We start from the raw sequence: 144179 nt of genomic DNA, 5'->3' as shown, positions 1-144179 counted from the left end.
TCCTTAATCTTACACGTTAGCCCTCTCTTTCCTTAGACTGCTTAGTTATGAATTTTTCCTGAAGAAGCTACAAAATTATCCTTGTCATACAAATTCATTGTCTGAAATTGACTGGAATCAACATACTTTATTGACTTAATAGTTCTAGAAACTTATTTTTCTTTTTTCTTCATGACTTAGGAGTGCTTATATTTTGGATACATTGTGAAAATTTTTTTTTGTTTTTAAATAGTGTAATATCTCTTAGGTAGTCTGTGAAGGTCCTGGGGGTTCCTGACAGCTGTGACTGTTCTGGGTGACTTCATTTTTTTGGCCATAGCTACCTGTAATTGGATTAGGCACTTGGATAGAGTAGGAATTATGAATTGAGAATTCAGAGATACTAGTCAAGTCATTTCTGAAATGAAACTTGCAAACTACAAAGCAGTTGGGCAAACATTTTCTCCATTAAAAAGAGGAGCAGGGAAAAGTTTCAGGCAGAGAGTGGAATTTAAGGTACTCAAAATGAGTAAGATTTGAAAGACTGTGGCCCTAAAGAGTTAGGGAGGAGGGTGGGGAGGAAGGGATCAAATGAATGAGAATAACCAGAGGGACTACAGAGGGGCTGCCTTAATTCCTGATGCCTTTTTAGTTCTCTTCCCCTGAAGGCCGACATCACTACCTCCTCCTGAGTTTCATGAGCTACAGCTTCACTTTTATCTTATATTTGCTTTTTTTTTTTTAAGTTAACCTGAGTAGGTTCTTGTTACTTACAAACCAAAGAACCTTAGACCAGACATGCAATCATGGATATAAGATGGGAAGAAAATTTCAAAGTTAAAGGGAGATCATTTGAGAGCTGCACTTAGATAAATACAGTCATAACTTTTGATTCGGAAAACTTTCAGTCCGAATTGCAAAGCAAGGGCTGTAGAACTTTTCCTTTTCTGCGGGTAGGAGGAAACATGGAAGATTCATCACCTGCCCACAGAGACACAGCTGGGAGAGACCCGACAAGGACCACGGTGGTGCAGGAGACAATTCCTAAATTGAAAAGACGGTTAACATTCTGCAGAGTAAAAAAAAAAAAGCAAGGGCCTTCGTATATACAATTAGAAGTATAACAGCATTAAAATCTTAATTCTGAGCAACTGCAAGTCCAGAGTCTGGAAATTATTTTCAATTAGAGTAATGTACTGATAAAATGCACCACTTACTATTCCAACAGAGAACTCACTGGCTCTAGAAAAATATGGGATGTTGAGCTATTCAAAGAGATAATCCATTTTGAACCATTACAGAAAAATTCTTTAGCATTAAGAATTGTATTTATTCCTTAGTGAGACATAATTACAAGTCAGTTCCAGTATCACACTGCAAGAATTAGTAGAGTTTCTATTGACTCAAGTCAACTACAATATTCTGTAGTAAGAATATAGTCTTTCTCGTAGAATTATTTTGTTTCTTTATGGGAGGTATTTTTGTTTGTTTTGTCTTTGTTTTTTTCAAACGCATCCAAGACAAATGAGAGTTGTCTGGTGAATCTGACACATAATTTATCTTTAGGCTGTTCGTCCTCGAATAGCCTTTATTAGAGCTTATTCCTATCTGTTGCTTCCTATTACATTTGTAAACCTTTCCTGCCTTCAATTTTAAGAAACTAGGGGCAGTACTTAAAGTTAAATAGTTTAAAATAGTGTTTTGATAGCCCTAGAGGAATATTTGTCCATAGGCCTGTTTAATCGTTTCCTAATCAGGAAATCGCTATATACAAATTGGCAGGTGAAGCAATATTCTTGCAAATGGTGAAAACTTTTGAGAACTGAAGTATAGTTCTCTGTATGATTTTTCTCATCCGTAATCTGATGGCAACATTTGTTTATCATTAGTCAGCACCACTGCTATAATGCTTGAGGCTATGCACAGCTCCTGTGATATTTATTCAGTCTGTCTGAGCACAAAAATAGCATTGCAGCTCATAACTGATGACAGGAATTAGGCTGTTTTCCATTTTAGACACCTATTCAGTCCAACTTCATTGATTAAAGCCTATAACTCTGAAGTGAAAAGATTTCAAAACTTTGCTGACTTCAGAACAACTAATATTACCCCAAAGCATCAATCTCTTTTAGAGGGTTGGTGAAGGTGGGAATGAGTAAACAATAAGATATTTTTCTAATTTGATAAATGACAAGCATCATATGCAGCAGGTTAAGGAAACTTTTCTTTGATAAAATAGTTGTACCTGCACAGCCACAGATGATAGAAATCGATTTCAACAGTAGGATTGATGATTTACTAATTGATAGATGGATTAAATGAGAATAATGGGATTTGGAAACTATTAGAAGAGTAGTAGTGAAGAGTGGGCCAGTGAGGTGTAGGAGGGGAAGGAAGAATGCCTGTGGACATGTCTCATTTTACAGGAACAGGGTAGGATTCTCAGCCCTAAGTGAGAAGCTAGAGCATAGTTAGCACTAAATAAATGTTTGATGAATAAATGAACATGTGAGGAATGGGGAGGAAAAAAAGAATGAATGTGTGAATGCGCTTTCCTAGTATATTGAGCTGAAAGAAGTATCTAAGCATTAAATTTTGCCTAATTTGAATGACAAAAGTTTGCATAAACATTGATCATATTAGCAATGGCATTAAAACAATAACTTTTGTCTGTTAGTTAATCATTTGTTGCTTATTTGCAATTTTTCAAAGTGATGTTCAACATTGTGAGAGCGATGTTAATGAATAAAACAATCTTTCCCATGGAAGAAATTTCCATTCTAAAGGTATTATATAATTGTATTCAAATAATAAAGGGAAGTGGTCAAAGAGGAAGGGGTGGATGAGTCAGAAAGTGATTGAGAATATGAATACTGAAGTAGCTAAATTTGTGCTGTTAACAGACTTGTTTTCTTTTTTAAGCTTTTCAATTAACTATTAAATATGATTTTTCTATTATAAGAGTATTATGCATTTATTATGGAAGTTTTTCATAATGTAGACAATGAAGCAAAAAAAGTCTCAACCCATAAATACTAATACTTTTGAATATTGACTTATAGAATATGCACAGCTAGGAGAATTATCAAAGCAATATTTAAAGCAGCAAAAAATTTTATAATAGCCAAAAATTTGGTAATGCTTAGAAAAGGTTAGTTAAATTTTTGGTAGCCATACAATAACCAAGTAAACCACTAAAGAGACATTTTAAAAGCATATTTAATATTATGGTAAAATTCAGAAAATCAACACATATTATACTTAGAGTTTCATACATTTTTATCTATATTTAAATTTCTATTTATATCATATATTGTCTCTCTCTTTTCACTGGAGAGTCAACACAGCAGACACAAAAATAATATACTGGAAGTAAAAGAACATGCTTTCAACCTGAATATTCAAAGAATGAGTAAAAAAAGAAGAATTGTCACTGTTGAGATTTAAAGTAGCGGTCTGGGAAATGAAGTAGAAGTCTACCTCAAAATACAGAGCAAAAATATCAAGAGATGAAAATAATGGAGGGGAAGAAAAAAGTCAAGGAGAACAGACACAGAAGACATAACATGTGAATAATAGAGGTTTCAGAAGGAGAATAAGGAACAGATGGAAGAAAGACATTGATTAAACAAATAAAGAAGAACATTTCCCTAGTGTGAATAAATACTTAAGTCTGCAAATTAAAATTGTTCACTGAATTCCAGACAGGATTGGTGGAACACAGACCTCGGTACATCACAGCAAAATTCCTGAACTCAAAGGTTAAAGAAAAATGCTACAGTCTGCCACACAGAAGACTGAAGTTATATGCAAAGGAAAAAAGTAATTTCTCATTGGTGACCCAACATAGTACAAGGGAATAGAATATAGATTCTTGAGAGAAAAGGACTTCAACCAAAGAGTTTCCTATTCAGGTAAGATTACTTTCACATGACAGTACAATGTTGGAGAATGCATAAGCCTTCATAAGATATCTTCATATTTAATATTCATACAGTACTCTTGGCAAATAATGAATGGATCAGATAAGTGATTTCAGGGGGAAGAAGAGGAGAAACTAATGCAGTGGTGAGTGTTGGGTAAGGATAAAGTAACTAAATATATATAATCAATCCTAGTTATAGTTTCTTAAAGTAGAGGATATAAACTGCTATTAAGAACTGAAAGTACTAACAAATCATAGGAAACCTGCTAAAGGAGGATGGAGTTCAAGAAATAAAGTACTTCCCTGGCTCTCCTCTCTTGGTAGAAAAGTAAAAGTATTTTTAAAGTCTTATTTTCTTTATGGGAGGGAGAAGGTAAGAGGAGAGAGAATTGGTGCAGATAAACAGTTGGTGGTTTTTATAAAGTGGTTAAGAATACACAGTTGGTCAGGAATGTTGGTTAAGAAGTACAATCAAAAGATGGCAGCGTGAGAGGAGAGACAGAGGCTTCCTCCTAAAATTAGATACAATTAGAAAATTTAATTGGTGCAACTAATCCTGAGAGAGCAACAGGAAAGAGGACGCATCAGACTGCACATACCTTGAGAAAAGAGCAGACCTCAGTGAACAGGGTAATGTACCAGAGCCATGGCTCCGAGGGACCTGAGCCACTCCCCCACACCAGCTCACCAGCGCGGGAAGAAGAGAAACGGAGCAGGGAGGGAGTGGAAGGCTTGGTGCTGCTGAATACCTAGCTCTGGAGATCTGCGCTGGGAGCACAAACCTACATTTCATGGTGCTTTCATGAGACTTGTATGACTACTGGGTTGGAAAGATAATACAGGCAGAGTTTCTGGGGAGACTGGGATTCTGGCTGCTTGTGGAAAGCAGGGATCCATACCCAGATGCTCTGGGACAAAAACTTATACCTGTGTGCCCAGCCCACTGGCTCAGGCAGTGGAAACAGGCACAGGAGCCAGGAGGCAGGGAACAGCTCTTTCCTCCCCCCAGTACTGCCCCCTGCAACCCTTAACATTGATTGCTTCAGGGACTCAGCAGCTCCAGAGACTAAAGGTACTGGACACTAGAGGGCGCCATATACAAATATGAAATGCCGAAGGAACCTTGTCCAGAGTAAAATTGTTAATACAACTCTTGAGAAAGATTTAAATGATATGGACCTCGTGACTCTTCCTGAAAGGGAGTTCAAAATAAAAATAATCAACATCCTAATGGAGGTATGGAAAGACATCCAAGAACTCAGGAATGAATTCAGGTCAGAAATCCAATTGTTAAAGAACACGATGGAGGGTATTAAAAGCAGTTTGGATATGGTGGAGGAGACAATAAATGAAATAGAAACTAGAGAAGAGGAATACAAAGAAGCTGAGGAACAGAGAGAAAAAAGGATCTCTAAGAATGAAAGAATATTGAGAGAACTGTGTGACCAATCCAAGTGGAACAATATTCACATTATAGGGATACCAGAAGAAGAAGAGAGAGAGAAAGGGATAGAAAGTGTCTTTGAGGAGGTAGTTGTTGAAAACTTCCCCAATCTGGGGAAGGAGATAGTCTCTCAGGCCATGGAGATCCACAGATCCCCTTACACAAGGGACCCAAGGAAGACAATAGCAAGACACATAGTAATTAAAATGGGAAAGCACAAGGATAAGGACAGACTATCAAAAGCAGCCAGAGGCAGAAATAAGATCAAATACAAAGGAAAACCCATCAGACTAACATCAGACTTCTCAGCAGAAACCTTACAGGCCAGAAGGGAGTGGCATGATGTATTTAATGCCATGAAGCAGAAGGACCTGGAACCAAGACTACTTTATCTGGTGAGATTATCCTTTAAATTTGAAGGAGGGATTAAACAATTTCCAGATAAGCAAAAGCTGAGAGAGTTTACCTCCCACAAACCATCTTTGTAGTCTATTTTTGAGGGACTGCTATAGATGGAAGTGTTCCTAGGGTTGGACAGCTGTCACCAGAGGTAGTAAAATGATGGTAGGGAGGGTGGAGCAGCTGATTGTGAGGCAAATGCAAAATTAAATTGACTATCCCCAAAGCCAATCAAGGGATAGAGGGAAAGTATAGAATCTGATACCTAATATATAAAGAATGAAGGAGGAAGAAAAAGGAGGAGAAATAGAAAAGAACCTTTAGATTGTGTTTGTAACAGCATACTAAGTGAGTTAAGTTAGACTCTTAGATAGTAAGAAAAGTAACCTGGAACCTTTGGTAACCAGGAATCTAAAGCCTGAAATGGCAATAAGTACATACCTATCGATAATCACCCTAAATGTAAATGGACTGAATGCACTAATCAAAAGACATAGAGTCACCGAATAGATAAAAAAACAAGACCCATCTATATGCTGCTTAAAAGAGACTCACCTCAAACCCAAAGACATGCACAGACTAAAAGTCAAGGGATGGAAAAAGATATTTCATGCAAACAATAGGGAGAAAAAAGCAGGAGTTGCAGTACTAGTATTAGACAAAATAGACTTCAAAACAAAGTAACAAGAGATAAAGAAGGACATTACATAATGATAAAGGGTTCACTCCAACAAGAGGAAATAACCATTATAAATATATATGCACCCAACACAGGAGCACCACCATACGTGAAACAAATACTAACAGAACTAAAGGAGCAAATAGACTGCAATGCATTCATTCTAGGAGACTTCAATACACCATTCACTCCAAAGAACAGATCCGCCAGACAGAAAATAAGTAAGGACACAGAGGCACTGAACAAGACACTAGAACAGATGGACCTAATAGACATCTATAGAACTCGACACCCAAAAGCAACAGGATGCACATTCTTCTCAAGGGCACATGGAACATTCTCCAGAATAGACCACATAGGCCACAAAAAGAGCCTCAGTAAATTCAAAAAGATTGAAATCCTACCAACCAACTTTTCAGACCACAAAGGTATAAAACTAGAAATAAATTGTACCAAGAAAGCAAAAAGGCTCACAAACACATGGAGGCTTAACAACACACTTCTAAATAGTCAATGGATCAACAACCAAATTAAAATGGAGATCCAGCAATAAACTAGAAATAAATTGTACCAAGAAAGCAAAAAGGCTCACAAACACATGGAGGCTTAAGAACACACTTCTAAATAGTCAATGGATCAACAATCAAATTAAAATGGAGATCCAGCAATATATGGAAATAAATGACAACAACAACACAAAGCCCCAACTTCTGTGGGATGCAGCCAAAGCAGTCTTAAGAGGAAAGTAAATAGCAATCCAGGCATATTAAAGAAGGAAGAACAGACCCAAATGAATAGTCTAACATCGCAGTTATCAAAAATGGAAAAGAAGAACAAATGAGGCCTAAAGTTAGCAGAAGGAGGGACATAATGAAGATCAGAGAAGAAATAAACAAAATTGAGAAGAATAAAACAATAGAAAAAATCAATGAAAGCAAGAGCTGGTTCTTTGAGAAAATAAACAAAATAGATAAACCTTGAGCCAGACTTATTAAGAGAAAAAGAGAATCAACACACATCAACAGAATCAGAAATGAGAAAGGAAACATCACGATGGACCCAACAGAAATACAAAGAATTATTAGAGACTACTTTGAAAACCTATATGCTAAGAAGCTGGAAAACCTAGAAGAAATGGACAACTTCCTAGAAAGATACAACCTTCCAAGACTGACCAAGGAAGAAACACAAAATCTAAACAAACCAATTACCAGCAAAGAAATTGAAGCGATAATCAAAAAACTACCCAAGAACAAAACCCCTGGGCCAGATGAATTTACCTCAGAATTTTATCAGCATACAGAGAAGACATAATACCCATTCTCCTTAAAGTTTTCCAAAAAATAGAAGAGGAGGGAATACTCCCAAACTCATTTTATGAAGCCAACATCACCCTAATACCAAAACCAGGCAAAGACCCCACCAAAAAAGAAAATTACAGACCGATATCCCTGATGAATGTAGATGCAAAAATACTCAATAAAATATTAGCAAACCGAATTCAAAAATATATCAAAAGGATCATACACCACGACCTAGTGGGATTCAACCCAGGGATGCAAGGATGGTACAACATTCAAAAATCCATCAACATCATCCACCACATCAACAAAAAGAAAGACAAAAACCACATGATCATCTCCATAGATGCTGAAAAAGCATTTGACAAAATTCAACATCCATTCATGATAAAAACTCTCAGCAAAATGGGAATAGAGGGCAAGTACCTCAACATAATAAAGGCCATATACGATAAACCCACAGTCAACATCATACTTAACAGCGAGAAGCTGAAAGCTTTTCCTCTGAGATTGGGAACCAGACAGGGATGCCCACTCTCCCCACTGTTATTTAACATAGTACTGGAGGTACTAGCCATGGCAATTAGACAAAACAAAGAAATACAAGGAATCCAGATTGGTAAAGAAGAAGTTAAACTATCACTACTTGCAGATGACATGATATTGTACATAAAAAACCCTAAAGACTCCACTCTAAAACTAGTAGAACTGATATCAGAATACAGCAAAGTTGCAGGATGCAAAATTAACACAGAGAAATCTGTGGCCTTCCTATATACTAACAATGAGCCAATAGAAAGAGAAATCGGGAAAATAATTCTATTCACAAATGCATCAAAAAGAATAAAATACCTAGGAATAAACCTAACCAAAGAAGTGAAAGACATATACCCTGAAAACTGTAAGATACTCTTAAGAGAAGTTAAAGAAGACACTAACAAATGGAAACTCATCCCATGATCTTGGCTAGAAAGAATTAATATCATCAAAGTGGCCATCCTGCCCAAAGCAATATACAGATTTGATGCAATCCCTATCAAGTTACCAACAACATTCTTCAACAAACTGGAACAAATAGTTCAAAAATTCATATGGAAACACCGAAGACCCCAAATAGCCAAAGCAATCCTGAGAAAGAAGAATAAAGTGGCTGGGATCTCACTCCCCAATTTCAAGCTCTACTACAAAGCCATTATAATCAAGACAATTTGGTACTGGCACAAGAACAGAGCCACAAACCAGTGGAACAGATTAGAGGCTCCAGACATTAACCCAAACATTTATGGTCAATTAATACTCGATAAAGGAGCCATGGACATACAATGGGGAAATGACAGTCTCTTCAACAGATGGTGCTGGGAGAACTGGAGAGCTACATGTAAGAGAATGAAAATGGATCAAAGACCTGAATGTAAGTCATGAAACCCTAAAACTCTTAGAAAAACATAGGCAAATATCTCTTGGACATAAACGTTAGTGACTTCTTCATGAACAAATCTCCCTGGGCAAGGAAAACAAAGGCAAAAATGAACAAGTGGGACTATATCAAGCTGAAAAGCTTCTGTACAGCAAAGGACACCATCAATAGAACAAAGAGGTACCCTACAGTCTGGGAGAATATTTTCGTAAATGACAGATCCAATAAAGGCTTGACATCCAAAATATATAAAGAGCTCATGCTCCTCAACAAACAAAAAACATATAATCCAATTAAAAAATGGGCAGAGGAGCTGAACAGACAGTTCTCCAAAGAAGAAATTCAGATGGCCAACAGACACATGAAAAGATGCTCCACATAACTAATTATCAGAGAAATGTAAATTAAAACCACAACAAGATATCACCTCACACCAGTCAGGATGGCTACCATCCAAAAGACAAACAACAACAAATGTTGGCGAGGTTGCGGAGAAAGGCAACCCTCCTACACTGCTGGTGGGAATGTAAATTAGTTCAACCATTGTGGAAAGCAATATGGAGGTTCCTCAAAATGCTCATAATGTACTTACCATTTGACTCAGGAATTCCACTTCTAGGAATTTACCCTAAGGATGCAGCACTCCAGTTTGAAAAAGACAGTTGCACCCCTATGTTAATAGCAGCACTATTTACAATAGCCAAGAAATGGAAGCAATCTTAGTGTCCATCAGCAGATGAATGGATAAAGAAGAAGTGGTACATATACACAATGGAATATTATTCAGCCATAAGAAGAAAACAAATCCTACCATTTGCAACAAAATGGATGGAGCTAGAGGGTATTATGCTCAGTGAAATAAGCCAAGCGGAGAAAGACAAATACCAAATGATTTCACTCATCTGTGGAGTATAAGAACAAAAGAAAAACTGAAGGAACAAAACAGCAGCAGAATCTCAGAACCCAAGAATGGACTAACAGTTACCAAAGGGACAGAGACTGGGGAGAATGGGAGGGTAGCGAAGGATAAGGGTGGGGAAGAAGAAGGGAGGTATTATGATTAGCATGTATAATGTAGGGGGTGGGGGAAAGGGGAGGGCTGTGCAACACAGAGAAGACAAGTAGTGATTCTACAACATCTTACTATGCTGATGGACAGTGACTGTAATGGGATTTGTTGGGGGTACTTGGGGTAGGGGAGAGCCTAGTAAACATAAATAAAAATAAATAAATAAATTAATTAATTAATTTAAAAAATTAAAATAAAATAAAATAAAAAAAGAAAAAAGGAGAAGAAAAGAGATGAACCAGACATTGGGAGAAAATTTTTTCAATACATATAAGCAACAAAGACTTAGTATGCAGAAAATATAAATAACTTATACATATTAACATATGAAAACATAATAATCTTCTCTGTTAATCAGATACATAAACCAAAACCTCACTGAGATACTGTTTCATGCTCATAAAAAATTGCAATGTGTGATAATGGCAAATGGAGTCTGTTACCTTGTTTATAGGAGTGAAAATGTGTACAAACCAATTCCAGAACATGCAGTGAAACTTAAAACTGACATTTCCAGAGACCCAGGTAATCTGCCTCTGAAATATGACTAAGAGAATTTCTCACAAATGTGTAAGGAGACACAGGAAAGGATGTTTTCTGAAGCAACTCATATGTCCATCCAAAGGGGAATGCATAAATGAGTCACAATATTTTCAAACAAAGGAATATTTTCTAGGTTAAAATGAAAGAACCAGATTCCACATGATCCATATGGATAAATCTTAAAACTTACTATTTAAAAAATTTTTATATTGCAGTACATACAATGAAATGTACAAATATTAGTATTTAAAAACTGGTATTGAGAGAGGAAAAAAGGTAAATTGTAAATACATGTATTATGCTACACACACACAGGATAAACACCTATCAACTTCAAAATAGTGTTTACTTCTAGATAAAGAGAGGGTAGGAAATGTAATCCATAAGGGCTACAGAGATTACTTCAACAGTGCAATATTTTATTTCCTTTAAATAAAATATGAATTAAATGTGGCAAAAAAATTGCTTAAATCTGAAAAAAAAAAAGAAGTACAATCATCAATGGAGAGCAATCAAGCCAGATGTGTTAGTTGTTACAGCAAGTATGAGTAGATAACATCTGCACTGAATGGAGAGTCCTACCTGGCTTCCTGTGTCATATGCTTTTGCATTTTAAAAAAGGAGGAGAAAGTAAGTTCTGAGTTCAGATTCAAATTCACTCAGAGAAATCCTGTGGAGTTTTCTTGTTTAGATCTTAAAGAATAATAGTTAAAACATTTCATAGAGCTTGTTGTCCCATACTTCCCTTAAAAATCCTATTAAAAATAAATTATTCTTTACCATCCCATATATACTATCTAGATAAAAACAGAAAATGTAAGAACAAAATATCTAACGCTCCTTTCAAAAATGAAATGCTATGCAAGGATCTCACTCTTCATATAGAAAGGCATTAACACTTCCCAAATAGCAAAGAAGGAATGCTCACGCTTCATCATTTTCATAATAAAGACAATGAAAAACACTTTCTAAACAAGAACTTGAGTCTAATTTGTTTGACCAAAGTATAAATGTTTCTGTAGATCCCATTTGATTAAATACTTACTCATTCAACCCAGTTTTATTGAGTGCCAATTATGTACCTAGTACTCAGATTGCCATGGGACTAACAGAGATGAAAGATGAAATCCTGCCCCTCAAGGAATTTAGAGAAACACACACACACACACAAACACATATACCACAATCCTATAGAATAAGTGTTAGAAACAGTGGTGGCTAAAGGCAAGCTTTGTTTTAAGTAAGTTAGGAAAGTCTTTAGAGAGGGAGAGGCTTTTGGAGAGGCCCTTGAAGTATGAAGAGGAGTATGCCACGGAGTCTACGATGAGAAGAGCATCTGTGAAACCACTCAAGTATGAAATAGATTCAGAACGCTGGCCAGTACTGTACTGTGTATGGTGGTGATACAGTGTACAACAGGGAGGCTGCAGAGGAGATGCTATGGTGAGGTCGGGACTTGGCTCCAGGCCGTGGATAGATCATATATGTCGGTTTGTGCTTTCTCCTGTAGGCAATGACCAATGATAAGCATTAAACAAGAACTCCCTATTGACAACAGTGATTAAGTACCAGATTTCAGATTGTTGATAGCTTTTATGGTGTTTTCAGGTCCAAATCTTAAGGTAACTCTTTTTTAAGAACATATTTTAGTGGTTAGTATTGGTTTTAATTGAAGTAATTAATTGAACTAAGTTAAAAATCAGAATTGGAAGGTTTGATATTCATTCTAAAAAAGGCTTTCCAAAGACACAACATACTTTCTCATATTAGTGAATTCAACTTGTATAAGCCTTTCTCACTTCTGTAAATAATGCCAAGAAAAAGGGAAACATTAATGATACAGTTTATTTCATCGCTCTAGGGCCCACTTATTTATACATATTAACATCTCTAAAATCAGGATATATCTTATAATCAATGTCAGTTTGCAACTTTAATCTCAGATTTTTTTTCTCTTTTTTTTTTTGCAGCATATAAGATAACAATGTATCACCTCAGATATAATAGAGTTGTTATATTCACTGAGTAGCTTCAGTGCACTTATCTTTTACTATTAGCAGTAAAGTTTTCATTCAAGTGCAGTCTCTGAAGTTTGGCTGTAAAGAATAGAGTCCACTATAAATAACTCTACAAGTCTGATTTTTATTTTTTTGCAAACAGAATAATTGCATATGTTCTTCAAATGTGCTAGCAAAAATTAGAGAAAACACTTACATTTTATATTTGAAAATTTAACAGAAAAATTAAATTAAGTCAGAACATATAATCCTTTAAATTAAGTATGAGAATGAGAGTACATAAAGGAGAAATGCCTAAGTAAAGAAAATTTTTAACCCAGTATTCAGAAATTTGGGGTTTAATCTGGTAAGTGCTAATATTAAAATATGACGAATCCAAAATGTTCAAAGCAGTTACCTGCTGTGTACAAAAATATAATAAATAATTGCAAAATTCCAAGTTATTAATATCCTTTACTTGCAAATTTCACTGCATATTCATATCTCATGAATTGATAATGATTCATCAACTTGCAAATGTCTCACTTTTTGTGTAAGACTATTTGTCAGAAGTGTTGGAAAATAAGAAGTGCTATGATAAAGCTAGTTTAAATATTTCAGTAGTATTCAAGTAAGCCCAAAGTTAACATTTATATTTTCATGCATGAAAATGACTGTTTAAGGATTTTTACAACTTTTTCCTTCTGTTGAAACACATATTGGCTGACATATCAAGATATATATTTTATAAAATATCTGATTATTCTGTTTGATGTTCTGAAAGCTTTAAAGTTTGCCTTTTTTCTTTAACTTACATCTCTTTTAAAGGAAATGACTGTGATCCTTCTATCCCTGTAGGGAAATTGCCAATGACGTGCAAATCTGAACTTCTGAAAATGTTTTTCACTCTAGAACCATTATCACAAGGGAATCTCTCCTGGGAGTTCATAAAAGGTGCCAGAAACCACTAAAGGTATTATAGATTAGTAAAACATTATTTGTTATTTGGATATGTATTCAACATTAAACTATTCTGTACTAAGACTATCAGTATAGTTTCATTCCCTAATAAATCAATGATGAGGCAATAACTCTCTTCAGAGAAGTCTTGAGTTTTAAGAATCAAAAAATTTTGGACCTAAGATACTCCCTCAGCATAAGACTGCCCTCTTAGTCATGTACATGGAAGATATCTTTTAATCTGGCTTAAGAAGCAATGTATGATTATTAGTGAATACCACAGAACCAGGCCTTTAATAGATGCTCGATAATTACTGGTAGAATCAGATAAGTTATCAACTCATTTCTCTTTGAATTATCTCTAGCATATTTCAGCCGAACATAATCATCACAAGACAAAGAGTCATGTTTCTGAGTGATTATTTTCACTATTTGTTTTTTAAAGCAAATACAATGTAATGTGGTATCAACTTTCTACTTTAATTTGTGTTTTATATGAACATTGTCTATAATGCTTCTGGATTTCTCAATGCATGATACAATGTAGATCATATCATGTTAGAAAGAGAGGAGTTTTTCAAAATAAAAAGGAGTGGGCAGATATGGCAGAAACACTATTGATTTCTTATCTAAAATCTGCTCCCTCTACTTCTTTCTATTTGAATATTCTTTCCTTTCTGATTTTTATGAAGTATCAAATTCAGTTATTTATTTGATGATTGTGTGTTTGAGATTAGGGATGATGATTGGGTTAAACACACACTTTTCAAACTTGAGCATGTGTTGTACTCACCTGGGAACTGGATCAGATACAAAGTGCTGGGTCCTTTCCTCAGTGTTTTCTGATTCAGTTGGTTAGAGGTAGGACTCAAGAACTTCCATTTTTACTAATTTCTGAGTGATGCTGATGCTTCTGGTTCAGAGAATACAATTTAGGAACCACTAGTCTAAACCAATAATAGTAATTCCTAGTACAGATAGATGGATAGTAGGCACCTAAATATTCCCATATACCAGTTGATGACCACTGTTCATTCTAATTACTAATGTTCTTTTCTGATAGGTGACCATGCTATACTTCTCATTAAATATTTAAATATCACCCCAAATAATTGAGTTATTTTTCTTTTATTGGCTTAGCAGGGTGCATGACATACAATTCTGGCCAATCAGTAATGAAATAGGTCTACTGGGGACTTCTGGAAATATTTTTGTTTGGTTTTTTGAAAAGATGTATGAGAAGAAAGACCCTTCTTCTCTTACTTGCATCCTACCTGATGGACTAGACGTGCCTGTGTTAATATGTAGGGAAAATGGAAGTATTTGATCAGAATTCCCACCTGGCCTTTATAGTGTCCATCATGTGTACATATAAGAGCCTATTTGTACATCAATTTGATGTTTACTGGTGGCAGAGCCACTGGTAAATCACAGGACTGCTGGTCCAGGGTAAGGGGTGAAGGGGAAGCAGCTATTCTCTCTTCTCCTCCATTCCTGATATCTAATTGGTCAGGTGCTGGCCAGTCACCAGGGTCCTGCCCACAGAGTTCCTCCTGGGGCAAGGGGCAGAGGGAAGGAGTGTGCACTTCAGCCAATGAGAGAGAGCTTGGGAGCCGAGTGAGAGGAGGTAGAGCACACTGGGAGAGAGAGAGTTAAGCAGCCAGGATTTGGAGCAGAGTGCCAGAGCAGGGAAAGACACTGAGCTGTGAGAATAAAACTTTTAATCCCCAACCTCTCACCCTAGTTTTCCTTTGGTTTTACCTGATTCATATATAGAACTTGCCCTGAGGGGGGAAACTCTTTTCTCCTGGAGATACATAGTGTCGTTAAAACATGTGTCTTATTGCCCTTAAGGTTAATCTCCTCAAACGTCTTTGTGGATTAGGCACACAATTTAGCAAAAACTGCTACTCTCTGTCTGGGTAGCATGAGCTCCCTATTAGTATTGCTACTGGCCTTCTATGGGAAGTGCAAGTTAAGAACTCATCTGAGCTGAAATGGTTTGAATACAGCTGGAATAACCACTTGGTGGCAATCAATTTCCTCAGGCTTGAGGATTATCATAATTTCTGTTGTTATCTGTATCATAATTTTTAATGTTATTTGTATATTGTTGTAGCCTCTGCTGCTATCATGGAATTTGGTTATAATGCTCCAGCTTTCTTACACAGGGACCATCATGGAAGATTGAGAGTGTATAGATTGTTCAGGTGAGAATCCTTCAGGCATGGACTGTAGAGAAAATGGAAATTCCATGGCCAGGATTCTCACCTGACCCTGGTGTGGTCAGTGGGATTTACTGTGTACTGAAAAAAAAATCAGAGTGGGTAGCTCTGTGGGAGGGGTGCTTTGGCAGCTGCTCTTGAAGATGGGGAGACACCTGGTTGTCCCCTGGTGGGCATGTAACCTTGAGTGGCATGCTTCCTGGACAATTGAGCTCCACCCCAGGACTTGGGGTGGAGTGGATGGGGTGTCTGGGGCAGTGGAGAGACGGAGGTGGATTATAGACAGGCAGACTGCTGGATGCAGATGTGATTCTAGTCCTTGACCTTCTGCTGTGAGAATAAAGTTGGGTATAAACTCTTTTACCCAAAAATATTCTGTTGTCATTTTTGGGTCTCACTGAATCCATAGTGAACTTGCTTCAGGCTGAAAATCTCCAGCAAGACAATTGGTATTTTGGGGTATTTTTTTCTATCTGTATATGACACCTGGGAATATGATAGCTACTTTGGGATCATCCTAATTGAAACAATGGATAATCCATAGAGCATAGTACATTAAAGAGTACTATATTTCTTGATTGGAGAGGAAAATATGAAAGAAGAAAACAAAGATAATTATTAGTTAGATGAAAAGTCATTGGTTTAAAATAATTATACATTCATTCAATTGAAAAACTTTTCAGTGTATCATTCAATGCCATGTGATTTATTTTAGTTTATTTGGATTACAAAAAATTCTAATAAAGTCTAACAGATGTGATCATTGTCTTTTTGACAGAAGCCAGGTAGATCTTGTAAAATAGCAGTTTTTTCTTAAATCAGAGACTTTCATTTGTCATAAAAATATTCTCTATTGAAAATTATTTTGGGGTAACATGAATTTAGGGAAGGAAATATTACCTTTTGAAAATCAATCTAATTATTATTTTTTTAAGAATTCAAACAAAAACTCAGTTATCTGTATTGTCAAAAACTTTTTTTATATTACTTCTAGATTCCCCTACAGTAGAAACCAAGCTCATTCTCTTTTCTTTCCTATTACTACTCATATATAGTTTTGATATTTCTGGGTAGGAGACATCAGGTTTTTCACTGATTACTGTCTGTCAATAAAAAGTGATCTTGACACAATTAAAGAATAGATGAGGGCTAAATGAAGGCTAACCTGAAAACAATGAGACTTTTAAGGTGTAAGGAAAAGAGCAAACTCAAGTGGTTGACATACAGTACCTATACCTCCACATTTAGTTCAAATAGAAATAACACTTCTACTTTGCCTCCTGAATTCACAACTAGTTGAAATGTACGTGGATCAAGTATTTGGAGATCAGATTTATATTTTTGCTAGAAAAGTTGCTTGAAGAACATGGTTTTGGGTCAACAGAACAAGTAGGCTAACTCCTCTAAATTCAGCTGATTTACCTATCCAGTTATTGAACCAGCTGGATAGCCAAATCCTGCCCTAAAGGGACAAATAAAAAGCAAATTTTTCATAGGAAGGCAAATGTACAAAAGACAGAATACAAAGAAACTAAATTTCTTCTGCCCAAGTCCTTAATCAGATAAGGCATTACTCCCAGGAAGAGAATGAATGAGGGTACAGTGCAGCTAGAAATGTTTTTTCTATTATTTTTTCCATTTCAGTAATGGAGTAAAATTTTGCTTTCCTCTATATATACAAAAAGAATAATGAATAAATGCCATTCCTCCATATTTCTACCCAATAGTTTGTAGTTTCAGGTCTCTTATTAAGCTTAACAATTAGGTTTGTAGTCAATGAAGAACATGACTGGTCCCACCAGGGGAAGAGATCAGTAATTAAGCAGGCTTCCCCACCATAGCTGAACTGAATATATATATATATATATATATTTTGAAGCCTGGTTAGATTTGGGGTTCTATCAGCAGCAATAGCCTGGGCTGTTTTTAAATAGATGGGGTATGGTTTCCTTGGGACTTTCAGAATTTGAATTAATCCAACCTAAATTCACTAACATTCTTTAATTTTTAGGAGTATTAACAGTATTAACTCTCATAATTGGACATACAAGATGCACAATACAAACTCCCATCATAAATTTTAGAAATGCAAGTGACTTCACAATGGCTGGAGTTTTGTCCTAGGCAAAAATGATGTTCTTAGAACTCATATTTCATGCAAACCTGACAATCTATGTTCATCTTGCTAAAAACCACAGGAAAGCCTGAGTGATATCTGTGGGAAGGATCAAACACGACAACTCTCCGGAGGTCAGCCTTATTGGTCAGCCTCTCACGGTTGTCCAGTGATCATGACTTATGAACTAAAACTCAGAGGGGAATAAATATCTTAAGAGACTATATATGACACTACACTTACCTTATTTAATGTTTCTCTGGGGAAACCTTGCCTTTATATATTGTGTCTAATTTCTGGGTGCAGCCACTGAGACACTCCCACTTTTCTGCAAAGTTGAGACACTTGTTATTTGGCAACCACAGTTGCCAAGACTTAGTTGATACGCTTTCTTCCCTGTCCAACACATTCAAAATCTCTTAATGCCTATTTTCCCATTGGTCCTGTGTACCTGGTATCCTGAACTATATTTACTTATTTCAGTCTCCTCTTTGAGATCTTGCCTTTTTCAGTTTTATAACATTAACTCCATTCATTTTTTCATATGTAATAATAACTAAAGTAGTCTCCCCTTTTCTTATCACATTTTTACTGGCAGTTAGACCCTGGCACCTCTCTGATATTTGTTACTCACTTTAGGCTTGTTTTATAGGATTATAAGCCTTTAAGAAAATCTCTCATAACCTATGATTCTCTGATATTTATATTGCCTCCGCATTTTTTCTGTTCTGAGAGTTTTACTAAAATATATTTATAAAACCAACCCAGTTGCCATTTGAATCCCAGCAAACCTGTTTGCTAGAGACCTGTTTGTGATTTCCAAACACAGACTGATGTAATTGCCTTATTCAATTTTGAGTGTGCGATTTCATTAAGCTATTTCCTTTCTCAGGCAAAGACTGAGTGTTCTCCATCTTTAAAATGGTCTTTAAAATGGGATATGTGAATGCCCTGAGCTACACAGAAATCCTCCACTATGCCCCCAGTGCATAGTTTTTGCATCCCCAATTTTCATGTACTCTTTTTCCTGGTAAGTTCACAGTCTTTGCACCTTATTAAAGGGAGAGAATTCCCCATACCAAATCTTCCTTTTATTCTCTACTCCGGAAGTAATGAGAGATCATTATCACTAACCATGAGATAATTAAAACAATACATAATAATGAAAAATCTTTAATGGCAATTCAAAAATCTTCATAAATCTTCATAAATTTATGAAGCTTCAAAAAGCTTCATAAATCTATGACAGTGCTTCTAAAATTCAGTAGCTTTTACATAATTCATCACTTAGAAATGGGGTATTTTAATCTTTGTTGTGTTATTCCACACATAGTCTGAATGGTAAAATTGATGGCAATTTTCTTGTAAAGACTTCATAACCATACATACCCATACTATAGTCCATTCATATCTTACTCTTGAGGGAGTGTCCGGTAAGATCAAAGCAAACACAGCATTGGTTAAAAAATGAGTATAAAAATTATTTTTAATGTCTTTAAATACAAAAATTATTTTCAGTTATTTACTGCTTAGTCATAGGACTGGCAATTAGCTGAATCTTCTAAGTACAGCTTCTAAGACTATTTTAAATGAACTGGAACATTTTTTAAGGAACATCAAATACTCCAGATTATGTTCAAGCAAATTCAAAGATATTTTGAATGATTCCACATAGATCAGTGAATATGTTTTAATCAGATATTTAAAATCTACTTTGTCAAATCATATCATGAAAATATTCTATCTACTATCAAGTTATTTTATTTTCTCACATAAATTCTTAACTTTTCTGTTCCTGAACAAAAACTGAAAGCACATGTTAGTCTTAAACTATATATTTTTTAAAAAATGATAGAAATCTTTTTTTTTCATTAAATACATATGAAGAGTTTTGTTGTGGTTATTTTTGAGTTGGTTATATTTTTTAACATGGTTCTTATTTATTACTTATAAAAGTTAAACACCAGAAGTCAGCGCAGCTGTGCACTGACATTTACCCAATGAACACAGTGCCTATTATCATACTCTTTACTTTGGAAAAACATATAATTTTATCTATACGTCATATTTTAGTATTCAATTAAATTATAAGAAACATAATCTTGGCTTCTAACTGTTTTTTCTAAACTTATTAAAGTTGTCTAAATTTCAATCAACACATTAGCTAGTAACATACATGGCAAATCGTTTTATTATTTCTCAAAGTGTATTTTTATCAAAATACTGAAGTCACAGACTTGACTCCTTTCATTTAACCAACATGAGCCCCATCTAACTTAATTGGCAAAGCTGATCATTATCAAAATAGCCAGCAAAGTAGAATTACTTTTGGTTATAAAGAGAGTCTGACATAATTTTCTAATTCAAGTCAATATGTTAATACAGTTTAGAGGAATATAAATACCATTTATGCATAAGTATGGAACCCATCTTGTGACATTGTTAAAATTAGCTAAATCAATATTAAAATAAAAGGGGTATAACGTAATAAAGATTAGACAATCCGAATTTAGAGAACTTACCTAGTGCCGAGTAACTAGCTCTGGCATAGCACACCACATTGCTCTGTAATTCGGCTGCTTTTGCAAGTTAAAGGCTAGGCCTATTGACCTGACTGAGAAATACAATAGCAGCCAAAAATTATTGTCACTAATGCTTAAAGAAATTATTATATGAGAGCTTTTAGCCAGAACTTCTAGGCTCTCCATTCTGTGTAACCTAGTATTAGCTTCAAGGGTGTCTATTTTGGTATGCGTAAGAATCAAGTGAAGGTCAGTTGAAATCATCTACCTTTCCCAGCCTTAATAGGACCAAGTCTTACCAAGGCCAGTTTCTATTGACAAATGGACCCGGGTCTATAATTATAGTCACTCACTGGTAGGCAAAATGCTGGTAAGCTTCCCAGTGAGGACAACCCTGTCAGCTGCACTGATTTAGGTGAAAAGCAAAAGCAACCCATGTGACTTCAACATAAACTTTGATGTTCCCATGTTATTTTGGTTACTAAGTACCACTGTTTGTCTATTTAACAAAGTCCTAAACAAAAACAAAGCTGCTATTGTTTTAGAATACTAATAAATACAGTTTTTTTTCTTTTCAGAATTCAGGCAGCAATTTTAAGAGGCCAACAGAATTAAAAAAATCAGCTGTAATACTGATAAAGCTGATTGAAGAACACATCTTTATATTACCAGTGAAAAAATGGCTAACACCATGCACCTCGCTGCAATCTAAATCCCAGAACAACCCACCCAATACACTCATCAAGAATTGTCTCATATCTGAGATGGAAAAAAGACACAGAGAATGAGACCTCAATATTTTCAAATTTTTAATAGATCAGTTCCATCATTGAGAATCATGGACACACTCATTCCATTGGCAATCAGATTCTTAGTTCTGTCCTGTGATGTGTAAATATTAGAGATAGAAGATAGATGTGGTACACAAGCAGAAATGTCTCTGCGTGAAAATGTAAATTCTAGCATCATAAATAAAAAGAAAAATCTAAGCTAGTGTGATGGTTAATTTTACACAACAACCTGGCTAGGCCATGATTCCCAGTTTTTTTTTGTTGAAATCAACCTAGATTTTGCTGTGAAGGTATTTATTTAGATGTGAGTAACATGTAAGTTGCTAGAAATTTAGTAAAGCAAATTACCCTCCATAATGTAGGTGAACCACATTCAACCAGTGGAAGGTCTTAAGAGAAAAGAATGAAGTCCCCTGAGGAAGCGAAGTTCTGACTCCAGACTTGTTTGGACTGGAAGGGCAATATCAACTCTTCCCTGGATCTCCAGATGGCCAGCTTGCTTGGCGGAGTTCAAAGTTGCCAGCTGCTCCAATCATGTGAACCAATTCCTTAAAATAATCTCATTCTCTCTTCCTTTCTCTCTCATTCCCTCTGGATAGATACAGAGATGACAGAGGTAGGATAGATGATGATGATAGATAGATAGATAGATAGATAGATAGATAGATAGATAGATAGATAGATAGATAGATGATAGATACGTAGATATACACACAGTTATACCTTGAAGATAATGTGGATTCAGTTCCACACCACCACAATAAAGCAAATACAATAGAGCAAGTCAAATGAATTTTTTGGGTTCCCACTGCATATAAAAGTCATGTTTACATTATAATGTAGTTTAGATTTAGTTTCTACATTTACAGTGTTAGGGTTTATATTTTCATGTAGAGGAGATTTCTAGTAGAATATCACATCTATCTTCTCTCAATATTTATACCTCATAGAAATTTGTCTTTACTTTTCAAGGGTCTTCTAGCTGGCCTGAGAAAAATTAACAAGAGGAAAAAAACGAAGTTTAGTGATGCATGTATGGAGGCCCAAGAATGGAATTGAAGCCCTAATAAATGACCAAGGAAGGCAAATTTTATACATTTTAGACAAAGAGATAATAAATCTATGTGGAATTGAGAGGGCAAAGAAAACTATGTTTGGACCTTAAACTAGTAAGGAATTCTAAACAGCATTTGGTCTGGGGTAGCAAAAAAGTAAAAAGTAACAAGATTTGTTTATGGAGCCTTCTCATCTCCAAATTCTCTATCTCTAGTGGTAAGGAAACCTTCTAGCTTTCGGTTCATGGCGGATAACTTTTACATGGGACATTTATTTCCTGGTTTCAGCAGGGACAGGGAAGGTCAGAGTGTTCCTCCTGCACAGGCTATTTCTCCACTCAGTTTAATTCAAAGTAATCAGTAGTTATTGTGGGGCATCATGAGTGGCTGTCTTGAGCCCCTATAGTATCTCAATTAAAAAATACATTCTTGCTCAAATATGCTATCGTCTGAGATTTCAGCAAGTCAAAATCTTTTGGCTAGTGGAGGGTTTTGACTCATTGTAGATAGCTGCTGACTGATCAGGGTGGTGGTGGCTGAAGGTTTGGGTGATCACGGCAATTTCTTAAAATAAGACACCAGTGAAATTTGCTGTATCAATGAGCTCTTCCTTCCATGAATGATTTCTCTGTAATATGAGATGCTGTTTGATATTATTTTACTCATATTGGGGCTTCATTCAAAATTGGAGTAAATCTTCTCAACCCATGACACTGTTTTATCAATTTAACTTTCTGTAATATCCTAAGACCTTTATCATCCTTTCAACAGTCTTCACAGCATCTTCAACAGGAGTACATTCCATTTCAAGAAACAACTTCCTTTGCCCATTTATATGAATCAATTCCTCATCTGTTCAAGTTTTATCATGAGATTGCAGCAATTCAGCCACATCCTCATGATCTACTTTTAATTCCAGTTCTCTTGCTATTTCCACCACATCTGCAGTTACTTTATCCACTGAAGTCTTAAAGCTCTGAAGTTATCCATGATGAGTGAAATGAACTTCTTCCAAACTCCTGTTAATACTGATTTTCTGATTTGATTCTATGAATTACAAACGTTATTAATGGCATCTTGAACGGTGAATCCTTCCCAGAACATTTTCAACGTATCAGAGGAATAACTGTATATTGCAGCAATAGCACTAAATATGTATTTCTTAAGTAATGAGACTTGAAAGTAGAAATGACTCCTTGGCTACATGAATGTATGAGCTACAGAATGGATGTTGTGTTAGTGGGCATGAAAACATCATTAATCTCATGGTCCATTTCCATCAAAGATCTTGGGTTACCAGGTATACCGTCAATGAGCAGGTAAATTAAAAGAAAGGAATCTTTCCTCTGAGCTACAGGTCTCAACAGTGGGCTTAAAATAGTTAGGAAACCACGAGTATTGGCTTCAACTTAATGTCTCCAGCTGCATTAGTCCCTAACAAGAGAGTCATCCTGTCTTTTGAAGCTTTGAAGCCTGGCATTGACTTCTCTTCTCTAGCTTTAAAAGTCCTAGATGGCAACCTCTTCCAATAGAAGGCTGTTTTTCCTACATTGAAAATCTGTTGTTTTGTGTATCCACCTTCATTAATAATCTCAGCTAGATCTTCTGAATAAATTGCTGCAGCTTCTCCATCAGCACTTGCTGTTTCACCTGCATTTTTATATTATGAAGGCCGCTTCTTTCCTTAAACCTCATGAACCAACTTCTACTAGCTTCCAACTTTTCTTCTGCAGCTTCCTCACCTCTCTCAACCTTTATAGAATTGAACAGCATTAGGGACTTGCTCTGGGTTAGGCTTTGATTTAAGGGAATATTGTGGCTGATTTATCTATCTGGACCACTAAAACTTTCTCTGTATCAGCAAGAAGGCATTTTGCTTTCTTATAATTCATGTGTTCACTGGAGGAGCACTTTTAATTGTCTTCAGAAACTTTTCATTTGTATTCAGCCAACTTTTTGGCTCAAGAGTCCTAGCCTTTGGCCTGTCTCAGCTTTTTACACGCCTTCTTCACTAAGCTTAATCATTTCCAGTTTTGATTTAAAGGGAGAGATGTTTTACTCTTCCTTTCACTTGAACAGTTAGAGACTACTTTAGGGTTATAAATTAGTTCAGTTGCAATTTTGTTGTACCTCAGGGAACACACAGTTGGTCAGTGGAACACAAAACACACGTATTATCAATTATAAAGGCATGGTTATTCCATCTTATATATGCATGGTTCATGGTGTTCCAAAATAGTAACCATAGTAACATCAAAGATCACTGATCACATAACAAATATGATAATAATGAAAAACTTGGAAATTACCAAAACGTGACACAGACACACAAAGTGAGCAAATGCTGTTGAAAAAAATGGTTCTGATAGACTTGCTTAATGCAGGATTGCCACAAACCTTCAATTTATAAAAAAGTGCATTATCTGCAAACTACAATAAAGTGAAGCACAATAAAACAAGGTGTGCTGTATACAAATACACACTCTCACACACATATGCACATCCTACTTGTTTTATTTCTGTGGAATATTTTGACTAACACCTAGTACAACTGCCTTTTGAATATGTAACAAGACTTCAGAGGAATTTCTCCTCCTTATTGGAAAAGAGCACCATCTCCTTGAAAGTTCCGAGTCCTTGAAATGGTTGCCAAGAACTCTAAGATGGTAGCTCCATATTGTAAAATGTCATATTAATAACCACACCATTAAAATGTCATATTAATAAATATGTGGGAGAAAAATCTCTAGGTCCTCCAAAACAACCTATATTTTCTTTTGCTTTAGTACCTCTCAAATACAGTTGCTTCTATTTATATATTGTTTTCCCCATTAATTCTTATCTCCTTAATGTCAGAACTTGTTCCCTCTTTCTATATACCTGAAGTGAAAGACCCCGTATATATAATACATCCTCAATAGTTTTTCATATAAATGAATTAAAAGGCGACAGTCTAGATTACTAAAATTAATCAAACAATGTAATTTATTTCTTTAACTGGGAAGTGCGTAAAACTCAAAATTCTTGCCTGCTTAATGATAACGTATGTAGCATTACTCTGTGAATAATGATAGTTCTTCATCAGGTGTAAGGGCCATTTAAGTAACTCATAACAAGCAAGAATAAGCCCCTAGAAAGACATCTAAATAGTAGAAGCTAATTGGCAATGTTACACAATTTTAGGTTATGCCAAAGCAAATGTATTTTAGATGACCTGTATTAGTGTGATTGGCATTTTAAGTATATATGAATGAGGCTATTCAACTCTTTTCTCCTCCTTTCCTCCATTCCTTTCTTCTCTCCATCCTTCCTTTCCCTCTTTCTCTTGTTTCTTCATATCTTTTAACAGTTCCTTATTTGTAATTTTAAGTTTTTGGGTCAGAATTATCCCTGGATGCTATAGCTTCCTATTTAGACAGATCTTCATTAGTTGGTTTGGCTGTGTAGTTCAGTGGCCTTGCCTACATTACTGAAAACACAGTCTCTGAATTAAATATAGATATTCATAGTCACATGAATTACAGTATTACATTTAAGCAGATTGGGTGCTCAAAGGTCCCTATCATGCATAAATGAATTATTGAGATTTTGTGACAGCATATTATTCAATTGAAAACAGTTTTTCTACCACTTGAAATATTTCCTGAATTTCTGTCCTCATTATTAGGTGGTTGTGGTTGACCCTACAATGACTTTTGAGATGTCATTGCTTTGGGAACATGGAATTTCATTGGAACATCATCTTTGAATACTAGACCTTAAAAGTCAATACTGCTTTTCCATGACCTACTTTGCAGACAGCAATGTGACACATGGGAAACACACATTGATAAATGAGGATCTTTGTTGAACATTTAACAGAAAGAACTAAATTGGGTCTCCAGATATTAATTATACTCAGAGACACAGTCCGTCTTATCTTAGTGATCTTCAAATTGAGAGACAATTTTAGACTTAACATGATTGAGCATGGACACAGGACATATATATATATATATAAATTAAATTGAGAATGGTAATGTTCCCAGTCCTGAGACATTTTAGCTAAGCAAAGCTACCTGACTCCAAATTTGAAAAGAAAGGATAATTTTACCCTATGCTGTTCAGTCTAAGAATACCCCAGGGGCAACTTGCTTTGTAAAACAGATCAAAGCACTTTTACAAACAGATGTAGCTTGATCAAAGTCAGCATAGATGATGTGGATTAATGCTCACAATAGGTAAAATAACAAGCTAGTGCATTCTTTGCCTTTTGATTTTTGCCTAATGTTAGCCTATTTTAATCTTTTGTGTGAAATTATATAATCCATTTATCTTACCAAATGGGTACTATTTGTGTTGATTATCTTAGATCCAAGCTTGTTATGATATCTGATTAAAGAACATATATAAAAAGGGTTTTGCAAAATATAAAGCATTATACAAATGAAAGTGGTTATTATGATTATGATCATCATAAACAGTGAAACTGCTGTGAACATCTTAAAATATGCTCCCAACTAAGATAATCAGTCAGTCAGTCAATTGCATTTATTTTTCAAGTACATGCACAGAATTCTATACTATGCCAACTGATGAGATAGAAAGGAAAGGAAAAGGAATATGTATGCTTCATGTTTTTTGGAAGACTTAATAATTTAAAGGAAGTCATGATAATCTTAGATGAACATGTGAAAGATAACATAGACATGTTTATGCCTGCATCTAAATTATGAGAAGATGAATACAGAAATTTGAGGAACTCTTCAGGAACAGCAAGAAAAACAAATGATATCAAATAACTGCAATAAAATGTGGAATGAAAAGGTTTACATACAGCATGTGTAACACATAGGCCTGACTGCTTAGCAAAGTGGTAGCATACAGCAGACCATGACCCCCAATCCGGTGGAAAGATACCTTTTATCTGGCCAATTCAGTGTTACATTTTCCCTCCCTCCTTTCCTTCTTTACTTCTGACAGAAGATGTGTAAGCCCTTTATCTAGAAAGTCATAAATCTATATTGAGAGTTACAAGAAAAGGCTTCTATAAATAAAATGTATGTTGTTGGCACTGAGATTTTATTTTATCCTATGTAAAAGCTGACAAAATAGCTTGCCACCAATAGATTAAGGAAGAAGACATGAGGCTCTGTGTTAGAGATGAAGAAACTTCCTGCTAAGGAAGCAGCATATTTTTTTTGTTTTGTGAGTATTTTTTTTTATCATATTTGCTTTGGTCCCCTCGCCCTCCCTCCCCTAAGACCAAGGAAGACGTGAGGGGCCTGGGTAGATGCCTGGACACACAGGGGCTAAATTATAGGAAAGGAGCACTAAGTTTAGAGAATCCACTCCTTTCATAGCAAGTACTAAGCAAGTCAAGTCTGTTTTTGGTTTTTTTAGGGTGGAGAGGAGGCATTATCTCATCTTTCAAAGTGACCAGCTTCATAAATAACACTGACAAGTGTCTGTGCCGATCCAGGAGAGAGAGCAGTCAGAGTCAGGGTCCTGCCTTCTCCTTAGACCCAGCAAGATGTTCATAAGCAAGATGTGGAGCAAGAATACGAGAGGCCCAAGGAGAACTGTCTCTCTCTGTATGTATCATGTTCATAAATGGTGTATATAAACATGGTATATACAAAGTTACATATAAATCATATAAATTTATGAATTACACCCAGATTAATTTTTGTGTTCATACAAGTCTAGTCAAAACCCCAGCAAGTTCATTTGGAGATATGAAAAAATATACATAGCTGGAGGGAGTGATTATTAATGCAATTATTGTGGATGTTTATTTAATAATACCTAGTAAATTGATGATGATTATATTGTATAATCTAGAATTCCTTTTTATAATGTGTCTAACTTAGTGAAAGTAGTGCCACCTGTACATAAGGTGATATTCCTTACAACACTGTCTATCTTGGAAAAAATTTGGTAAAAATGTGCTTATCGATATGGAATGGATAAACTATTAAAGAGTGATTAAAATAAATTAATTAGATCCAGTGGGTTAACAGGGATAAAACTCAAAAAACTAATGCATAATAAAATAAGTTACAAAAAGATATGTGCCATTTGCACAAATCGTATTATTTTGAATACAAAATAGTAGAAATTTGACAGCATATGTACAAGAAAATATACTACAATTGAAGACTGTTATGTTATTACCTTTGTATAAAAACTAAAAGAGGGAGTAGAATAGAGGAGGAAGCTTTAACTGTTTATGAAATGTTGTATTTCTTTAAAATAAATACTTGAAGCAACTATGGCAAAATGTTAACAGTTGTTAAATCTGGTTGGTGGGAACATGGATATCTGTCACAATATTCTTTGTTTCTGTCTGTTTAAAACATTTCAATCTTAAAATTAAAATAAAATATAAACACCGCCTGCCTTTCTGAGTAAATTAATGCATACGGAAGTATTAAGAGTTTTCCTCAGTAGTTACATTTACTCGATATTAATGTGATTAGTTTTGAGCTTGAGCTATGTTCTCATGTCCAAATTCACCCTTTCTTCATAATTACTGTGAAAAATAGGAGACTATACACTAGCTGAAAGATAATATTTTCAAGAAGTGAAAGAATGAGGATAGACAAGACAAGTTCTGTTGGGAAGGTTATTTGAAATGGGGATTAAGTATTGTGACCCAAAACAATGACAGTATTAATATTGAAAGCTCTACAATGAGAAACAAAACAACTTCTGGAAGCTGTTTAAAGTATGATTTTATGTTTTAACAATCAGACCATATTGGGGGTGTGCATCCTTTTATCACTTCTGAATCACTATATTGTCCACTTCTAGAATATTTAACAAACTTGGTCAACTGCTGATAAATTGACACAATCCTTATAAGGTCCTTATGCATTTAGAGGTTGCAAGATTGTTTCCTTCTGTATTTAATGCAACCTATTCAACCTATTCATGCCTGTTTCACTTTGTTTTATGAAGTTTACTTTATGATTCAATAAGTAATACATGTTTATGCATAGGAAAAAACAGATTCCAAAATAAATGAAGAAATAACAACGACCACAATACTGTAACATAAAGAAACTGGCTGCACTGACTGTTATTAACATTTGGCTTCTTTTAGTATCTAAATATGCATACCTTTATTTTCAACATAACTGCAATCATAATATATATATACACCATTTTTCACAGCTTCTGAAGTTTATTTTGGGTTCCAGTTCCAGAAGACACGATCTGGTTATTAAATCTAGTTTTTAAAAGTCTTTTTTTTTTTTAAGAGTTGCATCACGGTAGTGAGACCTACAGAAAAGTTAGAATTGGAAAACTACACGATGACTTATATATGTTTAAATATTCAGAAAGGAAAAGATTTTTTTCACACTCAGAAAGTACTACAGCTGGAATCTTCCTCTGACTTTGCTGGGTACAGAGACAGGTTGGACCTGGGCAAAGCAGGTGCTTACCTCTGCCCTTCCAGTTCTCTTGGAAGGGGTGCTTAGGAATAAGAGAGTAGATGCAAAACATAGAACATTTCATACAAATTAAGTTTTAATCCTAACTGCAGATTTGAGTCAGAGGGAAAATTTTGTATCTCTGTAAAACTAGAACACTTTTTTTTCACCAAATCCTATATGAGTGATCAAAGTCTCTATTTCGCACAAACTGCCAAAAAGAGAATGAAATTTTGTACTCTATGTGAGTAATTGTAGAACACTATGACAAGCATATCTAAAATTCCATGGATCCCCAGTCTTGATGTGATCTTAACTGTCCCAAGTTTTATCTGTTTGTAGTTTTGTTTCTGAATACATTTATTTTATAAGAAAATTCAAAATTTTGTGGAACAAAGCTTAGTGAAACAGTCAATGCACTAAACATCATTTTATTGATAAAAATAGTAATACTCAGTGTTAAGTTATTGCTAAATGCTAAATCTCTCTGAGATATTTCAAGCTATTCTGACATTGCTTTGTGTTGTAGGAAATATTGGCAAAAATATATTTAATTATATGAGCTAGGATTTCATGGCAGGTAAATCAGTCTACATTTCATCTGTTCTTTCTCTTCCAAGAATAAAACTGTTAAGCACACTTGAATAAAAACTGTACAATTATTTTTACTAAATTACATCCTATCAATAAAAAAGAGGGGCAAGCTATATATATATGTATGTATGTATAACGTAAGTCAACTGGAAGGATTCAATTGGAATTTTCCACTCCTGGTTCATTTTGGTTAATGAAAGCATTACTTTAAAATACATGAATGTGTGTGTGTGTGTGTGTGTGTGTGTGTGTGTGTGTGTGTGATACTTTGACATAGTATTCTGTAAATGTCTACTTCTGCACTGATAGCAAATATAATATCCACTAAACACATATGGCTATTGAATATTTGAAAAGTGGCGAATTGAAATTGAGTAAAGGTAAATATATACCAGACTTTAGAGAACGTTATAAGAAAAAAATAAATATAAAACATCTCATTAAAGTTTTACATTTATTACATGTTATATTATAATATTTTGGATATATTCAGTTAAATACATTACAAAATTGAATTGCATCTTTTCATTCTAGTTTTTTTAAATGTGGCTACAAGGAAATTTAAATTATATGGATTTCAGTTTTAAATACACATTTATGGCAAACACTCTTTCTATTGCTCTGGAACACAACAATTTCAAGGATACCCAACATGCTACAGTATTTTCTGATTTTTTTTGAATATAGGACTTTGAAAATATTTACATCTTGGTGCAAAATCAAAAGATCATTTTGGTTATGAATTAAGTTTGAGCATTCCTGCAGGGACACATACAACACCTAAGAGTTAAACTTAAAAGTAGTTACTAAGAGATGGTATAACAAATTTCAGCAATTTACTTTTATACATTTTGTGACTTTTATTTCAAATTACCCTGAGAGTTTATAGAATATTCTTTTGCATATCTATGTTGAGAAGGTTCCACCTAGGAATAAACAAGGTGGTAATTTGTATCTTACTTTTATTTATTAAGGTATAATTGACATATTTTAAATTATAAATATGGATGCCAAATTTGCCGCCTTATATCAGATAATGTTTTACTTGTAGGAGAGAAGATAGTGTGTGCACCAAATCAGCCTTCTAAGTAAGTTGCAGAAATATGTAGGTACATCCCAGGCAGACACAGGAGTTCTGAATCCAGGCAGAACTCCCCCTGCTCAGTAGCCTTTCCCAAAATGCCTCCTTAAAGCTGAAAGCACACAGAGTTGGGAAAACTCACTCTGCCACAAGAAAAAAAAGTGTGTAGTGAAGGAATAGCCATGTCTAGTTATATATTCCAAATTTTCCTACCAGTCAAGTCACTGTATCTCTGGAGAAGAGTGAACAGAAGGAGTCTGGGAGTTGTGCCCATTGAGAATTCCTAGCAAGAAGAAAATTCTTATCAGAAAGAAGTGTATTCTTACTATCTACTGAAAAAATGGGGGAAAAAAGCACCCTTCTCTTTAATGTTAATAATTGTTATTTATAAATTCTACAGATCTCATAATATTAATCTTAACTATGTTATTATATAACTTTCCCAACTTTTGATTTAGCAGTGATTTTTATTACAATCTAGAAGACAGAGTCTCTGAGTTTAAATAACTTTGTTTTTATTATTTTTTTACTATATAGTTCTGTATATGGGTCATTGTCATGGCTATGATTTCATAGGTGAAACTGAATACTTCTGGGGAAAAGCAAGATATTTTACAATAAGCTTATTTTTATTTAAGGATGACAATATAGATACTTTGATGTTAAAGGAATCTCTAGCTTTTCTTCTGATTCTTTTATGCTTTGGAAGATTATTAGAGAATTACTTATAATCATTGAAATTTAATCTAAAATTTTCTATTCTGATTTTTTCCAAAAGTCTAATAAGACATATCTTTAAGATATGCAACATTTGTGGGGTTTTTTTGTTTTTTACTCTTTTTAAAGTTAGGTTATTTTGCTTATTGTGTTGTAGAACTCTGTGATTTATTTTAATTTATATGTCCTTTTAAGTTAAAAAAGGCTGCATATTATTTTTGCAGTCTGTTGACTTACATTGTAGTAACTACTCAGGCAAATCCTTTATTGATTTCAATGGAATTTTACTTGGTTAAGAATAAATAAGGCCATCCCTATTAATTTCACTATGAAATTAGGTCACAGATCAGTAGGATTTTTTTATTTTGTTACATGAATATGAAGGCTTAAATTGTCAACACTTTTGTTATACCGGGGATCTTTTGGCATTTGTACCTTTCATTTCATACCATTATTGATGTATAATTTAATGATAGATGCTTCCTAACACATTTGTTGATAAACGGTAGACCAGCTTGCTCTCTTTAGGATTACTGTGTTTTATCTTTTCTTCATTAAATTGTCAAGGCTGCTTTCCTCAATCACAAGTATATCCTGTACATTAATGTACAACAATGATTGGTGATAGTAAAGTGCACTGGAGAGCATTTTAATTTTTGAACTTCCTGGTTTGGGGTTTTAGTTAATTATTCTACAATTGATGTGTATGTAGAGATATCATTGATCTCCATCTCCCAAATGCCTCATTTACTGCCTTGTATTAGACAAGACTTCCATGGTGGTGCGTTAACTCTCTCATGCCAAAGGAAAACAAGTGAGTGAATTAGAGGTGTTAATATGTTTTGGCTTTCTTTATTCAGGTCATTTATGGCAAGATTCAGAGATGATGCCACGATCCTGTTTTTTTGGTCAAATATTCCATCAGTGCAAGCCCCAGCCAGACTCAGGATAGACTTACAAAGCAGAATGTGAGCTTTTACTCAAAGAGCTTTGATTTAGAAAGGCAGAAATTGAAGTCCATAAAGGTTAAAGATTTTGAGACATCGTAAAGGTAGTGACATATCTGGGAATAAAAAGAAATGTGGCAACCTTTAATACATAGTTTTGGAAGAATCTAAGTTTCTTCTGCTTACTAACTGTGATATTTGGCAAGTTATGTAACCCATCTGTAATCAATTTCCTCATTTATTCTTTATTAATAATGACTGCTTCATAGGTTTGTTTAAAGAAATGGCAGATATGGAACTTGTTAAATTTTTATTGATTCAGAGAAATCCAACATCAGGCTTGAAAATGATTCTTTAATTATGCTGTCTTAGAAATATGTTTATGATGATTAGTTAGCAAATTTTATTAAAATCATTCTTTTTAATCAAATAATTAAAATGTTCTAAACCATTTCATTGTCTTCCATGGTTGAGCAGAGGAACAGGCAGAAACACAATGAGACAGTTTGAGTTTCAATCCCACTGCATTAGAAATAAACTGAAGACAGAGATACTCAGCTTTTGTATTTCCTTGAGTGGAGGATTCTTAATAAAGTTTTCCTTTTTTCCATTGTATTTCCATGAACAAGAATGAAAGCCAGTGCTTATTCCTTTGTTATCTATGTAGCTCCCTCGGTCTTCTCTATTTAGTCTTGCAAACACAGGCCACTGGGATCCTATTACTGGAGTTATTTTTTTCCCACTGAGAAAAAAATTTAGGCCCATATATATTATTTGTGAGGTATTTCAAAGATGTCAAAATTCAGTTGTTGATTGATACAAAAATAGGTTAAACCTTTTCAAAAAATTTAACATTTGACATTAAAGAAGTTGTTTTAATTATGGACTAGTCAGGAATGCTCACCTTTTTGTCTCCGAAGATAATTATGGGCAAACTGTTTATTTGGAATATAAATTAATGATAGGTTTTTTTTGAAATACGGGTATTAAAAACATATTGAGATAGCATTATAAAACATTAATTTATGATCCCCCAATAAATAATTTGCATAATAGCAACATAATTGCTTAATAATAATTCTTATTTTTATAACTTTTATGAGGTAGTTATACAGTAATTAATGGCTAGCTAAATATTATCATGTCATCGTCAAACCATCCCTTTGAAATAAGATATTATAATTATCCTCATTTCATAGATGAGGTAACTAAGGTTCAGAAAGATTAAATAAATTTCTCAGGGTTACCCAAGCAAGAATTTGAACCTGGGTATTCTCATTCCAAGTCTGTTGATTTTACATTACATTTAAATGAAATAAATAAGAAAAATCTGTGACAATGCCGACAGAGAATTGAAATAGGAATTTTTTCTGGATTTTAAAATCTGGATTTTGGTCCTGACTTTACCATTATCCTGACTTATAATTCAGTGTTGAACTAGCATAAGATTTTTTGAATTTACATGGAGAAAAATAAAGTGCAAAGAACTTTACTTGCCCAAGTCCACTGCTTGGGGTTTAGTAAACTCTGCTCTTATGGTAATATTAAAAGGGAATAATAAGTACAAGTTAAAACAGAAAAAGGATTATTTGAAACATTATATTAAGAAAAACTTCAAAGGAATATAGCTTAGTAGTCAAAAATAAAAGTGATGTATTGGAGTTCAAGGAAACAACTGTCCTTTTATTTTATTCAGATGACCACAGCAATTATCTTCCCATTCTTTTTTTTTCACCATATTTTGCACAGATAATGGATTATGAAAATTATAATTTTTTGCTTTACATTTCTAAATTCTGCCTTCCTCTTCAGTGTCTTCAATTCCTTATCATTTCTCAGGATATAATACCTTTCTAGATATTAAGCTAGATTACCAACAAAGAGATGGAAACTTTTTAGCTAAAATATCAATGGCCAGGTCATTTCCAGAGTCAAGGCTCAGTTTGTATGGTTGGAAACAATTTTTAGTGGCAAATGCATAACATTGCATAGATTTAATGCTCTTGTGGTGCCAGTGAGTACCTGGGTCACATGTATTAAAATCCTTCTCTGTCTTCATGCCTTACTGGGTTAGCCCCAGGATTTTGAGGTATTCTCTCAGTGTTTGTTACTCAGAGTGTGTGCCACCATCCAGCAACACTGGCCAGTCCTTGTTAAGAACTTGTTACAATGCAGAATCTCAAGGTTCCTTCATACTTACTGAATCAGAACAATATCCCCAGACGGTTTCCATTTACATTAAAGTTTGAGAATCACTGCTTGTTGCTGTTCATCATCTCAAAGACAGATATTCTTTTACTATATCTCTTTAAGTCCATTCCTCTAGTCCTCCATGTCCTGTTAAATGGATATTATTTTTGAGAATAATTATCTGGTACTCATGCATAGTTGATGTTCTGATAGTTATTGTGGAATATAGAGTGGGTTGGAAAGAGACTTGATTTGCATGCACTGTGCTGTTTATGCCTCCTTTTATAGACTTCCACTTTACAGATTAGAAAACTGAGGATCAGAGAAATAAAATGATCTATCCAGAGTCACAAGGCCAGCTTATTGTAAAGCTAGTACTTAGTTTACTATTAGTGAGAGACTTCAATAGATAGTAAGTGCCCTTATATGCTAACAATATGGCCTCCCATGTAACTTCCAGAAGCTTATAGAAAAGCCATGGAAGAGTATCTTTTTAGAGTGAGAGCTGTATCACTCTATGCAAATCACAGTCATTTGTTCCTTGCATTTCTCTGAGCATGGTAGACTTTTATCCCAAACGTTTATTTTATTTTACTGAGCACTATGCAGCTACAACCTATAAAACTAATTATGAGTTTCACATAGGAGGATTTTAAAATTTTGATTAAGTCATAAGCAATTAGCAAATGCCTTATGCTTTCTAGACAATTCCTCACAACCCTACAGATGAATATTTTGAGATTTGTTCTAGAAATTAATTCTAGACAGTAAAGCTTCTCCAGTTTTTGGACAAGCATCTCATCAGCTTTTCCTGGCTAAATGCAAACTATTTAATCTCATTTGGAGTCCAGTGAAGTTAACATATGTCACGTTTCCAGTGCAGAAAGAGAAGCACAAGAAACAGTTACAGAGATCTACAGAGGGGCCTCCTTGAGTCTTTACCTGGGTACTTACTAACCAGTGCATGAATGTGAGGAAACCACACAAAGTCAAAGAAAGAACCATCTAGAAGAAGCAGATAACCTATGCAAGTCTGAAAGCTGTTTTACTGAAAGAAAAAAAGATTGCTTCAGAACAAATAACAATGGACTATATAGTGAAGCTCAACTAAAATGAAACTGACTCCAGATTTGCAATTTTCTCTCAGGCTAATCTAACCAAAGAAAATTCTGAACCTTAGCTAAAATAAAAACTTAAAATAAGAGGAGCCCTTAGTGACTTTGGTCAATCTGATAATCAGCTTTCTGAATGAGAGTTGCATATATGTAAGTTTCACCAAGGCAGAAAACAGTGCAGTGTTGATGTCTGCAATATTTCAAAGCAAGAAATGAGAAACTGACTCTTGTAATCGTGATAGAATAATACACAATGGCCAGCAAAAGAACTTCTTGTTTTAAAATATACTCAAACTCCTCCTGTCGACTCCAAAAGATAAATCCTGACTTCTGTCTCTACATCTTTAAAAAAATACGTTCTGAAGTTCTTCCTGTTCCATCCATGTCTTATACCTGAATTTTCTGTGTCAACAAATTAGAATCTTTCACATGCATTGTGTTAGCTCAAATAATATATAGACCACAGTTGAAGCATTCCCCCTGCCCTGGTGAACTGAAAATAATTTTCTGTGAGTTTCCATAGCTACTTCTTTGTTATACAAAATTAAATCACTTTTATGGTCAACAACAAATTACATTTTGTGTACACGTATATATTTCACTTTCTGTCTTTTTGGAAAGAAGGGACTTTTCTAATTAATCTTTGAAATTCTTACATTGCCCAACAATTTCTTACCAATACTACATTTTTAATGCATTTTTGTTGTGTTCAATTCACCCTAAAATGTCTTAATATGAAGTTTTATGGTTAGGAAATCATCAATTTAGGAAGAGGTAGAGCAAGATCACCTGGGAAGAGGGGAAGGAAAATCTACAGAAATAAATATCATGAAGAATGAAAATAATTACCTGATTGTCAGTTTCTAAAAAATAGACAATTAGCTGGCCTGCTCTGAAGTCATCTCTACTGAAAATATGTAAATGGTTGATATCATCTGCGATAACATAATTCGTGATATTGTTTTGCAGTCCTGAAAATGACTATAAAGAATTGAATTGTGACAGCTTCATTTTTGTGACTCTTGAAACCTATTGATTAAGCCTGTTCTGCGAGATTCTGTATCTTTTCTTCACCAGAATTTTAAGGTAGCTTTTATTTACATAGTGCAAAAGTAGAATTAGTTACTCTCAACCAATATATATATATATATTATTACACAAATTCCCAAATGACTAAACTAAAATATACCCTAAAAACTCTTTTTTTGACTATCACCAAATCAGATCATTGTAAATATCACTGTTTACATTTTATTCACTGTGCTACAAAACATTGATTATGCTACATATTCTAAGGGGATTTCTTCTCTGATCTTGTTATTTTGATTGTCTCTTTAGAAGAATTTTAACTTCACATTTTGAAAGATGAAAAATAAGCATTGAATTTTGTCATAAAGAAGAATCAATTGCCTTTAATGTTCTTTTTGTTGTTGTTAAACAGAGGGGTTTTCTGACAGCTTAAAAAGAAAATGAAGGCTGAAGAGAATACATATTCTGCTGAATTTAGTGACATCAACATGGTTATTTTTGGCAAGTAAATTATTTCACCATATCAGACACATTCTGACCAAGCTTAAATGGCTCTTTCTTCATGGTTATATAGGCTTTTTCTCTTAAAAATAAAAAAAAAAATCACACAACAAAGTTCCTGTGAAAAGAAACAGCTTTATAGTATCTTCATTAGATAATTGGAATATGTTATACAATTTCATTAACAACAATGAAGACTTCTTTTTATATTTTATTGCCAGAGATGTTCTCTTACTACATTATTTTCTTCTCTTTGTAAGGAAAACTATGCATTTTAGGTTTATTTTTTAAAATTTTCTTTGTCAATATTTTAATGATTTTATATTTTATTCATTCTTTCTTCACCTAGTATTTCATATCTTCTGCATTGGAATTTGGTCTAACAATGTTACTGAGTGTATGAGAATTATGAGTTTCACTTCTATTTTATTGCCTTCTGTTCTTAAACTTACATCTGTTGACTTTTTTCTCATTTTTTTGGTCTGGTCTGGAATAATTATTTCTTCTTTATTAAATATGTCTACTCATAATTTTACACTTCATAATGCTTAACTTAAACCACAAACTCAAACGGTGAGTACAACAAATTATACATTTTTTACAGTGTCTTATAAGTGTGGATGAATATAAGTGCTAAGTGAGGGGAAAAAACTCAGACTTAAACATTTTTCACACAGCCCTCATTTTTACGAAAACTTAAAACTAATTAAAGTCTTATCTTATGAGACTCCCCAGTTTTACCCAATGAATCTTTTCCTTTGAATTCCTATAATACTTCTATATATATATATTTGCTTATATTGGCTTCAAAATGTTTTACAACTGTTAATATGAACAGATAAAATTGTACAATCCTTGAATATATGGTTAAGGCTATTTTTGGTATTTTCAGTATTTGAAAATATCTACAGTATTTGATTACACAGAGTAGGTACTCAGCACATTAGTGAAATAATGAGATAATAAAAATATATCATTAATTTGATTTCTGTGGAACATGTTTGAGGCATCATGAGCACAAGTAATTTATAGTCTCTTAATATCAATTATTTCAACTCAATTTATTTGATAACAATAGTGCTTAAGATTGGCAACAAAGCTCTGTGAATTATTTATTTGTAGTATCCTCTTAGTGTATCTAAACAGCCCAGCAGCAAATTTTGAGTCATTAATAATTAAAACATTAGATAGCCTATCTGCATCAGTGCAAAAGGGACCTTTTCCCCCAGCCCTCCAATCAAAGCCATTTTTCTTCTGTTCAAGTGCTCACCCCAGAGGCTACAATTCACAGGATGTACAAAGATTTTCCTGACATCTGCTTCTTCCTCAGGAAAAAATTTCTGCTGGAACAAAATCATGAACCACAAATTCTACTAAAGCAAATCAGGAGCCATGAACTCACCAAATACTACCTACAGAAGAAAATAGTTCTATTTAATGACATTAAAGCAGCAGCTCAGGTCTCTGCAACCAAGCCCTCTGCTGTAGTATATGTTTGAATCACTGTGATTGCTTTAAGTCATGTAGTTTTAAAATAATAACAAACATTCGTGAAACTTCTGGTAGGTTTCAGATAGCATGTTATCATCACATTTAATCATCTTATAGGATAGAAACTTCCCTCCCTCATCCTTGGTACTGTTATTATTCCATTTAGAGAAGATAAATTAAAATAACTTGGCTTAGGACACACCAGTAACAAGTTTTATAATAAAGGTTTAAATATAAATTTGTCTTTCTTCAAATCCATATTCTTGACTAAATCATGTCTCTACAAAAACCTCCCAAATATAAAGTGTGAACAAATGATGCTTTTAAAAATGTTCACAACATTTATTTCTTGAAGTTCTCTTATTTTGATGATTAGAGAAATTAGTTAACTTTCATTTTGGGGTATTAATTTTGGAACCTTGAGGCAGTTAGCCAAAAGATGCAGATATATCTTTTGACTCAGTGTTCCATATCAACTGTTGAAATCAATTTTATGAATATAGATATCTCTATATCTTTGGGGAAAATATAAATGCCTTTTTGATCATTTAGTTTTCACTGCCATTTTAATTTGGGGCATATCATTTATATAACACGATATCTTCATTATGTCTTTAAACAGCTACAATATCATATTCAGTCAACATAGGTGCATAATCTGATAATCTGAATAATTCTCTGGTGATCAAATTTATTAATGCTGATAATCAACTCAAAAACTTCATATGAAGTTATTCTCTCTTAGCTCACTGGAAATGCTGTTTTTCACCATGTGTTTTGGGCATAACCTAGGTATTCTTGATTAATTCATTCATTCACTTGTTTATGTTGCTAATAGGATAATGATTCTTCACAATGGTGGCTGCACAACTCATCTAGAGTGTTTATTACAGGCCACATATCAGAGATTCTGAGTCAGTAATTGACAAACAAAATCCAGTAATTCTGAAGCTAATCAAACACACGGACCACACTGTTATAGAGAATACAGCTCATAGATATTAATTGCTTAGCAATTAATACTTATTTAGTGAAAAACCCTGTATTAGCTTCAATACTCAAAGACATAGTCCTGTCTTTGAGTATTTTTCAGCTTACTTAGGGAGATAAAATGGACACACAGATTTTAGGGCATTTTAGGAATAATCATCAAATAGTAATTGTTCAACAGTTTCCAACAACTGTACTTTTTAAATATATATGTATATATTCTTTATTGCCTTTTCTTTAACGACATTAGTTTCCCTGACTATTCACACTCAGGGTGACCAAAAAATAGGTAATTTTTCATCTTCCCCTACATGTAGCATAAAATATTATTAGCTAGTTGAAAAGTAAATAACCCATAAACATAAATTTTGTTATTAGACTTAAATATCTTATAACAAAGTTAAACCGTCAGCATTTTTTTCGTCTTTTAGAAATGCTTCTATCTATTGTTGTCTTGAATTAGCAAAAAGCCAGAAAACATGTGGTTTACTCATTGTCAGTTTATCCCTTATTCTAATTCTGGGAATAAATCTTCAAAAATGTGGCAAAATATTAACTTGGGTTTCATAATTATATGTATTTAGTTCTGATATATGCGTACATCTGGACTTATTTGGCATGCAACATGAGAAGTTAAATTATCTTTAGCAAACTAAAAGGTTTTGAAGTATTTGTGAACGTTAACATATATCTTTCTTCACTAACAAAATGAAGGCAAATATCAAGAAAAATATCTAAAGGACTCACTATGGAAAAATAAACATGAATAGTTCACTGTGGGAGAAATAGGGAGGATTAAACTATAGACACGTAGATCTTTTATATTAATTATAGCCAAGTTTTGATGTGTCTTATTAAATTTCAGTCACAAATTTTATTCAAAGAAGCTAATTTAAATAAGCTTTGCATTGAGCATTGTCATGATATTTAAAATCTGAGCAATGGTTTGAATTAAAGAGGGATGGTAAACAACGTCGCGTTCTCCGGGTGCCATAGGGATGAATGTCAGCCTGGTCTAATTTGAAAACTCATTAATGATCTCAGAGATGGAGTAAATAGAGTACTAATGAAATTCTGAGATGAGTTCAGATTGGCAAGTAGTGAAAACACTGAAAATGGTTACTCTTCTAAGCTATCTTAAACGAGTAGCATCTTGGAAAGAAAATTAAAACACATCTTTTTTTTTAATGGGATAGAGTTGAATTAATGGAAACTATAGATAGAGGGTGAAATCAATCTTTAAAAAGGCAGTTTGTAATTAGATAAGAGTAAATATTAAATTAGAACATTCTATTCTAATTTCACTGCAAAATAGTTCCATAGATAGTACAGCATGATATTCAAAAGTATAAAAAGTTGACAGTTCATATTACACATACAGACATACACATATCGATTTGAAAATCTACAAACATGTTTTTTTGTATTTGATTCTCCAGATATATCTACATTAGTTCCTCAGAGCCTGAACTTTAAAACTTGTTATGATGTTGGCTAACTCATCCCAATAAAGTTATAGATGAAGTGGCAGAAAAGAAAGAAAAAAAAAGCTATAAAAAGCAAATAAGAGAAAAGGATGAAGAATTAGGAAAGAAAAGCATTTGTATGACAGCTCTGGGAAAGGAAAGAAAATGCCTTATAGGAATCATTTAGAAAAAATGATGGTAAGAACAGATGGTAAGAAAAAAACAATGGTAAAACATGAAAGTTAGAACAAATATCATGAGGTAAAATAATGGAAATAGTAGCATTTACAAATGAAATTAGTTTGAAAATAATTTTCATTACAAATATTGTCTTTTCAGAGATAAGAAATTTATCTCTAAGTTATGTTATAAGCTCAGTTGCCCAGTTTATTACTATCCCAGAATAATATTTCTGTAATGCAATTCAAAAATACTATACATTCATTCATTTTTTTAAAAATGTCTATTTAGAAAGTATAAGTCTGTCAGTTTCTGAGCACTTTTAGCCATGAGTGACTTCTAAAATTTATTTGATGTTTTAGAGTTTAGGTTGAGTTTTAAGAAAACCACATACTAAAAACGCATTTGTTTGGAGGAAGACCTCTGTTTATGGTATCATAGCAAATATATTGGGAAGAGTACCGAATCACAAGTCTGGAGAAACAGACTCCAATAGTTAAGTCACTAACTTGGATGGCTTTGGGTAAATTTTTTAAATTTTATGTTTAATTTAAAAATTGGAGGGGTGGAATTAGGTGATACTACACTCAGGATTCTCTGGGTGGGAGAGAAGTTCTTTGCTCCTCTTATCTTCTAAGATCTAGCAAATACACACAATATTTTTAAGAATAATATTGAAAAGAGGGGCATAATATTACTAACCAGAACATTCTACTGTACAAATTTAATGGAAATGAAATAATTACTTAGGAGCCATCTAAACACTTTATCAAGACACTATAATTAACATTTAAAAACAGTTTAGAATTCTGAGGGTTAATGGAGCTTAAGTGTGAATATTTAATGACATATATTTCTAATAAACTGAATCTTATTTGAAGAGAAGAGATGTGGCAGAAAGAAAAGACTGATAGTGCTCCTTTAGAGTCTATTGTTACTGAAACTTTAGCTCTTGTATTTAAATTGCTCATAAGAAATGTTCACAAATGCCACTTGGAGGCACTCTTACACTGTTGTGCTGTACAATTTGTACTATCAGGATGTCATATAATGAAACTTTCAGTTTTTATTTCCTTTTTTAATTCTAATAATCACTTGGGGATGGGTAATTAATGCTGCTTGTGGTATTTAAACTTTTACATTATTCATATTTATCACCTTGTAATTTTTACTGTTGTAAATAATTTCCTGTTCTTCTAATAAAATTGATTTCACTCATTCCTGTAAGGAATGAAAGAAGAGTTTTGGACAACATCTAAGATTTAACCTGATGATAAATTTTGGATCATAAGCTAATGCCTATTTTTCAAATTAGTAAGCTCTCATAGCTTTTTAAAAAATTGGTGTTTTAAATTTGTTATTAGCCAAAAGAAGAAAATCAATGAAAACTCTAGATACTTTGATGAGGACAAATGGCATCAACCATTTTAAAAATCTTAATGAAAAATATAGACAGTTAATAGGATTAAAATAAAATAACTAATGGAATATAAAAATATGCACAGGTGAACACATTAAAATTGATTTGCACAGGAAAACTACGATACATAGCTACCAACTTCTGGCAAGAAGTTTTTAAAGGAATGGAGTCATACTGAGAGTTTTACTTTTTTAAAAATTTTCATAATGTTTATTTTTAAGGATATATATGAAAATTCTTTCTAACCAGAATATGGACTGTTCATAATTTTCTTTGTTTCAAATAAATCTGGAAGATGCTGAATATTACATGAGCAAGTATATATAGTTTTCATTTTTATTTGAATCTGAACCTGAGCTCTATAAAATAATGTGTTGGAAGTCATAATTTTTTACTGTTACCTTTGCGTGGGCTATTTCAATGTTTTTATTATTAGTGATGTTATTGAACATTCAAACTACAAAATTAACATTTTAATCAATTGGTAATAGATAATACTGATTAAAATAGTATATATGACTATGCATGAAATGAGTAAACAGTAAGAGATGAGTTCATATATATGGTAACAAACTATGTATTTAAAAGAGTCAGATTTTAAACTCTTAAACTCTTGTCGGTCCTCTTACATATTGAGAAGGATGTGTCATGTGGACAGATTCATGTCGCAAGGCGGTTCTTCACTAACCTGACTTGTCGGTTACATCTCCACCCACAGTTCTGGGCACTGGTTCACTGTTCATTCTTTTGGCATTCATTCCTTCTTGAGATGGTTATTCATCTCCAGGCTTAACAGATAAGGCATTTATTTTTCTCAGTACTAAAGATCTTGCTTTGACTTATTTTATACATAATGAAACACTTCAACTAACCTTAGAATTTGATTATTATCTGGACAGATATGAATCTGTATCTCTATATTTATCTATATCTATATCACCTATCTATATCACCTCTGTCCAGATACCTCCATCTATCTCTCATATCTGTCTATTTATCTATCTTCTGTCATTGATCTATCCTTTTTATTGATTGGAATTAATACATCACAGATTACAAACTAACAATGAGAACAAAGTCTGTATCTATTTAAATTCATACACGAATTATAGTTCCCCATAGTCATAAAAATGTACTTTTTACAGGATGTTAATGGGAAATTATATTTAGAGATCAGAACATCAAAAATATGGATCAACTGATGGAATTTTCCTCTTTTCAAGTCAGTGGGTAAGCACTGTATAAAGAACCCAGAATAGTGAGATGTGTGTGTTCTGGTTGGTTGTTTTTGTGTAACAAATCACTCCAAAACAGTGGCTTAAATCAATAGCAGTGATTTATTTTGCTCACAGGTTTGGGTATTCATGGGACTCAGGTAGGCCAGTTCTTGACAGGGTACCCATGGGGTAGCAGTGAGACACTGGCTGGGGCTGGGACATGGAGAAAGCTTCCACTCAGGACATCTGGTGCTGGGCTGCATGGACATTCCTCTCCTTCTACATGGCACCTCTAGGCGGCAGCTCAGGGTAGCAAGACTTAGTTATTGGTGCTCGTACTTTAGTGCTCCCAGGCCTGTGTCCCAAAAGAAACAGCAGAATGCGCATAGCATTTCCTCCACTAGGCTGGAAGGTCACAAAGCACCACCTTCAATAAATAAAGCACCTTCAGAGCACTTTATTTGTCAAGCCAGTCACAGAGGACCCATCAGTTTTGGGGAGAAAACATCGATTTTACCTCTTGATTGAGGAAAAGCCACCACATTTCTTATTGCAGTTCTTTATCAAATTTTCCAATCAAAAGTATATCCTAGCTTTACCAAATTGCAAATAACAACACAAAATATTTATATGACACAAAATATCATGAGATGTCAATGTAAAAATAGTATAAATACACTCAATTTGACATTTTGTAAGCTTTGAGATTCCTAATTTAACCAAGTATATATATGGTCACAAAAATGGAGAGTGTTTTTTTTTTTTCCAAACTTAAAAAATAAAATCTGTTTATTCTACAACAAAGGGGAAATATTTCCTAAATCTGTAATCTTCTATGACTCTCTGACTTTCTGATCCTCTAAATCTTTGGATGGTTCATTGGAAGTTATCTAGTCTAATCCTGTCTAAAGTTTGAATCCCGACAACTTCCCAGATAAGTAAGAATTCAGCAAATGCCAAATACACATAGAAATGATTAACTAGCTCAGGATTGTCCATTCAAGTTTTACCAGAAACAGTACTTAGAAAGTTTCCTTCTTATTTTCTTTTCTAGCTTTATTGAGAAATAATTGACATAACATGGCTGTATAAGTTTAAGGCATATAACAAGATGGTTTGATTTACATATATCATAGAATGACTGCCATAGGTTCAGGTAATATTCCTCTTCTCATTTAGATATACTCAAAAGAAAAGTACAAAAAAGAAGAAAGGAAAAAATTCCCTTTGTGATAAGAACTCATAAAATTTACAGTCTTTACAACTGTCCTATGTATCGTAGGCAGTTTTCTTCCTTGAATTTCCCCTCTCCTCAATCTCCACCTCTGGTAAACGCAAGTCTGATATCTTTTCCTGTGTTTGTTTTTGTTTTGTTTTGTTTGTTTTTAGATTCCACTTATAAGTGAAATCATACAATATTAATTCTGTGTTGATCCATGAACACAGGATACATTTCCATTTACTTGTGTCTTCTTTGATTCTTTTCATCAGTATCTTGTAGTTTTCAGAGTAAAGATCTCTTGCTTCCTTAGCTAAATTTACTTCTAGGTATTTTAATATTTTTGATATTATTATAAATGGGATCAATATCTTAATTTCTTTTAGAGAAAATTCATTATTAGTGTATAGAAATGCTACTGATCTTTGTACGTTAATTTTGTATCTTACTACTTTACTGAATTAATTGATTAGGTCTAATAGCTTTTGCTTCAGGTTTTAGGGTTTTTCCATATATAAAATTATGTCATCTACAAATAGAGCCGATTTTACTTCTTCATTTCCATTTCTGGTACTTTTTATCTCTTTTCCTTGCCTGACTGCTCTAGCTAGGACTTCCAGTACTATGTTGAAAAGGAGTGGTAACAGGGGGCACCTCTGACTTGTTACTCATCTTAGAAGAAAAGCTTTCAATCTTTACCCCTGGAGTATGATGTCAGCTGTGGGCTTGACATATATGACCTTTATTATGTTGAGATATGATCACTCTATGCCTAATTTGTTAAGAGCTTTTATCATGAATGGATACTGGAGTTCTGTAAAATGACTTTTCTGCATCTATTGAACTGATCATATTAGTTCTTTTCTTTCACTGTATTTCTATTAATGTATACACTGGTTGATCTGCATGTGTTGAACCATCCTTGAAGGTCAGAGATAAATCCCACTTGATCATGGTGTATAATCCTTTCAATGTGCTTCCAAATTCAGTTTACAGTATTCTACAGAGAATTTTTGCATGTATATTCACGAGGAATTTTGACTTACAGTTTTCTAGTAGTGCCCTGTTCTGGTTTTGGTATCAGGATCATTCTGGCCATTTGGGAGGAGCCAGGATCTGCCTTTAGTCTCAGCTATGAATTAATCCCCCTGCCTATGCATAGCACATGTTCAAGGCCTAGTTCTGGCTTTGCTCTCAGGACAATTACCTCTGCCTGCCTGCCTCTCAGCTTGAGCACTATGGGCAGCCCTGCTTCCAGGGTCACCATCCCTTCTGGTCAGATGGGGACAGAAGATACTCTCCATAGTGAGTGGGGCTATGATTCAGCTCCTCGCTTGGACATGGGTGAACTGAGCTCAAGGGAAGGCAAAACTTCCATTGGAAGGTGTCCAAATCAGGCAGATCTGCACCCTGCTGGGTTCCCTCATCAGAATGTGCCCCTAATTTGGTTCTGCAGATAAACGAACCTGCTGGTTGGGACTGTTACTTGGGCACTGTATGTATAAACTCTATCTGCCAAGACCTGTGGGCTGATTGCAAGTCCAGTTCCCCTGCTCCTCAATCACGGATTCCCAATGGCTGAAGCCCTCAGATTCCCTGCAGTCCCATGGTGTGAAATCAGTGTAGGGGCTCTTGCAAAGTGATCCATAATTCTGGATGGTCTAGTTAGACCCCTGGGTTCTCTTTTCCCGCTAGAGAAGCCAGGGGCTCAGGGGACACATGGTGCTGCACTGTCTGGGGGACTGGGGAGGGCAATGTGGTCAATGTGTAGCTGCATCCCTTACCCTTTTAATGCAGTTCACCTTGGTCTCTGAGGTGGGGGTGCTGCTTAGCCTCATTCCTCTGTTGAAGGATTCTCTCAGTGGTGTCATGGTCTTGAGCAGATTTTAATTGTTCTTCTTGTGAGGGGAAACAAAGTCAAGAATGAACTATGTCACCATATTCATGATGTAATTCTTCCTTCCTTAATTTAATACACTTTCTGCCAGTTTCTCTACCCCAGGTTAAAAAATACGGAATGTGGATCTGATAATATCAGTGTACACATAAGTGTGAGCACATTTTTTTGACTACTTAAGCCAAAATATAAGACAAAGAGAATTTTGTTTTATCTACAGACAGTGAAGTCCTGGTCAGATCAAATATATCAAATAAGTAATCCCTACATTGTATTTCAGGAATATACTAAAAAGCAACTTCTCATTCAGCACAAAGATCCAACTAAACATTCTTGTCTGTCCCCTAGCCCTAACCTCCAAGATCAGTAACAAGTTTTACCTGCTGGGAAAATACGCAGCTTAGATGTAACAACAAATGTGACAGACTGACGTACAAACTTGACACCAGAGATGTGGGGAGTGAATAGAAAGAGTGCTTGGCTTATTCTTTTGGCCCAGAAGATGATCCAAGACTTAGAGAGATGAATGAGAGCCAAGACTCTATTATATTAAAAAACTTTGGATGTGCTTTTTGTCCCAATACCCTCAAATTGTTAATTCAATTAGAACACTGAAATCCATTCATCTTGTTATATTTGAACAGTGGAAAAGAAATAACTATTTCCTCTGCCCTTATTTCTTCTGCTATCCCTGTCTGCTTCCTCTTTTTCAAATAAAAGTGAAAAAGGAACAGTAAATATGCTTTCCATTGTACATAATGACTATAGTATCTGGAAATCAAAAAATTAATAAATATTTATTCAATAGACATTTAATTAATAAATAAATTAATAAATATTTGAAAACTCTTTCTTATCAAAAATGTCTGGCATCCAGGGAAGAAACAGAAAATAAACTGCCATGAGATACTCTTTTCTGGATAGAAATGGGGCTGAAAAATCACAGGATGCCCCTTTCCTCTTTTAATACCAGAATATACTCCAGTTTAGAATATTTTGGTATGCATATTAAAAGAGATAACATTCTCACAAACTCCATGGCTTTCCAAAAACATATTTACCTAACCTGAGGACAGCTATGTTCTCTGACTTTTTCCAACCAATGAAAAAAATTCAGAGGCCAGTTCTAAGGGAAGTATTTAAACAATAATTATCATTTATTTACTGCAAACTTATTTAACAAAGCAGATCAGCTGGTGAGCTTACTACCAGTAGGGGTGGATGGAATCATTTTCTAATATGAAAATTATTATTATGTCAAGGAGAGAGGAAAAGAAGATAAGTAGGACTTTCAATTTTTCATGACAATATTTTAATTTGCTATAATATTAAGTATTCTCATTGTGGGAGAGTCATTGTGGGATTGAGGAAATACACAAGATTTGACATCAGGTATATGTAAAATCAAACCCCAGACTTAACACTGACTTTGGAAAGTTATTGAACTTCTCTGAGCCAGTTAATTAATTTGTCTTATGTTTGTTGTGGCTCTTACATAAGATAATGTATGTATCATGCCTAGAACAGTTTCTTTCCCATTCTACTATTTCTCTTATTTTCATTATTGGTATTTCATTCTGTATAACTATCATATCTGGGAATATATAATGGTGATGTGGATGTAAATCAGTAATGACTATTAGATATCTGACAAAAAATATTGAACCTGGACCTGATGACATTATCATACACATAAGCATGAACACATTCTGGGGCCTCCTTAGACCTTTGCAGTATATAAGATGCTGAATTACTGGTTAGCATTCCTATGTTAAGTAAGTAATACATACAATGTAGATGAAGTATATACCAAAAAGTCATATTGCTTGAACTTAAGGAGTTCACTGTCTAGTGAGTAAGATGGACACAACATGGAGACATTTTCAAAATAAAGGACAAGGGGAGCAAGATATGAGCCAGGGCTCAGATTCCAAAGACCTAGAACCGGATGTGTGCAGAAGTTCAAGAGCAGCAGTAATTATTTAAACTCTGTGTGCTTTCTAAATTTTCTCACCTATAAAGAGCACACATGGGCTGTATAATCATTAGCTATATCAAAAGTCTAAATGTCATGATTTACTATACTTATATACAAAAGGTATGCTTTTTAAAATAAAGGAAAACTTTTTTCTATAGATTTTTATTCAATGAATGAAGTGTAAATGAAAGGAGGAAGAAAGGGTGATCTATAAACACAAGTAGAGTATTATTGTATATTAATCTACATATGGTCTATAAAAATTTCATGATCCAAGTCTAAAACTCGATTTATTTCGTATGTGGAAAATTTAAAAAAATCTATTCATCAAAGGGACTCCAGTTTTCTAAGCAATAACTGGTTACGTCTGAGTTACAATCTCCCATCATCCAGTCACACTTCTTTCTGAGATGGCAGCATAATTATTGTTGTTCTTGTTGTTGTTACTATGAAGGATGAAGATTTTCAGATTCCAGCTCTGGCAGCCACAGTTCCATTGCCAAGCGTTCCATCTGTACTAGCACATTCCTGCTGCCTTTGACCATGAAATAAGTTCTGGCCTATGGACTATGGGAAGAAGCGATGTGTGTCACTTTCAGCCAAAGTCTGGAAAAGCCAGCGCACAACTCTCTAGCTCTCTCTCCCCCTAAGGCAGCAGCAAACACAGCCTCATGCAGATAAAGCCATAGATCAATTCACTCTCAACTGCTGGGGCCCCAGTTGTTCTGAACATTTGCTCTAATCCAAAACAGATTGTGTACAAGAGAGGAACTTTTGTTAAACTCTCAAAGCCCTTGGGATTGTTTGTTACCACAGCATGACCAACTCTGTACTGACTAATTCTTATCTGAGATAGCAGCATGATAGGCTCCTTACTGTAGTACCTGACACTTAACTTGCCCATGTAGCCATTCCAGCAAATACATTGATGTACACTTGGGCGCTAAAATAAGTTAAAAATAAGGAAGGTATATGTGCAAAGGCATAACTTGCTGGAAAGAACTGGGCTCTTGGAGGCCCATAATAATGGAGAATCAATATTAGTCATTAATAATTACATTATCATTAAGTAATTATTACTGGATGAAGCTAATAAGGGTATAAGAAGAAAAGCTGAGATATTAATAAGGGTAAGAGCAGAAAAGCATACACTTCTAATACTTTGAACCCAGCAGATCTACCAGCCGACTGAGATGACCAGCAACATTTCTCAGAGGACTAAGCTAATGCATTGTTCTTCTCTACTTCTTTCTAATTTATATACAAGATTACTAGAAACTCACTGGAAACTCTCTATTTAGCCCATAGGACAGGATTCTTTTCCTTTTTTTTTTTAACAAAATTGTGTTATATGCTGAAACTGGAAATAGCCATTATGGAAAGTTTAATCTGAAGTATTTCCCTTTTGTAAAAGAATCTTTGAAATGAATGACACTGAAATTGATAAATCACAGGAGCTTTCAAATTTTTCTAAGAGAAGATAACTGACTTCATAACTAAATTTCAAATTTGAAAATTTTTACTAGAATTATTTGAATGCAAAAATTTTGTCTGCTGATGGGAGGGGGTATATAGGTAATACCAATAATGCTCCAAAGATGATGTTTGCACATTATTAAACCTAATGAACTATGAATATGTCGGTTGAAATTGTAATTTCTCCAGTCATTTCAATTGATATAAACCTGTTTTGAGGCAGTCCATATCTTACTATAGAAGATTATGAAGACTAAAATCCAAAGGACTTTCAATTACATTGATTATCTGTAATTTATTTAAAATATTTAGGTAACCAGTTTTAAGATAGACCTGTATCATATAATAATTGTCACTGGCCAGGAATTTAAGCCAACAAGAAGCTTTTTTTTTTTCATGTAGTCCTCTGAAATCTTAATTCATGATATATTTCTATTAGAAAGACTCTTTGGAAAATATAGTTTCACTTGCTCATGGGTCACAAGACAGATCAATGCTTGTGGTTTATACAGTAACTGGTGCCTGTTGCTAATTTGACCAGCCAACTGGTTGAACACTTGAACACTTTCTTATTAAAATGATTCAGCAGAGATAGAATTATGACCTTTGGCATTAACCAAAAGACCGTCTGTTCTAAAAAGAAATTTTGTATTTCCTAGTTGTTCTCTGAAAGTTTAGTAAGACTTCTAGATTATAAATCTCACCATTTGCATACTATTGAAACAGATTAGAGTCTAAAGATTTTATAAGATAAAGAATAATATGTATATATAAAGACAATTTTAGTTCTTTTAAAATGTTATCCAAATTTAAAGTCTAATTATTTCAACATTATTCAACCTTCTACATTCTGAGATATAGTGCCTGTGTAGTTACTAAAGTTTTATAGGAATTTCTGATTTCAGATTTAATACCAAAAAAAGTATATATCCTTTCAGAATGTGCCCTGTAGCAGTATCAGCAAAGGTAACCTGGAAAAATATTTGGTCTCTCTGAGTATAGGATTCAATATTTTGTTAAAAAAAATCCAAGATCCTGGAGCTAAAATGAAATGAGGTAATAAGTATGCATTGATTCTAAATGTAAGATGTGTCGATTAGAATTGTTTCAGCTGCAAGTAGCAACACATCCAGGTCAAAATTGCTTAAACAGCAAGGACACATGACCTCACATAACAACAGTGCCAAGGGAGGAGTTTCCAAAATTCATAAAAATCAGTGGCTCAATGAAACCATCCAATTCCCTAATCTTTCTGTGCAGGCATCGTGATCCTGTCGGCTAAGGTCCTCAGACTTGACTCCTTGGTGCTATAATAACTGAATAGCTGTCAGCAGCCCAGCCTCACACAACCATCTAAATGTCAAAAAGGGCAAAGAAGAGGTAGACTTCTCCAGGAGGGATGAAATCTTTTCCAGAGGCCCCTGGAAGGTTTCCTCTATACTGTCCTTGTCTGGAATTGCATAGTAAAATCGTTCTTAAAGTAGTCAAGCTTGAGAGCAGAACTGCCATTATATTCAGTAATCAAGATTCATCCTCTAGCTGGTTCTAAGAAAAAACCATCTTCCTGAAGTGGGGGCCACTTTCCATCTGAGTAAATCTGTGGTTTGTTTAACAAACGTAAATTGGGGAAGAACAGCTATTAGGTTGGTGACCAGTAGAACCTGACATAGAATATAACAGCATCATTTCAAAGGAACTATAAATACTAAGAGGACTGGGGTGACAGGCAAAATGGGATATTTTGGTATTATTTCCTATTTGCAGAAATATTATCATATTCTTGTTAATCCTTCCAATGACTGGTATTATTGTATAAATAATAGTGTTATCGTTAGTAAGGCTGAGCATTTGAAAGTAAACATCATTTTAATGATGAAAGACTGGGAAATACATATGGAGAAGTAAAATAATACTTTCTAGCATTTTTTTCAGCAACAAAGAATATAGTTGAGTACCCTTGATGAGGTAAAGAGACTAAGAAGGTTTTAAAATATTCCATTAATAAGTAGTATCTGTTACAACATAAAAGAACGATCATTTTTTAGGCTACACTCAAATGCTACTCTTAAAAATCTATCAATGTGTATTAAATTTCCTAGTTCAAAATGAACTTTAATATGAAGAAGAGACTCAAAATTAGCACATCATCCTAAATTGTTATTCAGAAAACTTCATTGCACTAATTTGAAGGGTAACTTTTAGGTCTAGGAGTTTCAGTATGCAGAATAATGAACAGCCTTTTTTAAAAAAGGGGTGATATTCTAGCTAACATTGTTTGCTTATAATTACAAGAGTAATGCTTTGAGATTTTTTAAATGAGTGGAGAATTCAGTAACAGGAGAGTGCTCCCTCCATGATATCAGTTAGATACTGACATATCCAATATTGATGTGATAAAATTTAATTTAACTCACAATCAGGCCTGCAGCACTGTTCCCTCCTGAAGTCCCTCAAAATTCACCCTTTGGCAGGCAGACGTAGCTCTGGGGACATAGAGGTGCCTTTGTTTGAACAACAGATGACTCAGTTTGGCTCATTTGAAAACCTCTTGTAGCCAACAACTGTAATAAATTTTCCATCACGTTTTATTTTCTGTCTCCCCAAATTTAATGCATTTTTCTTAATACCAGCAGATAAAAGATAAGGCTTTCAATCTATTCAACATTTGTTGTACACTTTGCATGTTTGGTTAGGATGAGTCATCGGCTAGGTAGCTATTGTTAATAAGACAGATAAATAATGGGTAGTGAGTGGTGAAGTTGTCTTAATGCCTGGGCAATCTATTTTTTTATCCCCTGGAGTGCTAAGTACATTTTCTCCTCAAATAGGTCATGAAGTTCCACCCTTTTCTAGAAGACATAATAATAGGAGAAAAAACAAAAATACAGCTGTGACCTTACCTAGTTAAGCACTAAACTTTAATTAGCTGTCATTGTTCACTGTCTCAAAATATTAAATAGACCTATTTTATTAAATTGTATATTCTTCTATTTTTACTTTTTCTTTCCAGTATCATCTCTTTACGGAATGATGATTAATATGATCGGACAGTTCAAATATCACATTCTGCCCCATTATCCCCATGAATATGTACTTACTGGTCAGATGACATATCATATCTGTTTACCAAATCACTGTCTTACACAGGATAGAACTTGTCCTCACCCCTCATGCAGAAGACATCCTACAACAAAATGCAGGTAAAATTATAATACCCCACATCCATATGTGAAGTTAGTGGACTTTTAGTGTTTCCTGTTTATTAACATCTAGTCAAGTAGAAAAATGAAGGTTCATGAGGGCTGATTTCCCCACAGAGCATGAATGCCTGGGGAACTACAAAAAACATAATTTTTTGGGTAACATTACCTTTGTTGAGATTCAGGCATATCTGAGCATCCTGGAGCCTTGGTAAGACATTCCTAAGAGAATTCCCTTTGCATGGCCCCTGAAGAGATCCTCAGGAAAAAGCTCTACTTAGGATAACTTTCTAGATCATGTTTAAAAAAATAGTATAGTAAACCAACTGGACAGTAACAGCAGGAGGTAATTCACTCTGGGCGAAGCTTTAGCTGTGCATGGGAGCTGACTGCATCAGTCATTGTAGAAGATTCTGATTACACCATCATGGATACTTCAGCCTAATCCCATAGATCCAAGGGAGAAAAAGGACTATAAAAGAAAGATCGTATAGAGAAAGAGTGTAAAACTCTGGTGCCCAAGCAGCTCCACTCTGGGAATTCTCCTGCAGAATGCTGCATGGCAGTGAGGGGCCGTTGGCTCCGCCTGTCACAGATCACCAGGTAGCTTGGGCAGTGTGACAGGCTAAGTCCCTGATGGTGGGCATGACATTAGTCAGGGTTCTACAGAGATAGATAGATAGATGGTAGATAGATAGATAGATAGATAGATAGATAGATAGATAGATAGATAGTCAGGGTTCTACAGAGAAAGATAGATAGATGGTAGATAGATAGATAGATAGATAGATAGATAGATAGATAGATAGATAGATAGATGATAAGGAATTGGCTCACAGAATTATAGAGCCTGAAAAGCCTAAAATCTGCAGTGTAGGCAAGCAGTCTGGAGAGACCAGGAGAGCTAATGGTACAGATGAAATCCACAGGATTTTCAGCTCTTTTGAATAAATATCAAGGCACATACTTGTTGAACTGTATATTAAAAGTATGTTTAGTTTTGCAAAAAACTGTCTTCTAAAGTGGCTGTACCATTTTGTACTCTCATCAGCAATGAATGAAAGTTCATCTTTCTCCATATCCTCACCAGTATTTGGTGTTATCAGTATTCTGGATTTTGGCCATCCTAATAGGTATGTACTGATATCTCATTGTTATTTTGATTTTAATTTCCCCAAATGACATACGATGTGGAACATCTTTTTATTTGCTTATTTGTCATCTGTATATCTTGTTTGTTGAGAAGTCTCTTAAGGTCTTTGGACAATGCTTTAATCAGGGTGTTTGTTTTCTTAGGATTGAGTTTCAAGGGTTCTTTGTATGTTTTAGATAGTCGGGTTTTACCAGACATGTCTTTTGCAAATATTTTCTCCCAGTCTGTGGCTTGTTTTTTCATATTCAACAGTGCCTTCACAGAGCAGAAGTTTTTAATTTTAATGAAGTCCAGCTTATCAGTCATTTCTTTCACAGATCCTGGCTTTGGTGTTATATTAAAAAATCATCACCAAATGCAAGGTCATCTAGATTTTCTCCTATGTTATGCTCTAGGGGTTCTACTCAGTTTTGTATTTTACATTTAGGTCTGTGATCCATTTTGAATTAATATTTGTGAAGGGTGTAAGATCTGTATCTAATTCATTTTTCTACATGCAGCTGTCCAGTTTGTCCTAATACTATTTGTTGCCTTTCTTCTTTATGTGTGGAAAATTTTTTATCAAAAAAATCACTTTTATTCATTTATTTAATCATCATCAAACAATTTTTGAGGAACACATACATACAAGATACTGTACTAGATGCTGAAGTTTCAAAATGAAAAAAAAAATACATATTCTTTGCCTGAGAGGAGCTCCATTATTTTAAGAGATACAGAGAGGTAAATAGATAACTAAAATGAAATCACACACATGTATATTCCTGTAAGGAAAATTATTGCTTTTGTGAATTGGTAAATATAAATTACCATGCACACATATATTACAACCTGACTTTGCAGGTAGCTTAAGCACAAAAAGATTTAATGGACTAATTATCAAAAAGATTATATTATATATTGCCTCCTTTTTAAGAAATAATATACTAGTATGCTAATATACCCATTCAAGAAATACTTTTCATACTAGTACTCTGTGGAAATCACTGGAGCAGTTAAGTTGGAGTAGGGAGTAAAATTAAATGTAAATACAGATTTCAGTGATCTTGGGAATATGGTAGAAAGGGAAACAACTGGTCATGCATGAAGAGTACATAAGATATGTGCTCTAGAAGAAGTACATTGAAAGAGCTATGGAAATGCAGAAAAAAGAGAAATGATGGTTCAAAGGCAAAGGTGGGTAAAAAGAATGGTGGGTGACTTATCAGAAAATAAGGCATATACTAGTTGTCACTTTATTTTAACTGCTACAATTTTTTTGTAATAAAATGATAGTTTCACTTATAAATGTCCTTGGTAAAGGTACAACAAGTAATTTTATTAAATCTCAACTTTTGAGTAGCTACTTTTAATATTCTGTATGACAAAATGAAAAGTGTGCATAAAATACTTCAGCAGTATATTGAGGTATGATGGTTGCCGAAAGGAAAAGTCCTTAGGTGATCAAGTTGTGAGCTGAACTAAAAACTTTTTTCAAGAAACATCATTTTTCCTAAAGAGAAGACAAACTGACAAGCTATGGATATTTTGACTTGGGTGTTTGTCAGATGTTTTCTGAAAAAAAAAAAAAAGAAAGAAAAAATACTGACAAAAGAAACTGACCATGTATGCAGGTAAGAAAAAAAAAATGAGTTTTCAAGAGAAAACTAAAATTTTGGAAGACTTTTATCTGCCATTGTGAACTTATCAGCTTTAAAATATTCAGACTTTTCTTATGAGATCAATGGAGTATTAATGAATGTGATTTCTTTATATTGTATAAAAAATAACATTTAGATGCACAAAAACAATGAACTAATATTTTCGAAATGATCAATAGATTTTTGTAAAGTCATGTGTTAATAACATCCATTTAGAATGCAGGATTGGTCAATGAATATTAGTGTGATAGAGTGTGAAAAATTCATTGATATGGTTTCATATTCCATGAACAACCAACCTTTAAGAAACTATATCTCTTATTGATTTTTGATGTTGTATCAAAGTAGACTATCATATGGAAGGGCTATTAAAATATTCCTCCATTTTCCAACTACATATCTTTATGAGGGTGAATTTGATTTTTTTGCAATATATTGCAACCAAAACAACATATTACAATAGATTGAATGAAGAAGCAGTTATAAGAATTCAACTGTCTACTTTTAAAGCAGTTAGCAAAGAAATTTACAAAAATGTAAAACAATATCACTCTTCTCACTATTTAAAAAATACAGTATTGTTCATAAAAGTGTGTGTATGTGTAAATGAAGTGGATTTATTATTACCTGTTTAGATAAGTTGATAAAATATTTTTAAAATTTCTGAAGTTTTCATTTGTAATGGATTAACCCACATAAACAAAAGCTCCTGTGGGTCTTTGGGCCAGTTATCAATTTATTTCCTCTCAGCTCTGAATTCATTCTTTTTACCTGCGCTGTGATAATGGAGCTGTGTCTTGTAAATATTTCTCCTTTGCCTGTCAGCAGCAGTTCAGCTCAATCTGTAAAGGCACTGGAGTGGCACTAGAGGTGGGAGAATTTTTCTTCCTGTTTCTGGTGTAGCTTCATTAACAAGATCCTGGAGAATATGTTTTCTATAGCTTTCAACATTAGCAGGGTTGGGGTCATAGCCAGGATGCTTGGATACAGTGAGATCTGAAGCCTAACCCAGGTCCCTGCTCCCTGCATCTTCTCTTCAGTCACACGCATACACGTGAATGCCAGAAGTCCCGTCAGGCTTCCATCTGGTGAGCAGACCACACAACCTCTATCCTACACAACCCAGGCCACTCACAGAATGTATTAGGTTTATAAAAAAGGAGGCCTGTTTCGAAGTGTGTTCTGACTTCCTCTGGTAGCTTGGCTACTAGCTTCAGCTCACCTGCACCCGGAAGGTTTTTCCACTTGCGTAGTCACTATGGGTCGACTTTGCCCAGGCAACTCAGCAAAGTTCTCTCCCAACCATCCAACGGGTTGCACCAAACCTTCTTCCACAAGATCTGAACCCCAACTTTGGGGACATTTCCCTTTCAAGTCTGTCCCTTGGGAACTCTTTCTGAACCCCAAGTTACCTTATGAATTATCATCTACTAAAAAGTTTGACCATATTTACTTACATTAAATTTCCCCTATTTAAATTGTTGTATGGTTTCTGATTCCTGTTTGGGCACAGAATCCTTAGTAATTTCTAAGATGGTAAAAGGGTCCTGAGACCAAAAAGTTTGAGAATGGCTGCTATAGGGTATAGTAAAAGTAAATAAGAGTGAAGGCCACTGCATTTGAGGAACTAGAGAAAAATATCATTTGAAGCCCTGCTTTTCTAGCAGTAAGTCTAGTAAAAGCTTGAAAATTGAAATGTTTGCTAAAATGGAAGAGGGAAATCCTGCTGGGGTTGTACGAATTTTAGAAGAGTCTCTTTTTTCTTATAGTTTTAGCTAATAAAATTGGCATTTGGGACTTTTAAAAAACACATACCAATATTTTCCCAGAACCCATTTCTCCTTCATTTTTCACATTTCAGGTAATAGCCCAGAATTTGAGCCACATCTCACAATATTTATTTTTATGGCTTCTGAACCAAGTCACCATCATTTCTTACCTACGTAATGAGAGTGCATCCTAACTGGATTTCAGGCTTCTGCCCTTATCTCTTCCAGGCAAAGATCTACATAACAGGCTGACATCTACCCAGCCACCGGGGCGATACCGCTAAACTCTTTAAGTAAACAAATGTCACTCCCCTGCAAAATCTTCCAGTGGTTCTCTACTGGAAGATTAAAAATCAAAATCTTTATGAATGCCTAAGAGTTTCTACTCCATCTTTCCTTCATTATCTCTCTGACCTCATGATCTGGTACTTTTTCTGCCAATCCTGTTCTAGCCATACTGGCCTCCATGAAAAAAGTACACTGCACCTTGATGCCTTGATATGTAAGAAATTCTTGATGGCTGGATTTTTTTCTTTATTTATTACTATATACTCAGCACCCAAAAAAATACCTGAAACTATTAGTTACCTCATAAATCTTTTTGAATGAAAGAATAACCACAGTCTGAGGCCAAAGGCTAGACAAACCTAGACCGAATCTAAAACTAGTTTTCTCTGATGTGAATCATAATTCCAAAATTTATGTCTGGTTATGGATATTGTCTTATATTCTACATCCTAGAGGTTTCATTGCAGTTTAAAACTATATTCCCAAGATAGTGTCAGCATTAAGCCATCAGTTAGAACCAAAGCATTTAATTAAGTCACTCAAAAACCATTCACTGAACATTTTACCACATTTAAGATACTTTTATCTACTGTGTAAACCAAGATGATGAAAATATGGTCATGGTCAATTATGTGGAAAGTGACATAAAGTATACAGTGGGCAATTCCATTCTCAAAAATGGCAGCCAGAGTATACATTGAAATCACTGCTTGCCACCCTAAATCTACAAAAGTATAGGAAAAGAAATTCCAAAGCTGGTTAATGATCATATAGCCCAGACCAAAATACAAAGGAATTCTCAGAGGCATTGAATTTGTTCAACCCACTTTTTTAAAAAAGGCATCCAACTCAAACTTTCTACAACAGCAGTGAGCTGAAGGTCTAAATAGAAAGTCAAAGCCCACAGGGAAGATCAGACAGGCTGGGATGCAAATGGGAGAGTTTTGTCACAAAGCTATACAACCAATGACCATCAAACTGAGGAAAAACAACCATGAATGAGAAAAAAAAATCAAATTTGTAAAAATGTCCAAGGAAACAGAATATGTCAATCCAGAAATAGATTTTAAGTCACACAAAACAATTAGGAATGTGTGTCATTCTTAGTTAGCTAGCAGTGTATATGGTTAGAAAACAGACATGCTCTAAAGGACCTAGAAATTCAAAGAGAGAGATCTGTGAGATGGTGGGTCAGGATGGCATTTTGGGAAAAGTAAGGTATTTAACCATTTGCCAGAGCAAACGTAAGGTTTGGATTGACTGAGAAGAAAGACAAAATTCATTCCATAGGTAATGGGAGAGTGATGGGGACTCAGACATTACGAAGATATCAGGAGGACTGAACTTCCTGGGGAAAAGGACTGGGGTTAAGGACAAGGGGAAGGTAAGAATCAAAATATATGGCAGAGATAGGGGAAGCCTGAGAGATTTGGATTTGAGTTAACATTTTGGGAAATATTGGAGGTTCATTAGTCATGAAGAAACATGTCACTGGGCAGCAGAGAACCAGTTTTAAGGACAGTTGCTTTTCTGTACTGAACAGAGTAGTAGAAAATCATAGAAGGGAAAATTGTAAATATAGAAAGGGTCAGTGAATAAATACTCTTATGGGTCTAAAGATTTCTGAAAATTTCCAGGCTGTTTGACTCTGTTAGTTTCACACATTTTCTCTCATTGATTTTATACATTTTCAAAGTGGTAATCCATTGATGGATGTCATCTATGCACTTGTTAATGAAAGGTTCTAATTTTTTGGCACTTTTCCTAGTAAGCAGTAGTGTCTATGCATACTCCCCTTAGAAACTGGGTGGGCGTGGGTCTATTTTGAACATGAAAGTTTAGCAAAAATGAATTCATGAACATAATACAATAAATGTATGCCCCTGGCTTTAGGTGGGTTCTTTAGCAGCAATAAAAATTGGAATTTGGTATACTAAGTGGTCATAAAACAAAAATGAAGTAAAAAATAAGCAAAACACAAAAATCTAAAATAAAAAATCTAAGTGAAAATTGAAAACATGTATTATTAGCTTTGGGATTGGGTCATGGGAAATGCTTGAACAGGCCTTGAGGAGGCTATTGGGAAAGTGCAGAAGCTGTTAATGGAACTGGAAGAAAACAGATTTCTTGTTACATAGGTATGAAGAGTTAAGCACAACTGGCACCTTCAGTAACAAAGAATGTAGACAAAGTACTAAATGACCTAATTAAGGTGGCTAAGGAGATTTTTAGGCAACATGTTCAAAGTGTCAATGGCATTCCTGTAGCTGTGCATTATAAAGTGAGAACAGCGATGAGCTAAAGAACTTATTTAGTTTTTCAGGCAGCATCACAGAATATATGAAACAGGATTTCCCAGCTTTAAAATACAGCATCCCAGTGAATTAGTTAAGTCCTCCAAAAATCAGATGTCAAAAAAGGATTGGATGGTAATAGATTTCTAGGGAGAAATTCTGATGAGGTAAAAAGAGGAGGAATTTTGGGGAGGGGTTAAGATGTGGGTGGTAGATCAAGTTGTAGGTGTGACACCTGTGAAGGAGAAAGAGAAGGAAGAGGGATTGGATAGGAAGAATCTTATACTATAGCATAGTTTTAAGTTATTTAACCAGTTCAAGCTTTCTGAGAATCAACACCATGGAACAAAAATTGTTAGTAGCTTCAGAGTGCAGCAGCTGGGTTATCTGTCCATTAGACTCTCTGCAGTAAAAAATATGCATTTTCTTAACCACCACAGTCCACTGCGTGAGTTACACAGATACACTTCTGCACACATGCTCACAGAGCAGCTCCTGCATGGTTTCTGTGGACCTCTTTTCTTGAGGTCAAACTTAGAAGGGGCATGTTAGAGGGATGAACTTGTCCCCATCACTGTAGCTTCTCTTGGAGCCATAAGCAGTACTCATCCTCTCTCTCCTCCATTACTCATTCTAAACTCCCCTTTCAGTTTTCCCTTGACTGATCTTGATGGCTCACCAAACCTTCATTCCTGAAAGGTAATCATATTCTTATCAAACCTGGGTTGCTATGTGTGCCCATTCACATTTACAACTGAACACGGGAAAGCCAAGGGGTGCCCAGGTACACCACCGGCATCCACATAGATCCTTCCGTGTTCTCATTGAGTCAAAGCAACAGGGTCAATCATTCTTGGAAGCATGACTCATCTTTTTACCTACTAATCCTTGGATACAAAAAACCTTAATTGCTTACAAATGTTCCATGGTAAACTCCATCTTTTCAGAGGGTTTCCTCCAAGTCAATACTTCCACTGTGTTTTTAGAAGGCTATTCTGCATTCTACCAACCTATCTTTAATTCTGGAAAGTGTGGCATGTGATAAAGTCAGTGGAACCTAGAGTCACAAGCCCATTCAGTTCCTCAAATACGTAGGTCCCCAGGCCAGATTTTATCCTATATGGAGTTCCTTGTTTTGAATCATGTTTTCCATGAGTATTTGGATGTTGGCTCATATTTCTGAAAGGAAAGGTAAATGCATATTCATGGTGGATCTATATATCTGTGAGAAGAATCATCTGCCCTTTCAGGATGGAAGTGGTCCAATGTAGTTGACTTGCTCCCAAGTGCCTGGTTTGTCTCCATGAGGAATAGTGTCATACTGGCAACTATGCATTATTCTTTATTGCTGACAAGTTGGACATTCAAAGGCAGCAGTAGCTAGATTGTCTTGGTAAGTGTAAGTCTGTGCTGTTGAGCCCATTCTGCCAAGTTTTCATCCTTGCCAAATTGCCCACTTCAATCATAAGCCTATCATGGTGGCTCTAGGGTGCCAAGTGACAAAGGCTGGCTATTGTCAACTGGCCAAGTCATTTTGTGTCTTGATTTTTCACTGCCATTTCCATGGGGGATACTTCCTGGTAAGCATGAACATGTGGTATAAAAATTTCCAAACTGTGTCCAAGCTGACCTATTCATCAATCAAAATGGGATTTTTCCACCCCTTTTTAATTGGTCTTACATGATCCCCCATGTGGTCATCGTGAAAGCTGGAGTAGGGGTGCTATTGTGACTGTGGTGTGTGACATGACACTGTGGGCATCCTGCTCATGCAGCTTACCCATGTCCTCTGGTTCTGTTCTGTTTCAAGCCTAGATGCTCCATTTCCACCTTACAATGGACTGTTCACCTCTGTGACTAGTGGATCTGACAGGACCCATCTCATGATAGAACGTTCCAGATATGTGGTCACTTCGTGCTCAAAGATGAAGTATTCCTCTCTATCATGCTAAGTAACATGCTAGGAGCTGCTTCTCAAATGGTGCATAATTTTCTGGATAAAATGGCATGGCCATTTTTCATAACTCCAAAGGTCTGCATTTTGATTCTTTCACTAGATTATTTTACCATCCTGCATCTTTTCCCACCACTGACACTTCCAACACCACAGAGTCTGCCAGATTTTATTACCCAGCCAGGTGACCAACCACCTTGACTTGCTAAGGCTTTCTTGATTGTAACCTTGAGAGCCTCCTGTCCCAGGGAACCCCTTTGTCCCAAGCAAACTGAGATGGTCATGCTACACATGGCAGGGATGCTTGCATGCCCCATTAAAATCTGAAAGTCTTACATATTATTCTGTAGATGGAATGGAATTCTATTTCACAGTCTGAGATGTATTGTCTACAAAAGGCAAAGGGGCTTATTACCAGGTGCTACATTTCTTTGTGGTAGGAGAATCAAGTGGCAGCAATGTATCTTTTGTTTTGTAGGTGAATCCTGACATGCCTCTGAAGTACGAACCCCTAACAACTTCACTGAAGTGGCAGGTGTCTGAATGTTGTAGCATTACTCTCTCAGTTTCTGAGGCTTGTGTGTCTTTATCACACTCTCCAGGCTGCCAGCCACCTCTTGCTCATTTGTCCACCAGTATGAGATAATTAGTGTCATGATTTATGCAATATACTTTGGGAGGTCCAGGTGGTACTGATCTCCTCAGTCTATATTAGAGCAAAGAGTAAAAACATTAATGTAGCCCTGAGAAAACTAAATGAATATTGCTGTCTAACCCTCATGAATGCAAACTGTGTGATATCCCTTTCTAATCTGAATGGAAAACAATGCAACTGTTAAATCAGCATCACATGAAGTAGACCTGAAGGTTTATTAATTTGTGCTTCAATGATACCATGTCTGGCACAGCAGCTGTAATCTGTGCTACTACTTGGTTAAGCCTTCAATAGTCTACTGTCTACTTGATCCATCAGGTATTTTTTCAGAATCCATCAAATATTTTCAGGGACCATATTGGCAAATTATATAGAGGTATAATAAGATCATCACCCCCACATCCTTTAAGTCATTTATGAAGGCTCTAAAGTCTATCCATTCTAGGAGTTGATGTTTTTTTGAATTTACTATCATCATGGGGTTGGGGAAAGTTTTGGAGGTTTCTACTCAGATTTCTCCACTGTGGAAGTTCTTACTCCCAGTGTCATTTGTGTTAGTCAGTTTCTCTAAGAAACAGATAACATGAGGAGATGAAATGTGTAGGAGATTTATTGGAGTAAATACTGTGAGGGAAAAGAGTGGGGAAGCCAGAGAAGGTCGGGAAGACCATCAGATCACGATGCAGGTCTGTCCACTGTAAAGGACAGAAGGAAGGGAAGAGTGTTAGACAGGCAATGTATCAGACAGCAGTGCAGTTTTAAGAAATTTATGATAGGCAGATACAAGGTCCTTAAAGCAAAATATCCCATCAGAGGAGTCCTACCTCTCAAAGGAATGTGCTCAACATAGCATTCTTGCTGCACATAGTCACTAAGAGCAGCCCATGGGAAACATGAGCTCACCACATATGTGGTGGATTCATAGTGCAACAGCAGATTTTGTCTGCCAATGAGCTTCAACCAGCAGGAGATCTGAGTGGTATGTACTCATCGCTCCCACGTCCACTGTCTTCAGCAGATCATTCTCAAATAGTGAAAGACCTCGAGGCAAATTCAGAATGTTGGCAGGAAAATAAGGTTTCAGGGTAAAAATGAAACAAGAGATGGCTACAACATACTTTATAAGACTTCTAACAGATTTGCAGTGTGCACCATCAGCCCTTTCAGTATATAAAAAGTCCATCTCAGACCTGTATTTTTGAACACTATGTGTTCTAAGACTCTTAAAGGTTTGTCTCACAGTAGCTTTACAGGCAGTCAAAAAGAGACAGAATAATGTGTAGGTGTGGCTTTTGTCTAATGGAGTGAATGATAAATCAGCACACAAGAAACACAAAATGTTTTAAAATTACTAAACCATCTTGTATGAAAGGGATGCAAAATGAAAAAACGATTTTTGACCCTTTCCGGACAGGATTCAGTTTGAAACAACTACTCAGGTGCAAACCCAGGCTACCTTTCACGGAAAAGGAAGGATGACACACAGGACACAGAGGAAAAGGGCCCAGAGGGCAGGTTAACAGCCCCAGAGAACTCCAAAGACAAGATCCAAGGCACAGACTTGGGCTCTAATCTAGAAACTGGCAGCTTATTATTTAGACTGCATTTCAGAAATGGGCCAGAGACTGCTGTGTATTTCTGGCCCCTTTCCTTCTCTTCACTCCACATCCTGTTTGAGCAGGAGAGCCACTGCAATTATCCTATTCTTATCTCACCATTGTGCTTGGGGTCTGTGGGGCAGGATACCATTTATTTAGTTCATCAGTCTTCAGATCAAGAGAAACTATATTCAAGGTCTATACTAGAGGGGCCACACCAAGGAGACATCCATAACTGGACCATATGTAGAGAACAGAATCTTGGATCCTGAATTCGAATCTAATTCCATGTAGTTGAGATATTTTGCGATCTTGGGAGAGATCTCTTTTGCAAATGTGATAAGCATAAATAATTTGTGGCCAGATGAAACTTTGGTGGATTTTTAAATAATTGGCTGTCCTCACATGAGAGGTGGTTCAGTGGCCCCAAGCCATGAGTATAGTTGAAGTTGGCATTTGCTCCAACTAATGGAGTCCAGAAGTGATGCTATGTGACTTGGGCTAGTTTATAAAAGCCCAGGCAGGTTCTTTCTTCTTTTCATGGTCATTTTCATGGTATTCTTTATTGGAACCCAGCTGTTACAACTCTGTGAGAATATCAAGGTACAAGGGAAGCCTCATGTAGGTACTCCAGCTGACAGATCCAGCTACGTCTGTCATTTGCATCATCCCATCCCTAGTACAAGAAAGACACAAGAAGAAAACTCTACATTCTAGTCCCTTGCTGTTCAAATCTTCCCAGGTGAGCCCCAGACACTGTGAAACAGAGATATTGTCACCAATGTATCCTGTCCTAATTCTTGAGCATAATAAAATGATGTTGTTTTCTACTCCAATATTTGGGTGGTTTATTTTACAGCAATAGTAGCTAGAATACCATACAATAGTCCTTATTAGAAAAGGTTAAAACAAAAAATGTTAAGTTCAAAATAGTTTCTAACTTAAAGCTTCTCCTCTATAATCCAAATCAGTTCTTTATTTCCCAAATATTTGAAACTATAGCAGTTATTATGGCTGCAAATTTCCTTACTTAGTTTCTTTTTAAGTACTATAATCCCAACTTTAGAATATGAAAGAAATACCTAAAATCATGCTTCTGGAGAGATAATCATCTAAAAATAGTATGTTTTGAAGTAAAAAGTAACACTTATTAATTGACCTTGAGTCACCAGTAATTGTTGGCAATATTTCATTCCTACGAAAAGCAACATTCAGTATATATGTACTGTATATATGAAATATATGTATCTACTTATAGAAGTGGAAGTGTTTATTCATGGAGAAAGATAGTCAACAGGGAGAGAGAAGAGGGTCGGGGGAGAAAGGAAGCATGTGAAGTATGGAAACACTTAGGGTAATATCACATCTTTCTAAGGACCATATTTTCCTAAATTACAGGATATGTGGCTACAAAACCATGTGATTTTTCATTCATCAATTAAAATTTAATCAATTTCACTCTACTACATTTTTTTCTTTGGTAGCAATATTTCTAGAGCTTAATGTGCCATTAAGTTCTCAGAAGGGCCTTTGAACAGCCTGTGGTGATAGAATAGACCTTCATTCAGTGAAATCTTGCTGACAGCTGAGAGTAGAACATCACATTTTGTACCCTTAAGATAATATTATTGCTGGGATGTGACTGCTCTTTCATCTTATGGTGGTAATCAATCAGTGATTGACAAGCCTAATTAGAAGCCTGGGTATGTGCAACATGATAGCATTTTCTAATCGTACTGTAGCCTAAAACATCTTTTTAACAATCCTATAAGAAAGACATAGTATTTTATAGATAATTCAATTTACATTACTGCCATTATTATTTGCATATAAGGGAAGGTTTTATTGGGGTAGAAGAACACCATTTTTGAAGTATAAATATACCACTCTAATGATGTTATGGTGTCTCCCAAGGCCTCAGTATTTCTGCTCTGAAGCTTTGATGATTTTTCAAATTGGCAAAGATAGATTATTGTTATGTGTACAATTTTTTTATTGTTTCAGAGCATAGTGTATTTCTGATGCATAGATTTATTTTTTGATGAAGAACTCCTCCCCACCCACAGTCTTTCCAACAGAGGTAAATCATAATAGGATACAATAATCAGAAGAGAAATGGCATCTGTTAAAATATATGGTGCTTGGTTACAAAGTCAAGATAAAATACCATATTTTGTTAGGTACTGAAATCTAGAAAATTAGTGCACATTTCTTTCTATAACATGACATGTGTTAAGAAGTCTCTGAACAGACTTTTTTCACATTGAAATATCTTCAAAAATGTTAAACTTCAGACTAGATAATTACACTGTATATTTATCTTTTAGCATTTCAATTAGGTCTGTTAATCTTGAACTTGTGCAACTTACTTTGTATGCAGAAGGAGAAAGTGGAATTACAGGAAATATTAAACCCTTCTTTTTGTTCTTGATAAAGTGATAAAACAATGTACAAAGTGATTTCCTTCACTTTTCTGATATTTCTTTTAGAAAATGAGGCTTTCCATCATACAGATAGTGATAAATTACTCAGAAGACATACTATTATTTCTTGCAGTATGTGGATTGTATCAGAGTCATGGATTTTTCTGAGATGCCAAAGGAAAGGACTATATAAAAATTATAATTATAGATTTGCTGTAAATATCCCAATATAGTAGTTTAAATTTAAATGCCCCTTTAGTCTGTAAATTAGTGAACAAGTATTTTGAAAACGAAATTTGAAGTTGAAAGGTAAGTACAATATCTAGAAAAGCACAGACAAATATTCATTAGCATTGTTGGGATGAAAAGGGGCCTGGGGAATCTGAAGCTTCGGCTTCAAGTGAAGAACATATACCACTGAGCAACTCATTTTGTAAAGATGTTTTTTTTCTGGATGTTATATGAAGTGTTTATCCTTTTCCATATTTTGTACCACCACAACTGTTTATTTCGATACTGTCACTTCATTCACCATTGTAGTGCACCTAGAATTCAGTAGAAATATCCTCTTCTGGATGACTTCATCTCAGCTCCCATGAACCACATGATGACTTTTAAGTTCAATTTAAAATTACTTCCTGAATCTATTTAATCACACCATACAAACAGCATGTTTTAAAGAAGCAAGAGGGAGGTGTGTATTTTGCTTAAGAAAAATATTTAGAGAATATTCCTGGAACTGCTCTGTGCACTTGCACAGCTATTTCAACTAGGAGGCATCACCTGATAAAATCACTCCAACATATTTCTGAAGAGAAATGTCTAGAATTTATACTCCTTTGACTTTTACCATCATGATGTTCTGACAGCTTTGTCCTCTTTTCTATCCAACACTTTTTCTGCTTCCAAATATATGTCAATATCCTATTTCCAAAGGTGTAAATGACTGCCACAAAATCTTTGGTTTCCATCTCTGTCACTTCCCAGAGATCCTATGCAGCCCTCATTTATACATAAACTAAGACTTGCTGTCAGAATGCTATTTACTACTGTTACCTAGAATGCATGAAACAATAAGACCATGGAAACACAAAGTTACCTTGCATATTATTTAGTTTGGGTACTAGGTGCCATTGTCTAAAGTAGTTGCTAGTGGGGGATACCCATGAGAAAAGACTCCAAAGACAACAACGGAGGACGCTGCTGTAGACAATATTCATTCCAAAAGGTGTTTGCCTGACTAAGCCAGGGAGGTTTATAACAGGATTCCCCAGGTACAATTCACAGGCAAGGAAATTTGTCCACCGTGCTCACGTTTCAAAGAATCATTTGCTTCCATCTCTTGGAATCCTTTTTTTGCAGCAATTGATTTAATGACAACTAAAAACAGAACAGGCCATTGAGTAATAGCAGAAATATGTATCAATCTGTGCAGATGAAGTGGAAAGATTTTATACTTAAAATATTGACTTTTGATTAATTACAGTTTAAACAAAAAATGTTTGTATGCATACTGAGAATAAATAATAATTAGAAGTAATTGATGCATACTTGGGAAGAGAGAGCAGAGTGATGAGAGGAGGAAATATTTCAGACTGGGACTGAGACAACCTTAGTCACTCCTTGCTTTAGAAATATTTTTTAAAAATGAGGGAAATTAACTTGAGATTCACAGTGTAACTATAAATATATATTGCTTGTTATTTACCATCGAGCATATTTTTTATAAGCTCTTCATTTGCTAATGCTATTTGACATCTTTTCAGTAATTTTTTACTTTGCTTTATAAGATTCTGGGTTTAAAAGAAAAATGAACTTCAGGAACTTTAGACAGCTTCCAGAATTAGAAGGATCTTCTCAATATTCCCCATATTTACCTTCTACCCACCATCTTACTAGGTATTCCAGCTCCTATATGAACTTCAACTGTATCCTGCATCATTGTTGTCATCATCATTTACATGCTGTAGTCAGCTTTCATTGACTTATCTCCAAAAGACATGAGGCATAAGGAAGATTTGTTTAGAAACACCATGTTGAAATTTTAATTGAGTGAGAAGATAATTATTTATTTGGGATATTCTTGAATGTGCTATTTATCTATTCTCTCCCAACTACTTCATTTTTCTCCTCTATTCTATAACTCAACTTGCTGTCTCTGTCCGAATTTTCACAATATATAGGTTTATTTTTAAAATACTTTTGAATCCAGTATCCCGGTTGAACCTCATAAAAACATGAAGCAATTAAATTTCTCTATGTATTTGCTCATGGAAGAAATGATGTGAGGTAGCTTATGCCAGAGAGAAGACTGAACACAGTTCTTTGATTTCTGGTCCCCGTCTTTTCATTGGATATAGTACTTTTATTGGATATATGATATTATATATATTAATAATATATTGATAATGTATATCACAACATTATAAATAGGTAATATATGATATTGATAATATATTATATCTATATATAAAAAACATAGTATCATCTACATTCTTCTGATTTAATTCCTGAAAGTGAGCACTGCTGACCTTGTAGCACAAATAAAGCAAGAAAAAGAGGCACGTGTTCAGCTACTAGGAGACCTGCCATTTCCTAATTTATCGTGACCTTTAGTGCTTTAAAATTGGAGCTTGAAATCATAAAACAAACACAAAAAAATGCTATCTGTTCTGTTTCTAATTAAGTCAAAAGCAAACTGAAAAAAAATCAACAAAATTGAACATGGGTTTATTGCTTGAACTGTCTTTTCAAAAAAGGGGAGAAAAAAAAGTGTAATGAGTCCCTAATCTTATTTGAGTAATTACAGAGAGAAAACCTATTTAACCTAATAAACAATATCATATAGGAGAGGTCCCAAGGAGTTTTAATGCACATAATCAAGGTTCTTCTAGGTGGGAAGTGCCCCCTTGGTTTAAGAGAATGGAAAATTATTACGTTTTCAAGATTGTTTCCGTATGTGCTTGTAATATAGGTGCTCATATTAGCCTGACATCTTTTTCTTAATTAGCTGACATGTTATAGTTCCCTATGTTTGTGTACACTGAGACCTCATCACTTTCACCAAAAATCTAATGATTGTCCACATCACAAATAAGATACTTTGAAACAGACTGGAAAGAAATACACCAGATATCCCTTCTGCTTTCCTGAGTTCATTGATGAAACTGTCCTACACCTGAGCATAAGCTACAACCATTTAGATGCCCAGTGCTATGGAGCTGGAACATCTCAGTTCTTCACATATGCTGTGGGTCTCCTCAGCAATATGCTTTCCCCAAATATTTACTTCAAGAAATAGAAAGAACATCCAGTACCCTAAATCCGTCACACACAAAAAAAATTCCAAAGAGTCCATGGTGTCTGAGTGAAAGGGTACCTGAGTTTAACTTCAAAATTATTTGAACCCTGATAGACATCCAACATTTTAAAAGGAAAATGAGAGGAACCATTATTGCTAATACTCTTCAACTATATAAAATTAAATAAGTGAGTAATTTTCCACTCAAACTGCATTTCTCTATCGTATCCACGTAGTATAGACCATCATTTAGAGTCTATAAATCCTACTGGAGGCTATGAAGTACTATCTGCCCATGAACTGTTGCCTTCAACTTTTCATCTATAAGTTCAAACTGTTTACTTAATGGTCAAGTATGCTGAAACACAGTACGAACTATTTTGGGGAAATGTGAGAGAGGTAAAGTTTCAGGATGAAATAAAACTTAAAGTAAGGGCTCCATGTGCTTCATTTTGATCTTTTTAATTTAAAACAGGAAAAACCCTTTATTAAGTTCATACTTAGTAAATAGATACTATAGAGAAACAAAAATGAATAAGGCTTTTTCAATTTTATGGTTATCTATAACCTGGGATTTAGTATACGACACTCTCCCCAAAGCTATAATTTTGGATTTACTGTAATTAAATTTAAGTTCTTATCTACTAGAAAGGATAGTAAAATATCTTTCAAATATGTGTAGCGTCATGTCTTCAGAAGGTTGTGGGCAAGGGTGATAAGGGCATCTATGATAAGAGCTCATATTTTCTCTCACTTCAGGAGCTGCGCTTACAGGATAACTATTCACCTTGATCTTTAGAAGGTACACTCTAATGAAATGTTAGAAACATAAATGTTTACACAGGTATTTCTAATGTCAGAAAGAATACTAGTGGGATGAGAAAGGCAAAAATTCAGTCGTCTGAGAATTCAAAGGAAGGATAGATCTTGTCCATCTACTGAAGAGCTGGAAGATTGCATGGAGCAGATGACATTTAAATGGTCTTACAGAATAATAAAATTTTTTTGTAGGCAAGAAATGGGAAGGGAAATTATTCTAGGAAAAAAACTGAATGAGTAAATCAATAAAGTGAAGAGTTAATTTAGTGTACAAAGAGTGACATAGGAAAGAAATTATTGAATTATTAAATGTTCTTGAATGTTCAATATTGGCATTTAAAAATATTTATTCATTAACTCACTGGGCAGTGGGGGGAGCTTGTGAAGATAAATTGTATTATTTGAGCTATACTTTGAGAAAATGAATCTCTGGCAATGGAGACAATTTATTGGATATTCCAATTCAGAGACTATTAAAATATTCCTGGCAGGATATAATGACATGTTTTACCATAATGATAACATCAGGAGTGAAAAGCAAGAGATGTTACAGCAGATACAGAAAAACAGAAACTAAATTTTACCTTGGTGAGAAAAAAGATTCAAAACAGAAAGGAGGCAAAGAAAAGAAATTTACTTTGAGAATATAAGCTAATTGGGATGATGGTGTAGACATTTTAAGAAATATACTAATAGGGATGTGAAGCAGGTTGGTGACAGAAGAGATCGTGAATAGTAAGTACTTTAATAAAGGACAGCTGGGTGCCTAGGATCAGTCTCAGAGGGTGACTGAATGGTGGGGTCAGTGTTAATAGGATATGAATATAACTTATGCTCCCTCCTTTCTTTTTATTCGAGGTTGAGTTAAGACCTCCTCTTTATACTGGTCAGCATAAATGTCATTGTATCTCAGGAAATTAAATTTTTCATTGCAAATGAATATATTGACCCTTTGGTGTACCAGAGATATTTTTATATTTTTGATTGGCAGAAATAAATTTTTACAACAGAGAAGATCTGGTCTGATCTTGTTCTGAGTGACCTGAAACACTGTTCTTGAACTTACTCCAATGAGGTCCAAATTTACTTCAATAGTAAGGAAGGATGGATAGATAAGCTGTGTTTATATCTTATTAACAACTTTGCATTTCAAATTCTAAAAAAATTGCTTTGTTCAAGAAAAGCTTGAGCAAAATTAATCTATTCTAAAATGCTTGGGGGTTTCAGGAAATAAAGATGTGGGGGAAAACCTGTAAATCTCTTACTTCAGTTTTCTAATCTGTGCAAAGGTGAGAGGATAATAATAATACTTACCTTGTATACATATGAATAGTAAGTAAAATAATGCATGAAAGCACTGAGAACAGTGTCTGGCACATTAAAAGGAGCACAATTAGTGTTTGCTAGGATGAAAATTGAGATGAAGATGAAAGTGACAATAGAATGATAGACAGAAAAAGATTCCATTATTAAAAAGGCTGATCCTTCAACTAACATTAAAAATAAAGTCTTTGATGGAAAATCCAACACTTCCCCTTACTTTCTGTTCTGGAAAATATTATATCCTACAGACCTTTATTTTATTATTAAGTGCATATTAAGTTTTGCTTGTTTGTTTCTCACAGTGTTAATGTCCACTGGAAAGTGAAAGATTTCATAGCTCAGAAATGACAAAGTATATTTAAAGCAAAATTGTGACATAAATAAGAACAAGATAGACCTTTAGTGTGATGTTCCCATTTAGTGTGATAGAAAAAAATCAAAACTTTGACCACGTTTTACTTATGTTATTTGTAATCTGTGGAGTATTAGTTTTCAAGTATTGGAGTATTATTTGAAAAACAACTGAATTACATTTAAAAATTTTTCTTATTTTGGCTAATTATACATGCAAAGCATTTTATAGTAAAACTATTTTACAGCAGCTTTCACACAAGGTCAGCCCTCAAAAATGTGCCACCAAGCTTCATGAGGAGATAGCAGGCCATGAGTGAAATGTTTTGCCTTTTCCCGTAATCTTAATAGGCTGCTCAAAAACTTGGTATTTAAAGTCAGTTCCAAGTTTAGTATAAGTACCAACTTTTTCAATTTTATGGTTATCTATAACCCGGGATTTAGTATATGACACTTTCCCCAAAGCTATAATTTTGGACTTACTGTAATTAAATTTAAGTTCTTATCTACTAGAAAGGATAGTAAAATATCTTTCAAATATGTGTAGCGTCATGTCTTCAGAAGGTTGTGGGCAAGGGTGATGAGGGCATCTATGATAAGAGCTCATATTTTCTCTCACTTCAGGAGCTGTGCTTACAGGATAACTATTCACATTTAGTTCACTGAACAGAACCACTAACTGTTGGTGCATTCAAGTAACTAACAAAAACCACTTTTAAATCAAATTAAATTGATGAATGCTTGCGGCATATTGACATTTGGGGCCATGATTATAAAGTTCCTGAGGTTTAATTGTTCTATGCTTTCAACCTAAGGTGAAGTGTTATCAATTAGCAGGGAATTAATAAGTGTTAATTGAATTGAACAGATAAAAAAGTGAACACAATAGAACCAAAGTATAAAATATAGAATTTGGGGATTGATAGATAATGTAGATGATTGCAGCTAAGTCCTTTTATTTTGAGACAAATATGTAATATCAAATAGAAATAAACAAAGTACCTTCTACATTTTTACTTGTCGTCAGTGTAAGGAGGAAAAATGTAAAAACAAACAGATTGAAAATGAAATAGAAAGCAAATAGATACTCAAAAAGATGAAATAAAAATGATAAAATCATAGATTCAAAGTGAAATCAAGGAATAAATTTGTGAGTTCATGTGGCACAAAATAAATTTGCATCAAAAGATAGGTTCTCAAAAATATATAGAAGTATGACATTTTTCTATTAAAGACTGTAGAAATAAAGGGTGACACAATAACTGGTGCTGATATATGTGGAACATTTCACTGAAAAACTTTAAACAATTTTTGCCACCTGTGATTGTGAGGCGAGAATCCTGTTTGGGAGAGAAAGAGAAATAGGACTGAGGTTTGGGAGCTCTCTCAGTCTCCCAAATTGATGATTGGCTGAAATACTAATTTAAAATAAAGCTTTTTAGTAATTGATAAATGAATCTAGTAGACAAGTTAAAGACAAAAGAGACAAAAAGCAAGGAAGCATACATTTTCATCTTCAGAAGGTCTTAAATTTCTCTATCAGGTGGAGATAGAACGTTTCTATGTTCAGCTCTTCCACATTGGAGATGAGATTCTCATAGTTTCTGGATGTTCCATTAATTCAACACTATGTTTGAGCTTACATTTTAAATTGATTTCCTTAATATAAACTATGAAAGTGTGATCCTTAATCTGTCTTCTTTGATCACGTCAATGATGTGTACACAAACTCAGGAGGAATTCAAGAGTTTGGCACCACCATACCGCAAACTGAGATGTAAACCCTATGCAAATTCTCACAGTGGTGTGTGGGAAGGGGAAAAGGGCGGCCCAGAAATCCCGAGGTTAGGGTGACATACATAGCTTCACATGACAGAGATGCAAAGAGAAAAGACTTTACTTTGAGATCTGATTTCTCTCATTCCTTGTATGTCAGTTTCCCTCTGCTATCTTTCCTATTTTCTGTGAGTAAAAATCTCTAAATTTGACTCCCTGTTTATATAATTTAAATTAATTCCCTGATTAATCAAATATTTCCTTTCATTTTCTGGAGCAACAATAGCTAGGTCTTTTATTGTTAGGTTTTAAGTCTCAGGGGGTCTAAGATCATCCTCTCCTCATCTGTCAAACACAGTACTAATATATATAAGATAATTAGGATATACTTTGTTTACTGTATTGCAAATAGAAGGGGTTGCAGATTGATAATTTCTCCTTATTGCAACTTTTATATTAAAAGACCCAGAAATTCAATGGAATAATAGTAATTATTATAGTATAATAGTATTATAGTAACGTAATAGCTCACTAACTGAACTTTGTTTTTTTTTACTTTTGGGTAGTGATTTGAAAAGCAACTTACGTCTTCAGTTAGAAGTCTATTTTTAACTGAAAAGGAAAAGGAATTAGGATTCTATAACTTCTAAAAGAATCACATCTAGGATCGGATTTTTTTTTCTATTTGCTTTTTAGATTAGATAATGTAGAGTTCATTAAAGAAGAAAATAATTTAAAAAAAGGTGCCCTTAAGAAAACTATATCTACAGCTTCACAGTCACTTAAAAAAAATGGAAATGCATTTTTTATTATTAAAAATTAAATGGATTAAATTAAATATTTATTTTTGAATTTTCAATTTTTTATTAAATGTGCTACTGCCTATCTGCAAAAACAAAAACAGGACAAATGCATTAAGCCGATATCTATTACATTTATTACCGTAAAAAAATCATAGAAAGATAAAACTCTGGCAGTAGGACAATTCATCAGGATCCTGATTTGTTTTGTTTTCTTTAAGATGCTCCAATAACTGCAGTTTGTAGAAAGCTACGAAGCACTGCATAAAATTATTTGGCCAAAGACTCACTGTGTCAAACCTGGGCTAGCCTACAGCTTCCCTCATACCCAGAACAATAATTACCCTGATCACTACGCCACAATTTCCTACCTTGTTTTAAAATCACAATATGATGGATTTGATAGATGCAATTTATCATGTAATCAATAGTGGGAAATTAATAGTAAATTGGAGTCATGATAGGAATAGACTGACTTGTTTTCTGTATTTACCCTGTGCTTATTGATGACTGTTTCTGCTGGGTCCAAGTAATACTGGAAATACCTTTTTGAGACCAGTGATATCAGCCAAAATAATGAAATAGTAGCTGTGTCAGGAAACAACCTCACCTGACTTCTATATTAGTTGTAAGAGAATATAAAGTGACCCACCCTCTCTAACATGATCTTAGACCAATTATTATAGTGCATCCCTCTCAAAAGGCCAAGATATTTTAAACCCATGCCCATCGATAAAAGCTTTTCCCATAAACTCCCCGTATTAATTAAATCAACTGTAGCTTTTAAATTGATGAGACTGCAAAGATAAGTAGTTCCTTAAGCTCAGTATATTTATCAATAAAATAATGTAAGACAAAACAGTGAGTAAGAACACTAAAACCCTTCAGAAAAGAATTGTGTCATCCGTTCAGTTGTTACCATGTATTCCTTCAATGGAAAGAATAGAATTACTGAGGAAAAATTTAAAAACAAACAAAACAAAACAAAATCCTAAGATTTGGCTAATATCCAAAACATGAAACATGGTTTCATGTTATGCCTATTTTGGCTTTTACTGGATAGAATGAGTCTAAAAGTGAACTTACGGAACACAAAGAGTCATGCAGCTAATATCATAGACTCTAGACAAAAGCTTTAATACTGTTTTAGAAAAGTGAGATTTATAACTTGATGTATTTAAAACATTTGTTTAATACGGTTTACTGTTTTCAGTGTCAACTTAGAAAAAATTGTAGAATCTACTGAGAAGATAAAACACTTTTCTGCTGCTGGTGAGAACTGATACAAAGTGACTTTAGTTTCTGAAAGAAAACTAACAGACACAAAAAATAAATAAAGTAACTTATTTTACATGTATTAGCTTTATGACATCCTTCATTCCAATGTGCAGTTAGTACTGAGTCCCTGATATTTACCTATACTAATTCTGAAGGTTCTTTGGAAAACTTTGATGCCTATCAATATTTATATAACACAACACAGAAACATTTAACAATATCTCTGAAGCTTTATGCTATTTAGAGGTTGCCTCAATTTCCAGGGAAACATGATATAAATGGAGTTACTTTCAGGAAGCCCTTGAATTCAGTGTTTCATTAGGACTTTCAGACAATTTTATTTGTCTTGAAAACTATTAGAAAATACCTCTAAATTTAACATAGACCAAAAAGTATCATCTGTTTTTCAAAAATATTTTCAATTCATTACAGGGAAGCACAAGGCTGAGGAAAAATATGATTTAGATCAAGGCAAAATTCCTCTAGTTTGGAGACTTCAGATTTCAAATTATATCATGATGTCCATGACATTAACATTTCTGTAACATAAGTTAAGGTATTCAGAAATATTAAATTTTCACAAAAAGTTGATGTTCAAAACCAAAGAATGTGTCCTAATTAATGAATAAAACCTGAAAATTAACCATAGCAATCAATCATATTCTCTCTCCTGGGCATCATTAAAAGCACTAGAATCTCACCAAATACTGGATTCAGTTACTGACACATATACAGAAAGGCAAAGTAAGCTTTAAAATTAGCCAGATATAAAGTTATCTCTTGGCACCACTTCTTACAATATGGGCAGCCACAAATAAGTTCATAATAAATGGTAATCAAATTTTTATGAACTCAATATTTTACTCCATCAAAGTTGGCTTGCTGAATGCCAGACTGTTGACTAGCTGTGAGTAAAACAAGATATAATCTCTGTCCCCATGGAGTTTATGATCTAGTAAATGTTTTATATATTTTTGTCTTCCTATTTTATTAATGTAAATATTTTGAATTTCCCTTCGCTTCCAAGATTTTACACCCTCTTTCCGTATTATGTATCATTGTTAGTTATTAGTCTTAGCAAAACCATCCAGTTTTGGGGTAATGTACAAAAGGCAGAAAACAGTTCGGCTTACAGAAATTTAGGAGATTTGTTTCTTTCTTTTACTTTGTGCTTGCTGAGGCATCATGGGAATAGATGAGGCATCACTTTCAGCTCAACCCAAAAAGATCTATGGAATGGTCCTAGTTCCTAACTTCTTAGCCTAGCTTCCAAGATCCTCAATAATTAACTGAAAATAAAAATACTTAGAATATTTTCTTTCCTTTAAGCCAGTTTTCATTTAGATACTTCTCTACCTGTCATTATTTTGGGTCACCTAGACTTGATTCAGCTGAATAATAATGGCAGTTTTATAAAGTTATAAGTTAATATTGTTATTATTGTTACTGTAAGAGTAAATTAATATTAAGGCATACATTAATAATTGTTGAATTCTGCCTACCTGCCAGACACAATATTAAGGAATTCATATCTCACATAGTCTTGATAACAACCAGATGACATATGTATCATTTTTGTTCCATTTTATAACTGAAGCACTGAGACTAAGGAAAATCAAGAGAATTATTAAAAATCCACCATTAAGTAGAATGATTGAGACTTGAACCTGGGATTCAAGATTGGGATCTCTCACTTTTTATTACTCTATATTCTTGCTTCCTAATTGGACTATCTTAGGCTCTTGATTCTGCTTTCTCCATTTACATTACTGGATAGTCAAGGCTAGTCAGTTTTCATTTATTTTTAAACCTGTCACTTTTTTTGTGATGGACTGTCACCATCTTTACACAGGCTTCCATCAACTTACCACTTATTTAATATTACTTTTCTAGTTTACCCATCCTGCAAATTACCCCTAGATTAATCATCCTGTAACTCACTTTGTATGGGTGCCTACCATCTGCTTTGCCAGAGTACTGGCTCCTTGCACTGGCTTTCCATGACCCTTCCGACTTCCCCTAGTTTATATACTCTAGGTCATCATTCATTACTAAGTTGGCATGATAATTTCCTCCTGAATGTGTAATTCTACCTCTCAGCCTTTTCATACACATTTCTCCCTTAATGAATTGCCACCTTTTATCCTATCTGCTTATTCTAATAAAAATATTCTTCACATCCAGTTCAGTAAGACTCCTTCTAAATATTTTCCCTTACAAAATCAGCCCTAATTCACCATCACTTTCATTTCAAAACTTATGGGTCATTAAACTTCCCTTTTTGGTATTTTATATACATACTATTATATAATTAATTTAATTATTCCTTATTCAATCATATGGTAAATATTCATCAAACACTACCATCAGCAGACTCTGTGTTTGATTCTATAAGATATCCCAGGATAATTCAGATAATCCTCAAATAAATTTTTGTCCAGTAGGGAAGTATATACTTGGTTATACCTAACTATAAAAATGCTATATTTCCCCATAGCTAATAAGCCAAATATCATATGACATACCATTTGATTTATGTAATATTTAGATTAAGCCAAGTAATATATTCATTACCACATGGTCAGAAATACTCTCATTTGAGAATGGCAGTGGAATAGAATGGCTATGGACACAGTATCAGAGCCAAACCTTTCGGGTGCACCACTCCCTAGGGATAGGATTTTTGGAAAGACGTTGAATTTTTCTATACTTAACTTTCCTCATATGCAAAATGTGTATCATAAGAGAGCTTACCATAGAAGGTTGCTGTGAGGATGGAACAAGTTATTATATGTAAATCACTTAGAAAATATCTGGGATATATTTTATATATATAAGGGCTGCATATTAGTTACCACCACTTTAAATTATGATTGATCTTACATGATAAATGTGAAAAAAATGACATCTTAGAATCGATGGTATTCAGTTAAAGAATAATTGTATGGGGAATAAAAACAGTGCAAGAGTGTATATCTAGTTGGGTGAATCAGTGCAGGTGTACAAATGGTAGCATATCAAACAGACCTTTATAGCTAGGTAGACCTTTAACTTATAAGTCCAGAGATGTGACAGAATAGATTATATAGAAGTAATTTGACATTCACAACTTTTTCCCCTAGTGAGTGTGTAATTGCTTCTAAAGTCAAGTCCTTGCTCTAGACTTCTTCTTCAGATTTTAAAAACCCATTCAAGTATTAAGCCCATAGTAGGCCTTCAATGAAGTTTTTCTAAAAAATAAAGTTTTAATGAAAGTAATTAGTTATCATACTAAAATTACTAGAACTATATACATTATAAAAATTATCAGATTTCCAATGGAAGGACAATTTACATTGGTAATCATTGTTTGTGCACTTTACCAGTTTTACAAAATGGAAAAAGAAAGTTTTTTTTCCATACAAGCATAGGATTTTTCTTTCTCAAAATAGTAGTCTTTTAAAGTGGGAATTTAAATAATCTAAAAAATTAATGGGAAACTTCAGGGCCCAAAGCAGAGATATTTTATTTGCCAGTATTTATTATATAGGTCCATTGTCCTTACATCCTTACACCAGTGGTATTTTAAATACAATTTACCAGAAGTAAATGAAAGAAAATATGAATACCTATATACTGTCCTGTAGAACATTTTAATTTTATTTCCCACTTTCTACTCATTAGAAATTACCCATAATTATCAAAGATGAATGAATCATTTAAATTAGTTAGAACCAGACCCTTTGCTAAAATTTTCTGCTAACATTTTTTTCCCAGAGAGCCAAATTAAAAATTAATTATAAACATATATTTTATTTAAATTCCTGAATGTTATCTGTAGCTAAGGACAAAATCAATAAATAGAAATGCTTTCTGCTTTCCTACATCTTTTCAGCAACAATCCTCAGGTTCACATTGTACAACAGAAAACTATAATATTTTCCTTAATTTCAATTTTCTTATAGAAATTCCATCTGTGTTACTACCTGAGGAGTTAACATCTTATGCGTGCAAAGTTCTCAGAAAACTTGAAGTAGCAATCACAGATAAGAATGAATTAAAGCTCACTCACTACTTTCTATGATTATCTACAGTATATAAGGTGAAGAAAATGGGTCTGAATGGTGCAGTTTTCTTACATATTGGTGCCATTCAAATGAGTCTTAGAAAGCAGAATTATCTTTATAAAATTACATTATGATAATAAACATTGTGTACAAAAGTAGGCATGTAAAACAGGATATTTTTTAATGTTTTGATGGTTCATTTTAGCCTAAGATATTTGAAATTTTTCTTCCAGAATTGGCAATATTTTAGAGATCCAACAATCCTCTATTCTCTATTTCCCTGTAATATATAATATGCAAGGCATTGCCTAAGAAGACGGAAAACTCAGTTGTCAGCATTATAAATAGTGTATTTCCATCAGAGAGACCAGTTGACTCTTTTTATCCAAAGTTTATACAAGAGATTTTCATCATGATGATCTGTGGTCTCATTTTAGCTTTGGAAATTAATGCTAAATATGGATTATTTAATGTACAGAAACCACCCACCGTAATTCTTATTCTTGATGGTTGAAATGAAGAAGACTGCATATTATCTTTCTCCAAAGAAATGGAATTTGAAGAAAATTAGAGTCCCCAGAAGGTGTCTGAAGTTGCTTTTTCAGATATGTACTTTGTTGTTTTGTCAATGGGTTTTGACGCCACAAATCAAAATACTTTTAACCTCTGTTTGGTAGATTGACATGGCCTCCCAAATGCTACTTTATACTAACACAGAGAAAATAATCTCAGTTAGAAAAATCACACATATTAATTTTCAGCAATCACATTTAGACTTACAGTACATATTCTGGCACCTCTAAATTTGTGCAATTTCCTTCCCTGGCAATAAATTTTAATCAGATACTTTGTACCTAGTTGTACCTTAGTCTGAAACCTTCCAAAATGCTATTGTTGCCAAGGAAACCATTTCCTTGTTATCTGTGCATTCAGCAATGTCTCACTGTCTCACTTAGTATTCTCTTTTTTCTTTTTCACTCTTTCCATGACTTAACTGGAAACTTTATGTCATGTGTTAGTTAAAATAAAATACATTGTTTTCCTCCTCAGAGTACAATTCTCATTTAAAAGATGCAGAGTACAAGTTTCAACAATGGCTCCTTGCTATATATTATTATTTTTTGTGTGCGAGAAAAAGAGGAAGAAACCAAAGAGAAACAAAACTTTTCCAAGCTTTCTTTTTCATGCTACTGTACATTTGATAGGCTGAAAAGTATATGAAGTTTTTTGTTTCAATCTCCCAGCTATATATAAGTGCTATGAAAATCTGAAACAAATGTTCTTTGAATTATTTTTAGCCCTGGCTCTTTGCATATACTATGAAAAAGAAAAGGTGGGAGAGGAGACACAAACTTGAAAGAGAACTTTAAAATGGTAAACTGGTTTAGGGTCAAATATTTTCTAAATATTTATTTCCTGTTTACCCTTTCACACCTTTTTCCACCCCTCAAAGGTTTCTACTGATGGACTACTTTATTTTTAGCCTCTTTGCAGAATGTACTAGTGTACATTTTAATTAAGTAAAATAATTCTCAATAATCTTTTGATGACAGAATTTATTTATCATCTAAAAAGCTATATACATGCTTACCACATTCACAAGCATAATTCTGCAAACCTGGATAGATTGCTCAGGATGTGAATGCTGCCTGTTGAAGATAAAAGCAGAGTGAGCATTTGATTCATGATAACAATTATATAAGAAAAAATCTAGAAAAATGTAGAAGGTATAAACTCTTGATACACACATATAAGATAGGCACACTATTTACGTAATTGTAGTTTCCACATATTATACAAGCATATAGAACTGTCTCAAGCAATAAGACATTTTCTTATGAAAAATGTTTTATAAATTACAAAGCTCACACAAATTGAATTTATTTTACTTCAAATGCATACACACACAGAAAGAGATAAAAATTTTATCATGTGAAACACAGGTATGATTTATTCTGGACAGCCAAGTTTAACAGATTACTAATGGTTGCTCTTCCTTTTAGAAAATTTAGTTTCATCTTAAAGGATTTCATTTTTTTGTAAATGTAATTGTTTTAACAATGATGAGTTAACTTAATTAAGACTGTTTCACTGAAAACTTAGAAGTACTAGACAAAATATTAATTTTGTTTGACTGATTTATACTTTTAACTATCGCTTGGAACTAGAGGGATGAAAACTGGAATTTAAGGTTTTCCAATGAGGAGCTCTTCTAGTAAATATCACAGACTTACAATTTAGACTTGTGATTTTCTAGGTCACTATGCCCTAGGAGTAAGAAGCAAAAATAGACCATCCATCACGAAGATAGAAACTCAGATTTGAATCAACTTGTCCCATGATCCAGATGCAAAAATAAAGTATCTCTGAGGAAAAATAACAGCATGTAGAGCTTGAAATTATCTATGAATTTAATTTTTTTAAATACCGAGGTCTGTAATTTAATAGGAAAAATTAACCTTGCAAAAACCAAGAAGTAAATGAAGATTAACAAGAGAAAAACATAATACAAGTAGATATTAGCTTTATCAGGTAGATGTTTAAATAATTGTGAGGAATTTGTTTAAAAAGCAAAGATGAAGAATTTTAGCAGTGTAGAAATTTAATATATAAACAGTACCAAATGGAAAATTTAGAATTAAAATATATAATATATAAAATTAAATACTCAAGGAAGGATAGATGTTAAAGAAGATGAAATCCAGTTGAAGAGAGAATTAGTAAACTAGAAAATAGATCAGAAGAAATTGTTCAGACTGAAACAAAGAAAGAGAAAAAATGGAAATATGTAAAAGAATATGAGCCATATAAGGAAGAAAAGTACTATTATAGCCACAATTGGAGACCCAAAAGGAAAATACAGAGAAAACTGGACAAAAGTAACATATGATGTCATAATGGCACAGTTTTCCCCAAATAGTAAAACACAATCAAGTCAAAGATTCAAAAATTACTACAAACCCCATGCAAGGTAAATAAAAAAAAATCTTATGTAGACACAAAATAAAACTAGAAAGCAAAGAAATGAGAGAAAAAGAGGCAGCTGGGATGGGGAATAAAATACAGGTAAATACATGGGGAATAAAATACATATATTTCTCTATGAAACATTTCTCTAGTTCAAAGCTATCACTGACACAGTTTTGTTTGTTTTTAATGTCTTTGTTTTAGCATTTTTGTTTGGAAAAGTTTGCTGGGTTCAGAATTCGAGCTTGGCAAAGTACTTTCATTTAGCACTTACAGGGTTACCTCAGTTCTCCTCTAGCATTTCTTTTGAATATTGAAGAAGCAAGGTAATCACATAATAACAATGACACTGAAGGGGAAAGAAATTCTAATGAAACTGGAGTATTGCTGGAAATAATGAAAGGTTATTGCATTATCTAAGAAATGGTAAATATGCTAATTTATATAAGACATTAATAAATCAAGAATGCATGTTTTAATCTATAGGGTAACTACTAAAAATAATAAGAGAATGTGGAGTACCATGCTAATAGACAACAGCATAAGACAACAAAAATGTATGATTAATCATAAGAAAGCAAAAAGATATAGTAGGAACAAGGAAGAAGTATGACAAATAAAAAGCATATAGTACGACAGTTTACTTAAGCCCAAGTAATTAGGTGCTTTCACTCAACATAATGGATGAAAGAATCCAAGTAAATGATAAAAAATGTCATGACAGAACAAGACAAAGCAAACCTTTTACAAGAAACACCTGAAATAAAAATACTGAGAGCAAAAAATGGGAAAAGGTTATTCATGTGTCCCAAATAAAGCTGGCATTCCTATCAAAATTTCAAAAAGTGAGAATTCAGGGCAAAAAAGCCCTAGTTAAAAAAAACAGTATTTCATTTCTTAATGAGCATGCATATAATATTTAAACAAAACAAAATGGATAGAACTGAAGGATAAATCCACAGCAATAGTGGGGAGTTTTAACACATGGCTTTCAGTAGAGTGAAGGAGAGAAAATAAACAATGAAGCTATACACCTTACATGTATCAAGTCTATTTGTTATCCTTTCCTTCTTTCTTACTAAGTTTCTATTTTAAGCATTTATCAAATACCAACTGTGTTCTAGGTAATATTTCAGCTTTCCATCTAGGAATACAGTCATCAAAAGCACAGACAACTACATCAATTACATTAGGTTTATGTTCTACTGGCGAAATGTGAGAGATAAACAATCGAATGAGATAATCAGGTAAATGCTATGAAAAATTTAAATCAAGTGACATAATGGTAAAGGGTATGTCGTCATGGCCCACGTGACATATGAAATTCAAGGAAAGATTCTCTGCGGAGATAACATTTGAGTAGAGACATTGCAAATGTGGAGAAAGAACTTGACATCTTTAAACAGATCACATTAAGTAGAAATGAATAAGTATTCGAAGTTTCAAATGAACGCATTTGAAGAATATGATCATGATTTATTGGAGACATTACAAAAAAGTAGCTGTGATACAACATCCTAACTATGACCTCTTCCCTGCCTATCTCCCATAAATCTAGGACCAATGACTGTTTTATTAGTATTCTTCTGTTTGCCAGGATGGAAGAGGATGCACAGATACTCTGTAGGACTATTAAGTGCAGTTGTCTTTCTTGTCTTCACATACACGATTGAAATATTTTACATCTCTGGAGCTGTAGAGACTTATACTTTTGAGGGACAAGTGACAATTAGCTTCTACCTCTACTTGTGGTTAGGCTGAGCACACCTGCAGGCAATATGGGAAGTGGGATGGGTGCCCATATTCCTTTTGATTCAATATATCTTTACTGCTTTTAGTGACCTTATTATTCACTGCTAAACAAACCTGCAAACCTTCAGTCCCTCTAATTGGAACTCCTCTTGACTTATTTTCTGTATTCTATGGGGGTCGATGGAGGTGATAGATAGGCTATAGAAATAGTCCCTTTCTGTATGGTTTTGCTACTTCATGATAAACAAGTTCATTAATTTTGCTTTCCATTTTTAAGGATTGATTTTTAAATTCAATTTTCCATTATTTGTAAAGTTATAATTAAGTGTATAATTCTCTAAAATGTTTATAAGATTCTGAAGTCAAGTCTGTAAAACAAAGTATCTTTAGAGAGGTTGAATTTCTATCCCTCCATATCCCATCAACTTTGTTCTTCTATCATGGGTCACCATTGTCATTAATATTAAGATTTTTTTTCTTCCATTAAAATAAGCAAATTAAGTGCATGTGTGCATGTGTGTATATATTTTCATCCCTTTTTCTTAGTTGTTTATTATATACACTTTTTTTCTGCTTTGCTTTATTCACTTAACAGTATAACCTAGTCTCTCACATTGCCTAATGGCAGCGTACAGAGATAGTTCTCATTGCTTTTTGCAGTGGCAAAGAACCCCATTGTATAGATGTACCACAGTTTATTCAAGCCAGTGCCCAACTGATGGACATTTGGGTTGTTTCCAGTTCTTTTCCATTACAAATGGCACTGATATTTTTAAATAAACATTCCATGTATCACAGTCATGTTTTTTTTGCTTTACTTGCCCATCCATCTGGTTTGACTTCAGACATGGAGCCAAATTTTGATGCTTCTGATCCTACAAAAAGTCAAATAATGGTTCCTTCCTTGATAACCCTGTCTTAAGCAACAAGATGAGCTGGCTGAAAGGAGGGAGGTCTCCCAGCAGAGAGCTGAAGAATTTTCAGATGCTCAGGACAGCCTTCATGGGATAGCACATTGCATCTATTTTCTTTTTTCTTTTTTGCTTTTTGTTGGTATTTTCTACATTATTATAAGGAAAGCATAGTACTTTCATGATAAAAAAATGAAATGTTAGAAATGAAGAAGTTATGCAGGAAGAACCCCTACGTTGCTAAAAGAGAGAAGGCAGCAACAAGCTAAAAAGACAAATAAAACAGACATCCAGGTGCTGTTGTTGGTCATAGTCATAGACAATTCCTATCACCGATGGTCACTTTGAACGCTGTCCCAGGAACCTCAAGGTAAACGCACTTTCTACGGAAAGGAAATGAAGTGGTGTTATTACTCAGGCCCTGTTGTCTTAATCTCTGATCTGCCTTAACAGTTAGCTTGTGACTGAGAAGACTGGCCTTTCCTAAGCTTTGCTAGTGAATCTCTACATTCTGATTCCTTTGCACAGTGAACTGAATAGCTGTCCATTAAGTCTAATTATAGGCTCTGCAGTGCCTGGCAGAATTGTGTGTTTCAGGGTGCCTAATTGTTATTTAATAGTCTTCTCAAACTATTTCCAGGTTCTGACCAAATCCTGAACCCTGAAATTCCCAAAGGCTAATGTCTGAAGACGTATGCTCTTCTTCTTATGCATAAACACACAGATGTGCCCCCTTAGATAAACTTTGAATCTTAGAAGAAAAAGAAAGATGAAGGGGAAGAGGGGGAAGGAGAAAATAGGGAGTAAGGGGTAAAAGAAAACTCTCAGAGGCACAAAATGAAACGTGGGCAAGTTTATAATCGAACTGTATTTTTTTCTTTGAGAGGGCATCTCTCATATTTATTGATCAAATGGTTGTTAACAACAATAAAATTCTGTATAGGGGGGTCAAGGCTCAATGCACAGTCATTAATCCATCTCAAGCCTAGTTCTCTTCAGGCTCCAATCTTCTGAAGCATAACGAACAAGTTTTTACATGGTGAACGAATTCTTACATAGTGAATAAGTTCTTACATGGTGAACAGTACAAGGGCAGTCATCACAGAAACTTTCAGTTTTGATCACACATTATGAACTATAAACAATCAGGTCAAATATGAATATTCGTTTGATTTTTATACTTGATTTATATGTGGATCCCACATTTCTCCCTTTATTATTATTTTTATTTTAAATAAACTGCTGAAGTGGTAGGTAGATGCAAGATAAAGGTAGAAAACATAGTTTAGTGTTGTAAGAGAGCAATTGTAGATGATCACGTGTGTGCCTGTAGACTATGTGCTAATCCGAGCTAGACAAGGGAAATAAAACATCCATGGATGCAGAAGCTTTCTCTCAACACAGGGGGGATGGGGGTGAGGTTCTAAGCTTCACCACTATTGTTCCCCAATTTCTCACGTGATGGCCCCCCTGCGACTGTGCCTGTCTTAGGTTGTTCCTCCCTTGAGGAATCTTACCCGTCTCTGACTAACCAGTCATCTTCTGGGGCCATACAGGGAAATGTAAAGTTGGTAAGTGAGAGAGAAGCCATATTGTTTGCAAAGGTTAGCTTTTTACTTCTTTGCAGATTTATGCCCTGTGGCTTCTATGCCCAGCACTTGTCTTGAGGTATCTTTACCACCTGGAGGAACTATGATACTTGGTAAATTCGATATGAGGCACGAATTCTATTAAAGGGTTGTAATTAGGAAGGAAGAAGAAAAGCTATAGAGGTAGCATATGGAAGAAAACATGGGAGGATTGATTATTTCTTTGACATATCTTCTTGTAGAGTACCTTAAGTATATATAGGTTTTAAACAACTAACTAACTTGTGCACACATATTAACATAATAGGAATACGGTGACATAAACAAAGCAAATCTATAATTACCAGCCATCTCCAGTGAAGCCAAGAAAACCATTTAGGCACCCTAGGCATTTGTGAAAATTTGTCTATGATATGATGGATATTGTCCAACTGTACTTGAACAGTCTGAGGGAAGTAAGACAAATTAAATCATCCCATTTCTGGGATCTGTTCACATCCCATATGTTCTTTTAACCATAGATAGTCTATAGTGCTAAGATTTTAGAGAGCTACAACTTGCACCCCTCCCAACTCCTGATTGAGTTCCAACAGTAAAGATCCGGTCAAATTCATTGTCTCACTGTATGCACATGCCAGCCTAGACATCTCCCTCCTCATTCCAATGGCAAGTCCAGGAAACGGTGGGGTGGATGCAACCACAACCGCAGCATCGCCCGGATCCCTGTGCAGGCTTTTTGATGATCATCCCCCAGCACGAATCCTCCAGAGAGTGCTGATGCCGGAAGCTCCTCCTCATATCGTATCTTAGTTCATTTTCTGGGTAGCCAAGCTAGGCCTTGATCTTCTGCATAGAAACAAACAGACCCTTTGCGCACACTTTGACATGCCCTCTATACCACTGTGCAGAACTCATTGGAGGTCAGCACACAGGAACTGATTTTTTTTTTAATCTTTAATCTACACTTACATGAAGAATACTATGTTTACTATGCTCCCCCCTATATCAGGTCCCCCTAAAAACCACATTACGGTCACTGTCCATCAGCATAGCAAAATGTAGAATCACTACTTGTCCTCTCTGTGTTGTACAGCCCTCCCTCCCCTTTCTCCCTTCTCCCACTATGCATGCTAATCTTAATACCCCCCTTCTTGTTCCCCCCCCCATCCCTCCCTGCCCACCCATCCTCCCCAGTTCCTTTCCCTTTGGTACCTGTTAGTCCATTTTTGGGTTCTGTAATTCCACTGCTGTTTTGTTCCTTCAGTTTTTCCTTTGTTCTTATACTCCTCAGATGAGTGAAATCATTTGGTATTTCTCTTTCTCCACTTGGCTTATTTCACTGAGCATAATACTCTCCAGCTCCATCCATGTTGCTGCAAATGGTAGGATTTTCCCTCTTCTTATGGCTGACTAGTATTCCATTGTGTATATGTACCACATCTTCTTTATCCATTCATCTACCGATGGACATTTAGGTTGCTTCCAATTTTTGGCTATTGTAAATAGTGCTGCAATAAACATAGGGGTGCATCTGTCTTCTCAAACTTGAGTGCTGCATTCTTAGGGTAAATTCCTAAGAGTGGAATTCCTGGGTCAAATGGTAGGTCTGTTTTGAGCATTTTGATGAACCTCCATACTGCTTTCCACAATGCTTGAACTAATTTACATTCCCACCAGCAGTGTAGGAGGGTTCCCCTTTCTCCACAGCCTCGCCAACATTTGTTGTTGTTTGTCTTTTGGATGGCAGCCATCATTACTGGTGTGAGGTGATACCTCATTGTAGTTTTAAATTGCATTTCTCTCATAATTAGCGATGTGAAGCATCTTTTCATGTGTCTGTTGGCCATCTGTATTTCTTCTTTAGAGAACTGTTCAGTTCCTCTGCCCATTTTTTAATTGGGTTATTTGTTTTTTGTTTGTTGAGGCGTGTGAGCTCTTTATATATTCTGTACGTCAAGCCTTTATCAGATCTGTCATTTTCAAATATATTCTCCCATACGCAGGGTTCCTTTTTGTTCTACTGATGGTATCTTTCGCTGTACAGAAACTTTTCAGCTTAATGTAGTCCCACTTGCTCATTTTTCCTGTTGCTTTCCATGCCCGGGGAGATATGTTCAAGAAGAGGTAACTCATGTTTATGTCTAAGAGGTTTTTGCCTATGTTTTTTTCCAAGAGTTTAATGGTTTCATGACTTACATTCAGGTCTTTGATCCATTTTGAGTTTACCTTTGTATATGGGGTTAGACAAAGGTCAAGTTTCATTCTCCTACATGTAGCTGTCCAGTTTTGCTAGCACCATCTATTGAAGAGACTGTCATTTTGCCATTGTATGTCTATGGCTCCTTAATCAAATATTAATTGACCATGTATGTTTGGGTTAATTTCTGGAGTCTCTAATCTGTTCCAGTGGTCTGTGGCTCTGTTCTTGTGCCAGTACCAAATTGTCTTGATTACTATGGCTTTGTAGTAGAGCTTGAAGTTGGGGAGTGAGATACCCCCTACTTTATTCTTCTTTTCAGGATTGCTTTGGCTATTTGGGGTCTTTGGTGTTTCCATATGAATTTTTGAATTATTTATTCCAATTCATTGAAGAATGTTGCTGGTAATTTGATAGGGATTACATCAAATCTGTATATTGCTTTGGGCAGGATGGCCATTTTGACTATATTAATTCTTCCTAGCCATGAGCATGGGATGAGTTTCCATTTATTAGTGTCCCCTTTAATTTCTCTTAAGAGTGACTTGTAGTTTTCAGAGTATAAGTCTTTCACTTCTTTGGCTAGGTTTATTCCTAGGTATTTTATTCTTTTTGATGCAATGGTGAATGGAATTGTTTTCCTGATTTCTCTTTCTATTGGTTCATTGTTAATGTATAGGAAAGCTACAGATTTCTGTGTGTTAATTTTGTACCCTGCAACTTTGCTATATTCCGATATCAGTTCTAGTAGTTTTGGAGTGGAGTCTTTAGGGTTTTTTATGTACAGTATCATATCATCTGCAAAGAGTGACAGTTTAACTTCTTCTTTACCAATCTGGATTCCTTGTATTTCTTCATTTTGTCTGATTGCTGTGGCTAGGACCTCCAGTACTATGTTAAATAACTGTGGGGAGAGTGGGCATCCCTGTCTGGTTCCCGATCTCAGAGGAAATGCTTTCAGCTTCTTGCTGTTCAGTATAATGCTGGCTGTGGGTTTGTCCATACATAGCCTTTATTATGTTGAGGTACTTGCCCTGTATTCCCATTTTGCTGAGAGTTTTTATAATGAATGGATGTTGAATTTTGTCAAATGCTTTTTCAGCATCTGTGGAGATGGTTATGTGGTTTTTGTCTCTCTTTTTGTTGATGTGGTGGATGATGTTGATGGATTTTCAAATGTTGTACCATTCTTGCATCCCTGGGATGAATCCCACTTGGTCATGGTGTATGATCCTTTTCATATACTGTTGAATTCTGTTTGCTAATATTTTATTGAGTATTTTTGCATCTACATTCCTCAGGGATATTGGTGTGTAATTTTCTTTTTTGGTGGGGTCTTTGCCTGGTTTTGGTATTAGGGTGATATTGGCTTCATAGAATGAGTTTGCGAGTATTCCCTCCTCTTCTATTTTTTGGAACACTTTAAGGAGAATGGGTATTATGTCTTCTCTGTGTGTCTGATAAAATTCCGAGGTAAATCCGTCCGGCCCCGGGGTTTTGTTCTTGGGTAGTTTTTTGATTACCGTTTCAATTTCTTTGCTCGTAATTGGTTTGTTTAACTTTTGTGTTTCTTCCTTAGTCAGTCTTGGGAGGTTGTATTTTTCTAGGAAGTTGTCCATTTCTTCTAGGTTTTCCAGCTTGTTGGCATATAGGTTTGCATAGTAGTCTTTAATAATTCTTTGTATTTCTCTGGGTCTGTCGTGATTTTTCCATTCTCATTTCTGATTATTTTGATTTCTGTTGATTCTCTTTTTCCCTTAATAAGTTTGGCTAAAGGCTTATCTATTTTGTTTATTTTCTCAAAGAACCAGCTCTTGGTTTGTTGATTTTTGCTATTGTTTTATTCTTCTCAATTTTGTTTATTTCTTCTCTGATCTTTATTATGTCCCTCCTTCTGCTGACTTTAGGCCTCATTTGTTCTTCTTTTTCCAGTTTCGATAGTTGTGATGTTAGATTATTCATTTAGGATTGTTCTTCCTTTTTCAAGTGTGCCTGGATCGCTATATACTTTCCTCTTAAGACTGCTTTTGCTGCATCCCACAGAAGTTGGAGCTTTGTGTTGTTGTTGTCATTTGTTTCTATATATTCTTTGATCTCTATTTTGATTTGTTCATTGATCCATTGATTATTTAGAGGCATGTTGTTAAGCCTCCATGTGTTTGTAAGCCTTTTTGTTTTCTTTGTAGAATTTATTTCTAGTTTTATACCTTTGTGGTTTGAAAAATTGGTTGGTAGAATTTCAATATTTTGGAATTTACTGAGGCTTTTTTGTGAGCTAGTATGTGGTCTATTCTGGAGAATGTTCCATGTGCACTTGAGAAGAATGTATATCCTGTTGCTTTTGGATGTAGAGTTCTATAGATGTCTGTTAGGTCCATCTTTTCTAGTGTGTTATTCAATGCCTGTGTGTCCTTACCTATTTTCTCCCCGGTGGATCTATCCTTTTGGGTGAGTGGTGTGTTGAAGTCTCCTAAGATGAATGCATTGCATTGTATTTCCCTCTTTCATTCTGTTAGTATTTGTTTCACAAATGCTGGTGCTCCAGTGTTGGGTGCATATATATTTAGAATGGTTATATCCTCTTGTTGGACTGAGCCCTTTATCATTATGTAGTGTCCTTCTTTATCTCTTGTTACTTTCTTTGTTTTGAAGTCTATTTTGTCTGATATTAGTACAACAACCCCTGCTTTCTTCTCACTGTTGTTGCCTGAAATGTTTTTCCATCTTTTGACTTTTAGTCTATGCTTGTCTTTGAGTTTGAGGTGAGTTTCTTGTAAGCAGCATATAGATGGGTCTTGCTTTTTTATCCATTCTATTACTGTGTCTTTTGATTGGTGCATTAAGTCCACTTACATTTAGGATGACTATTGAGAGATATGTACTTATTGCCATTGCAGGCTTTAGATTCGTGGTTACCAAAGGTTCAAGGTTAGCTTCTTTAGTATCTTACTGCCTAACTTAGCTCACTTATTGAGCTGTTATATACAGTGTCTGGAGATTCTTTTCTTCTCTGCCTTCTTATTCCTCCTCCTCCATTCTTCATATGTTGTGTGTTTAGTTCTGTGCTCTTTTTAGAAGTGCTCCCATCTAGAGCAGTCCCTGTAAGACGCCCTGTAGAGGTGGTTTGTGGGAAGCAAATTTCCTCAGCTTTTGCATGTCTGGGAATTGTTTAATCCCACCATCATATTTAAATGATAGTCGTGCTGGATACAGTATCCTTGGTTCAAGGCCCTTCTGTTTCATTGCATTAAATATATCATGTCGTTCTCTTCTGGCCTGTAGGGTTTCTGTCGAGAAGTCTGATGTTAGCCTGATGGGTTTTCCTTTATAGGTGACCTTTTTCTCTCTAACTGCCTTTAAAACTGTTTCGTTGTCCTTGATCCTTGCCATTTTAATTACTATGTGTCTTGGTGTTGTCCTCCTTGGATCCTTTCTGTTGGGGGTTCTGTGTAATTCCATGGTCTGTTTGATTATTTCCTCCCCCAGTTTGGGGAAGTTTTCAGTAGTTATTTCTTCAAAGAGACTTTCTATCCCTTTTCCTCTTTCTTCTTCTTCTGGTACCCCTATAATACGAATATTATTCCTTTTGGATTGGTCACATAGTTCTCTTAGTGTTGTTTCATTCCTGGAGATCCTTTTATCTCTCTCTCTGTCAGCTTCTATACGTTCCTGTTCTCTGGCTTCTATTCCTTCAATGGCCTCTTGCATCTTATCCATTCTGCTTATAAATCCTTCCAAGGATTGTTTCACTTCTGTGATCTCCTTCCTGATATCTGTGATCTCCCTCTGGACTTCATCCCATTGCTCTTGCATTTTTCTCTGCATCTCATCCCATTGCTCTTGCATTTTTCTCTGCATCTCATCCCATTGCTCTTGCATTTTTCTCTGCATCTCTGTCAGCATGTTCATGATTTTTATTTTGATTTCTTTTTCAGGAGGACTGGTTAGGTCTGTCTCCTTCTCAGGTGTTGTCTTTGTGATCTTTGTCTGCCTGTAGTTTTGCTTTTTCATGGTGATAGAGATAGTTTGCAGAGCTGGTACGAGTGACAGCTGGAAGAGCTTTCCTTCTTGTTGGTTTGTGGCCTTCCTCTCCTGGGAGAATAGCGACCTCTAGTGGCTTATGCTTAGCAGTTGTGCGCTGACAGGGCTTCTGCTACCTGCCCGGTTGCTATGGAGTTTATATCTGCTGTTGCTGTGGGTGTGGCCTGGCTGGAGCTGTTCCTCCAAAATGGTGGAGCCCCGTTGGATGGGGATCAGCCGGGAGGCTATTTATCTCTGTAATGGGCCTCTGTGCTCCCTGTTGCCCAGGGGTTAGAGTGCCCAGACGTCCCCAGATTCCCTGCCTCTGGGCTAAGTGTCCTGTCCTGCCCCTTTAAGACCTCCAAAAATCACTCTCTAAACCAAAATAACAATAGCAACAATGAAAGATGGAAAAAAAAAGGAAAAATAACGTGCGATTTTCTTTGTCCTCAGGCGTCCGTCTAAGGCATCTGCTCACCGGTCTTGCTGCCCTGTTTCCTTAGTATTGGGGTCCCTGTCCCTTTAAGGCTTCCAAAAAACACTCGCTAAAAAAAAAAGGGAAAAACACGTGATTTTCTTTATCCTCAGGCGCCTGTCTCAGGCACCTGCTCACTGGCCTTACTGCCCTGTTTCCCTGGTATTGGGGTCCCTGTCCCTTTAAGGCTTCCAAAAAGCACTCGCCAGAAAAAAAGAAAAAAACTGCTCCGGTTTCTTTCCACCCGCCGGGAGCCGGGTGGAGGGGCGCTCGGGTCCCGCTGGGCCAAGGCTTGTATCTTACCCCCTTCGCGAGGTGCTCGTTTCTCACAGGTGTGGATGTGGTCTGGATGTTGTCCTGTGTCCTCTGGTCTCTATTTTAGGAAGTTGTCTTTGTTATATTTTCATAATTCTATGTGGTTTTGGGAGGAGAGTTCCTCTGCTCTACTCACGCCGCCATCTTGGCTCCGCCCCTCAAACTGTATTTTTTGAGTAGGATTTAGATTATGATATTTGTGAATATATCAATAAGATTAAGTATATTAGGAAGAAAAGTGTAGTCAGGCTTTCTGCTTCTGTTTACCCTTTCAAAGATTTCATTTTTGTCTGCTTTGTTAAGATATGCTCTCCTTGCTATTATTGGTGCCATTTCCAGACAATACTGGGTAACAACGTTATTTTTTTTCCTCTAGAGAATAAATGAATCACTAGATTGCTATAAATACTGTTTTTTATTTCCTAGATGTTACCTCTTCCAAGATGCATATCATATCAAATGATAAACCTAAAGAAATAAATTATAGACCACAAAGGGACAGAAACTCTCTATTTTAACTTTGCTAATTGGAATTTCACTGCTATGATCACCAAGAATCCTGAAAGTTCAGCTATTCTTGTCCATAAGATGAGCTTTGGAAGTATTTCTTGGCGTAGTTTTCCAGCAGAGAAAATGGACACTTCATGCATGTGAATTGACACTGTCTACCTGTTCATTTTACTGACAAAAAAGAAGGCAGAAGTAGGAGATGAAAGGAAAAATGGGAATAGATTTATTTGTAAACTTTAATTTTTATACTCAGAACTTCTATTCTCAGTTGTATCTGTCAATTACACACCAATGAAGCAAAAACAATTTCTCAACTGTGCCATCTGGAGTTGGACCAAGAACTATTTCATCAACATGGAGATCATGCATTATTAATAATGAAGGGCTGGAAAAACAGTCCGTAAAAAAAGGACAGTAGCAAGGAATGAAAGTTGAAGGAGAGAACACTGTAATTTTGTAACAATCAGATTTTAGATATAAGGCTTAACACTCAATTATCATTCCCCAACTGTTCTCATTGCTGACCTAAGTCATCTCAAACACTAAGCAAGATTTTGAATTTCAATTTTACAAAGCACTTAATATGATACCTGACACCAAATGGCAGCAAATATTGTTTGCAATGTGTTCTGGGTTCAATGTTCAGGTGCTGCTTTATATAGAAACATAGCACCATAAAACCAGAACAAATGGAAACATCATTTTAAGTCATTCATTTTTCAGTTTTCCACTTAGTAAAACCACAGATCCATTTACTTATCCCTCTGGAAATAAAATATCCTTTCTCCTTTGGTCCATCTTTAAGAGTTTATTTCTAAGGATGCATTTTCATTTTACCTTTTTTTCTTTAAATTTCTGTCTTAGAAAGCAAACCTCTTTAGCCTTAGCTAACAGAAGAAGGGTCCATATGAAAGCAGTCATTTGTAAATGGCCATTTTCAATTTATTGTCAAAAATATCACTCATATCTTAGGACACTTCCTTCATGAGGGTTGCCTTGGGGAGCAGGGCAGAAATGATTTAATGCGAAATCAAGGGCACTGTTCCCTGAGCTCTAAGCAAACAAATTAATGGGAAATATTTCTTTCCTTTATTTTCAAGCAAATTGTCTACTGTTTGGACCCTTCTAGAACCCCGGTCCCTTCAGATATGTGGATTTTGACCTCTTTCACACCTTAATCCCTTGACCCTTCTACTTTTTGGAAATTAGAATGTATCTGTCAAAACTTCATGGTTGTATTTTAATGGCACCTAGTCAACAGTGGGTCTGGACTTCAGAAACTGAATGCTTGAACTTGAATAGTGATGCTAGACAAGGCGACCAGGGACAAAACAAAACTTCATTTCAAGTGAAAAGACAATTCAGAGCAAATTTGTCAATATTTGTTTTGACATTGAAAGTTATATTTTTATCTATTTCTTGACAAAGCCTTGCTCTCTGAGATGAAAATACACTAACTGTATGAACATCACAGTTGTGCCTTTACCTAAAGATCTCAAATACCATTGAGAGGTTTTGCTAACTTGCTGTCAGAAAGCATTATTATTTATTATCTGATTTTTCACTGCAATGTGCATGTTATGAACTAAAGAAAAAGAAGGATCATTATGGAAACCTAGCCTAAGGAAGCAGGATCAGCTTAAGTGTATCTGCTAAAAATATAATTAAGGGATTGTTTTCTCTATAAAGTTGGGCTGGGCTAATTGGCTATCTGATAGGGTTGATTGACTTGTACAGAGATTTCATGAAATTTGTGCTTAGGGCATTCTCTTTCCTACAGTTGTTCACATTGCTTTGTGTTGATTTTACCCAGAGCCAAAGGGAAGCCAAGTGTTTGGAATGATATGAAGTCTTAAAGATTTCCTCTGTGTGATCTTTTCTAGCTTTTGCCCTAATGCAATGTTTTTTCATTGGGTAAGAGAGAGACAGGGCCTGAGCATGTGGTTGGGTGGAAACATGGTTCACTTAGTGTCTTTGCATAGGAGGCTTCTAGATAGCCTTTATAAGTGAGGGCAGGTCAGAGCAAATCTCCCTGGTGCATTAACTTTTGGTCAATTCTGCAGCATTTCACCATCATAATATTAAAACCATAGCAGGTTGACAAGCAATATCCTTTGTCTCTTAATAACTACCCATTTCCACCTTTGCTTTCACTGGTCCAATTCTCTGATTAGCTGTTTCAGTGGCAAATGAAATAAAAATCCATGGTATTAACCTGTCATATTAAAAACCCTTTTTGGTCCAGTGCATACATTTGGCACAGCTGTGCATTTTGCATTTAAATATCCCTCTACCAGTGGGCCGCTCGAAACTATTGCTTTTCTATGGGAAATTAAACAGGGAGCTGCTTAATGCTCCTTGTTAGTTTTTTAATAAAAATGAAACTGAGAAGCCAGCAGTACTGGGAGCAAATGTCTGCAGGACCCCATGGCTGTGCTAAAAGCAGAGAGGAAGAACCAAAATGCATATTACTTTAAACTACCCCTGCACCGGTGGCTCTGCAATACCCACTCCACTGCGGCCTTATGAAATTGCCTCTCAAATGTTGTTTAGAGGTTCTGTTAAATTGGGAAAGTCTTCTCCTGGGATCATTAGGCAGCTCTCAATTTAGTTTCTTAATAAAATATTGAAAGTCACAATGGAGAAGCAGGGCTACAGCTACTGAACTTGTGTGGCTTCTATGGTTTAAGGAATCAAGAAGAGGAGGACAAGAAAAAGAGGGAATGGAGAGAAACAAAGAGGAAGTGAGGAAAAGAAGATGGCTAGCACTCTGAATGTGAGTGTCTGGATGGCAGGAAAAAGCAACAGTTTTTCTAGACTTAAGCCTAACAATTTGTTAGGCTGATGCAAAAGGAGTGAGGACTATAAATAAATGCTTCCTTACTGGACATCCAAGCAATTTCTAGTGCCAAATATCAAACTTACAGGGGGAAAAAAAATCTATACTGATCTAACTGCAGCATTCTTATTTCAAGGAAGACCATGTCTAGTGGAGCATTGCAGAGTTTTGTAATTATAAACACGAAATGAGTCATTAGCAGCAGTGCCCCAAAACAATAGAGGTTTTATATATTTTCCTTCCTCACCTTTTTCATTTTATGTTAACATGCATACAATTAAATTTATTGAGATACCCAAACCTAATTATCTAATTCTAAAAATAGTGATATGATCTAATTTTAAACTTTACAAGTTTTACTGCACAGACATTGTGCAGTAAGCTTCTAGGAGAAAACAAATGTCCAGTAAGGAAGCTTTTCCTTTTAGTTCTAACTTTTTTGAATCAGAGAAACAAATGCCTTTAAAATTTCTAATATTGAGAAACACTTATTCAGCACTTTCAGGACACTTATAGATGCATTTCACACTATTGAAAAGTAATCTTTATCTGCTTTCCCAAAAGTCTATGTCCATGCCAAGATTCTGAGTGATAATTTTGACTGACTATGCATCATTTTAGTTTCTATCAATTTTAATAGTTCACTGAATGTCTTGATAATTTTTTGTTTTTATATTTTTTTCAAGCTCTCACTTCAGTTGTTCAATCTGTGTATCTAAACTATCTTTTCAGTAATGCCTTGATAGGTAAAGTTTAAATAAAGTATTTTTTTTTAATTTCACAAAATAATATACTTAAGATGTCATAATTAGAGTGTATATGAACCCTAGTTTTTCACAATTAGGTGTTAGGGTTAGAGACAATGTTCAAATCATTGAGGTCATCTGGATATGCAGGTATTTCTCTAAGAAATATCTTGTGTTAATATCAAATATTTGAGGAAGAAGTTTGACTATGTCAAATTATCTTAGGGGATCCTTTCCTAAGATTAAAGTTTCTCAATGTGTTTCTTCAAAATCAACACAAAAAGATATTTTACTTAATAATGAGTTGATATTCATTAGTAACATCAGGGGAATTCTATGTTGAAACATCTAGAGTTGGACCAAAATTTCATGTAAATTCATTTGATGACGACAGCTTGGAAATTAGCAAGAAAGCCTAATATTACTAATCAAAATGTGAATCTTTAGGCAACAAACACTATCAAAATAAGATGATGGTGGCTTTTTCATCATTTCTTCAAGATTACAGAAGATGTGGGTCTGACCGAGGATGGTGACATAGGTGACATAGGACACCTTCTCCCATGATACACTGAATCTAAATACACACAGAAAAAATTCCTCTAAAACAAATCTAGAAACTATGTGGGTTAATTCTACATATCAAGCAAGTGAAAAAACCCAGATCACCCTATCAAAATGCATAGAAAAGTCTGAGACACACTCTCACAATAAACCCCATCCTTGGCCTAGTACCATATATTCAAGAGGGAACTCATAACTCCTAGCTTCACTTTGAGGAGAAAAAGGTTTGGACCCCACATCTCATGCCCTAACATTTAAGAATCCCAAACACCTAACTCTGAAAGCCAACAGAGCTTGCATCTACAAGACCCTCACAAGACTTCAGCAAAAAATGGCAATTCTTAATGGACTCACAATGGCTTTCTGTAACTATCCCTCCAGGCCTCAGCATAGAGCTGAGGAATACAATAACTGAGCTGAAAAATACAGTAGAGGAAGGGGTACAACATCAGATTACATCAAGCAGAAGAAAGTATCAGTGAATTCAAATACAGGGCAGTAGAATCCATCCAATTAGAGGAACCAAAAGAAAAAAAAAAAAAGAATGAATATAACACCATCAGTGAACCAATGTATGTATTAAATTGGTTCCAGAAAGAGAAGAGGAAAAGGCACAGAAAGCTTATTCAATGATCATGGCTGACACTAACCTGGAGAAGGAAACAGACATCGAAATCCAGGAATCACAAATAATAGGAATCTAAAGAAACCAATACTAAGACACTAATCTAATACTAAGACCTCATAATCAAATTGTCAAAAGCTAAAGGCAAGGAAAGACTCTTAGAAGCAACAGGAAGAAAAAAACACTTGCTACACAAAACAATACTTCCTACACAACTATCAGTAGATTTCTAGCAGAAACTTTGCAGGTCAGCAGGGAGTGGAATGATATACTCAAAATGCTGAAAGAAAAAACTGCCAACCGAGAATACCTAGCAAAATTGGTCTTCAAAACTAAAGGTGAAATAAAGAGTTTTCCAGACAAGGAAAAGCTGAAGGAATTCATCACCTTGCAAGACAGGCCTTGCAAGAAATGTTAAAGTGACTTCTGAAGCTATACTAAAATGATAGTAATTTGTAATAGCAAAACATATGAAAGCATGACTCCAACTGGTAAAGATAAATATATAGTTAAAATCAGAATTTTAATGTTGTGATGGTGGTGGGCAAATTGTTTATAAATCTAAAGTGAAGGTTAAAAGACAAAAGTATTAATAATAACTATAACTACTTTAACTTATTAATAGATACACAAGGTAAAAAGATACAAATCATGGCAACAAAAATATGAAATGTTGTTAGTGGAAAGTAAAAATGTAGAGCTTTGGCAACCAAAAGACAGTAGGAGCAGAATAGCTATATTAGATAAAGTAGACTTTATGGCAAAGACTCTAAGAAGAAACAAGGAAGGTCACTATATAATGATAAAGGATAAATCCAACAAAAGGATAAAATATCTGTAAATATTTATGCACTGAACATAGAAACACCAAAATATATAAAGCAAATTATAAGAGACCTAAGAGAAATAGACAGTAGTACCATAATAGGAAGGATTTTGATATTCTACTTTTAACATTGGTTAGATCCTCTAGAAAGAAAATCAGTAAGGGAACATTGGTTTGAAACTACACATTAGATCATATGGATTTAACAGACATGTACAGAGCATTCTTTCTGTATCTATCCTTACACAATATGCAACAGAATGTATATTCTTCTCAAGCACATGTAAAACATTCTCCAGTATGGATCGTATGTTAGGCCACAAAACAATGTTAATAAAGTTATGAAGACTGAAATAATATTAAGCATCCTTTCCATCCACAATAGTATGAAACTAGAAATTCATTAAAAGAATAAAAACAGAAAATTCACAAACCCGTGGAGATTAAAAACATGCTCCTGAGCAATCAATAACCAAGGGAGATATCAAAAGAGAAAACAAAAAATAACTTGAAACAAATAAAAATGAAAATACAACATACCAAACTTAAAGAATGCAGCAAAAGCAGCTCTAAGAGGGAAGTATATACAATCAACACCTATATTAAGAAAAATTAACTTTACAACTCAAGGATCTAGGGATAAAAAAGAACAAAGTCAGACCAAATTTTAACTCAGACCTGAAACTGTAAAACTCCTAGAAACAATAGGTGATAAGCTTTTTGACATCAATGTTGGCAATGATTTTTAGATTTGACACCAAAAGCAAAAATAAACAAGTGGGATGACATCAAACTGAAAACTTCTGCAAAGCAAAGTATGCCATCAATAAAATGAAAAGACAACCTACACAATGGGAGAAAATATTTGCAAATCCTGTAACTGATAAGCAGTCATATCTAAAATATATTTAGAACGTACACAACTCAATTGCAAACAAAAACAATCTGATTTTTAAAAATGGGTAGAAATACTGAACAGACATTTTTCCACAGAAGACATACAAATGACCAAGAGGTATATTTGAAAAGAAAAGACGGTCAGCATCACTAATTATCAGGGAAATGTGATTTGAAACCACAATGAGATATCACATCACACTTGTTAGAAAGGCCATCGTCCAAAACACAAGAGAAAACAAGCATTGGCAAGGATGTAGAGAAAGTAGAACCCCTGTTCACTGTTAGATGGAATACAAATCAGGGCATCCACTATGGAAAAAATAGAGATTCTTTGAAAGATTAAAAATAGAACTACTATACACAGTAGTTTTGGATATAAATCCAAAGGAAATGAAAATAGAATATAGAAGAGATATCTGCACCCTGTGTGGCATTATCCACTATAGACAAAACATGGAAATAACCTAAGTGTTAGTGTTTGTGTGTGTTTGTGTGTGTGTGTGTGTGTGTGTGTGTGTGTGTGTGCAATGAAATATTATTCAACCATGAGAAAATAGGAAATCTTTTTTTTTCTGACACTGTGGATGGACTTTGAGGGTGTGATACTAAATAAATAAGCCATGCAGAAAAACGCAAATACTGCGTGGTATCACTGGTATGTGGAATCTAAATAAAATGGCAAATTAAGAAAAACAGTAGCAAAGTGCTTGGCAGGAACTGCATCATGGGGAAATAGGGATAGTTTGTTAAAAGGGTACATTATTAAGCTATTAGATCTTTCTGAAGATCTAATGAATAACATGGTGACTGTAGTTAGTAGTCAACATTATATTGTATAATTGAAATTTGCTAAGAGAATATAACTTAATTGTTCTCACACAGACAAAAAGGTGAGGTGGTGGAGTATTAACAAGATGAGAGGAATCCTTTCACAATGTGTGTGTGTGTGTGTGTGTGTATATATATATATATATAATCATTATGATGATTATATATATATATAATCATTATGATGTACACTTTAAATTCTAACAATTTTCTGTGTCAATCATACTTCATTAAAGCTGAAAAAAACACAAAAAATATGTCCAAACAAAAACTTCCACATGAATGTCCATAGAAGCATTATTCATAATAACTAAAAGGTGCAAACCATCCACATGCCCATCATGTCCAAATGGATAAACAAATGTGGTGTATGTCCCAGTGGAATGTCGCTGGCCATAAGGGGCGTGTAGCCCTGAGACATACTGCAACATGGATGAACCTTCAAGACATTAGGCTGATTGAAAGAAGCAAGACTGAAAAGTCTGCATATTTATGATTACATTCATATGACATGTTCAGAATAGGCAAAGCCATAGAAACAGAAAGCAGATGAGTGGTTATCAGAGGGTGAGGGCAAAGGGGATGGGGAATGACTGCTAAGGGAAAGGAGGTCTGATAAAGGATGATTTTTATGTTATGAAATTTGACTTCAATTTAAAAAAGGAAAAGAATGAAACATGGATGCAATATGGGTGACCCTTGAAAATATTGACATCATTGTTGGCAATGATTTTTAGATTTGACACCAAAAGCAAAAATAAACAAGTGGGATGATTTTGTTTTGAATTCATTTGTTTTGAAACATCTCGTGGCCACATGTGGTCTTAGCTGGAGGCAGAATCACATAACCAACTTTTGGGGAGACTTCCTAGAGACTTGCGATCTTTACCTCTTGGATGTTTTGAACTCTATTCTTAGTAGCTTAAATGTCTAAAGCTACTACGTTCATTTAATTTTTTTAAATGTGCCCTTTGTGTTCATTTTCTCATCTTTCAATGCTATAAAATGTAAATGACATAGCTATGCACAGAAAATCAGGAAGCCACCTTGGTGTCTGGTACATGTGAAAGTGCATTTATGAGTGACAGGTATATGGATTTTTATCAACTCACTTGTAGAGAAGTTGGAAAAAAATGCTGAAGTTAAGATTTTCTCCTATTCCCTTTACTATTATTATTATTATTATTATTGAATGATTCCAGCAGCATAACTTTTTTCTTTGGGAGAAATTCCTCATTTCATTAGAAAGAAGCCAGTCCCCTGACACCCCACATTATAGGATCCCATTTCTGTGAGATGTCCAGAAGGGGCAAATACAGTCAGAAAGTAGATTAATGGTTGCCTAGGGGTGGGAGTGGAGGTAGGGAAGCTTGGAGTATAATAGCTGAAGAGAATAGAGTTTCTTTTGAGGATGGTGAAATGTCCTAAGATTGCTGTGATGGTGGTACAACTGTGTGCGTGCACTAGAAGTCCCTCAGCTATACACTAATCTCTTCTGAAACCTTGCTTCAGTAAGATGATTGTTTTATTCTTAAAGATATGAGTATACCCTAAATACAAAAATATCTTCTGGCATTAACTGAAGGAAAATAATATGTGAAAGTTAAGACTAAAAATAGATACTCTGAGAGAAAGAAAGGGAAAGATTGCTCTTTACACATTTCCATAGAAAATCGCCTGTGTTCCTCATTGTTTTCTCATCTATCTTTCTGGCTTGGTTAATATTTTGTCATGGGGGACAATGCAGAACACATTTTCAAATGACTTTCACAAAGCTTTGAGTTTAATTTAAAAGTTGAATGAGAAATCTCACATTTAAGCTTTTCCACATGTATTAGCCTAGGCTGTGAGCAAAAAGTGTAAAAGAAAAAGAATTTCAACTAAAACCCAGAATTGATAGAGAGTGAAGCAACAAGCCGAGGGGTCGTCAAGGATCTCAGAGCCACAGCCTTTGGGCTTCTCGTAGATAAGACACGTCAGTCAAGTCAACATGAAAGAGAAGAATGACCGGGAGAGGGTGTTGGAAGGGGGAGATGAAGAAACAAATCAAAGAACACGACTCTGAAGAGCTCATACGGAGTTTGTTCTTCCTTTATCCTGAATGGAAATTAAAATCTATCTGTGAGACTGAAAATCAAGCAACATGATGTGACCCGTACAACGGACAACCAAAGATGCTTTTGAAAGCGTCAAGAGTTTTGGAATGATACAGTTTTTCAGACAATACTCTTCAATACACTTGTAACAATATCTCTGCCTCTGTTTTTCCACATTTTCTGGTAATAGGATAAAAAGGTGCATCTGATTTCAGTCTTCTTTGCTTGGCTCTTTTGTATCCAGCACCTTGTAATGCTTCAGCAGAGCTACTCCAATAGGCCAACTTTATTCAAGGAACACAACTTCTCACCTTTGTATTTCTCTATATTTGCCTTCTTCTCCCTCTTCCCTGATCTGCACACATACTAGCAAACATATGTATCCTTTATTTATCTCCCTCCTGGTGATTTATAATATTTTAAGATTTGTCAGGTTGTAATATGGTAATCAGGTTGTCTGACTTAATATCATAGTAAGTTATGCACCAAGAGAATTTTGCAAATGAAATGGCTTAAAGACAAGATGATGACACATCACAATTTTCCTTTCCTAGTCATACGCACTACAGGTGCAATAGGTGGAAATTATCAATATCTCAGGAAGAAAGACTAGCTCAAAACTGCTATCGCCCAGTAAGGTGCTACAGTTGGGAGAAAAAAAAGAATAAAACTGCCAAAAGAGCACCAAGGAAGTTGAGAAAGTGAAATAGTCTGAAAGTGCATTTATGAGTGACAGGTATGTGGCTTTTTATCAACTCGCTTGTAGAGAAGGTGGAAAAAATGCTGAAGTTAAGATTTTCTCCTATTCCCTTTACTATTATTATTATTATTATTATTATTTAATGATTCCAGCAGCATAACTTTTTTCTTTGGGAGAAATTCCTCATTTCATTAGGAATTAACTGATTTCATGTCAGCCAGTTATTTTCATCTCCAGCCAGCACATGACAGCAGTTGATGCCGGGTGGCTGACTTCCTGCTAACTGATGCAGTTTCATTTGATGATTAATTATTCCTTGAGCATCTACAGCAACCAGGGGAGGCTTTGCACTCTTGCTAGAAATTTGTAGCTCATGAGGCAAACACCAACCAAAGAAGGCAAACAAAAATGTGACGAAAATGTGAAAAATTTACAAATGTGTGCTCTGGATCCTCAAAGGGGGTGTGTATTTCTAAGATGGCATTAGGGGCCACCTCATCTTAGAGGTTTAGCAAAATCACTGAAAATGATTCGTATGGCAGAGTAAGAGCTCTGCAAATCTGGGACAATTCCGTGGCATAGACTTTCTTTGTATATGTGTCTATCTGTCTATCTATCATCTATCTATCTATCTATCTATCTATCTATCTATCTATCTATCTATCATCTATCTATCTGTCTGTCTGTCTATCTATCATCTATCTACCCATCCACCTGTCACTATCCGTATATAAATATGAGGTCCACAGTAAGGGGAAAAAACAAAAAGATATTCAAAGGTAAAATTTTTTCAACTTTTGCTTATGATGAACGTGAGAGAACTGTCAGGGCATTTTTGTATGGGTCTGAATACAACACCAAAGCATTAATACCATTTATAAACAAAAGTACACCCTAAAAACAGGATGGAAGATGACTCAATTGTTAAAATCACAATCTGAAGGATACAGGTCTTCTGAAGCCTTTGCTAGAGGAGACACAGGTAACTAATCCATGCGCCTGGGGATTCAGGGAAACTTAGTTCCCATTTGGCACCTTTTTCCCCAGACTGGTAGTGAAATGCTTTCTCATGATATCTGAGTTCTCTGTATAGGTTATTGTAACAAGCCACCTTGGTGTCTGGTACATGTGATTGCAAATGTTTCAGAGAAGCCCAAAAATTTCAGGGACTGTACAGAGCTCCGATGTTCTTTCTATACTGCTCAGCAGTTTACCAATGAGAAAATGGCGATGGGAGGGTAGGGTGTTGCTCTTAAATGTAGGAAGTAAGTATATGTTAATAAGCATGAGGCTGAATAACACTTGTCATTCATTTCTAGCTGGGGTGATGTTTTGAACTCCATTCTTATTAGTTTAAATGTCTAAAGCTACTAGGTTCATTTAATTTTTTTTAAATGTGCCCTTTGAATTCATTTTCTCATCTGTCAATGCTATAAAATGTAAATGACTCTCAGTAATAAAGGTCAGAAAACCCAGAAGAGGAAATGGATGTGATATATGTGTCTTTGCATCTTCAGCAAATATGGCAGCATCATTTACAGAAAGCACTGCATTTTCCTCCACAGAACTGGAAAGAGAGTAGCCACCTCGCCTTTATTTCAGGGAACTGTCATTTCTTTCATGCTTAATGTACTTTGGCCCAGACAAATGTTAACCCATGGGCTAATATATTAGACCTTTATTTTGATACATCCATTCTTCTTCCTGAAGAGTTACTGAACTATCATCTTATTTTCCATATTCCCAAACGCCTTCTAGTTGATACATTTTCTAGGAGGGATGGCAAATGAAATATAGGTGATTTGAATTTCAGATAAACAACATATTTTTAAAAATGTAAGTATGTATCATGTGATATTTTGAGCATACTTATATTAAAAAAAATTAATTCTTTATCTGTAATTCTAATTTGGCTGGGTATCCTGTAGTTTTATTTGCTAAATCTGACAATCCTAAACATGGTAACTCTTAGAAAAACTACATTCACTTTTAAAAGATATGTTTATCTTAACCAAACCTATCACCTCTTCCGTAGCTCTCCTAAATTGATTATTAAAAATAGGAGAACAATCATTGATGAAAATGATATTTATATTTCTTTCCTGTTGGTCCTAGAAGCCCCAAAGAATCAAGTATTTTCACTTGTTGTGATACAGATATCTTTAGCCTAATTATTTGATGCGGAAGCCATTGACTTCTGTGGCTGCAAAGGACAGAGCCAGGAGTTCATTTGACCTCTTCACTAACCAGAGCCATCTATGTATTTCCACTTCATTTATTTTCATTTCCTGAAGTAACAGCACAAATAGAAAAATTTGTAGAGTAATTATGTGACAGTGGGTGCAAAGGAAGGGGCCCAAAGTGACATGCTTTGGAGCATTAAAAATATTATTATCAATGAGATTTCTCACTTGATGTGATTCATTTGTTTTGAAACATTTTGTGGCTGCATGTGGTCTTAGGCTGGAGGCAGAATCACATAACCAACTTTTGGGGAGACTTCCTAGAGACTTGCGATCTTTACCTCTTGGAAGAATTGTTTTTGAATAGTAACTGCTTCTTCCTACCTGTGTACATTTCTGACAGTAAAGTCTCTTACATTTGAAAAAGAAAAAAATAAAAGAATAAAAGAATATTTCCTTTCCTAACAGTTTAGAAATCTTTCTCCAAGATCCTTTTCTTGATGTTATCTGCCTGGATCTGTTCTTTAATGCTTTTATCCATTTCTTTTACACAGAATGATTTTTGGCTCCAGTTTTCTCATTTGTAAAATGCAGATGACAGTAGTTACCACCTTTAGAGGGTTAAATGAGATGAATACCAAAATTCTTAGCTTAGTAGCTTATCATTTAACACCAACTGAAACACAGTAGCTTATCATTTGACACAGTTGACTAAATGCCTTCAGATGTGCTACTTACACATTTTGCACCTTACCAGCTTATGAATATGCTTTCTATATAATGTTAAATGTACAGTTAACCTGCCTCTTGCCTCCTCATGGAAGTTTGGATTCTGCCAATTTTGGGACATAATTTGAAGAGATAATTGGTGTAATTTCAGTGTTATTATGCATATGTCCTAAAAGACTCATGGCTTGTGTTTGTTTTTATTTGTTTTGTGTTATTAGATGTCTTTATTAAGTTAAGCATGATTTATAAAGATTGCATTCCCAAATTTAATACACATTTAGATTTCCTTAACTGATGGGAACTTTGAATGTGATTAAGCTGAACATTGCCTAATTGTTAGCCTTTATTGTTCACAAAAAACACTTTTCAAAGAACATCTTCACGAAGTATTGAAAAATATCATATGTCTACACTGAAGGCACAATCTAAGGAAGGTGATTGGTTGACACAAACAGGCACATTTATTATAAACAGTAAATCAATAATAGAAACAATTACCTAAGATATTCCCATTCTCCTTAAGGCATTGACAACCAGAAGAATGGAGTTTATTCAGAATAAAATGATAGCAAAACCATCACAGAAGGTATTATTTTTTGTTAATACAAGATTTTTTATAATCTCTGTAGTTAGGAATATCAATGAATTTCTAAGTATTAGACATAACCTTGAGTTTCATGTTATATAACTTGTAAACTGTATAACATTGAGTTATTGTGATGGAGAGAGAAAAAAAGGGCACCAAAAGGAGCAGATAGCCTTTAAAAACAGCTAGTGATTTCTTTATGAACTCATTTACATTTTAAGAAACTAACAGCAGTTTTTAATCTTGAAATTTCACTATCTTCTGCAGTAGCCATGTTTTATGACTTAATGCAATTACCTAAAACTTGTCATGACCACTGAAGAACATTTAAAGTTAAATTTAAAACTCATATTCAAAAAATGAGATAAATACAGTCTTTAAATATTAATGAGATACATATCTCTTAGGACCCCAAGTGTCAAAATAAATGAATATAAAAACTCACTGACATAGAGGAGAGTATTATAAAAGCAACCTCAATTAAGACTTCTGCTCTTTGTCCAACTGCACCAGGTGTCAAGGTCTGTAATCACAATGTGTTTAAAATACTCAGATGTACAGAAAATTTGCTGAACCTGGTGAAAGAAAAGAAAAGAGTAGTTACTTAATAGTTGGCCTTTAATTAAAACAGAATTCTTTTTTGAAAGGTAACTCATTTTTAAAAATTATGTTTGTCCTGAAAGGGGGAGTATATGGCTTCTCTTTCCATGAAATCAATATTAAAAGCTAATGAAAACTCCACATGCATCAGAAATATAACTAACTAATGCAAGAGACACTATTTTTATAAATATGACTTATGATATGGGCTTGGTTTTGCCCAAACTTTCTAGAGATATTACCCAACTCATAACTACGGGTGTGTGAAATCAGAAGTCAGTATATCCTCATGAATACATTTGAAAATGAAGGGAAAAAACAATAAGGACTCACTTGGATGAGTTATCAAATAACGAAGGATTCATGAGGAATATTTTGACAAAAGACTTAAAGCCAAGGAATTGAAAGGCCAGGGAGGAGGTGAATAAGAGAAAGCAGTGCTTTTGAATAGATGAGTGGAGAGCAGTCTCATAGCAATGTTCCCACGTGTAACAAAATGATTAAGAACACAAACACTAGATTAAACATGTCTGTTTAAAAATTGGCTCTTTTCTACCTATGGGACTCATCATAAGTTCTAGAAGTCTCGGGAACTTCATCTATGTAATGAGATGTTGAGGAGGAGGATGATAAACTTGCACAGGTTTTCATATCGTGAAGCTGGTGGATACATGTAGAGAACGTAACACTCATTAATGTAACAAATAATAGTTGTTTCTATTCCATGGGTGGCAGATTCATTTAAAGAGACCTGGAATGAGCAGATTTTCATTATTTATATATTATGTACAGAAAAAAACAAAACTGATCATAATGATGCTTATTTAAAAACAAAATTCAACATGGAAAAAAGTTTAAGCACAAAAAAACAAACAAATGAAACTAATATGTATTCAGTATAAAAAGTATTCAAACACAAATATTTAGAACTATGTAATATAGGAAGTGAAAAATCACTTCCAAAATATGTAGATAAAATCAATCGCAACATTTTTATTTTATATTTAAAACTCAGACTTTTTAGAAAGTATTATATTCATATATATACATACTCATTTTTACTATTTAATTTATTTATTTACTTATTTGCCAAAATACTGATGAACTAAGAATAAATATCTTGCCTTTTTGGTTATGGACATATTTCCATGTCAATATGTATGTTGATATTGACATATAATATGTTACATATTAATCCATTGCATGAAATGTCATACATTAGCCAATTGCTAAGGATGGACATTAAAAGTATTTTCAAAACTGTGTCATTATAAATGATATTGAAACTCTCATAAGTCCATACTGATGTTAATTACTGAAAAAATAAATGGAGAAAAGTAGATGATTCTTCCTCTGCAGAAGAATTCCAAAGAACTTACGTAGATACACTGCCTTTGAAGCTGCACACAGTGACTTTCTTCCAAAGAATATAGTATGTAAAGAGTAAAAAGTGTTACAGTAGAGAAATCTGACCAAAACTTCCTCATCCAGGTTATCAAATTTAACATGGATAGTGAGAAGTTGTGCTGACAGTATATATACCCTTGTGATGAAAATGGAACTTTACCTCTGTGGTCTTTCTCAAAAACACACAACTGTAGTCTAATCATGAAAAATCAGGTAAATACTTGAACAGTCCTCCTCAAAACTGTGAAGATCATAGGAACAAGGTAAGTCTGAGAAACCCACAGCCAAGAAACAGCCTAAGGAGACACAATGACTAAATGTAATATGGTAGTTTGGAAGGGATTTTGGAGTAGGAAAGAGACAGTAGATAAAAACTCAAGATATCTGAATCAAGTATGGACTTTAGCTAACCATGAGGTACCAATATTGGTTCATTAATGAATAATGGGAAAACTGGGTGTGGATATATGGGAAATCTATCTATCTTTGTAACTTAAAAAACAAAAACAAATAACTGAAACTGTTGTGTAACAAAAATTTGATTGAAAAATGAATCTTCATATACAAAGATTTCTACTAGCAAAAATATTGAATATGATTTTGAAGAAGGGAAAAATTGGGGTAAAAACATATTCACATTTGAAAGCTTTGAATATATATTTTCAAACTGTCCTCTAGTAAGTTGTATTATGTATATGAACTGAAATTGTTAATACATATTTACTAATATCATCTTCTACATAGAGTATTATAATTCTTTTAAATATTTTTTAAATGCTAGAAAAATATTGCATCACTTTTAAAATTTGCATGTGCATTACACATATTTAGTCATAAAGTTGACTCTTTTTATACATAATTTGGGCATCCATATCAATTTATTAAGAATTATTGCATATTATGTACATGAATTAAAAATACTATTTTAGCATTCAAAATATTTCCACAGTTTGAGATTATTTAAATTCTTGCTTATATCCTTGTTTAAAATAATAACTTTCTGGTGCCTAACAGTATACTTGGGATGAGACAAAAATCTCCGGAATGCTGTCAGTGAGAATGTTCATATACTCTTTTATTTTTTATATCATCTCTGCCTGTAGGAAAGACATTTGAGGCTGCCTTCCAGCTATAATTCTGCTTAAAGAGATAAAGGAAAATTGTACAACTAACTGATGACTGCAGTAGATTTATGTTCCTTTTAAAATTAGACAAGGAAACTGCTAAGTATTTTCCTATAATCTCTATTTTTAGTTTGCAGTGGATAATTCTTTGCAAGAGCAAACTAAATATGATAACTAATTCAAAAGGAAAATCAAGATAATTGTTAAGAGTGAATAATTTTCAGAGCTATCAGATAAAAAGATGCAAAATATCTTTTATCTTTTATTACAATTCAACTGTTATATAAATTGCTTATTCTGGTTATCTCTAGACTTTGTAATAGTTTTTCCAGAAACATATTGATGTGAACTAGAAAATTCTATTACTATAATAATCATTATCAAAAGATATATCCTAATTAAATATACAATCTAGAATAAGTATCCTCTTTATAGAAACCAATTAAGCAGTTTTTACTGTAAGTTAACACTCAAAGTATGGCTAGAACTATAAACATCTGCATAGACTTTAAGCATTTATACCTAAGATGTATTGCTGTTCAGTATTTTGTCATTTTTCTCTTTAGAAGTGCCTAAAGATCTGGGATGACTTTATTTTTTTCCTGTATTCCCCTTAGAGTTTATGAAAACTATATTACTGAGGAAAGATAAATAGTTTTGCAAATCAGTTTTTTGAACAAATTCCAAATTTCCACTACTGAACTCTTTGCAGTGACTAATTGCTCACAAACGGAGCATCTTCACCCAGTATTGCCCTGTATATCTGTAACTCCAGGGGGAAAATATGTTCCCAGACCAGGGCAAATTACCTTTGAAGTTGAAATCAGTCAAAGGGAGAAGTAAAGTGGGAGAAACCCCTTTATTGCTTACAAGAAGTCATCCATTTCTGCTAGCCTGTGTCTCTCACAACCTGGCTGCAAAAGGGATCTCACTCAACCTCTCTGGTCCAGATATGCCCTCCCTCCTCTTTGCAATCACCTGTTGATATGGAGATGGACTATTTGTCTCCACCCCTTGGAAACACCTATTGATATGGAGATACACTAAGACCAGGCAAGAGATTCTGGAAATATTGCAATTTGTCCAATGCATGACAAATCTGATTGAGAGCATTTGCTAATATTTATTAAGCATGTATTATGTGCTGTTCTAAGAGCTTTACGTGGACAGTTCTATTTAATACTCACATAATCTTATAAATTAAATTATTAATCCCCATTTTTGCAGATGAAGGAACTGAAATACAGAGTATTTAAGTAGATTATAAAATATCTCAAAACTAGAAAAGTACACAAGTCATTTGAAACATGCAGCCTTCTTTAGAAAACATATTCTTAACTTTGTGCTGTGCACCCTCAAAGATCATAAAAGGTATTGAGGCAACATTGGAAGAAAATGCTATTTAAATTAAGCTGTAGAAAATGGGAGAAAGATAATGTGGAGCAACTATGTTTATGTGATTCAGCTTGATGATATACAAATAAACCAGGTCTTTCCTATAGACTTTTAAGAACATTTTTGGGTATGTAATATGTATATTTCAGGCACTGGATTATCATTCAGGTGAATGCAAATAGATATGAATTTACCCTATTGAGCTCAGCACCTAAATGAAGGCAAACATGTGTAATGATGTTATAACAATAGTGATAACAAGTAAACAACTATGATTTATGAGATGTTATAATGGAGTTCTTTATAGACGGTGCAATTGGCTAGGTCACCTCAGGGAGAGATGATGGAGCTGAGGTGATGAAAGAGAAAGAGGTAATTTACATAAGGTGGTCTTGTTTCAGGGCAGAGCTGGTGTAAAAGCATGAATGGGAAATCAAAGTGGAATTTTTAGATTTAAAGAAACCATATATAGATGACATACAGAACAAGAGGTAATGAATGATATAAATTACCTAGAGAGACAGTCAGGGGTTGAATTTTGAATGCACACTTTTCTCAAGCACAATGGGCCATCTTTGGAAGAAACTTAGCAGGGGAATAATACGAGTATGTTCACATTTAAAATATATCACTTGACCCAAATGTGAGGACAGATTCAAGGTGGTCAAGATGGGAAGGGGAAAGGTGAGATGGAATCTATTCTAGTAGTCTAGGTGAGATAGAGCCTTTACCAGAATAGTGATGTTAGGGATGAAACACATATTTAGAAAATATAAATGCAAAACATGAACATTTATCTGGTATGGAGGGATTAAAAAAAAAGAAGAAATAGTTGATATCTCTGAATTTCTAATTTGTTTATCTTGATGGATGGTGTTCCTATTTACTAAAACAGAGAATGCTAGAGGAGGGCAAAATATTTAAGGGAAAAAATGAGTTCCACTTAGGAAATGATGAAATAACATTGTCTTTGAAATGTCCAAATGCAGTCATTATGTAAAAAGAATGTGATAAGAGGGTAGAACTCAGAAATGAGCTCTGGGACAAATAAATTTAGAACATAGTGAAAAAATGAGAAATAGCACCAAATCTTGAGAACTTCAAATATCTAAAATCTAAAAAGAGGAGGAGAAAATAGTAAAGATGAACATGGATGGGTCAAAAAGGTGAAGATTGTGGTAGGTCAGAAGAGTATATTGTTCATGAAAACCACTGGAAAAGAGAATTTCAAGAGAAAGAGAATGATTAATACTACCTTATGCCATTGTGAGTTCAATTAAAATACTTAAAAATGTCCATTAAAAATATGAAGCAAAAGATATCAGGTAATCTTTTCTTGGACAAACTGCTGGAATAACTTCATTATTCCTTCACTCTTGTCTCTTCCTTTTTCCTACCCCCTCCCCCAATAAATTGTGTTTTTTCTTTGTTAAGAGAGGTAAGTAGAGGCAAATTGGAAAATGATATAAAACTAGAATACTTCTGGTTTGTGCAAAGCAGTATCTATCAGTGCTGTAAGTTAGCTGTATACTCTTAAAATTCATTTAAACCTTCAGCCTTAGAAAAAGGTGCTTATTCTCAAATTAGCTATGAATGGCCCCCAGGCAAGGCATTTAAAATGTGATTTTCTCAGTATGCAAGAATTAACCACACTTACTCTTGCAATGAAATTCATTTTGTCCATCAGGTGGGTGACTGAGTAGCCATCACCCTACCTTGCCATTTAGCATGCTGCTCATGGTCAAAAGTTGGGTAGTGATGTAACCTGAAAATGTGGAAACCTGCTGTGTCCAGGCAGGCAGCTGATCTAGGCCAGAGAACAGACTGAGATAAACTGCAGCAACTGAAAACAGAATTGTTCGGGAGGCTCCTCTGGCTTTGTGTGATGGTTGTAGAGACCATAGTGGTTTGCTTTTCATCTCTACTCTGATTCAAGGCTGCAGAACTGTGTTCCTTTCACTTCCTTATCCCCTCTAACTCTGATCCCACGTCTTCTTCTTATGAGACATAATCACTCCTACATATGGATTAGTCATTCTATTTTACTGGACTTCGGCAGAGAATTTAATCATTATATTATATGACTTCAGTTCCTCAGACCTCCACAGAATAGGTTAATGTTAAGACATGAGATATCTTCAAAAAATAGAGAAATTGGGATTAGAATTCAGAGCCTTGTCTCAACAATCTTTTTCTCATCATTTAGCTACAAAAATAATGTTACAGTCATTCCCAGCCATGAAAAACAGCATAGAACATATTGCCAGAGGAGAATGTGGGTGGGTGTAAGGCACTGTTGTCTGGCCAAATTTCAAATTGGATGCTTCTCTACCAATTTCCTGAACCTTTCCGTTATTCTACAGAGACAATATCTGTTCGTTTCTTCCCTTGTTAATAAGTGTTATTTGCTGTGGTGTATTTTAACGCTGATCCACTGATATTTGAAAATGTAAAGTCCTAGTTACTCTTTTGAAGGGTAATAAAGCAATCCCGTGTACATAAATTGACTATCTCCTTCAGGCAAGACACTGAATCAATTAGAACATCTGTAAGTTTGTTCTTTCAAACAGAATTTCATATTTAGGCAATAGAGCTTTTCAACAGTGCTTTAATTCCAGACCAGATGTAACATCCATTACCATCAAAGAGGAGTGCACTAGCTGGGGTATGTGTTTTGAAAGGCAGTATCTGTATTTGAAATCATATTTCCAACTTAAACCTTTCTACTTTGCTTTACCACCCTCCTCAACTCCTTCCTTCCATGTACTTTGAACAGAAGCACTCAAAACTACTTGGATGGAAAAACTATCTTGTCTTCATATAAAGACCAACATCATAAGTGGTTTCCAAGTTGTTTTGATGGATATTGTTTGTCAAGTCATTTCTGTCTCTCTGTTTAAAATACACAAAACCAAATGTACTCTAAGAGACAGTAAAATATATCAAATAATATATATTTCAGTCCTTTCTGAAATTCTTGAAAGAAGCAAGCACAGCACTTGCAAAGAAATGACAAGTGCTTTGCTGCCTTTATCGTTTTCTTTCTTTATCAGGCTTGGAATCACTTCTGAAAGGAAATAGGGAGTCTACTATGGACACTTGTATTTTCACAAGATAGCTAGCTATTCTGCACTAAGTAGCATCAGCAAGGTAAATACAGGAAATAACTTTAAATGGACACATTTTACTGAAAGAATCTGAATGCAGTTGATACACTTCTAAGAGGTAGATTCTGAAGCAGAAAAGAAATTGTAATTACTCCACTTTCCCTAGGAGAAAAAGGAATGCAAGCAAAAAAAAAAGCATTGGCTTCTGTATATTAAAAGCTTTTAAAACATTTCATTGACTAATTGACAAGACATTCATTTTAAGAATGATTTAAAATTTTTTAATCTGCTACTGTTTGACAATTATACAAAAATATCATACATTTAGTTATTCAGAATAAATGCCACAAAAGAACAAGATGTTACCTAAAACATGATGTTACATCTCCACATAACCAGGATATGAATGCTTTTCAAGTGCTGTGTTAGTTCACATCCCCTTTGAAATACCTAAGTGTGAAGTTCTAATTCCAGCTAATAGAAACTGATGCAAATATTCATATGGCCAAAACATGCTGTTCTGTAGGTCTGCAGCCAGCTGCTAATGTCTAGCTCTTTCCTTATTCTGTATTATACCCCTTGCTCCTGTCCAACATTTGTTTGGTTTGACCTTTCTGCTTAAAATGAAACTTTACACACACTTTCTCCCCTTCCTCCTCCTTCTTTAAGTTCTAATTCACATACAATGATAATACTGTCTTTACTTCAACAAGTTAAATATTCTCAATTCTTCCTTGGCAACTTTGAACTCTTTCTCTGACTTTAGCAACTAAAGCAGAGATTTACCATGAATCCTCTGTGCCTGCAATTATAATAAAAATCTGTGCTTTGTTTGTATAATCATTTGGTTGTCTGCATCCTATGTGTACCTATCAGTGTATGTGCTGACTACACCTGCTTTAGGTTAAATCATCCCTGTGTGTGTTAATGATACATGCTGACATAACCATTTGAGAATATTTCTTTCTTTCTCTTTTTCTCATTCCATATCAAATTACAGATAGCTGCTCTGACAGATTACAAAAGTAAAAACTATCAGCAGCTAAGAGGCCTCTTATCTTTGCTGTCTTCAAGTAATGATGATGAATAAATGAGGGAGGGCAATATCAGGGCAAACACGGAACTAAGAAATACCACGTTCTGCTTGCTTAACCCACTGTATGGAAAAGATACTGGTAACTTGGAACAGAGATGCTGCAGAATTAAGTGAGAAGTTCCATTATTATATATTTTTTTCTGGTCATACATGTAACAGAAACTAACAGAGGGAAAAGAAATTCAAATGATAGATTAAAAAAAAAAACAACTAGGTGGCTTGTGTGTTCACAAATCCTATGCCCAGTAGAACTGTTTGAACAGTTCTCACAGTTTGGGAGTCAGTAGCTATTGTTAAGAAGTCTGGAGAAGCAAAGCAAGTGGCTGTCATTGTTGCCAAGGGGCCCATAAGAGAGAATATAAATTATACCGATCTACCTAACTAAGAACTCATGGTTCTGTACTCTCCTAGTTTAAGTATCACTGAGAAGTCTTTTTGACTTGATATTACCTATACACAAAAACATGATATTTGTATTTAAGTATGTGAATTTGTGTATAACTGTATATACTCAAAGACGTATATCTGTATCTATTATTATAGCTAAATGTTTAAGTTTTGTGCAGTCATGATCTTACTAAATAAAATCTGATTTCCTTACTCTTACTTATTTGGTTGAAGACTAGCCCTATTTCAGTCTTCTTCCTTGGACATCATAATCTTGATTTGTTTTCTTTGGCATTTTATTCTGCATCACCTTATTTTCCAGTTAAACAGCCACATAAGTCTTCATTAGAAATGCTGCAAATGGCCCTTCTCAAGTTTTAGTCAATATTCCTTAATTATGTCTTGTACCATATAGTAATTGTGTATAGCTGCTGGTAAGAAAATCATAGTGAGTCAAACAAATTTAAAGTTGCTATCACCCTCTCATAAAGCAAGTAGAGAACTAAGCACTCCAGGACTGATGGGAAGGCTACATACTGTCAGCAAAGATGCAAACACCTTCAATATGTGTCTCCAGTGTTCTTAGCACTCATCTTCCATTCTCAAGGTCAGGGTCCAAAATAAGTACAGTTTTTCACCAATCGGGTCAAAGTTCTAGACAGAAAGAAAGAAATGGAAGAGAGTGGTAATGAAAAGATGCACATTAGCCCTCTGTCCCCGTCTTAAGTGCCATCTGTCAACTCCCACTTTAGGCTAATAGGCCATCTTAATTGTAAGAAAGCCTGAGAAATGTAGTCACTTAGTTAAGCACGTAGCCACATGGAATAAAATTATAATCCATTCCTAAAGGAAAACAGAATAGACTTGAAGTTAGAAACTAATATTCTCTGATTAAAGTCTTTTCCTCCTTTACAAGAAAAAAATATATGTATCTATAGTATTACAATGAATATTCTGACTTTCTCTGAATGTTAACACTCTCTCTTTAAATTTGTAATTACCCAAAACACTACAATATCAAAATGTTTCTATTTTAATTTCTGTAACTTTGACAACACAGGAGATATAATTTGATGAACTCAGTGGTTTGAGAAAGAAAAATAATAGCTTCCTTTCTACTAGAACTGTAACAAGTGTGGTTGATTGCATTATGATTCCAAATCATTTGCTTCCCTCTGTCCTTTTGTATTAGAGGTTTACGTACCTTGGCACATTGCTGTGTGACTTGCATTACCTCTGTGCTGATAAAACATACCTCCTCTCTGCATTGCCAAGTGTCTGCGTGACTTAAACTCAGCCAATCAAATGAATCAGAAGTGGTACACACCTATTCTTAGAGGAGGCTTTACTTCCACTTCTTATGTTTCCAGGGCTTCTGTTTCCACTAATTATCTTGCTCTTTGCCATTTGCCATTAGAAGAGTTCATCCCAAGTGGGGTTCTTGCTTTAGCTTGTCTCCTGGAAGGTGACAGTGGAGTAGAGCAAAGCACACAACAATCACAGACATATAACACAAGCAAAACCAAACTCATGTTATTATATATTAAAAACATATTAGGGTTGCTTATTATCATTGCACAAGTTGGTGAAATTTGACTAATACTAAGGTACATAAGTGACTTATTCTAATACACAAGGATACAAATGAAAATTGTAATATTTTTGGCCTGATATTATTCAAATTTCTTGATAAATTGGTCACCTGAACCTGAGGGGTACCTTTCTTCTTCCTCATACAGGTAAGGTTTTAACCATTACCAGACAATGTACTCGGTGAATTTATCTTATATTATAGTGTGCTCACATTAATTTCCAACACAGGTGAGGTGAGTTAAAGGAAAATAACATGTGTAGAATTGCTCCTCCCATTTTCTCTGTTTCTTTTTCAAATGTGAATCCTCATCGTTTCTCCAAATCCTCCTATTAATAAAGGAACAAGAAATGAAGCATAGTGGAAATCAAGCAAAGAACATTCAAGTGGGACTTCCATTCTTTTAGAAATAGTTGAACTAAATCTAAGTTGCCTGAGGAAGAATTAAAATGTGATTTTCTCCCATTGAGCCACACTACATTTTATGAACATGCCTCTAAACATCTAATAAACAATTTTGCTGCTACTAATTATAAATGAGGAAAAAGTTTAGCATAATCCTTTGCTTTTAGGGAGTACCAAATGAAATTGCTTTAGGAAAGATCTTTGCATGAATTGGCAAGACGCATCTGATCAGAATTCAAAACCACTGCATTCAACATAAAGAAAAGAGATGATTTTAAGAAAAGTAACTATGGGCACTAGTTTAACCCCTTGAGTTATTATATATACTGGTAAATTATTTTTTTTCCTTCTTTTTCCCCCACTCCGATTTAACTTCAGTGATTCAATCTTCATGTAATTCAAATAGCTGTGTTCCTTTCCGAAATGAGATTAGTCACAACAAAGGTAGAAAAAGAGATCCAGGGCTGAGTGATTTAATAGACATTCTTTAAAAATCAGTCCTATGACTTGAAAAGGAAAACATTTTAGGGAGGATGTATAAAGGGAAACAGGCACTGGAGCTGTCACTAGAGCCCATGATTTCCATGATGCAGCACTGTTTAATTAGGACTAATTTCTTTCAGAAGTTAAACTTCTTTGGGTAGAATTCATGAAAGAAATATTTTATACTAAATCTCATGATATAGCAAATTGTAGTGAAAACAGTGCTATAGGCTTACCTTGGTAGGCAGAATAATAGCTCCCCAAGATCCATGTGCTAATCCCCTGGACCTGTGCACATGTTACTTAATATGCAGAAAGGACCATGCAAATGTGATTAAGTCAAAGGCCTTGAGATGAGCTTCTCTTGGATTATCCAGGTGGGGAAATAAAATCACTGGGGTCCTTACCATATTTCCCAGCTGTGGTCAGAAAGAGATGTGGCTAGGGAAAAAACAAAAGAAAGATGAAAAATTGCTGTCTTTGAAGATGAAGGAATAGCCCATGAGCCAATGTGTGGGCTCTAGAAGCTGGAAAAGGTACAAGTGAATAGATTTTCCCCTAGAACCTCCAGAAAGCAACACAGCTTTGCCAACAGCTTGATGTTGGCCCAGTTAGACCCCTTTCAGAATTCTGATCTTCATAACTGCAAAATAATAAATCTATATTATTTAAGCCACTAAGTTTGAAGTAATTTGATACAGCATTCCTTTGTTTGTTAATACACTTATTAAACACATTGCCTTTCTCTGCTGGATACACAGTTGGATCCCATTTCCCAGCTTCCCTGGAATGAAACATAGGGCCATATAACCTGTACTTAGAAAAGCCCTGTGCCTAGTTTAATGCTCTGTTGCTGGTCATGAAATTCTTAATAATGTTTGAACAAGCATCCTCACATTTTCATTTTTCACTGGGTCTCCAGTTATGTAGATGGTTCTGTTGAGACTATAGGACTGAGATCTACCCAGTGACATTGGTCAAGTGCCACTTCGAAAGATGGACCCTAAAGTAAAATGATTAAATTAACTGAAATCAAAGCCCAACCTTGCAACTCTCCACCATGTCTCTCTTTCACTGGCCAGCAGGAATAGAGGATCCAGTAAGGGTGCAGAGGTCCCAGGAAAGGCTGGACCCACTTGCCTGGGAAAGCTAAAGGGAATTCTGTGCCCACTGGGCACTGAGAACACTGCAGGGGTGGTACAGAGCTACAGGGAAAAGAGGTGGGCACACACACACTGTGCATCAAGCCTCCCTACATGTGCATGGTCCACTGGCCTTTGACTTAACTTAAAACACACGTCCAAGATAAAATTTTTAATGATTTCAAGATGCCAATAGCAGAGCCCAACCCAGTGCCCTTCTGAGTAAAGAGATTTCTGCAACTACACAGGTCACAACCACATGAAACCAGCCCAGTACTGGTTTCTTCTTCCTTTTTGTAGAGTAAAAGGAGAAGCTCTTAATTCTGCATAATTATGGTTCTTATAGGATCAGAAAGATTGAAAAAATTGGAAATAAAGCCTAGAAAATAAAAATACTGTTTACAGTTACAGACATATTGTTATGGAGCCAGAATTTTGGCTGGCCAGATTATCCGATAGAAATAATAAGCAAATAAAACTTTTTAAGAAAGATGCCAATGATCAAAACAGCTACTTTCCCTCCACCAGTTTCAAAGATCTATTTTTTTTTAATGAAAACAAAAACCAAAAGATGAATTCCCTAATGACACTGTGGAGCAAAGCCTTGATTTGAACAGTGATAGTAACCAGAAATAAGGTTTCATTTTATTAAGCCCCTGATATTTTAGGATTGTTTATTAGAGTAGTTGGCTTCTCTGGAGGAAATATAATTTATATTAAAGAAATTATATCCTAATTATTACCTGAGCAATAATTAATATTTCTAGATATAACAATGGAAGTAACACCAAGAATATAACTGCTTATTCAATTGTTTTGTTGATAATTAGGAATAATCTTGAAAAATATTAGAATAACCTAGACTCTTAATCTTCTCCCACCATCCTGGAAAGTCTACAGACAAAATGAAAATTAAATTCAAATTTTGTTTTTCTATAGTTCATACATAGGAAGTAAGCCAGTCCCTGGTGTAAGCCTGACTTTGAGGTAGTTAAATCTTCACAATGATGATATAACTAAAAGATTATAGTAGCTTAATGCTTCAAAGTAGGTCTTTAATTTTTCTTTTTTTTCTGGAAGGCCTTATGCACTTTTTTGAGCTATGGAGAGAAAGAAGAAAAAGGCACTATGTCAATGTTTAGGTATTCAAAGTCAAGCTGCATTAACACAAAGTTTCCTATCCCCCTCTTTCTTCACTGCTAACTAAAGCTGACTAGTAGACATCTAAATGATAAATGTTATATTTTAACATAAACCTTCCCAGAAAGTGCAGTGTCCATGAGATATTTTCCTCATGTGTTTTAGCTGTTTTCCTTCGTTATTATTTTCATCAGTGCCTTTGGCCCAGTCCTCTAATCAGGAACAGAGTTACACAAAATGGCCTTACTGAGACATGGGGTGTCAAGCAGAGAAAAAAAAAAGTGTGTAATTAAAGTTTTGTAGCTGCTAAGAGTTTGAAGGACTCAGAAGATATTTTGCTATTTCTGGCATGGTTAAGATGACTAGGATGTTTTGGTTCTTGAACTAAATGAAATAAACGTATAATGTGTCAGTGGTTCCAGTCAATGACTCTGCTTTTACTTCTACTGTCAGTGAAACTTATGAAAATTTGGAAGGGAGATTGATTTTAGGGTGGGAGGGATGATGTTAGGAAACCAACTGAGATTCACAGAACACAAAGCTTCACATCACTGCACATTAAAATTACATTTGTGGTCATCTACAAACAAACGAGTATTAATTGATCGAATGCTAGGTGCCTGGCATTGACTCAGGAACAAATCATATGGGAAAACACTTCTCTAGATAAACAAAACTGTTTCTAATAAGGATTTCAGAATACTTTGGAAGAAATTGAACTTACTTATTTTTTATCAGAAAGGCTAAAAGCTAAAATCACGTAAGTTGTAAGGTGGAAGAAATCCATTATTCAATTACTTGTTAGCTTAGCAAATATAATTATGGCTTTAGTTTTCAATTTATATTTCTGGGAGAAAAGAAAAATATTTATTGATTTTTAAATGAATACTGGTAGAATGTGCAACAGTTATGTTTTTATGCCAAAAATATTTTGATGATGACTTATGTTTGAAAACTGCAGATAATACAAATACATATTTCCTCTTTTTCTTGATATATCATTAAAATAATAGCAGGACAATAGATAGTATAAACCACAACAAATGGAGGTCATGAAAAAAATGAGAAATTTTATTAAAAATTTCCAGGAAACATAAAACCGTAGGTCCAGTGTTGATGGATGACATGAGAAAGCCAATCTAGTTGACAAGCAAAAAGAGGTTGTAACTGATGAGCTAGCCAACTGACTGCCAGGCAACATATGGCGAAACTGAAAAATAGGGTTGACTGCAAGGTCATAGGAGTGACTGCCCATGCTTACCCACAATTCCACCCTATGAATTGGGCAATCTAAAATCAGGTTTCATTGATTTAAATAAAACAACACATTAGGGATGATGGGCAGAAATAGCAGGTATTAGTGACCCATTCCATTCTTACACTAAAGGGTTCTGCAACAAAATAACCAGATATCAGGCCTTCACAGGGAAGATACATCCTCCAGATGAAAAAACATGTAAATAAATACATCTGCAAGTCAACCTTCCTTTGTCTCATTTAAAATGTGAACAATTAACCAATGACCACCATATAAACTCTAACATGAAAGTCAAAGACCGAGATAAACAAAAGAAAAATAATTCTGGAAATGGGTTAGGAAACAGAAAAAAGAAAATACTAAATAACACAGAATCAAAACTCTACTTAAAATCTTCAAAGAGAGAGAAAGAGAAAGAGGAAAGTTGAAAAAAAGTATCCATTTAAAAAGATACAGTGAAAAATAATCACATTTAATCATAGTATAAATTGGCGACAGGGTTGGAAATACAGAATGGATAATGTAGCTAATGATTTCGTAACATCCCCCTATTTTTGACAGATAGTAACTGCACAAGTTGGGGAGAGGACTTAATTAAGTGGCTAACTGTTGAACCATGGTGTTTTATGCTTAAAATCAGTATATAATTCTGGAAACAGGTTAGGAAACATCTAGTGAAAAGATCAGAAGGAGCCTCTGTGATCAGTTCCCATAGATTGTAGGTCAATTATACTTCAATAAAGAAAGAGAAATCATCACAAGATCAGTGGGGTTTCCTGGAAGCTAAAAACAAAATTTAAAAAGATTAAAAGGTAAATTTGAAGAAATCTGCCTGAATCTAAATCATACTAACCCATAGTAAAGCACAAAGAGAGAAATCCAGGTGTGAGAACTGGAAGAAACAAATGGAAAGCAAATAAAATGGCAGATTTAAACTATCACATATCAATAATTACCTGAAATGTAAATACTCTATGTACAACAATCAAAAGACAGACATTGTAAGGGTGTATTTAACAAATGACCTAAACTCTGTTTTGTTTACAGCGAATAACGAACACAGCAGGCCTGAGGTTGTTATCCTTCAAAAGCCCAGCTTCTAAGATTGGCCCTTGCTTGCTCTCTGGGAATGTGGTTTTCCAACCGTTTGCACTAGTCTCTGATAAGAATGCCTCCGTGCATCTAAACTGTTTATGCAAACACTATGGCCTGAACTGAATACCTGCTTTCCTTTTGGGAATCTGGAATTCTGATTTGTGCCTGGCAGAAGGAGCCTCCATGATCAGTTCCCAGTAAAAAACCTCTGGGTACTGAGTCTCTGAAGAGCTTCCCCAGTAAAAACCATTTTACATGTGTTATCAAACACATTGCCGAGGATATGAGTGATTACTGTGTGACTCCCCTGGCAGAGGACTCTTCATGAGCTCTTCATAGCGGGTGCTCCAAGTATTATAATATCCCTATGTGACTTATAACAGGCAAGTAGTATCAACATTTCGCCGCTTTGAGTGAAGTGCAGACATCTCACTTCTGTGTAGGCCCCACTGTTAAATATCATTGTCTTCATCTTCAGTATCAGATGGTGTCATAATTTTTGTTTCTATTATCATATATGATTTATAAAACTCACAAAAAGAGAATAGTCTATTGTATGTATCCCTATTCCTTCTATTTTCATTGTTCCTTCTTTCCTGATGGTCCATGATTCCTTCTTTTATCTCCTTTCTGTTTGAAGGATTTCCTTCAGTCAGCGTAGATCTTCTAGTGACAAATTACTACAGTTTTATTTTGGTTGAGGAGGTCTTTATTTTCCATTTATTCCTGAAAAATAGGCTCACCAGGTATTATAGAATTAATAACTACAGTTTTTTCCTTTTAATGCTTGGAAAATATTTGCCACTTCCCTCTGGCCTTTACAGTTGAGATGAGACATCAAATCTAATCCAAACTGGTGTCCCCTGCGGGTAATGTACCGCCCATCTTGACTGCTTCAGTGTTTTTTTCTTCTTTTGTTTTCAGAAGTTTACTTATGATATCTTTACGTGGATTTCTTTGGGTTTGCATGTATGGGATTTGCTCAACATCTTATATGCAGGTGTATCTTTTACCAAATTGGAAAGTTTCCAATATTATTTTTTCAAATACTTTTCCATACCAATTTTTTTCTCTTCTTCTGAGGCTCTAGTGCTACAAATAACACACAGGCCCCATGTCTCTGTTCATTGTTTGTTTGTTCTGCCTATTTTCTCTTTATTTTCACATGGTAATGATGACATTGTTCCCTGATTCTACCTTCTGCCATCTCCACTCTATGCATGAGTCCCACCAATAATTTTTTGCTGTTATTGTATTTTTCAGTTATATAACTTCAATTTGTTTCATTTTATAGCTTTTATTTCTTTGCTGAGATTTCCTATTTTTTAATTTGTTTCAAGATGTTTTGTAATTGCCTGTTGAAATGTTTTTATGACAGCTGCTCGAAAAGTCTTCTCAGCGAATTCCAACATCTGAGTCATCATGGTACTGGCATCAGTTAGTTGTCTTTTCTTCTTCAACCTGTGTTTTCTTGGTTCTTGCTATGAAGGGTGATTTTTTTTTTTAATTGAATTGTGGGCATTTTGTCCCTTTTGTTAGGAAAATCTAGGTCCTGTTTTTTTTTAATTTTTTAATTTTAGCTAAGAGTAACCCTGGTTAAAATTTAGCATGGGGGCTGGGCCTATGCCTATGGGCTATGGTTCCACTATCAGTTTAATTATCAGAGACTTTGTGGCCTTATTGTGATTCACTTGTTTTTTTCTGGAGCTACAGTGACTCCAACTGTTCCCTGCTGGTACTGCCTCAGGATGCAGAGGGGTTTGCCAACACCTGGCTGTCAGAATCTCTCCGTGGGCAGCTGCAGGGCCATTACTTACTGGTACCTCTTTATGGGACCAGAGGGTCTCAGGCCTGCAGGTATAAAGGCTTTTTAGACTGGGCTCCTTGCTGCTGCTGGGCTCTTCATCCACCTGCCAGTGCGGCTTGGCAGGGAAATGAGAATCTGGTCCCACTGATCAAAAGGCTTCCCGGACGAGGCCACTTGCTGCAGTTTCATCTGTTTTCCCAGGTCTATCTGCCCTCTCATCTGTGCTGAGCAGGGGGTAAGTCTGGATACCCCAGGGACAACAACAACAGAACAGTCTCCTTGTGGTGACTTTGCCCTTTCTGAAGGCCCTGCCTGCGCACTCTGGTGATTCTGGGCAGGACAGGAGAGACTTAGTCACATGAGAGCTAAGAGGCTTCCTGGACCAGGCCACCTGCTGTATCCTCTTTCTTTGCCCATGTTTGTATCTCTTGGTGGACCGTGGGAGTTTCAGCCCTGGTGGGGAAAGACAGTGCCTCCTCTGGCTGCTTATTTCTGGCGGGGCTCCCAGGGGATTCTGCTTTCTGCTGGCGTCAGGTTCCCCTGATGTTGTCAGGGCACTTCTGTCTGGGAGGTGTGCCCCACCCTCTGTGGCATGGTTAGGATATGGGAAACTCTGAGTCTAAGTAGCCTTCCTCTGTTGGGTAAGAGGACACAGGATGTCCAGTCCTGTTGTCCTAAACCAGCTGGAGCTGCTTCTTACTACCTTTGAGGGATTTTTGGTTGTGTCTTGTACCATTTCCAGGGTATTATTGTCCTTAGAGGAGAGATGAAGGAACAAAGATTCTCCACCATCTTGTCTGCATCAAAAACCTCTTACTTGATATTTTAGCATGTACTGATATTATATAATAATTCAGAAAAATCATTTTGTGAAAGTGTTGTTGAATTTTTGTTTTGAGAAATAAAATAAACCATTCAGATTTAAAAGTTGCAAAACTTAAATACTTATTTATTTAAAGTCCACATGGTTCTTTAGCTTTTTCTTTCAGTGCTTTCATATTAAAGTGTTCTGACCACTACTGATATTATAATAAAAGTAACAGTTATCATCTTTACCAAACCCATGCAAGGTAAACACTCTTTTTCCCTTGGCTAGAGGATAAAACTGAGTCTCAGATACATTTGCTGAATTCTATGGAATGTGAGACTAAATAGTACTTTCAAGGACCGAAACTTGAATTTAGATCAACATAGCTTAAAAACTTGTTCTTTCCTTACCTCCAAATTTCATGATTTAGACTCAGGCTCTTAAAAACCCATAGAGATATATAAGAAAATATGCACCTGGAAATCTTCAGTATATATGAGGTGTTATTTTTTAGTTTGATGTACTTAGTGGGAGTATGAATTTGTAAAATGTGGTTTGAAGTCAGACTTCTTTCCTCACATTTAAATTTCTATACTTACTATGATAAAACCTTGGATAAATGACTAATCTTTCTGATTCTCATTTTTTTAATGTATTAGGTGGATTTAATATCTAGCTCATTATGTCATCATAATAATTAACCAGAAAAATATTGCAAGTACATGTAGAATGATTCCTGACACATAAAAGACATATAATAATGTTATTCAATAATGATACATTATTATTATTATTATTTTTGTTATTGCATTTGGTGTAATGGTGATGTTAACAATGGCGAAAAATAGGAGAAAGAGAGGAAAGTTTCTTCTAAAATATTGAGGCATAGAAAGGAAATATTCTAGTCTGACAAATCAGCTAAAACTAATTATGTTAGTGTGGATGAGAGATATGAGAAAATTGGAATATATAATGAGAAAAGGTATAGGTTAAAGTGAATGAAGCAAGGGGAAGTAAAAATAATTTTGTAGAGTTAAATTAAATTTTTCTCATCAGCATTCACCTTCCATGTAAAGGCAGAAAAAGGAAGATCACATTGGGAACTCAAGGGGAAGGAAAAGTATGAGTTGAACACACTTAAAATATTCACAAATTCTTATCAACAACTAGTTAGAGGCTAGGAATGGCTCAGCTTTTCGACTGTGGAAATTTCATGTATATCCTGTTAAGTTCTCAGAAAGGAAAAGTAGCCAGCATCTTGGAAGAGTTGAAACATTTGAACAATACTTCCATTAAGTAAGGAGCTGAAATTTAAATACTGATGGCAAATGTAAGTGGGGGAAAAGGGCACTCAAAATTTGTGCTGCTGCCAGAGATCACATGAAACTGTCCAGCATATGACACATATTAAAAATTAAATGGAACATTAGAAATTATCTGATCTATTGAAATTATTTTACTGACAAGGGAACTGAGGCTAAAAATGTGCAAGATGAAAAATGTGGCATTTCCCACTGGTGCAAATTGGCTGAAAGATGGGGAAAATAAAGCAAAAGCACTCTATTTCTGGAATCAGGCCACCGATAATATGAATTACAGAAGCCCATTTGTAAAAATGTCAATACTGATTACTAATCATGTTAATATAGATACCCTGAAAGTAGACTATAAATAAATTCTGTTTTAAAATATAATGAAAATTTCCCAGGGTATTGCAACATGAAAACAATCAAATAACCAAATAAAAAATACTTGGCAATCAAACTCTTCATAAATTAAATAATTATTCCTAATGTAACAAATTCTAAATTATCTGTTTTAAAATTTTAATTTTCATCTTTATTCATTAAACATATGCATTTTGGACAATGACTATATGTTATGGTATATGGCCCTACTATATAAGGAAGTAGCCTAACAACTAGTGAAACCAATATATCATTAACTGTAATGTTTAACCATTATATCATTTCCATAGATTTTCAGAATAGAGAACAAAACAAGTATGAAGATAATGCTGGGGACGTAGTGATTTGCAGAAAGGCTTTCCAGAAGATTTGGTTTCCAAGTGCGGCATGAAGGATAGTACACATATGGTGATGGAGATGCAGGAAGAGAAAGATGTTCCAGACATGAGCAAAAGTACAGTGGTATAAAAGTAACTGTGTAAATAACCTGAAAATTAGTTTGAGTGGTGGGAGCTCAAGGTTCTTGGGAGTAGAAGGGCACTGATACCCAAAATAATGCTAAAATTCTAGGTTGAAGCCAGTATTTAAAGGTGTTTGATGCATTTTTAGGAGTTAAGATTTACCTAAGTACAAAGAGAATCCACAGATAGATTTGGAGGAAGAAATGAAATCTCATTTTTGGTTTTGGAGGAAAACTGAGTGCTACACAGTAGATTAATATTAGAGGGTAGAAACTAAAGACAAGAGTCTGTTTGGAAGTCTGAAAACAATTTAGAAATGATTCAGAGATGATAAGGACCTGAATTCAAATAGCTACTCTGAGAACAAAAAGTGGGTGGCAAATGATATCATCAAGAAAGTAAAAACCTTGTAGGGGAGTGAATATTTGCAAATCATACATCTGATAAGGGACTTATATTAAGAATACTTAAAGAACATTTTAAGTGCAATAATAAAAGGATAAATAACCCAATTAAAATGTGAGAAAACATTTGAATGGACATTTTTCCAAAAATACACAAATAGCCAGAAAAGATTCTCAACATCATTAGCTATTGAAGAAATGCAAATGAAAAGCACAGTGAGATGTTATTTCATATATACTAGGATAGTTATAATAAAAAAGACATAATAACAAATGTTGGTAAAGATGTGAAGACACTGGAATTCTCATACATTGCTAGTGGGCATGTAAAATGGTACAGTTACTTCTGAGAAAAGTTTGGTAGTTCTTCAGATATTAAGCATAGAGTTACCATATAACCCAGCAATTCTAATCCTAAGTGTATACCCAAGGTAAATGAAAACATTATGTTACCTGAAAGAAGCAAGTTAAAGAAAAAATTTATGTATAACTTCATTCATATGAACTGTCCAGAAGAGACAAATCTGGAAACCGAAAGTAGGTTAGTGATTGTCCAGAAGAGGGAGGGTTTAAGAGGAGAGTGGAAATAACTGGTGATGGAATACTGTTTTGGGTGGAGTGATAAAATATTCTAAAATTGTGATGATGGTTGCATAACTCTGCAAAAATACTAGGAAACATTGAGTCTTACTTTTTAAATGGATAAATTGTGTGATACTCAATTGAATTACAGTTCAAAAAAATTGTTTTAAAAAGAGTGAGTGGATTGTAATGATATTTCAGAGGCAGAATTGGCAGAATTTAGTAACTCAGGAATTTAGAGTATTGATGAATAAGCTTGTCAATAAAATGCCATCTTCTGATTTTCTGTGTGACTGGAGGTGTGGCATTGTCACTATAATTTTTTAAAAATCAGATGGAAGAACATGTTTGGGAAGAAAAATTAAATTTCATTGCAGGTATGTGGAATTGAGGTATGGATTTCATGTTTTTCTTTGTCATTCATGACATTGGAAATTTTGCATAGGGCAGGTCAGTTACCTTGTAGAATAGGACTAATTTCTGTTATGTGCTTTTTGCAGGAAGACCACAGAAGAACAGAAGATATTCTGTTCTTGGGACATGACATCAGTATGCACACGAAATGGATTTGTCCTATTACCACTAAAGTTCACTTTAATCAATCATTTGATTGAGGTGGCTTCAGGGAGGTTATTGTACTGCAAAGTTTCTGTTTTTGCCTTGTAATTAATAAGCATATAGTGGAGAGATATTTGAGTTTAATTGGTGTAATTTCTTCCTTAAGTGTTTGGTTGAATTCATCAGTAAAACCATTTGTCATGGACCTGTTATTGTTGTAGAGGACAAAGGAAGAAGATATTTTTAATGATAAATGCAATTTATTTATTTAATAGACAAGAGCAATTCAGCTTATCTATTTCTTCTCATGTAATCTTGGTAGTCCATGACTTCCAAAGAAATTCTGTAACTCACCTAAGTCATTATATTTATTAACATGACATTTTCCATAATATTTTCTTAACATCTTATAAATAAGTATCGTGTACATTCCCTCTTTATTAGTATTCTTTCTCTTTTTCCTCTTTAGTCTGAGGCTTATCAATTTTAATGAGTCTTAAAGATAATCTTTCATTTCCTGGTTTTCTTTTTGGTTTGTTTAAAATCTCATTACTTTTTATCCCAATTTTTATTGTTTTATTCCCTCTGCTTGGTTTGGGTATAATTTGCCCTTCCTTTTCTAGTTTCCTACTGCAGAAGCTTAAATTACTGATTTGAGAACTTTTTCTTCTCTAGTATAAGCATTTTAGTGCTGCAAAGTTCCCTTAAGGCACTCCTTTAACTGAGTCTCTCAGATATTGATATTTTGTGTGTTCTTTTGAATTTGAATCATTTTCACATTTTCCTTGTGATTTCTTCTCTGATGTATGCAGTATTTAGAAGTGTTTTATAACTTTAATTTTATTTAGTTGTTTACTTTTATTTTAATCCCACTAGTTGATGGTATGATTTATACCTTTTTTAATTTCTTGATTTTGTTATTGCCCTAAAATTCTGCTTATTATGGGGAATATTCTATGTGCAATTGAAAAGAATGTATATTCAGTTCCTGGTGGAAAGTAAATAACACTGGCTTATAGTCTCATCCAGGCTGCCTCCATTTTTACTAATTTTCATACTTTCAGTAATGGAGAGTGGGATATTGATTTAACCAACTGTAATTATTTATTTGTTATTTTTTATTTTGCTTTATCAATTTTTGCTCCCCATATTTTGAAAAACTGTTTTTAGGTGGATATACATTTAGGGTCATTCGTCATCTTTATTAATTCAACTCTACTTCATCATGTAATGGCCCTGTTTATACATGGTAATATGCTTTGTTGTAACTCTATCCTATTTGTTGTTATAAACATGCCACTTTGTTTTTTAAAGATTATATGGAATATATTTTACCCTTAATTTTTAATTACTCTGTATTGATACTTAAATTGGGTGTCATATGACACATATTGTGTCTTGCTCTCTTATCCATTCTGAAAATGTCTGCCTTTTAATTGAGGGTGTTCAGGATGTTCACATTTGATGTAAATTAAATCATGTCTTATGTAATTTGATGTAATTATAGTTGGACTTAAATCTACAATTTTGCAAGATGTTTTCTACTTATCCTATAGGTTCTCTGCTTCTTTTGTTCTCCCTTTCTGACTTTTTTCATATCAATGGAGTATAATTTTTCATATCCCACTCTGTCTCCTTTACTAGCTTATTATATGTGTAACTTTTAAATTTTTTTTGACGTTAATTCTTGAATAAACCACAGCACTATTGACGTTTTTGAATGAGACTATTCTTGCTTTGTTGTAGGGTCCCAGTTTCCACATCATAAGACATTTAGCACATCCCTGGATTACCCAGCAGACTTGTAGCAATTCACCTGAGATGGCTAAAAATGTCTCCAGACATTGCCAAATACCGACTGTGTGTGCATGTACACATTATTTAGATTTAGTGTAGATTTAGATTTAGATAATATACCATTTCCATATAGTGTAAGAATCAAAACCGCCCATTCTTGGAACTATTGTTGCTAAATGTTTTATGTTTGCATATGTATAAACCCCATAATACACACTTATAATATTTGTGTAGTCTTTTAATAATGCATAGTATAAATACAATAAGGAATTTATTATAATTACTTCGGTATTTTACCTTTTCTAGCCTTGTCCATTTCTTTGCCTACATCTAATTAGCTTTCTTGATAATACTTCTGTCTGAAGAACTTCTCTACATAAACTTTTTAGTTTTTTTTTAATTTTTATTATTTTTTAGAGCAGTGATGGGTTCACAGCACAGTTTAGGGGAAGATACAAAGATTTCTCGTGTGCTTGTATGCCCTCACACATGCACAGCTTCCCCCTTATCAGCATTACCTGCCAGAGTGTAAAATTTGTTACAACTGATGAGCCTATATTGACTCAAAGTCAATGGTTTATGTTACTTTCACTCTTGGCATTGTACATGATATGGATTTGGACAAATTTATAACAACATGTGTCCGTTATCATGATATCATAAACACAGAACATTTCACCCTAAAAATCCAGCGTGCTCTTCCTATTCATCCCTCCCTCCCTCACCCCTCCCACATTCCCTGGCAACTATTGATCTTTTTACTGTCTCCTTAGTTTTGCCATTTTCAGAATGTCATATAGTTGGAATCACCTAGTATATAGAATTTTAAGATTGGTTTATTTCACTTAGTGCAATGAATTTAAGTTTCCTCCATGTCTTTTCATGGCTTGATAGTTCATTTCTTTTCAGTCTTGAAGATTGTCTGATTATACTGCAGTTTATTTCTCCATTCATATACTGAAGGACATCTTGGTTGCTTCCAAGTTTTGGTAATTATGAAGAAAGCTGCTATAGGCATCTTTGTGCAGAATGGCTTTTCTACTCTCTTGGCTAAGCCTGTCTTAGATAGGTCATACGTCTCTGCACTTTGGGGTTAGGATTTTGTCTATCAGCATCTATGACCCTTTCCTTCAATTACAGCCAAACTCTGCCTTGTATCTATTTTGAGTATTGAGCAAGACAGTTTCTTTCCCTACTTCCATCAGTAATGAAGCTCTAAGATTTCTTGAAGCTGAATAATAGATACTTTATTTAGAGAGTTATTTAACTTCTCAGAATCCACTCCCTTTACCCGATGTATACTTAGGAGCTCAACATAGGCTGTATTCTCTCATTTAACTTCACCTGTCCCATCCTGCTTGGACATTTCAGGATGGAACTCCAGATGTAAATAATTTCATGGGAATTCCGTTAGATAAGAGCTATGATATTTGGTACATTCCCAATACTAAAGAAAGTTACGTTGAGAGAGGAAATCTTGCATAATGGACATGTAAATTGCCTAGGATCAAAAAAAAAAAAAAAAAAAAACCCTTAAGTCTACCCACATCTGAGTCTCTATTAGTCATTGGATACGTCACTTAAGTTCTTGGAACACGGTTTCCTCATTTTCAATTCAATTCAATTAAAAAATTAGGTACACTTGTGCAAGTCACTGGATTGATCTAAGGATGAAGAAAATACAGTATTTACTCCAAAGGAAGTTTTACTACAACTTATATATGACTTGATTAATGCCTAAGGCCTCTCTCTGCTCACAAATTACATGACTCTAGATTCTTATATATGAGAAAAAAAAACTCAGATAAAAAATAAATTAAATCATTTAACCACATAGATAATATTTGAAGTTAATAATACAACATTGCTTAATTCAGCCTGACAGAACCCTATTGATTTTAGTTTATAGGAGAAATTTGATTTATGTTCCTTTGTCTCTTTTGATTAATAGAATATCTCAGCTTATTCAAAGATTCAGTCACCCAAAGTCCTCTTGTGTATTCCATTTCATAGAAATTGAAAGTTTTGTTCCAATGAAACTTGGTTTAGTAAATATAAGAATCTCTAAAAGTTAGTTTGTACTTCTAGAATTCAGATAACAAAAACCTTTTAATAACACGAGATATACTCCCCAGATATTATCATTATCTCACATCTTAGCTTAGTTAGAAAGAAAATAGAAAGTATTATGGGTGGCCACAGCTTACTGCTCTCTACTACAACTTCCATGAGATTATGTTTTCTTAATATAGTTTGTTCTAAGATACTGCACTTATAAGATGCTAAAATGACTACTAACGATATCTTGAAATGTAATGGTTGACATTACCTAAACAAATTAGGTATATCAATAAAATGGCACCCTATTTCATTAAAGAAAATGTTTTCATAATCATGCATTGCCAATGAAAATATCTGATGCTATGGTCTTAATTCATTACAAAGCTGTTTGTGTGTGCATGTGTGTTAGGGGAGAGAGTAAGAGTATGTGCATGCATGGATATTTTTATCTAGGTATCTTAACTGCTTATCTTGGGTGTGAGAGTGATTTTGTTTTAGTTTTCCCATTTATTGACTCACCGGTTTTTTTCCCTCTTATCAACAAAACCAATTCTGACACTAACTGACTGTCTTACAATTCAATTCAATGCAATTCAATTATGACACTGTAACTACCTGGAGTGATTTTTAACACAAGTTTAAGGGCTGAGTCCCATTAGACTGCCCCATCCCAGGTGTCAATAATTAGTCCTGGGCTGCCATACTTCTGACTACCTAGCTATAATTTGGAGGGTCCCATAACTACCTCCTCAGGTTCAATGATTTGCTAGAATGACTCAAGAATGCTCTCAGGAAATTACTTACTTTTACTGGATTAATATCAAAGGTGCAAATGAACAGCCAAATAAGGAAGTATATAGTACAAGCCCAGGAGTTTCTATAGTTACGGAGTTAGGATATGCCACCCTTCTGTCATGAGTCTGTGTTTGACAGCTCAGATGCTCTCTGAACCCCATTATTAGAGATTTTATGGAAGTTTTATTTCATGGGCCTGATTTATTGTCATTGGCCATTGGTGACTAACAATGTAAAACTCCTCCTCCTTCCTGGAGGTGACAGGGTTGGGGCTGAAAGTTCCAACCTTCTAATTAAGACTTGTTTTTTCTGAAGACAAGTTACCATGCTGATGCTATCTAGGGACTAATCAAGAGTGCATTAGAACAAAAGATGATCCTATCAGCCTTATCACTCAGGAAATTCCAAAGGTTTAAGGAGCTCTATGCTAGGAACCTGGGTCAAATACCACATCTTTCTACCATACTACACTCTCTAGTTTCTGAAAAATTGTCGTGTACCTATATTGCTTTTGTAAAAAGAAAACTAATATAAAAAAATCTGCTTTTTTAGCAAAATAGAACCTTCATATAAAATATTTGTGCAGCAAATATAAAGTTTACAAATAATTTGATTTATGCAAGGAATATCTGTGAACTAAACTATTTCTTAAGAAAGGTTTAAAATATATCAGAAGACCTTTAGGGTGAACTGAATCAAGTTTACAGGGTCACCCTTGTGGTATGATCTGAGTGCCACAAAACCACCACTTTCTCACTCCCACCATCAACACTTCCCTGGCCACAGAGGTTCAGCTGCAACATACCATGCATTTTCTTTACGTCTGTTCCCTGTATGGGACAGCATGCAAGAGGAATATATCAACACTAAAAATAAACCCCAAAACTTATTTAAATTCCAGTTATAAGCTTGAACCCTTTAATCTCTTCACTCCCCCAACCCCCCAGCCCAGCCCAGGATAACCACCATTCTCTCTTTTTTTACATATTCAGCTCTTTTTAGATTCTACATATTAGTGATATTATATAGTGTTTGTCTTTCTCTGTATGACTTATTTCACTTAGCATAATGCTCTCAAGGTCCATCCATCCTGTCCCAGTATGTCTTGTGGCTGAGTCTTTAACCACAACAGCACAGATTCATAAAACTTTTCAATTAGAAGTAAGCTGATAGATCTCCTACTCTCCTTTCTGATGATTATTTGATTCCTTGTCGACCATAGATTGGCAAATTATTGACCTTGGGTTAATTTTGGCCTGATTCCTGTTTTTATTAAAAATCTTATTGCAACATACACATACATGAGAAGGAAGAAGAAGGAAGGAAGGAAGGAAGGAAGGAAGGAGGGAAGGAGGGAAGGAAGGAAGGAAGGAAAGAAGGAAGGAGGAAAGGAGGGAAGGAGGGAAGGAGGGAAGGAGGGAAAGAGGGAAGGAGGGAAGGAGGGAAGGAGGGAAGGAGGGAAGGAAGGAAAGAAGGAAGGAGGGAAGGAGGGAAGGAGGGAAGGAGGGAAGGAGGGAAGGAGGGAAGGAAGGAAGGAAGGAAGAAGGCTTGAAAAGCAATGTATTCCATTTCAGTTTATTGTTATTTCAATCTTCTAAACTCTATGTACTATCTGTTTAAAACTCAGAACTTGCTGACTTTTGTCTAGTAAGCTTTGACTCCAACCCGAATAATTAACTGCTGTATGTCTGGTGGCTCTGAGATCTTCCCAGTGACTAGTCTAGCCAATTTCCTGTCTTTTGAATTATGGCTCTTCTCAATTTGGTCAACTCAATCAACAAAACAGAATTCATTATAAGCAGCAAAATATTTTTCTCTCTTAGAAGGCAGGGAAAGGGCTAAGATTGTGACTGTTCATAATTCTTTTGTTCTTTAAATTTATTTTTCATTGTTATTTTAATACCAAACTTTGGTTCAGGACAGCCCAGATCCTAGTGAAGTTCACATGTGTAACTCAGATTAGAATATACATTACCGAGCGAGTAACTGCTTAATTTTGGTGACAGATAAATAAATAAGACATAATTTTGTTCTCAGAGAATTTACAGTCTAATAAATGGCAAAACAATACAAACATAACTTTAATAAAGAGATAATAAATATCAGACATTGAGATCATGCATCAATTTCATAGTTTATGAGATATATTTCTGGGGTACCTTGGCCTCATACTAAATAGACCACTCATAGGAGGATGAAACAAAAGACAGTTTAATTTTGGTTTCTGGGAGAGGTTGGGCAAAGATTCAGAGCATAAAATGTTCTCTGAGAGACAAAACTTCTGTGTGTGAGTAAAAGCTCGGAGAAGGAAAGTAACGGAGGGAGAAAGGTCAGGGAGATGGCCCTGGGTAAGTAAGTGCCACAGCAGAAACAGGTCTAGGATTCCAGGTTGATGGACCAAAGATAAAGATCAGTTTATACATGTTCTTGGCTACTGTCAAGGTTAGTTGGAGAGAGTTGAGGAGTAGAAGAGAACTACTTTAAAACACTCAGATGTTTAGCTTCACTTGGTCACTGGAAATGTTGGACTATTGAGGTCCACAAATCCTGAGCTTTTCTTTTTAAAATAACTTTATCAAAGTATAATTGATGTAAGGAATACTGCTCATCTGTAATATACATAATTGATGAACTTGGACATATGCATACATTTGTAAAATCATCTCCTCAATCAAAGGAATAACCATATCCATTACTTCCCAAATTTTCCTCTTGCACCTTTATTTTTGTGCATGTGTATATGTGTGGTAAGATCATTCAACACAAGAACTATACTCTTCACAAACGTTAACTATGGGTGCTATGCTATAGAGAAGATCCTTTGAATTTACTCATCTTGCTTAACTAAACTTTATGCATATTGAAAAACCATTCCTCATTTCTCCCTTTCCATCCCTCCATTGCCTCTAGTAACCACCATTCTACTCTTTACTTCTATGAGTTTTATTAGATACCTTATAAAAATGGAATCCTGCAGTATCTGTCCTTCTGTGACTGGAATATTTCACTTAGCATGAGGTCCTCCAGGTCCATTTATGTTGCTGCATATGGTAAGATTTCCTTCTTTTTTTTAGGTTGAATCATACCCCATTGCACATGTATACCACATTTCCTTTATATACTCATCCACTAACGGACATTTTTATTATTTCCACATCTTGACTATTGTGAATAATGCTGCAATGAGCATGAGAATACAGATGATCTTTAAGTTCTTGACTTCAGTTATTTTGGATATGTACCCAGAAATGGGATTGTTGAGTCATATGGTAGTTGTATTATTAATTTTTTACCTGAGTAGTGTTTTCTGTAGTGGGTATAGCCTTTTACATTCCTACCAACAGTACACAAGCATTCCAATGTCCCCATCTCCTTGCCAATATTTGTTATCCTTTGTTTAATTTATTTTTTGTCTGTTTTGATAACTGCCATCCTAACAGATGTGGATGATAACTCATTGTAGTTTTCATTTGTATTTCCCTGATGATTAGCGATGTTGAACATCTTTTCATATATTCTGGATTTTCTTCAAGACATCAGTAAATCGGTTTAAATATTTCCAACAATACCAAGAAAAGCACAGCAAAAAAAACCCAAAAAGTAAAAACACAAAACCACTTTGCATGTGATTTTCATAAAAAGTGATGCTTTTCAACTGTGGATTATGAGAATGTTTGCCTGAAATCTGGGACAACATAACCAAGACTACAGAGAAGAAAATTCTGACTCAGAAATCTAGAACAGCCAGCACAGCTGTGATGCCAACTTTATGGGGCTTATTAGGGCAGCAGCTGGCCATGGACTAAACAAAAAGGATAATTCTGGTGCTTTGGAGCAAAGAGGGTGATGAAAAGCACAGCTCAATCTTCTCTTGGTAAGGCAAGAAAATCATATTTTTAAAAAAAATCCACACTTTAAATAACAATGTCACTTGTTAGGCATTCTGAAAAGTTCATGTTCTTCACCTCCTCCACACTCATTACTGTCGTTCACAGAGCATTGGTAATTCAAATGTTCAGGTCCTTTTGATTTTGAAGCTGGACATGGCAGTAACTTAAATATGTTGTAATTTGTTGAGAAAATTTGATTTAAAATAAGAAAGACAAGGTCTGAGTGTATAGCATGACTTTTAGGAAAGAGAGATTAGGGCATTTGCCATTTCATGTGTCCCTAACATTGGATTTTAGGGTGAAATGCTGAAAGAAACTGGAGGAGGAAACAGAATGTCTGTGATAAAGCTGTATGGAAATTTGCCTAAGTTGAATTATCCCTTCAAATATTCTGTCTCAGGAGGATTTCTCATCCTTGGGCTGATTATCAGAGGGGTCTTGGAAAAAAACTGGTGAAGTATTGCCATACTGCCATGTGGTGTTAGCAACGTGTCGGGTCATGAATGAATAAAATTAGAGAGTATATTAAGTCCTGTACAGTAGGTAAAGCTTCATTAGTGTTTCATACATCTTTTTCTAAATCCTATGTTTCTCCTGTAAATACTCCCTTCCCACCTGCTTTACATTGTCAGGACTCTTATACTTACTTGAAAGCATCAACAGAAAAATCTGACATTAATTCATTCAAAAGAAAAATACAATTTGAAACAGAGCTGTATGTATGGAAAAGGATTCATCTATTTTATGGAGGTGTATGAGCAGCCTTATTATTTTTAGGAGAATTTGATATTTGTATGTGGAATGACGATCATATGTTGCACCTGGACATGACAAACCTTCTGAATGTTAGCTAATTGCCAGGGCAGAAATTCACTTCCTGGACAGGATAGTGGAAAAGGAGATTCAGCAGGCCCCAGGGAATCTCCTGCCCTAAATGGCATATACATAGATGCTACTAGGAAAACTATTCCCACAAGTATTATTGAATGTAGGGTAACTATACTTGGTGAACACACATTATGAGATATATTTGATCAATGGCTACATGGCTGAGATAAAAGATGTATGTAGCATATGAGACTGTGGGATGTTATTTAAAAAGTGTCCAACCCTAGGAAATGGGCAAAAGGGATTATCATGCATCCTTTCAGAGGAGTGATGTCTTGTCCAGTGGGCCCTTGAGGAACATCTGATTCTGTAGGGGTGTACAGTGTTATGGACTCTCTATAGACCACTTTATAACTCTGCAGGGATAGAAGTTAACTTATGGAAAATTAATAGTAATGTAAATGTTCGCTGCCCAGTATTAGTAAATGTATCATTTGCTCAGCCTGCCACAGCAAAGAACCACAGACTAAGTGACTTAAACAATAGAGGTACATTTTCTAACGGTCCTGGAGTCTGAGATCAAGGTGCTGGCAGAGCTGGTGACTTCTGAGGCCTCTCTCTGTGACTTATCGATGGTCATCTTCTCCCTGTGTCCTCACATGATTTTCCCTTTGGGTGTGCCTGTGCCCTAAACTCTTCTACTAAGAAAAGTAGGCGTATTGGGTTAGGGCCCTCCCTAATGACCTTGTTTTCCCTTGAATTACCTCATAAAAGCCCTCTCTCCAAATATAGGCCCTTTCTGAAGTCTTGGGCTTTAGGACTTCAACATATAAATTTTTTAGGGGAACATAGTTCAGCCCATAACACCATATTACTTAACAAATTGAAGGAAAGCTCTGAGAGTGGCTCATTTTTAAGAGCATGATGTCATTACAGTTTTCCTTTTCTGAAAATGTTAATTTATTAGGAGAGAGATAAGGAATATGCTGGAATTTGTTAAACTAGGTCCTATCTCTAGACTATAGAAAAACAAGCTCCCACCCTAGATGGAAAGACATGTAATTTAAAATTATGTTGCTCATTGTCTATGTGTGTGCCTGACATCTATTTTTACTACTAATTTTCTTGATACCCAATGGTCAGGTTTGGATGGAATCTCAGAACAACCAAAAATTTTCGGACAGATTTATGAAATTATTGCCTCATCAACATGGAAAATAAATCCTCAAGTTGAAAAGAAAACCCTGACCTTAAAATTACAAATCACCTTCAGCAATTGCTCTTCTTAACTGAGAGGAGAAAGCAAGGAGTTAAGGGAAGTAAGTTTGACACTTGTTTTGATAACAGACAGGTTCTTTGCAGAATTCTATAGTTGTCAGTTTCTGTTATCTTCCTTCATTAAAACCTGCTTTATTAAGGCCCACTAGGAGCAATATTGGATGGGCTGCCTGGTAACCTCCTCCAGGAAACAGCTGATACTAGAGGGCTGATGATACAGCGAGAAGGGCAGTGAGAACGGTTAAGTCTAGAGAGTTTACCCGTCTCAGGTCCCAGACGGGAAGAGAGAATGACTCACAACTTCATAGAAATCTATACTCCTTACATAGATCATCCCCATGCTAAAAAAATTGGATATAGTTTGCACCAGTTATTTGAAATTGTCATGCTCATTATTTATTAAAAGTGAATAATATCATAAAAGGTAATATTTAAGAAATTTCTGACAAGTCTGTCAAAAAAATTTAATGCCAGTAAAAGAAACAAAACAAAACATCGCAATAGAGCACCACAAGGAAAGTCTTACTGGTTTTAATCTGAAATTTTTACAACCACCCAATCTAATGCTTTCCAGTGACAGCATAATGAGTTACTGGCAAGATGGTCCATGTCAAAGAA

At 34.9% G+C, this 144179-nt stretch overlaps 1 long non-coding RNA gene across 3 annotated transcripts; it reads right to left on the bottom strand.

Moving 5' to 3' along the window:
• Positions 1-83606: 83606 nt before the first annotated feature.
• LOC140850612 (uncharacterized) lies at positions 83607-122559 on the bottom strand. Of its 3 annotated transcripts, none has more exons than XR_012133555.1 (6): positions 122206-122559; positions 121295-121410; positions 120818-120948; positions 120028-120144; positions 110820-110949; positions 83607-83665 (listed from the first exon to the last, which is right to left on the bottom strand). It is a non-coding gene; the product is annotated as an uncharacterized lncRNA (long non-coding RNA). The 3 variants fall into 3 exon arrangements; XR_012133557.1 differs by having other exon boundaries at positions 120049-120144; XR_012133556.1 differs by having other exon boundaries at positions 122377-122559.
• Positions 122560-144179: the final 21620 nt, after the last annotated feature.

Source organism: Manis javanica, chromosome 7 (genome assembly GCF_040802235.1).
Source record: "Manis javanica isolate MJ-LG chromosome 7, MJ_LKY, whole genome shotgun sequence".
NCBI classification, from domain to species: domain Eukaryota; kingdom Metazoa; phylum Chordata; class Mammalia; order Pholidota; family Manidae; genus Manis; species Manis javanica.
This window is presented reverse-complemented; position numbering and strand designations above follow the sequence as displayed.